Raw genomic sequence first — 131,945 nt, 5'->3', positions numbered from 1 at the left:
GAATGGAAGAGAAGACCGCTTTAGGAGAACATCTCCTGGGGAAGATTGAAGCAACCTAGGTCGTTCATGCCATTTCCAGAACATTCATGAACTCCCTGTTGAGTCTGAACACAAAGTTGCATCTACCTCAACCTTTTGCTTTTCAATAACCACCCAGGTTTTTTGGGGAGATACGCAACCAGGGCATGAAAAGGGAGTCCACTCTTTGTTTGTCTCCTATCTATAATACTCAGCTTCTATTTTGTCCATGGAGGATCAGACATGTTAGCTACTAGCTGTTAAACCAGGAAGTCCCAAAGTCCATTCTTTGGGAGTCATTGCTGAGAAGTTCTCATCCCTGTCTAATAAACCATAGTTTAGCAGACCAAGGAGGAGCGTGATGGCCAGGCCTTGCATTTTTCTCTTTGCTTTTACTTTCTTGCTCATTCGTACATTAATGCAGTTCTTCTGAGGCTTTATAATCATCCAACCACCTGGAGGCAAACTCAACTTTGGATGCATTTTTCAGCATAGGATTCTACATGGAAATAAACCTGTAAGGCAGTCCTATGAGATTCTCACCTATATGGTATGCCATGTTCCCCAAATTTCAGCTACTTTGCATTTACTTTATGTGTCTTTCTAGGACCAATGCAATGGCAATGATTTTGATGTTGTGTGCTTTGTGTCCTCACTCCACAGATCATACTGAGATCAATGCTTACTCCACTATAATTGATCCGATGAAGCAAGTTTTAAATGCCTACAAAGCTTCCCTCCCAGAAGCAAGCCAAAGCCTGGGTCAGAAAGAATACCAACATATACTTTCTGTCCCAGACTTTGGCTTGCTCCTGGGAGGGAAACTTTGCAGGCATTTAAAACTTGCTTCATATACCAAGGATGTATAAAGTGACGCCATAACATCCCATGTTATCTTGCATGCAATGCTATGAGAAAAGTGGGGAGAAGACAGACATGAAGCAAATCCTGCTCTGCATTTTACAAAGCAGGGCAAGGATTCTTTTTTCTATCATGGACTGCAGATCTCATAACCCTTTCCCATTGACCGTGCCAGCAAGGGCTTCTGGAGGTTGAAGAACGAACCCGAAGGTTCCTCACCCTATTGTAAAGTCTTGCCCTGACAGAGCAAATAGTCTGCATGTTAAGTATGCAAGCATTCATGCACATACCTACTTACCTATTCTACCTACTTCGGAGAGTTGTCATGCTCTAATCCATCTAGAATCTAGAGAACATGCAGTCTGAGTTGTTAGCACTTCTAAACCAACTGCATCTATAAAGGGATTGCTTTGAAGCTAATACTATGTGAAGTATCTTTCCTCATTTTGGGAAAGTATATGATCCAGAGGGTATCACCCGCCAGGTATATCATGGCCAAATCTTATGTATAAATCCACACAAGCATAGCTATGTTGCAGGACTGGATGACGCCGTTGCATTATCTTGCAGGTCATATGGCTTCATGGTCTCCCACTGTATAACAGTTGCCTCAACTCCATACGATTGCTAAAGACCACACTTACCAACACTCCTAGGCAGCGCTCCTAGTCTTGTACAACCCAGAATTCGATACCATCTTTGGACAACTTCCCGCAATGTGCGATCACTTCCATTTGCACCACCATAAAACCCCAGGACCCCAGGTCTTATTTCAATCTGAAGTTCCACTGAAATACATGGGATTTATCATTCTCACTCCCATGCGTCCAAGCATAACCCTGTTCCAGGTGGACTCTTCCCCCTTGAAGGATTCTGGTTGCCTAACCTAACCATCCTAACCTGGGTCCCAAATCCTACAAGTTGTTCCAACTAAAGTAGACCCACTTGGATAAGTCTCTTACCGTTTCAAGGCTGGGCAACCAATTCCTGGCTCTGTTTCCACCATTGACTTTACAACTTATGGATTTTGGTGAAGAAATGCCTGTTGGACTTTGCAACACAGTGCATGACTGGAGGTTCTCAACACTGAGTAATGGCAAAGGAGAGTAACTAAAAATCCTTTTCCCTTTAAAGCAGACTAAATATGCAAGTGGCATATCTATTATTTAACAAAGCCATCAAATGGGACTATTGAAGAAAACGTATGTTGTGGGGGAACCCGCCATCTAGCAAAAGCAGCAATGGCAAGGGTTCTGCTAAAAGGTTTATACAAATATTAAGCACAGTATTCATGGGGATGTGGGAAATATAATTTACAAGGTGCCAGAAAACAATGATTCTATCTCAGTGCATTGTTTCTTTTGGCAGCACAGAGAGGTGACATTTCGGCGTTGGTAAAGAATTAAAGAGGTGCAAAGGTCCCTTGGGAATGCTCTTAGTTGTATCCAATTTATCTGAACAAATTCTCCTTTTTGCATTCCTTGAAATCCTTTGGCTTATCGATTTTGCTCCCTTTGTGGCAAGTTGATCCTCCACTTCCAATAGACTCCCCAAACAATATTAGGTATCTAGCGCTAATGAAAACGATTGTTCATCGCGACAAACAATCCCAGAGGTCTAATTAAATAGGTATTGCTAGCTTTTTCAATTATTTTCTTTTGCATCCCTTCCTCAATAATCCCCACTTGTTTCACTTCAGGAGAAACAAACCCATTTCACTTTGGGAGAACTTCAATGGCATCTAAAAGCAACAAACCTCTCGGGGCTTAACTGGAGCTATTGGTTATGCTGCAGAATATTTGAATTTTCAGAGAGGGAGCTGTGTTAGTCTGTTATAGCAAAATTAAATCATGAGTTTTGTGGTCCCAATAAACTGGGCTAACAGGTTTCTTACTATTACAATCAGAGCTAGTAGCCCAGGACTTTTTGCAGCCAAGGACAAGATGGTGCTTTGCTCCCATTGTGTATACAGAAGCGAACCAGATTGGCAGCGGGGATAAAGAGTTCTCTCATCTGTCGCGTTTTATATATGTTATTAATTGTTGTGTTTTATATATGTTAGACGCCTTGGGTCCCACTTGGGAAAAAGGCAGGATACAAATAAAATCAAATAAAAATAATAAACATCGGAAGCTTTTTCTGGGTTAATAAACAGGTCCGGTGTCTTTGTTCCAGAATAGCTGATGGGGATAATGGCTTGGTTATTTGGGAGACTGGCATGCACTTCACAAACCAAACCAAAGGGTTCTGACAAAGAAGTAATTAAGAAAATAACAGCACCCTGGAGCAAAAAAATGTAGTATCTAAAAGGGTATAAATACTGCACTGGCAACGTAGCAACCGGGGTTGCGAAGTGTTGGGCAATATTCCTACTGCTATACAGGGATCAACCTGACCCCCAAGGACTTCAGGAGCAACCGAGCAGACTGGGAAGGGGAAAGGAGATCAGCGGCTTGCGAGCCCGAAGATCGCGGGTCTAAAGGCAGCCCGAGGCAGAAGCCTCTTCAGGTTTATCTCCGACCTTACCACTTTTAATGGGACTCTGCTATAAGTTTATTTGAAGGTTTGGTCAATGAGTTTTATCCATGAGCACGGAAAGGTATTGAAGTTAGTAAATTTAAATTGATTAATGCAACTTCTGATTTGGAACTTGGAAGCAGTAAAGTTTAACAGTAAAAAGCTGAGAGTTTGGAGGACATTTCAAAACCCGAAGGAAAGGGAATGCTTAAGTTGTAAAATTATACAAAAGGGGAGAGATGGATCCTTATGGACTTCTTTCTTAAAAAAAAAAAGAAAGACTGGAAGAGCTGTTGCAATATTAATAAACAACAATAAAATATAAAATAAGGATTTTTTTTGTTAAGGAGGAAAGTCCCCTCTCTGTTACAAAGTTAAATTTTGATAGGATGCAGCCGAAAGAGATGGGCTACTCTGTTACACTGGCGTAAGTGAATACAATCAGTGGGAATAACTAACAGATGCCTTATCAAAGTGGGAAAGCTCTGAAAAGAACTATATTTTGCACTTAAACTACCACGAAAAAGAGGACAAAGGAAGAGAGGACGGAGATATTTACAATCTGAAAGGAAAAGCTGCTATGAAAAAGAAAGTAGGGGAGGAGAGGACGGAGATACCTACAATCTGAGAGGGAAAGTCGCTATAGAAAAGAGGACTAGGAAGGAGAGGATAGAGATATTTACAACTTGAGAGGGAAATTGCTGCGAAAAAAGAGGACAAGAGAAGAGAGGACAGAGATATTTACACCTTGAGAGGAAAGCCATCACGAAAGAGAGGACAGAGGAGGAGAGGACTGCAAGAAAGACTGTGACGGAAAGGAGGACAGAGGAGGGGACAACGAAAACAGTTATAATTTGAGAGGAAAAAGTTGTCACGAAAAAGAGGACAAGAGAGGAGAGGACGGAGATATCTATAATTTGAGAGGAAGGTCGCTGCGAAAAAGAGGACAAGAGAAGAGAGGACAGAGATATTTACATTTTAAGAGGAAAGTCGCCACGAAAGAGAGGACACTGGAGGAGAGGACGACAAGAAAGATTGCGACGGAAAGGAGGACAGGGGAGGAGACGACAGAGACAACTGTATTCTGAGTGGAAAGTACTGACTGAGGAAGGACTGGGGAGGAGAGGTTGGAAACCTGTGCTGCTATTTGCTTCATATATACATGTGGTTAAAGCGGATACTGACGGTTAAAATATAAAACCCACAAAGGTAAAAGGGAATAATTCGGATACAATACTAGACTGGATAGGAGGGTTTGAGGGTTAATATAGAATATAAAGTTTTGAGAATGTCGGTAGTAACAAGACAAACAGCACAAAAACAGACACAAGGAGGTATGACAGCACAAGCTAGAAGACCATCACTGGAGACTAAACCCCCTGACCCTAATGAAAAAATACTTGAGGCAATAGAAAGGATGGAAAAAAATTTTAGACAGGAGCTCAAAACCTCCAGACATGAATTGAGGGCAGATTTCAAGAAAGAAATAGAGGAATTGAAAGAGACAATTAAATGTATGAATTCTGACTTAAAGGAAATACATAATGAGGTGTCAACTCTGAAACAAAAAACTGAATTATTAGACACTAAAACAAAAGAAATTGAAATAAAACAGGCTCTGGAAAATGAACAAAACTTAATTAAAGAGGCTAAACAAAAGAAAAAATGTTTAAGAATTAGAGGATTAAAAGAGAATTTGGGAGAAAATTTATATGATTTAATACTTCCTTTCTTAGCAGAATTAATGGAAGTGTCAATTGACTGTATGGAGGCAGAGACGGATAAAATCTACAGAATAAGCTCAAATTTTGCAAAAAAGAAAGAACTTCCAAGGGACATTGTGGTTTTTTTTTTAAAGGAAAGAACGGTAGATAGGATAGTGAAGGAAGGGTTTGGGAAAACAATGGTAATCAATGACTCAACTATTAAAATATTTCGGGACATTCCAGCTGTAATATTGAGACGACGTAAAGAATATTTTTTTTTAACCAAAATATTACAGGACAAAAATATTCGATTTAGATGGGACTTAGTAGAAGGTCTGTGGATTTATTGGAGGGAGAAAAATATTAGAATAAATACTATTGAGCGAGCCAGACAAATATTAAAGGAAATTCAGGAAAAAGGGGATATATTGGACACAACTGGAAAATTCAAGACCTCAGAACTGGAATCTAAATTAGACTCAGCTAGAGACCCAGAGTAAAAATATACCAGGATGAAATTTATTTCCTGGAACGTGAGGGGAATGAACACGCCCCACAAGCGTAAACAAGTGTTTCATTTATTAGGGAAAGAGAAAGCAGATCTGTATTGCATTCAAGAGACTCACATAAGACTGAAAGACTGTAAATATTTACTGCAACCCAAATTAGGAAAGGTTTATATTTCTGCTAGAAATCAAAAAAGATGTGGGGTTGCGTTATATGTCTCTGATAAGATACCTTCCAAAGAAATCTTGGTGGATACCGAAGGAAGATTTGTTGCAGTGGAAATAAAGTTAGATGAGAGGATTGTGCTTGCGATTGGTTTATATGCTCCAGTAGATAACAAAGCTCTGTTTTATGAAAAATTAAGAGAAAAAATTATAAACCTGGGTTATGAATCGTATGTGATGATGGGGGATTGGAATGGGGTAGTAAACCCCTTGAAGGACAGAGATCACCCAAAGAAGAAGATTAAAGAAAGACAAGGTAAATTACCCAAATCTTTTTTTACTTTAATGGACACTTTAAATTTGTTTGATATATGGAGACATCAAAATGAATCAGCTAAACAATTTACGTATTATTCTGACTCTCAGAAATCTCTGTCTAGAATTGACATGGTAATGATTTCCCAAGACCTTGTTAAAAAGGTGAAAGAAGTGAACATTTTGGCAAAAAAAATATCAGATCATAATCCTATTAGTATCCAATGGCATAAGGACAAGAAAGAAAGATATTGGAGATTGGATGAAAATTTATTAAAAAACCCACATATAGTAAAACAGGCTAAGGAAACTCTGAAATTTTATTTTAAAGAAAACATAAATAAAGATGTTAATTTAAATATAGTTTGGGATGCTGGTAAGGCCGTTATGCGAGGATTTTTTATTCAAAAGAGCATAGAACAATCTAAAAAATGGAAAATAAAATATGAGCTTTTAAATAAAGAAATTCAAGAAAAAGAAGAGGAATTAAAGAAGACAGTGAATAGGAGAGCTATTATGGCAGAAATAAAAGTGTTGCAGGCTCAACTGTCAACGATGACAGCAGAAGAATTGGATAGGAAATTAAAGAGTGTAAAACAAAGGTATTTTGAATGGGGGAACAAATGTGGGAAACTACTAGCTTACAATCTAAGAAAAAAGAAAGAAAAGAGAATGATCACAGAAATGAATGAGAATGGTAAACGTATCACGAATAATAAGGAAATTATGACAATATTTGAAAGATTCTACGAGAATTTATACAAAGAACAGGAAAAAAATCAAAGCTTTTCTGAGGAATTAGACAAATATATATATAAACACAAATTACAAACAATTAATGAAAAACAAAAGGAATTTTTGAATAATAAAATCACAATGCAGGAGATCAGCGAAACTATAAAAGGTATGAAACAGGATAAGGCCCCCGGCCCAGACGGGTTTAGCGCAAGTTACTATAAAGTGTTACAAGAAGAATTATGTCTTCCATTGTTAGAATTAATAAATGAAATAACAACTAATGGCATGCCTGAATCTTGGACCACAGCATTTATAACCCTGATACCCAAAGCTGGTAAAGACTTGAAAATACCTCAAAGTTATCGCCCCATTTCTTTGCTTAATCTAGACTATAAAATTTTTTCGGCGATACTGGCCAACAGACTGAAAAAAATTTTACAAGAAGTAATTGAAAAGGAACAAGCCGGTTTTTTACCAAAAAGAAAAATGAAACAAAACATAAGATTTATGGTTAATATGATAGAATATTATGAGAAGAACCCCTCTAAAAAATGTGCCTGCATCTTTTTAGACGCGGAAAAAGCCTTCGACATGCTTGACTGGGAGTTCATGAAAGCTGTAATAAAATCGTCCCAGCTGGGTGATAAATTTAGTAAATGGGTAAATTTGATATATAACAAACAAACTGCACAGATTCTTGTAAATATGGAAAAAACTAATATTTGTAACATTAAGAGAGGTACGAGGCAGGGATGCCCATTATCACCACTGATTTTTATTTTAACTCTGGAAGTTTTGTTAAACCAACTCAGAAGAAGAAATACAACTAGTAAAACACCAAAATTATCAATAATAAATACCAAATGTAAGCTCTTAGCATACGCAGACGACCTGGCCTTAATTATAGAAGACCCACTGGAAAATACTAATGAAGTCCTAAATATAATTAAGGAATTTGGTAAGTTTGCTGGTCTTAAGATAAATAAAGAGAAAACTCAGACTTTGACGATAAATTTAAAGGATGAGGAAAATCAATTATTTCACCAAAAGACAGGACTTCATATTCAAAAAGAAGTCAGATATTTGGGAATAACACTGACTAACAAAAATTTAGAACTGTATGATAATAACTATACAATTCTGTGGAAGGAAATTAAAAAAGAATTAGAAAGATACTCCAAATTGAATCTATCTTTTATGGGAAGGATAGCCACAATTAAAATGAATATTTTGCCCAAATTTATGTTTCTCTTTCAAAATTTGCCAATAGTTAAAAACGAAAAAAAATTTACCGTTTGGGAAAAAGAACTATTCCGGTTTATCTGGAACAGAAAGAAACCCCGAGTGAAAAGAATTGTAATGAAAGATTTAAAAGATAATGGAGGTCTAGGAGTACCTGATTTAAAACTATATCATGACGCATGCGCACTAGAATGGATCCAAAATTGGATTCTGTGGGATAACTATGATCTACTAAAGTTAGAAGGATTTAACATGAGTTGTGGATGGCATAACTATCTAGGATATAAGAAGAAGTCGAAAAATAAAGATTCTATAGACCACACTATCAGAACACCTTTATTTTATGTCTGGGAAAGAACAAAAAAGAAATTTTATAACAAACTACCAAATTGGATATCTCCCTTAGAAGCATGGGGTATGGGAAAAAGTGGGGCACAAAACATAATAAGATACAAAGATTTACTTCTGTGGATAAACGGTAATTCAAAAATGCTCTCGGCAGAAGAATTAAGAGAAAAAGGAATTAATTTAAACTGGTTTACATTCCACCAATTAAAGGAAAGATTTAAATGGGATATGTTGCAATACGGTATATACGAAAGTGAAACAGACTTAGATAAGGTGCTTATTCATTCAAAAAATGCGACCATAACTAAATTGTATAAGGTACTACTGAAGAGAGAAACAGAAGGTGAAGTGGTCAAAGAAACCTGTATCAAATGGGCACAGAACATTGGGCATAGTATAGCTCTGGACAAATGGCAAAGGACATGGGGACAAGATCTGAGATTTACTTGCAGTATGGATGTAAAGGAAAACTTCTATAAGATGCTATATCGTTGGCACTACTCCCCCAATAGAATTGCTAAAATAAAAGGGGGAAATTTAAGCTTATGTTGGAAATGTCCTAGTTTATCAGCAACTTTTTATCACGTATGGTGGACCTGTCCAGTAGCAAACAAATATTGGAAAACAATCCATGAGGTGACACAAAAAATTTTACAGATCAAAGTTAACTTTAAACCTGAGGTTTTTCTATTAAACATACTGGATGATAAAGTTGAACGCATTTATATGAAATTTCTGTTATATGCTTTTACAGCTGCAAGATTGTGTTATGCCAAACGATGGAAAGATAAAAATGCACCAACAATTTGGGACTGGTTGGAAAAATGGATGAGTATGGTACAATTAGATAAGATGACATTGTTGAGACAGGATAGATGGTCTGAGGACTGGGAAGAAAATTGGAAAAAAATATATGATTATATAAAAAAAGACATGTAATTAGACGGTAAATGTGAACCTCAGCTTATGTTATATTTTTCAGAGATAGACATAAGATATGCTTGATTGTAACTCATTGACCAGTCTAATATATCATATTATATATAATATAATACAATATATAGTAGAGAGGGGGGATTGGAAGGGAGGGGGGGGTGAAAAGTAGTAAACTTGATCAAAGTGTATTATAGTAGAAATGCTATATTACAGTATAAATGTGTAACTACTACCAGCTGTAACATCCTGATCAAATAATAAAATATAAAGTCTAAATAAATACTGCACTGGAAGATATAAAAATGCTAAGGGTGAATATATATTGATAATAAAATTTTCAAACCTCAAAACCAGAGAAACTAACCCTGGAGAAAAGCCAATCAAACAACAGAAAGGGTAGAGAAAAGCCTCCCCCTTTCTTTTCGTTGGCAAATATGGAAAATAAACAGTTATATTAATAAAAACACAAGGCCAGACGGGTTTCGACTGACGTCTTCTTCAGTGGCCTGCCAATATTTAAAATATAAAATGTATGATAACTCCTTAGTGCACAATGTGACTTTGCTGAATTCAAAAGCTGCATGTTTTGTTTAGCTATTATCTTGGGTTTTTCCGGTTATAGGGACTTCGGTTGGTTTTGTTTATGCACAACCCATGTGCCACAGCACCTTGTTTCTATTCTGTACCATAGAAAATAAATCTAGAGCCTAAGAGTTCACACATATGACACATACATAATATAGCTATTGATCGGAATCGACAGTATGGGGAAAGAATCTGATTGTGGCTACATGGCATTTTCTTTTCTTTTTAAACACCATTCCCTGGAGCGAAGTCTCTCTCTTTCTCCCCTTTGCCCTCCAACATGATTCTAAGGCTGCATCCACACTGGAGAAATAACCCGGTTTGGCACTGTGCGCTCTGCTGTGAGCCCCACAACAAACTCCAACTCCCAGAATTCCATAGCCTTGAGCCAGGGCAGTTAAACCGGTGCCAAATCGGGTTATTTCTCCAGTGTGGATGCAGCCTAAGTTTTCCAAAACACATCAAGGCACCAGAAGGCATTAGGTCAATGCACTAAGAAGGCGGCAATAAAACACAGTTCCTGGCCTATACGTTTTGTCAAGGTTTGACCCACAGAATGATTATGGCTAATCCAGAAAGTGACTACTCCTTTGTACAGCAATTGATTTGGTTTTTTTGTTTCTACAGTTAAGAATGGAAAATATCCAAAGGTGATCAACTCCGACAAAGTGTAGTTGAAGAAGGAAAGCCCCCAAGAATCCCTAAACATGAGACAAATAGTCTAGTCCTTACGGTTATTTTTCAAAGATACAAGAGCGCATAGAAAACCGAACTAGACGGCTGGTTTTGTTACCAGGTCCTTTCCTTTTGGTTTTCGCTTTGCCTTTGGACTGTACGTAACATCGTGTTGTTTGCTAGTAATCGGTACAATTGCTTCTATATACACAGCATGTCTACTTCTGCTACTCGGAGAACGTGATTTATTGATGGTAACTTACACTGTTCGGAACGTTTTTAAAATACTGCACTTCGATTAGTATTAGCACTGGCGGCAAAGATTCTAGGCAAAGATGGTGGACAGTTCACAAATCGTAATTCGTACTGGGTTTTCTTTTAAGAAAAAGTTCATTAAATGATCAGAAAGGTAGAAAAGAGAACGAGGAAACAATATTTCAGACATATCCAAATTCTCAGCTTCAGCAAACTCAGCTGAGCGCTTTTGCAGAGTTGAGTTACAGATTGTACAATATTTTGCAGAAATCCCCGGTTTTGCGTTTGGGTTTGGCTTGGAAGAAATTCTGCCTTTGAATGAAAGAGTGTCCAGAAAAACTGATTGGGTTTATCAATGTACTTAACCCTATTTGCACATGCCGATAGTACCTTGAGAGTCTACTTTTTATAAAGCTTTATGATGGCTCTGGAATTTGCGCCTGCCGCTTTACTAAAAGGAAATCTATGTTTTAAATCGGAGCAGAGCGGCTGCACACAATAAAATGTGCATCTACACGAGAAACGTGCTGCTGCAGAGTAGAATCTATGACTATAATAGAAAACCACCTGGTTTAGGCTTCCAAATGTCACCCGAATATTGTGAAAATAGATCACGGGGAAGTGTCTCCTACACCAATATATATAAAAATCAGATGTATGCCGATGTGACTAGGACCTAGTGGTCCCACTCAGTGAAGTCTGTGCTATGCAATCCCTGCATAGAAAGCTCTAAGGTACAACATTTCGTGTGTTTTGTCCCAAAGGAGGTTCTGAACACTGGGAACCAGTTTATTTCAATATTTACACAGTCCTATCTTGCAATAGGAGAGGATGTCACCAACTGTGTGAAGCTTCAGCCATTTTGGGTTGGATGACAGGTATCTGGGTTTTAGAATTCAAAGACATAGCCATGTTAGTCTGGAAAATCAGTATGCAATGGGATCTTGTAGCACCTTTGAGACCAACTGGGAGGACTTTTCATGCATCTGAGGAAGTAGACTCAAGTCTACGAAAGTTCATGCTGCCAGCTTCTTTCTGTCAGTCTCAAAGGAGCTACCAGATCCCTTTGCATACTGATGTATCTGGCTTGTACAGCATGGCGATACCCAATGGTTTAGGTAAGGATCTCCACACATTCCCCGTCCTTGCATTACTCTCTCAGTTCTCACTATTGGATTCCATGTGGCAATGGCTTCTACTGTTCTGAATCCAATGGTTTCTGGATCCAATGGGAACCAACAGCATCAAGGCTCGCCCCCTTCATGGTTAGTAGTATTGGCCATCTCATCCACCTGCTCTTCCTCCAAACATTGTTGGAGGTATGTGAAATTGAGCCATAGGGGGAAAGCAACCCATACCACTGACTTCTTTGTCAAGCGTTTTGGCAATATTATGCATTGGGCAGAATCCAGTGGTAAAGTTTCCCTTGGATTAGATCCCTCCAAGCTGAAGGTGGTCAATGATCTTACAAAGGTCAATGATCTCCGTACATTCCTGCATGTAAGAATCAACTGTCAGGGAGAAGGATCTGGGCTAGCTATACCCCTGGCATACTAGTTTTCCACATATGGGGAGAGATCCAACAACAGCATTGGGTAGCTTTGTTGGCGCACTTGCCTAACCCCATCATGCTGAACTGGTAATAGTCCAGGAAAACCACGACTCACCTGTGTCAATTGGTTCTCCCCGAACATTTCCTTTTGAAAGCATGTGGCTTGCGACGGTAGAGCATGTTGTAGGGCTCAATACTACTGTTTCAGTTGCAGCCCACACAGGACATGCTTCTGCTGTCTCTGAACATTTACTCTGAGATGTGAAGCTTGGCGACCCTAAGTTTGAAAAGGCTGTCTGGGTGTTTTGGGTTCTGAGTCCTCCTTGCAGTCCTTGCCCCTACTACCTGCTTTCCCCATCCCCACCCCAACGGCACCATAAAGACTACTCCATTTCGACGTGAGTGGCATGCAATGCGGACGCATGCTTCTGATGCAGGCATGCTACTACGACATTAACAGGCTAATCAAAAAAAGAAAGAAAGAAAAGAAAGAAAGAAAGAAAGAAAGAAAGAATGTGGAAGGGTACGAATTAAAAAGAGAAATTAAGCATTAGCTTGTTAAGGATATTGAAAGAAATGATGCAAAACCTTGCTTCTGGAGCAGCACTAACACAGAGACTGATTACAAACTAAATTGTGCTATATATCAGTATGTATATATATATATATATATTATATATATACATGTATATGTATAAAAAACATTGTTTAGTAAGAATGGCACTGGTTCAAAGAAATCGGGACTTCGGTCTTGGTTCCTTTCAGTCCACAGTGAAAGTATAGAGATACAGGCCTGACACTTGCTGGTGGGTTGCTCCCTACCCCACCCCACTCCGTCTCCCCTAAAACATATTCACATACGTTCCTTGCTTCCCTTTTTAACGTCTTCCTAGCCGGACGCAAATGGAGAGGAGCTGGAAAAGCAGGTAAAAGTTGCAGCTACAGGTTCATCTGAGTCGAGCTTGGTCCATTTTTGTGCAAATGTCTGGGAAGGGTGGGGGAGACGAGAAAAATCCCACGCTTTGCCTTCCTGCATCCGGGTCCCAAGTTTGGAAGTTCCCTCTTCTAAACCCTCAGAGGAGAAGAAAACCCAGCGTCCTTCTTTAAGGGTCCTCTTCTCCCATTGAAACCATCAGGCGCATGGCAACTGGCAGGTGATCTGTAAGTCCTGCCAACTGGGTGATAAAACTGAACTCTTCTACTTCCTGCAGAGGAAAGACAAGGAAAAGGTTTTGCAAAGACTAGTCTAGTCATAGGGCACCATATACAGATCACTCTGTCTGTCTACCATTAAAACCCTGCTTGCTTTGGGTCCAGGTTACCTATGGGATCTCCTCCATCCCATACACTCAGGTCCTCTGGGGGCCATTTAATCCAGACAGCCAGGACTAGGTTGGCGACCGTCAGCCAAAGGATTTTTATTTCAGCTGCCCCAAAATTGTGGAATGACCTGCCGGAAGAGATTCAACAGCTGAACACGCTGTCTGAATTTAAAAGTGCATTAAAGACCACTCTCTTCCTGCAGGCCTATCCAGATTAGTTTTTAATTGTGATTTTGAAATTATTAATTATAAATGTGGGTTTGAAATTGGTTGCAAGTGGACACATGGGTCCAAAGACTGTTCATTGATTATGTAACAAGGTTTTGCCAGTGCGGCTATGCTAGAGGGACACTGGACTGTATCATTACAGTCAAAAATGTATATATGACACTTGTAAAGTGACTGGCTTTCAGTCTGTTTGCCCATGCTAGGAACTGCACTTGTGCAATGACTCCCAAAAATACAACTGTCAGTGCAATGGTTATGGCAGTGCAGCGCCGCTTGCACAACTCAGATTAGGAGACTTCAGTGTTGTATACAGTACAGTCTTGTCTACAATAGTGTTTATGCCAGTATAAGTCAACACCACCTCCCACTGCAACACAAAACAACGGTTTGCATGCAAAAAAACTGCAGTGTGTTCCACGCAAGCCCAGGCGGATGCATCTTACCACTTTCCACTCGAGATAAAGTCCTTCTTCTGTGTAAAGCATATAGTCAATTCGCCTCCCGTTGCCCTTCAGCGCTCCCTTCCTCCCCTTCTTACTCGAAGCATGGCTCTTGCTGGTGGGAAAGACGAGGAAACCTTTCCGCCCATCTTCACTTTCCACCGTCCTGGTTCACCAAAAAAAAGGCAACCGGGTCGTAAGAATTCGCTCCGTTTGGATCTATCGACTGATTTTCATCTGCCGCTCCCAAACTATGGAACGGCTTTAAAAAAGGCCATCAAGACAGATCTCTTCCGATAGGCCTTCCTTGGATAATGCACTCGGTCGCCCCACTGATATTGACCATCATTTTGAGCACTCCCTACTGGTTATCTAACATCTCCGCTCCTTCCTGTCTCGATTATTTTAACTAATGGTCTTAACTATTTATTTTATATTTTATTATTGTTCTATTTAGAAACTATATATATATATATATATATATATATATATATGTAGGCAGGGGAGGGGGGATTTATTTATATTGCATGAATTTATTAGAGTTGCATTGTATTGTATTTGCATATTGGATTTTATTATTGTATGACTTGTATTTTAGTGTGAGTGTAAGCCGCCTCGATCCTACGGGAAGAGGCGGGATATAAATTTAAAATTATTATTATTATTATTATTATTATTATTATTATTAAGGATAGGAATTGTTTCTTCATTTTTTTTAAATTGCGGGACAAAATTGTATTCCTTCTATTTGTATGAGAGAGAGATTTTCAATAACAAAGAAAAGTTGTCCCTTTTCAGGAAAATTAGATATACATGGAAATAATTGCTCCCATCGATTCCGGATACCCAGCTGTTATAAGCCTTTAAAATGTAAGATCCGGTCTAAACATGTCCTGAAGTCTTATCTCTGGAGACCTAATCAATTGACGCCCGTTTGCCGCTTGTGATTTATTCCAGGACCCAGGAATCAATAATCATCAATGCTCTCCAGATGGGCATTTTTAATTACAAAGCAGGAGGTTTGTTTCTGCTCAGAGGATGCTTCCAATCAAGGGCCGATGGTTAATTAATTTTCTCCCGTCGGAGAGTCGACAGGCCATTCTTTAGCTATCTTGCGGCCGGGGAAGAAAAGAGGGTCGGATGAAATGCTCTTTTTTTCCAATTCAAGCGCCAGTTTTGACAGAATTGACCCCCTCTTGAAACATCGGCTGAGTATCTCCCCTTCGTCACAGAAAATTAAATAAGAAGTTGAGAAGAGCGCCGAGGTGCGTTCGACACGTTTAGCTGCATTTCATCTTCTGCACTAGACATGTTCAAAAGGGAGGCTGTTTTACAACACGGTAGAAGATCTTCCTACAATGAGACAGCGTGGCGTAGTAGTTTGAGTGTTGGACTACAACTCTGGAGGCAAGGGTTCGAATCCATGCTCAGCCATGAAACCCATTGGGTGACCCTGGGAAAGTTGCATGCTCTCAGCTTCAGGGGAAGGCAATGGCAAACCTCTTCTGGACAAATCTTGCCAAGAAAACCCCATGATAGGTTCGCGTATCAACAACAACAACAAGACTCAATGAGTGACCGACCCAACCATCATTGGAGTCTGTCCCTTTGCATGACGACAAAATGTCAAACAGAAGAAACTGACAACGCATTCGTCTGAAGTTTGTGAATATCTCCATGAAATGGCTGCTTTTACTCTTTGTCCTAACAGTACCTTATTACTCAAGTCAGAGGTAAAGGCCCAGGGAATCTTAGTAGCTACGGTGCATATTGATCTTTTTAATAAGGAAATAGCTCATGCAGACACTCTCATTGATGTATTTAAGACTGCGGCCTCTTTAACTTTATTAATAGCTTTCTAGGGGTTGACACTGAAAAGTCTAATTCACCGGGCGCTTTAAAGAACTATGCTTGCCACTTATAAACAGGGTGATAAATTAGCTTTTTAACCACTGCCAAATTTTATTATTGAAGGATTTCCAAACACGGGTCTATTTTAAGCCCGAACGAGATTGTCAATGACACTGGCAATTTCAGAGAGGGATTTGCAAGTGCATGAGTTCATCTCTTGAAAGGCGAGGACGCCGTTTCAAAGCTGCGAGATAAAGTACGAATTGAGATGGGAACGCTAAAGGAGGACAGAACAGTTGTTCCGAATGACTAACTTCGCAATGTATGCATTTACTTTCTTGCTTCTGAGCCTTTGCATCTTTCTAATATAAACATTAACACTATATTCCTATACATATCTACTCAGAAATAAAGCTCACTGAGTTCAAATTTCAGATGGGCTCGTATAGGAACAGGCTGTCTTTCAGATATCCTGGCCCCAAGCTATCTAAGAGTCTAAAATATCTAAGCACCGGTATAATATAGTACTTTGTGTCTTGTGCTAAGGCTCCGGAAGACCTGAGTTCAAATCCCTCCTCAGTCATAGAAATCGAGTGCATGACTTTGAGCAAGTCGTGCTTCCTCAGCCTCAGAGGAAAGCAATGGCAAACCTCCTGGGAATAAATCTTGGCAAGAAAACCTATGATGGGATTGCTCCAAACATCTTGGGACTAGAATAATCTGAAAGGCAACCCTCTTCCCATATGAACCCATCTGAAATTTGAGATCCTCAGAAGAGGCAAAACCAAGGCTTGCTTTTTGGCATAAACATCAATCTGTACTGTGGCTTGTGTCACATATGCCATGTTGCTACAGAAATGAGTTTTGGATCTGTGTGTCCACCTCTCTCATATATAGAATATGCTATCCAACTGGTCCTTGCTTTCACTATAGAAAAGGTGCAGATGAAGAGGAATAAAAGGATCAAGCGACAAGAGTAATTCTTCTGCAGGGAAGATCTAAAACATTTGGGCCTGTTTAGCTTAGTGGGGAGAAGCACATAAGGGAAGACATAAAGGAGATGCTTTACAATTACACATGGCGTCTATTAAAATTGTACATGAAAGCTGTTGTATCAGTATATTATCCGTATTATATATATGCAAGATAATACGTACTTCTGTAGGTTATCTGGAGTGCACACTTCTTCATCGTACAGTCCTTCTGGATCTAACAAGGTACCTGCGGAAAAGAAAGGAACACATGAAACTTTATATTTTATATTCTTTATACATTTACATGCATATCCATATGTTATTGATGCCCGTAGGTGTATGTATCTTACTAATGTTCATAGGATGTATGTATTTTGGGTATTCATATGCATTTTGGAATTTGGTCATTTAATACTGACCGCACTAAAGTGACTGACTGATAGGATAGGGTTGCCCTAAGTCAGAAATGGCTTGAAGGCACACAACAATGACAATGACAATGAAGCTGAAGCCAGTAGGAAAAGAGAGAGACCATATTACAGATGGGTTGATTGAATCAAGGAAGCCACAACTCAGAGTTTGCAAGACATGAGCAGAGACATTAATAAACAGGATCTCTTGAAGGTCTCTCATTCCTAGAGATCTTGTAGCACCTGTGAGACTAACTGAAAGAAAGATATTGGCAGCATGAGCTTTCGTAGACTTCAGTCTACTTCCTCAGATGCATTTAGTGGCGTTAAGTACCAATGGGATACATATGTCTGTATCTGGCTTCCACTCCACCAAACGCATCTGAGAAAGTAGAGTGAAGTCTAGGAAAGCTCATGCTGACAACTGGATGGTGCATGACAATACAAGTTGTTTCTGAACGCTGCTAGTGAGTGTGCAGTCATCCAACAAGTTAATATGCGATCAGCTGGGCAGCAAATGAACATATAACTAGTTACATTTAAAGAGCCATTTCCAAGCTCTGCTCAGGTCTCTCTCTCTCTCATTCTCTCTCTCTTACATACATCCACACACAAAGAGATTTCTGAGCAAATAAATTTCTGACACTGCAAGCCAGAAAACCTGTGGCTGCAAAGCGAAGGCAGTTCTTAGAGACACCTTCAATACAAGGGTTCTCAAGCCACGTCATTACACTGTTGATACTACTGCGGTTCCATTTCTCAACAGGAGAAATTGTACACTGATGTCGGTCCCGGCGAGGAGGGATCCCTGCGCACATTTCCAGCAAAGCACTTTGGCATCCTTCAGAAATGTGCGGCCTGCTGATTGCGGTCCTCGAAATGTCACAGCTTGAGAATATTTCATTTCCATTAAGGGCCATTTTGGAGGCTCTACCCACGGAAGTGAACGCTTCCTGCAGGGAAGCAGTTTGGGGCAGTGCACTACACACTTATGGTTGAGTTGTGTTGCTTGATACTGCCAGGAAAATTAAAAGCACAGCAAGAGAAGAAGGTGGGGGAGGGAAACGGACTTCTTGCTAAAAAAATTTCCAAGCACAGTATGAGATTGTGAAGTCAAAGGCTTTCATGGCTGACATCCATAGCTTTATGTGTTTTGTTCGGGCTATGTGGCCATGTTCTATAAGAGTTTATATAGCCATGCTGGTTGGATGGTTATAGAGTACCAGGGTACCCTCAAGAGTTACAGGTAGATGGGACCTTCTGGAGAGCAATTGGTTGGGAAAAGCTGATCGGTGCAAAAAGAATCTAGTCAAGGGATATGCAGATATTGAAGTCTGAACTCATTAAACAACTACTTCTCCAAATTCTTACCAATTGCCCATGGCTTGTCCTCCCCTGGACCAATGCGGCACGGATCCTTGTAGCGCGTAAACAAGGAATGTTGCTGCTCCAGCTTGTCATCTGGAGTCAGAAGAGAAAGAACCACAAAGAGGTCAACCCACAACATCTCAAGAAATAGCAAGGCTAAGGCTGTTGTCTTAAGCTGCTGCCACACTGCAGGATTAATGCAGCTTGATACCAGTTTGACTGCCATGGCTCTATCCGATGGAATCCTGGAATATGTAGTTTATTGTGGCACTAGAGCCCTTGGACAGAGGTGGCTTAGTATCTCACAAGACTACAAACCCCAGAATTCCATGGCGCTGAGCCATGACAATCAAAGTGGTGTCAAACTGCATTAAAAATCTGCAGCATGCCCGCAACCTGAGTCAGTCATAAAGTGAATATGGGGATGATTTGGATTTTCCAATGTTGGCATTTTAAAAAAAATCCCCTTGGTCTGGGGCAATTGTTTGCAAATAGCCAAATATTCCATTTCATTCCCTGTAAACCAACCCCTGCGTGGATGTTTGAAAGCGACAACGCCTCTTAATAACCTCTCTGCGTAGAGCCTGATACAACGTCAGAATTACATTTGCGTGTCTCCCGAGGGAAAATCCACCCAAGTGGCTGCCGCAGGTGCTAATGATGTCATTTGTCACTGTCTATTGTCAAGGCAACACAATCCATAAATGCAAGGCTAGGAAGAAAGAGAGAGGCGGAAGGAGAGAATCGGGAACCCGGAGCAGTCTAAAGCTAAGACTACAACAATGCAGCGAAGGTTAGACCACATTGTCGAACTTCAGCATCTTCCTCTATAGCGGGGATGGAGCAATGCTTCCTCGCCTTTTTCAACTGGATTTTAAACCATTTTCCTTAAAGAAAGGGGGCAAAGTAAGGATGAAGAAAGATAATTTAAAAGAGGTGTACATAGGATATGACAATTCAGGAGAGAGACTTCTTGGTTGCTCTTAGGTGGTGGACATTCCCTCCCAAGAAAGGCCCACTTGGTCCCCATCTGTCTTTTTTCATTTGGCAAGCAAAGACCCTCTTTTTTGTGGGTTTTTCAGGCTATGTGGCCATGTCCTAGAAGAGTTTATTCCTAATGTTTCGCCAGCATCAGTGGCTGGCATCTTCAACATTATCTTTCTAAAGGATGTGGCAAGAAAGCTCTGCTTTGGAATATGTTCCCCACCACCAGCAAGCAGTTCCCTGAACCGTGTGCACATTTATTTTTATGATTTATTCATTAAAACATTCACATCCTGCCTTTTTATTACAAGATCTCAGGACGGTGTACAAGCAAAGTTGACTTAAGCAGATTAAACCCATTGAAAATGGTATAAATAATTAAAGCAAACTAATAGAATATTAAATCATCTAATGAATTAAAAATGGGTTCAAAACAACGTTGCGTTGGACTTCGGAGGATTCAATACACAGCCATGTTGTTGCTTGGTTTTGGAAAGGAGATGGGGGTGAGTATTTCCCAACAAAGGTGCTGCGGCAAAGAAGGCTCTCTCTCAAATCCTTCCACTCGCTCCATTGAACTAGAATTCTTTGTCGGGGAAACCCAGTTCGTCACCAAACTACAAATCCCAGGAAGCCATGGCATGCAGTCATTGCATCCAGGAATCTGTTGGGTGTAATCATTGCAGTTAAAGTGCTACTGCCGCACTGCAGAAATAAAGCAGTTTGACACCACTTTAACTTCCATGGCTCCTAGGATTTGTAGTTTGGTGGGACACTGGAACTCTCTGACAGGGAAGCCTAAATCTCTTGCAAAACTGCAAATCCCAAAATCCCATAGCACTGTGCTAAAGCCACATAAAATTGCTTTATTTCTGCAGCGAAGCAACATTCAAAGTGATGTAATTGTATGGTGTGAAAGGGGTCTACGAGAAAAGCCTAGGATTAAGACCCCACTGGTGCGGCACAGAAAGGGATCCCTCCAGTGGATCTCCAGTGGATCGGGCAAGTACTTTTGATGCTGAGCCTGTCATAGGTTATGTGCCATGGAGAGACTCAACAAGCAAATAGGGAAAAGCCCTTCCCAGGTATGGAGTGAAGGTGACGCAGGAGAGGAACTTCCGTGTCTCACCTGATGAGCAATTATCGAAGTTGAGATCTCCGCAGAGAACATCAAATGCCACCAGCTCCTCTGGATTGGCTGTGCTGGAGGAGGAGGTAGATTTTCTGAAATCAGCCAGCCAATCCTGAAGCAAATCCAGTTGTTCACATCGGACAGTTGTGTCCCCTGCAAGAAGAAGAAGACAAGACACATGGACGATGGAGAGGTAGCAACCGTAGCATGCTTCTACTCAACAGTTGCTAGCTTGGGCTTAGTCAGTGTGGCATAGCGGTTTGAGCATTGAACGATGACTCTGGAGACCAGGGTTCGATTCCCGGCTCATTCATGAAATCCACTGGATGACCCTGGGCAAACAACACTCTCTCAGCCTCAGGGAAAGGCCAGGGAAACACCTCCTCTGAACAAATCTTTGCCAAGGAAACCTCATGATAGGGACACCATAAGTCGGAAAACCCACAAAAAACTATTAAGAGAGTGGATTTCTTCCCCCCCTGCTAAACAGTCTCATCCAAGATGATTGTTAGCATCCTTACCAAATGGTAAGACATACAATTTTTAAATGCATTTTTATCCATTACCTTCACCCACAGTTTAAATATATAAAGTTAAGTCAGTATTTCAGGGGTTTCTTAAAAGTTATGAGGTTTTGTTTTGTTTTTTAAAAGGCACCAATACAGACACACACATTTCGACTTAAATTAGTTCCAAGCATCAAGTCATTTCACATCTTTAACTCCAGGACAAAAACATAGCCCACGAACTGGCAGGCTTTTCCCTGAATGCTTGCTTGGTTAACAATGACGCGAACAATGTTCTCAAAAACTTGCTTGTTCCATTTTACAAAGACATTAATATGTATGACTGACAGTCAAACCAAAATGAAGGTTGCTTTTTTAAAGCACGGCAAACAGATTAGGCAGAATATCTTTGGTATTCAAGCATTCCGAAATGGCTAGCCATTGTTCCGTTCTGCGGGATCTTTCAAAATCCTCCATGTAACCAAAAAATAGACAACATGGTTTTGGGTTTGTTTTTTTCCCTGCATCATGGCTTAAATAGCTGAAACAACGGTACATGCTTCTTTCTTCCTTGGCTTCATTTTCTGCTTTTCCATCTGAGAGAGAATGGTTAGGAAGGAACAGTTTTTAAAAATTCACCTGACTATGCCCAGCACCAAGTCTTACAAAGAACAGAACCTTGGAAATCAATATGACTTGTGGTTAACAAACCCCACAGGTTTTGGATGTAGCTCAGGGATGAGAACCATGAAACTCTTCAGATGCTGTTGGACTGAATGTCTTAGCAGCCACAGACACCATAGCAAATGGGGAAGGATGCTGTGAGTTGTAGTCTAACAACTTCTTGAACACTATCCTGGAGTAGTTCGTACTAACTATAATTATCATTGGGCTGGATCCAGACTTGTGCAGCTAGAACAGCAAGAAGGGGGACTAGGAGAATATGTTATTTGGCCCAAGCAGATACGGCCCAAGTCTCTTTCAAGTCACCGCAAAGGCATCATGGCAGCCCACTGTACAACTCTGCCAATTCGGTATGGTCTGGACAATCCTGATTAATCCCTTCCTCCCACGTTTCCCCTTTATTTTAAGCTTACTTCATTGCTGCAAACGGAGTTCAAACTGCAAACGTTGTTTGCATTCCATTGATTCAGCAGGCAGGAGAGGTCAGGGCAGAATCCTGCTTACTTCCCAGGAAGAAGAGGCAAAAGCAAACCGCTGCACCTAGCTTGCATGTTCTTCCTCATGAATAACATTTGTCATCTCCATCACATTGATGTTGCTTAGACACTGATATCCCAGTTTTCACCTGTGAAATGTTGGAAGGCATGGTGCAGCCTGTGTGTGTGTGTGTGTGTGTGTGTGTGTGTGTGTGTGTAAACTGCCCCTTCTGAACACAGTTTCCCACCCTCTCCTCTGCAGCATAAGGAACTGTATGTATATCTGCCTTCACACCACCTTTCAAGTTATGGCGACCCCATGGATTTCACAGGGGAAGGGGAGAAGACAAATGTATTTTCTTTCCAAACGCAAGCGGTAGCAAACTTCTGAATGCAAGCTCCTGGATGCAAGAAAAATGTCTTTCCTTACTGAATGCAACATGACATTGGCTTTGGGGGTGGAAGATGACAGATTTTCCACATCGCACATTTGTTTGTCTAGCGTAGTCCAACACAGACTCTCCAAGGCCTTTGTGCACAGCCAGGTTTGCATCCGTGAGTAGCTGCTCCTCCTCACTCTGCACTCCCTGATTTATAGCATGACACCCCCATCTGAAAACACAGGCTGCCAATGTCCTTGTCTGACTTCCAAAAGTCATCCATCATGCGCACTGTTCAGTTGGTTACCTTCAAAGGTATTTCGGTGATGGCTTGGAAACCTTGCTTTCCAGTCACCAGTAATTGTATGTATATGTATGCTGCATGCACCATTTATTTTCATGAATGTGAAAGCCAACATGGTCTGGTGCTGGAGTGCTAGGGTTACCAGACACCCTCCTCTTCCAGGACCTGTCCTACATTTCAGCTTCGCACTGGTGCCATAACAAACTACAATTCCAAGACTTCCATAGCCTTGAACCATGGCAGTTCAAGTGGTGTCTAACTGGATTATTTCTGCAGTGTGGATGCAGCCAAAGAAGCCATAGATGACTGCGGCTCTCTGAGATCTCTCATTCCTAGGGCTGCCACAAGTCACAGTTGACTCAACAGGGAATAAGACTTCCAAGACACATCTATCCAAACACCCAGAGCTACTAAACTCAGTTCCACAAGGACAAGACTGTTTTAAACTTTAAAGAAGTTGAGATAAATATTCGCTGAGATCTGTCTGCATCGACCTCTTACACTGTCTGTTTAATTTTAGTTACTTTGCAATGTTGCAGTGAAAACGTGGGCCCTGATTTATGAAACTGTAAAACAGGTTGCAAACTTGGTTTGGAAATGTGTTTGTTTAATGTTAAAAAGATATGGCCAGAGTGTTGGATGGAGGCTTAAGATATCCAAGTCCAAGTCCCAGAAACTCACTTAGTGACCTTGCACTGCTTAGTATCTCTCATTTTGACCTACTTCACAAAGAGCTGTTATAAGAATATAGTATGTGCCCCGGCTGGAAATTCTGATGAAAGGCTAAAGAAACAAACTAAGGTTTTATTGCAAGGACTCCATTAAAGATACATGCTAAACTAACACTGAACTATATGATTTTCACTTTTTGGCAGAAATGAGGGAACAACGGGTTAGGAATTGGAGAGGTAAAAAGACCCCTAAAGAGTATAAGTTTATATCTTAGAGGGGTTAGGAAAGGTGGACAAGAGAAGAAGAGACTTTGGGTTATTGGGATCTGCTCATTCCTATCATGGATGCTGTATGGAAATTTTAACCTTTTAAAAATCCTCCCCACTTTAAATTTTTATTTGTTTAGTGTATTTATTATTATTATTTATTTAGTTTATTTTTTTTTAAATTCACTGATACTTAACCATAGTACAAACTCAATGAGAGCCAGCCTAGCATAGTGGTTTGAATGTTGGACTGCAACTCCGTAGGCCAAGGTTCGATTCCCAGCTCGGTTATGAAACCCTCGGGGTGGTCTTGGTTGAGTCACACTCTCTCAGCCTCGGGATGGCAATGGCAAACCCCCTCTGAACAAGAAAACCCCAGGACAGGTTCACCTTAGGGTTGGCCATAAGTCGGAAGTGACTTGATGGCACACAATAACAACAACGAGAGCAAAACAGACATAGCATACGGGTCTCAATCCGCCCCACAAAGGCCAACACCAGCATCTCTAAACCAAGGCGTCGCAGATGTATTTCTCTCTTCTAAAAATGGAGTAAGACTTCACTTTCTGCAACAACCAATTTGTCCTTTTCAAAACATTCCCAAATATGCTCTCTCTCCAAAACAGATCCCAGACCTGCGCCTTTTACGTGATCAAAACATTCCTGTTTCTTTCTTTTTTTTGCCATCGCTCTCCTTCATGTTGAAATAAAATAAAATAAACAACCCGATGTCTGAGCCGCGTTTTTTGGGCTGAGATAACAAACCCAGCCAAGGAAACGCCACTGTTATGAACGGAGGTGCTTCTGTTTCATTCCATAAATGAAGGAGGATTTATGGAAGGACATCTAAGCTCTGAAATGTAAGCACTCCTATTTGAATAGAGCGGGGCAGATAAGACCAGAAATATGAAGCAAACATATGAAAGACAAACAGGAAAGGAATTCTGAAGCTTTAGAGGAGTCAAGCGGATGGAGCAAAGGGTTTTGGTCCTCTCATCTCCATTTTTCTCTCTTGTTTTAAGAAATGGGTCAGATCCAAAAGTAAATCCATCTAAAAAAGGGGACACTGGGATGGGATCTGCACAGTTTGGAGTATTCTGGTCCTAGAGATGCTCCAATGTTCCTCCATTGCAATGCTCTCTATACATGTTGTTGTTGTGTACCATCAAGTCATTCTGACTTACGGCAAACCTAAGGTGAACCTATCATGGGGTTTTCTTGGTAAGATTTGTTCAGAGGTTGTTGCTACTGCCATCCTCTGAGGCTGAGAGAGTGTGACTTGCCCCAGGTCATCCAATGGGTTTCATGGCCAAGCCGGGAAGCGAACCCTGCTCTCCAGAGTCATAGGCCTCATTCCCACTTACAAATAAATGGGTTTTCAATCCGAATTGATGGATCGATTCGACAGCGGAGTGTGGTTCACACTACATTTGCCCTGATCGCATTTCCCCCCCTGTAAAATAACCCACTTGTGGTTCACATTCATGCATGAATCGATTCAAAATGGACCCACTCCAGCCGGCCAAAGGGCAATTTTAAATCAGTTCCGATCCACATCTGGTTCACACTGGCACGGAATCGATTTATCCAAAAAGATGTGGAAAAAATCAGCGTCAAAAAGACATGGTTAAATGGGTCTAGTGTATAGCCCCCTTCTCCGAATCACTTCAGCATTTCGGTTCAAGTGGGAACCAGGGTCATTTGAACTGGTTCAAATCGAACTGCGATCCGGTTTAAAAGGAATGAGGCCTTAGAGGGACATGCAAACTAGAAACTGTTGAGTACAAGCATGCCAAAGTCACTACCTGTAACATTAATAAGGAACTGGATACCTTGGTAAACTAAAATTTGCAGGGATCGTGCTGTTAGGAATTCCTATTGAGGAATTTCAAGAGACAACCATTCCCCAATGCTCCCTATTAACTTGGAAGGCCATTGGGCTTTGTCATGATTTTGATGGTATTATCAGATGTTTGACAAAAGGACCAGGGGTTTCAAAAGAATTAATTCAGATCCAATTCAAATTAACTTTTTTTCAGGAGAGGTGCTTTTGAGTTGCTGAAGAGGAATCTCCTCTGTCACTACTTTGCTCCGTCCTTTTGTAAATATAAGCCTCAACTCCGATGTTGTATGCAGCAGTTTATGCAGAAGGAGACCTGTTCTTTGAAAGACGTTAAACATTTGCTAACAGTTTATGCTGGAAATAGAAAGGCCAAGAATTTATATGTATCTGATTGCTTAGAAAAAGACTTGTTCTTGAAGGTGATCCCCTCCCAACACGTAATTCCTTCTGAAGGCTTGTTAAAAAGCCCTTTTAAAATGACAACCCAACAGTGAAATCTTATCAGATGACATGATGTTTATCTTGAGATAAGATTTAAATAATGTTGGGATTATCTGCTATGACACATATTGGGTGAGAGAAGCTCCGTTCGCTGAAATATGGTTGGCACAGAAATGAGAGTGCCTGGCTCATTTTCCGGATACTCTCACAAAATTCAAAACTGATTCAATATGAAACAAAGCAAAACTCAGGAAAGCCATTTCATACTTTACCTGCCAGGGCTTGCAAGTGAGTGCAGGAAATGTATCCTACAATTCTTTGGTCCTGAGGTGTACTTCCCACTTGCACCTGGAATGGAAAAGGGAAAGAAAGGACGAGTTAATGGACCATCAGAGCCCCACAAGCCAGTATAAAGCATTGCAATATTTCTGGAAGCAAAAGTCTCACGGAGACAGAGCTGTCTTCAGAGCAGAATGAGGGAAAGAGAAAGAAGAACTTGCATTGGTCCATCTTTTAAACAAGATGTGAATCACACCTTCTCCTTCAGCCCACTCAAGTAGCATCTCCTGTAATCCTCGATGTGTTTTCTCCATCCATCTACTCTGTATAGACAGAGAATTTCAGATTTGACAAAACAAGAGGTTGCCCTCTCCATGGGTGGCCTGTTGGTGGCATCTGCAAGCATTAATAGTGAATGACACCTGCACATGTCCTTTTGTGAGTGTTTGAGCATCGGGACAACAACTCTGGAGATCAGTGTTCGATTCCCCGCTCACTTATGGAAACCCATGGGGTGACCCTGGGCAAGTCGCACACTCTCAGCCCCAGAAAACTCCATGATAGGTTTGCCTTAGGGTCGCCATAAATCAGAAACAACTTGAAGGCACAAAACAATGTCCTTTTGTGATAATTGTGGGAGGAGATATTTTTGATCTCCTTTGCAGAATGACCTCTTGCATGGAGAACTCATCTACCCCATGTACCCCACAACATATCCATTTAGACATGTCTACTTAGAGCCAAGGAGAATGCAGTGGGCAGCCAAGAAATGTCTAAGCAAACGCATCCATATCCTGACATACAATGACAAGGTTTTCCACAACCTCCAGAGGTCTTGGCGGATCCATCTTCATAATGCATGTAGCTATAGGTGGATCACCAGTGGTCCTTAGTTGTCCCTAACGCTTCCCTCCACATTAAATGGCCATGTTAGGTGTGTAGGTGTGCAACCCACAGGAGGAGGATGAGTTCCCATTGCAGGGAGAGGAAAGGGGACAGAGTTGTGTCTAATAGAACTTTGCATTCCACCAGATGATGGAGCGTCTTGGACAAGATTTAGTGTGTGTATGTGTTATGTGCTTTCAAGCCATTTCTGACTTATGGAAACCCTAAGATGAACCTATTATGGGTTAATATCACCACAACTAGACTGCTAGACCTGGATTTGTTCGTCTCCATTTAAAGCCATCTAAGCTGTCAGCCACCCCTCTACATCTTCCATAAGGTTGTTGGTGTTGTGTGCCTTCAAGTCATTTCTGACTTATGGTAACCCTAAGGCAACCACATCATAAGGTTTTTTTGGCAGGTTTCTCCAGAGGAAGTTTGCAACTGCCATCCTCCGAGGCTGAGAGATTGTGATTTGCCCAATGTCACATCACATTCCAACAATTATGACAACCTGGCTACCGTTCTGCATGCTCCAAAATGGCACAGAGTTGCTTGGGAAACAGATGGCAGCTGCCACAAGAACAAAAATGAACATTGGGAGAAAATTCTGCCAGTGACTTTCTCCTCCTAGGAAAGCAGGAGGAAAGAAGAACCAAGAAATCATAGGCGCCTTCTTAGAAGAATGCCTCCTGAGATATTTTGGTTCCATTCCCTCAAGCTTCCACTCCTCCTCATACAGCACATTAATGAACACTGATGGGAAAAGGTTCTGCAGGATTCTAGGCTCGTTTTTCCAACTCACGCAGTTCCAGGAAAGTTCGGCAGCGTAAGCAGAAAAACATGACACAATATAGATTTCTTTTACAGCAATGAATCAAAAAGAGAGGCAAGGTTAGTGACTAAGCAACACTTTCATGGCCCTGGGCTTGCTCTGGAGTTAGAAGCTTCATCTATTTTCAGTAGAGTTTCATTCCCCCCCCCCCCCAAAAAAAAATTCAGTTGTAGGACTATCACTTTTTTAATCTGAAAGCAGCTGACACATTTACAGTCGGGAAATGGCCAACTTGTCGTCCCAGATGCCTGAGAAACACGACCACCGAGAAGCTTCAATACCCAGTGAAGAAAAGGATCATCGTCTTCATCATCATCATTTTAACTCATGTTATTTGTTTGTTAATTGTTCCCCTCCCCTCAACCTATGGGGACAGGTGGGTAAACAATGATGATGATGATGATGATGATGATGATGATGATGATGAGTACAAGGAGGATGAGGGTTGCTGACTTGCCCTGTCTTACCTCAACGTATTGGCCAATATAAGGTGCAACTACACTGTAGAAATACAGTGAGTCCTTGTTATCCACTGGGGTTTGGTTCCAGGATCCCCCATGGATGCTCAAGTTCCATTAAATATAATGGCATGGCAAGATGGTGCCCCTTACAGAAAATGGAAAACCAAGATTTGCTATTTGGAATTTATACTTATTTTGAACATTTTCAAACCATGGATGCTTCAATCTGTGGATAAAAAATCCATGGATAAGGAGCGCCAGCTGTAATGCACTTTGACACCACCTTAAGAGCTGCAGGTCATCCTACAGAATCCTGGGACTGGTAGTTTTACTAAGTCTGCCAAAGACTGTTGGTGGTGCCCCACAAAAGTACAAACCCCAGGATTTGGCAGGATGGAGCCATGGCCATTAAAGTGGTGTCAAAGTGCATTATTTCTGCAGCGTAGATGCACCCATCATTGCAAACTCCCCACTATGATCCTGACATTTCAGGTCTTCTCACCATGCTTCTCAATGGTGTCCCTCCATCGCTGCACACACTTAGGTTGTTTTCCTTCCGCTTCTGTGTTTTGGCTTGGCATCAGGAGAAGCAATTGCTTGAAAATAACTCTGGCTGATGGGTATGGCCTGATAATGCCATTCCCCTGAGTCTGTTTTCGCATGCAAGGTTTCACTGTGAAGCCTAGATTTGATCATGAAACCAGCTTCTCACCGTGCATTTCTTTAATTCACTTGTTCCTTGGCATCCCACTGCCAAGGGGCACGATATTACAAATGGAAGAGAACAACAGACACACTCTGGGCGTCTTAACTCCAAAAGGTAGCAATGTATTTCAAATCTTCCTCTAAGGAAGCAATCTTCTGTGCAGGAATAAAAGATTGTGTTACATATTGTTCTGCCAGCCATGCTGCTCTGCTGTTCTAAATCTCCTTTTTACCTTTGGCATTAGGGACACTATTTAGGTTTGTCTCTTTGTGCGTAGGTGAGATTTACAACAGCGAGGCTGGGAGGCAAGAGTCTTCATTACGTTCAGGAATAACAGGCTTTACTTGCTCAAGGATTCTACACTCCGATCTAGAGGGATGGAAAGAGTATTCTCTGAGAAGAAAGTTGCTACAATTACTCATTGCTTCCATCAAGAAGATCTTAGTGAAGAATTACCTTCCCAAGCTGCGAGCGATTCCCATTCAAAGTGGTTAGCAAAATGTACATCATTCTAGAAATATCAGGTGCATCCAGATCGAGGTGTATCCAACCAGGCTTGCCAAGGCAGCCCCATCCTCTGTATATATACCCTATTCTCCTCCAGGCTTTTGAAATACATTTTGGTTTGTCCTCCTAGGCTGGCTGCCCATTGCCTATTTAGCTTCAAATCAGGGCTGAGCAAGATTTGCAGAAATCCCATTTTTATGAGCTTGGCATGCTTGCCCTCCTGCCTGCGAAGATTTCTTGTACCCTTACGAAGCAGCTATGTTCCTTATGCCACTGTAATATATTATTTAAGCATGTTAAAAGAGAATTAAAGGGGAGAATAAAATGTTAATGGGAGGAACTGTCATCTCATGCTGGTTGCGCCCTGCTTTCTGCTGGTACCTGGTTGGTGCAACTGTCATCCTAATGCCACATCATGTAGAACGTACCACCATGAGATGCGTCGAAAGCCACTACCTTAGATGGCTTTAAAAAGAAAAGCACTGCACAAAGTGGGGACAAGTTATTCCTCATGATAGCTAAATGACCGCTAAGAAAATTATCAGGCTTGCCAAACACTAAAAGTCGCTTCGTGTTATTTAGTTGCATGCCATAAATGTGATTGTGTATCAATAATATAATACTGCGTGAAAGAGAATAGACCCATACAAAAGAGGACAGGGCTCTTGTGCCTTTAACAGCAAGCTACCCCTGCTGACCTGTTCTCTTCCACACAACTATTAAAGGTGCAGGGATCCTGACCTGTTTCTCAGCCTGGCCACTTTCCTGTACACTGGTCAATGTCTAATGCACACAACATCTGGGGTTTTGCCATCTTCCTTTCCTCTCATTTCCAACAGCAGCGGCATCGCAGCCGAGATTTCTGGACCGTTCCATAAGGTGGACATTTCCAGTTGCCACTACTCTGCTTATTTGTAGAAACAATAACACAAATAATGAAAAAAATAGGAAATGATGAGAAGCAATGGGGAAAATATGTCATATTTAAGGGATACATGCACACACATAACAAAGTGCAAGAGAGGCTATCCTCTCTTTTTCTTAAATTCTAGGGCAGCCTTCCCCAACCTGGTTTTCCATCCAAATGTATTGGACTTCAACCCCATCAATTTCCACCATTTCTCCCCAACCTGGCCCTTGGCGATGCTGTCTGGGGTGCATTAAGAGTGCAAATCTGACACAGCTGGAAAGTGCCCGCTTGGGGAAGGCTGATGAATGCAGCGTCTCCAAGATATGTGGATCTCTGCCAAGTCTTGCATTAGCAGAGAGGTAGCCGCGTGTATATAAAATATTTAGATTACCACCTAGGAATAAAAGAGAAGAGTAGCTTTATACAAAAGCTGATATGGACTTTCCCAGGACAGATTTATGGGCTGAAAGAAGCATAATTCGGTTGTGTATTCCTGCATGAGAGGGGGTTGGGTTGGATGGCCTTTGTGGCCTCTTCCAACTCTAGGAGGATAAGGCCACTGCAAAACCAAGAATAGTTCATAAGCTTCGGTGGCTTTCCAAAGTTTGTGAATCATCACCAAAATGGTGACAATCCAGAACCAGCTCATGGAGGACACTTGGACCAACACCAGTGCAAGTTGCCATCTCCCTCTGTTGACCGAAATTTGAAAAGTTATCACATCTATATGTCTATCAGTGACATTTAAACTGGAGCAGGTTTGCATCCGAAAGCCAGTGTGGTGTAGTGGTTTGAGCACTGGACTACAGCTCTGGAGATCAGGGTTTGAATCCTGGCTTAGGCATTTAAACCAATGTAAAGCCTGGCTCGGCCATGTAAACTGGGTGACCTTGGGCAAGTCACACTCTCTCGGCCTTAGAGGATGGCAACAGGCAAACCCGCTCTGAAGAAGCTTGCCAAGAAAACCCCTTGGGGTTGCCGTACGTTGGACACGACCTGAAGGCACACAACAACCTTTTTGCACCCAGCATATTTCATTTAAATTAAGCACTCCATATTGGATGTTTAAATTGCACAGATGCATTTTCCTAACCATTTTAAGTCGGACAAGGGAAGGAATTGCATGAAGGTTTGCCCATTTGGTCGACTTGGGAACCCAAAGGGTTGACCGGTTTCCTTTTCCCAGCTTTCTTGTGACTGCAGTGGAGACGCAGAATGGTTAATTAAGTCTATCAATCTTCTTGCTTGATGGAAAAGAAGCTTACTGGGCTGCAAGGGGGAAAGAAAAAGCCCTCTGCCAGCTTGCCTAGGTGGGTAATAAATCCACGACTCAAGCTCCAGGCAACTGGAAGCAGACTGGGTTTTAATCCCTTAATCCTCAATATATGCACAGGATGAAGGGGAGTCAGAGACGGGAGCAATGCCCAGTTTCTGGGGCTATTTGACTTGCTCTGTGAAACCTAGAGCCAGAAAGAATATTGCTAACTATTCATTCCCAGAGTAATTATTGTGCAGAGGAACACACTTTTTTTATTGCACAAAAATGCATTTTCCACGCAGAAAATGGGTTTCCTGCACATAACACACTGTTTCCTGTGCAAAGAATGGGTTTCTCTTGTAGAAGACACTTTTTCCTGCACAGGAAACCTGTTTTCTATTGAAAAAAGCGATGTCAAGTATGTATGCATGCATGCATCCCATGTATCCCGTATTACGCTTTTTGCAGACCTGGTAGCCCTCAGCTCTTCCACACTGCAGAAATCAAGCAGTTTGACACCCTTTTAACCATCATGGATCCATCCTGGGGAATTCAGGGATTTGTAGTTTGGTGAGGCTCTTCAACATTAACACCAGATGGGCACCAGATGGCCCTTCCCTTGCTAGGAATAGCTAAACCATCTGAATGTGGACAGTCTAGAAGAGTGACCATTTTACCCCGGTTCATATCTAAAAACCTTAATAAAATTCACTAACCATATTGTTGGGGCTGGAAGAATCACATTTTTTCTTTTACAAAGACAAATCATGGCACCCTGGGAGGCTTCAAGGACTAAGACCGCTACCTCTTTAGACCACCTTAAGTCTAAATTAAAGAATCTCGTTTGTGGTTTCTATTTTGAATTGTTGTTTTCTCTCCTTTGTGAGCTCTTTGACATTGTTTTGCTTTGCTTCATCCTTTAGATTCTTTGCTATATGTCCCTAAGTTTTGCCCTCGACTTCTCCTCGGGTCGTAGCAAAATCCCTAATTCTGGCCTCAAAACTTGCCCTCGACTTATACATGAAGTCGACTTATAGTCGAATATATACAGGAATAATAACTGGGTGCCTTTCCTTATAGGTTCAGGCAAAAGCAAACCGCTGCAGCCTCTCCAAGCTTGTGCGCTCTTCCTCATTAATAACATTTGCCATCTTGTCCACATTCTGATGTCCTGGTTTCCATCTGGGAAATGTTGGAGGGTATGGGAAAAGGTGGTAGTCAAACTGTGTGGCCATGAAGATAAACCTTTACTTTGAATGGGATCTGGCTGCTTATGAGACTGGGCAGCTGCTGGCATTCCTGCTGTCCTCTTGAATGTTTGGCTGTACTTTCAGTCCCTTGTTCTTAATCGGAGCGCAGGGAACAGTTTGCACACACAGATAAAGAAGCCTTTTGCAATGGAATGCTATAAATCTCGGAGGATTGCAAGCACCGGCTCCCATTTGCAAATTAAAGCAGCGACCTCTAATTCTCGAAAGGACACTTTCTTGAAAACAAAGCCCTTGCATAAAATTCGGATCAGTTTTTGGTTACAACAACTACTAATACTACAGCAACAGCCAAACCGTCCCAGATACAGCTAGGACAGCAGATAGTTAAGAGAAAAGCAGTAGCAACAGCAACAATAATATGCACCCACCTTAGGATCTGATCACCGCTCTTGTTTTTTGTTTAGTTATAAAAGACGATAGGTGAGATCTTACATCGGATTCTATGTTTTGTAACTTTACAAACCTGTAGCTACACTGCAACAAAACAAGATCCTTAGCTTTCTCAGCCAGAAACTTCTGGTGCCACAACAAATTACAAATCCCAGGATTCCCATAGGATGAAACTGATCCTCATTTTATGCAAGGGCTTTGTTTTCAAGAAAGTGTCCTTTCAAGAATTATAGGTCACTGCTTTAATTTGCAAATGGGAGCCAGTGCTTGCAATCCTCCGAGATTTATAGCATTCCATTGCAAAAAGGCTTCTTGTTGGTGAACTGTGAAGAGGTACATCTGGGCACTGGCAAGAATGATACAATGCGCATCAGGCATGTCTGGTGTGCGTCAAACACTTCTGGTGTGCATCAGACACTCCTCATAGAAGCCAGTGTCCAGATGCCAACTGGGGAATGACCCTATGCACATCAATGCCCAGTGAGCATCAGGCCATGGCGCATCAGTCATTCTACTATTGGACAACAGATGCTTGTATACTATAATGTCATGGCAGTCTTTAGGTGAATGCAGATGTTGCAAAACTACTCTGTTAGGGTTTGTATACATGTGAGGCCATTTACAAAGAGGTAAGACCAAAGCTCAAATATACAACTGGGCATTAAAGTTAGCATCATACAACCCAGGGTATTAACCATCACTCTGTTTGGATGTGAGAACTGGACAGTGCAAAAAAAGCAGATAAGTGAAAAATCAACTCTTCTGAAGTGTGGTGCTGGAGAGAGATGCTGAGGATATGGACAGACAAAAAGACAATCAAATGGGTCCAAGAACAGATCAAGCCTGGACTCTCCCTGGAAGCCAAAATGATCATATTGAGGCTGTTCACAAAGTATTTGGCCACATACTTCGACACTGCTTTAACTGTCGTGGCTCCATCCTATGGAATCCTGGGATCTGCAGTTTGCTGTGGCACCAGACAGAGAAGACTAAATATCTTAGAAAACTACAAATCCCAGGACTGCATAGTATTGAGCCATGGCAGTTACAGCAGTGTCACATTGCATTATTTCTGCAGTGCAGATGAGACCTTTGTTAACCATGGCATCTTCAGAACTGTAAGGACTAGAAATGATGGCTTCAATCCAATTGTCATTCCCCACTAGAGTTAGCTCATTGAAACAAGAAGATTTACGTACATGCTGATTTATCATTTAACAATTTGTTCAATGAGTCCATTGCATTTAGGCCTTACCTTTCTGGAAAATGAGTTCTGAGAAGTTAGAAAAGTCAATTTCTGTAGGTACCACCGCATCTTCTTCCTTTTGGCACTTCTGCAGAATCACAACTCCTCATCTATGTGGTTCATAATTACTATCTTCACAATTTATTTGATTTCCCCATTATTCTATTTCCCCCCGGCCATATATTCCTTTCTCACATCTATTCTTTTCTTTCTTGATTTCAAAGTATGGGCTGAACACTCCTGTTATGATGGCATGTCTACATCTTTCTGAGACATAAAAGTCTGAAATACTGGTGCATTTAAAAAGAGATTAACAGCCATTTACTGAGTAGAATACATTGTCTCTCTTGCCATCGTCCTGCCTCCCACTTGAACAATTCCGCTTGTCACTTAATTCATGCCGAGTGTTTATATCTCCTAAATACCACCTGTCGCTCAAAGCTGTCTCCCAAACGCTCCATGAAAAAAATTGCTATTACAAGGGGAAAAAATCTTAGAATACCAGCTCAAGAGAATTGGGGGACCTTAACATCTAAAGGTAGGAAGTGATTCTTCCAACAGTTGCTATTACATGAGCACAATATTTTGTCTCTGTTCCTCTTAACTCCACAACGCCCCCGTTTAAAGATTATGGCCTTGATAGTTTATGTCCTTTGTGGTTCAAGGATTATGGCTATGCTTTCCTTTATGGTTAAAATAGCTCACCTGGGCAGTGATATAAAAACCTAGCAACATTAGCCCTGGATTCAGATCACTCATAAGCCATAAACTCCTCTGAATGACCAGTAACATCCAGCCTAATGGGACCCATGGATATCCTGCATCTGACCTGGGGAGGTCTGTAGGACCCAGGGAAGTCCTCTTCTGTGGACTCCTCCCATTCCTTTAAGCTCCTCCTCTCAGGCTACCCCAAAGCCAATCCCTGTTCTCCCTGCTCACTGATTGGCTACCATAGAGATTATCTTCCAAGCGTTGCTCCTCCTCCTTCCCCTTTCCCACACAGAAGATCACTCACCCCAATAACATCTGCCCCTTTCAAGGGGCTGCAAGGGGACCCTCCTCTCTGCCTCATCTGGCTTATCTTCTCAGGTTTGAGCATCTGTACAATGGGAATAACTGTGTTCTAGCTCACTGGAGGTGCAAAACAAGGTTAGGATTGTTGTTTAAAATTGCACGGAAAGTGTGGATTGCCTTTAGGAGAGTGGTGAATCCGCACTGGGGTTCTTGTTTGAAAGGAGCTATCCAAGGTGTTGAACCACTTTTTCAGATAGGACAGCTCTGTTAAAGTTCACATAAAAACCCATAGTGCAGCGGTTCTCAACCTGTGGTCGCAACCCATTTAGGGGTCGAATGACCTTTTCACAGGGGTTGCCTAAGACCATCAGTAAACACACATTTCCGGTGGTCTTAGGAACTGAGACCACAACATGAGGAACTGTATTAAAGGGTCAGTGCATTAGGAAGGTTGAGAGTGCATTCACTGCCTCCTTGACATGGAAGCAACCTGCTGACATGGCCATTGCTAAGGGGCTGTGCGAGTTCTAGTCCAAAGTGTCTGGTGGGCTAAAGGGTCCACATCCCTGCCATGAACTCTTTGTTTGCATGTAGACCTGAAAAGTACATACAGCTTTGTGAGCAAAGGAAACCATGCACAAATTTCATAAAGAAAGGGTCCTACCTTGAGAAACAGGGCCCCCTTAGAAGACAAGGAGTCCGTTCCTTTTCCGTTGGGATAACAGTGATAGGCAGCATCCATGACAGGATAGCGGCTGGCGAAAAGCAGGCCACTGTTAACAAACTTAAATGTACAGTGGCCGTGGCAGCTGTAGACCCCGACGTCGTACAGAATGTATTCAAAGTAATGGTGGAGCTGCTCTTTCAACTTCTCCGCCGCCCTTTTGTCAAACACTTCCTGCAGGCAGAGGAAGTCCAAGTTGGCAGGGAAGAAAGCGGAGATCTCGTGATCAAAGTGCTCATCCGTGTTCCTCTTTTTTCTCACTGAGGTCTTCTTCATGAGCGAGGCCTTGTAGAGGAGCTTGCTGTTGACAGTGCTTTGGTCCACCGGGCCGTCTCCGGCACGCACCTTCACCAGAGACTCCCGAGAGGCAGTGTAGCTATCCAGGCTTCCAGAATCCCCTTCCTTCTGTTTATGGTTGGGTGTTTGGCCTTTCAAGCTTTCCGCTTCAGCTTCCGGGGAACGGTCTGGGGCCCCCCTGTTATTATTCACCTGGCCGTCTGCTTCTGGGTCAGAAATGTGACCGTTGTCTTCGCCACCTATGCGGACGATGCATGTATTGCCATCTTCTCCTTCATTGGCTTCCCCTCCAGCTTTGGCATCTTTGTTGTCTTCACTGTTGTTGGAACCAGAGTTATCCCCCTTGTACTCCATGGACGTTGTCCTCTTGATCCCAGCGTTGACGGCCCGGTTATTGCTATCTCCACCCTGAGGGGAGACCAAGCTGCTAAAGCTTGCTGCGCTGATGGATGTGTTGGTCGGGGAATCGATGTAGATTTTGATCTGGGGCCTGCTGGCTCCGTTCCGGATCCGTCGGCCAATTTCCTTCGCCCGCGCCTGCGTGTTGAAAACATTGTTGAATCGGGCCAAGGAGTCTGGGAGGAGGCAAACGTTTGCAGTGCTGAAACAAAAACTTTTCCCATTGCTGGAGGCTTTCCACTCGGTGAGCAGTGTGCTGCCATTGATCTGGCTTTTGTCCTGGAGCCTGGAGTAGATGTAAGGCCGCCGTGCGGACTGGAGAGGGGACCATAACACAAAACCGATCAGGGCGAAAGGAAGGGAAACCACCAAGAGGGCTAGGTAGATGGGAGTCGTGATGATAACACATAGGGCATGGAAGTAGCACGGGTCATCTCCCCGTTGGCGCTTCTCGTATGTGGTAGGCACAAAAGAGGCCACAAGCCGGTCTCCGAGCCAGTAACATGGGAAGATCAAGCCCCAAGAGAAAGAATGCAGTGCTGACAGAAAGCCGTTGGGAAATGGGGAAGTGTATAAAACCATTGCAACTCAGTAAGGACACCTCTTCAGCGCCTTCTACATGGTGTCACCACCGTACCCCATCCATCGGAACAATTGTTTGCAAGGAAAAGGGTGGGATGGGGGGAAAGAATGGAAATTCTCCTGGAAAGGTTGCGTCTTCCAGCCTGCAAGCAAGTCCTTTATCACCTTAGGAGCACCATCTCATGTTGTCATGGAAAGGAGGGCAAGGGAGGCTGAGGTTCCTTTGGGCTTGCAGTGTCTGAAAGCTTCCTGGTGTATCATTGCTCACTCCAAGGAGCCATAGCAGGTTACCAGAGGAGAGTAATAAAAAAATTCACCTGCAAAGACAAGACAAAGAAAGAGTAGCTGTTATGATCAGATGTCTACTTGAGTGTAGAATCAGTGGAATCACAGAGCTGTATTATATACTATACGTTGAAGTCCTGATTCCCTCAACACTGGGTCCTCCAATCACAAGAACATTTCCATCACAGTTAAAGCAGCGTCAAAGTGAATTAACTTTGCAGAGTGGCAGCAGCCCTAGAGTTCAGGAAAGCTACACAGAATCCTACAGCCGGCTTGGTCCACATATCCTACAACATTTCATAGATGAAAACCGAGACCTTTGTGGCCAACCAACATCAGAGAGTGGTCAAGAGGGCAAAAGTTACTAATGAGCAAGACGACACAAACTAGGAGAGGCTGCAGCAGTTTGCTTTTGCCTGAGTCTATAGGAATGGGCAAGATTCTGCCCTCTCCTCTTCTCTTGCTGAGTTAATGAAGTGCAAACTACTTGCCGCAACTGATGTAAGCTGAGGACAAAGGAAGCAAGTGGGAGGAGGAGACAGGTGAAAAAGTGGGATGCCTTTGGACCTGAGCCTAAGGATGGGGCCCAGAGCTTTACAAACCATGCCTTTAATTCCAAATGTATAAGCTTAAAAATAGTGTGACACTCCTCCTCTCTGCTTGTGACTCTGCTGTCATGTATCTCTGCTCTGTCTGTCTCTTAGCAAATGCCACTTGTCAATGATCCGCAGGTAGTTGCTAGACTGTAGTGCACATGTCACATTTTATCACATCAGCTAATCAACCTTGCAAGAACAAGGAAATCTATGCGCCGAGCAAGAAAAGAAAGGCGAGATGTTCAGCAACAGGAGTACAAGAAGTATCATTGCACTTCTGGAAAATTAGGAAAGACTTGTGAGAATAGTTTTTTGTGGGTTTTCCAGGCTATGTGGCCATGTTCTAGAAGAGTTTCTTCCTGACGTTTCTGAAGATGCCAGCCACAGATGCTGGCAAAACGTCAGGAAGAAACTCTTCTAGAACATGGCCACATAGCCCGAAAAACCCACAAAAAACTATGGATGCCAGCCATGAAAGCTTTTGACTTCATTTGTGAGAATGTCCACAAAAATCACTCTGAAATATAGTCAGCCCTCCATATTTGGGGGGATTAGGGGTACAAGGCTCCCACGAAAGTGCGAAAACCACAAACATAGGGGGGTGCAGCAGAGGCAAAAAATGGTGTGCACTCCTTGGGTTTGTAAAATGGCTTCCCAAAAGTGCTGTTGCTGCAACACACTCCCAAGGCTGCTGCATGCCCATTCACACAACAACACCAAGCTTCTGGAGGGGGAAGCAGAAATGTATGTAACTAAAACAATGATGCTCCATCATTGTAGTTACATCTGAGAATGCAAGATCTCGGTCAAGGGTTGTTGTTTTTTTGGGGGGGGGGGGGGTGTTGGCAACTTATTTTTTTCCACATAAAAACTGCATTCAAATTGAATCAGACTTTTTTGGGAAATGCTGATCCACAACTAAATGCACAAAACTTTCAATTTCTCATCCCTCAAACATGCATAGTGTACCTAAAATACCTAAACTGCAACCGTTTTACTCCATGAATCTGATGCAGGGAATTGGAATTCAGAAAAACCCATGCTATAATAAATCACATCCATCCGTGTGGGCCATGCAGCAAAGTACAGTAACACCCAAAATCCCCCAAACAGTGATGCCTTTATTGGCATAACAAAATGCACAAAATGCATGTGGCAAGCTTTCGAAACTCCACTGGCTTCTTCATCAGGCCAAGGTGTTAAAAGCCATACAGGAGAAAGGGGGGGGGGGGGGAATGACAGATTTTAGTCCCAAGCCTGCATTTTGTCAAGTTGTTGCCGTTCTCAGTTCAGATGTTCGCCTTAAAGATCCTGCACAATTCATTATTGTTCCTCCGTTCAGGAACACTAAGGAACTTAAAGATTCTTGTGATAATCCTCAAAAGAACTGTAGGACCGTTATATATGAACAAATCAAATAAGACCCTGCTTCTCTTAGAAAAAGATTATGCTGGTGGCAAAAGAGACTTTTTGATTCCCCAAAATAAAATTTGTAAGCCTGCAGTAATGAAACTGCATTGCAAGACGCTTCCAATAGACATCAAGGGAATTTAAAATGCTGTCCAATCTAGCAATTACTGAGGACAGTAGAACATCCATGAAAAACTCTTGGCACTACTCTGGGTACTTAAAATGCTTTTTAAAAATCCCTGCCTAATTTAGTAATTATCCAGCAGACCAGAAATCTCTAATCTGCTACTGTCTCCTGAGCAAAACAGCATACACAGTTCTTTAGGGTGCGGAAACACCAAGCAAAGAAGAGACCCATCATGCAAAATGATGGCATGGATTTCTGAATGCGGTGCAGTTTGCAGTTAATAGTTGGGTTACTTTTCTTTCTCTTTTTGAAAGAAACCACATAAAATAAGCCCTAGGAGCTGTCCCAGGGTCATTTCTCTCTTTGCAGATCCATAAATAGCTCTGAAGTAGTATGTTTCAAACAGAATGATTAGAGATCAGCATAAACTACAAAGACTGGGTCTGGCTTTGGGTTACAGTTTTGGTTTCTGTGCTGGATGGCATGCCTTGCCACCGCAAGAAGTGACATGGCCAAAATTGCATTTCTTGCATATATATATATATATATTCCTCCCCTCCAAACAGAGCTACCATCCCAGATTTCAGAGACATCATTCCAGGGACAAGATTGTCAGAGAACCAACAAACTGATGTTGAGCTGGAGTGGAAATAGTGTGTCTACAGCTGTATTTTGGAATGGAACTCCCAGCACAGTAGCCAGCACAAGCATTGGTGCGGGATGCTGGGAGTTGCAATCCAACAACACTGGGAGACCTGCACTTATCCCCATCTTTGTGTGAGGATAGTCCAACGACTGTCATGGCGGCCAGTCAGGCTGCATCCACACTGCAGAAATAATCTGGTTGGACACCACTTTAACTGCTATGGCTCAATGCTATGGAATTCTGGGAATCATAGTTTTGGGAGACATTAAGTCGATAGGTGACTTGAAGGCAAGTGCACGCACACAATCCCAATGGCAACCAACTACATGGGGAGGGGGACAATAACTGCTTTTGAAGCTTCACTTTCTGATCCCTCCTACAAATGCATGAGCACCGACCGCCTTGTTTCCTCCAGGAAGGCTGAAAGCTTTGCGTGCCTTCCAAGTGACTGCTCCGAGAGCTCCTTGAGGATGTTCAAGAAATGGCTGATGTCCCCACCATCTGTGCCAACCCTCCCCATCAGGAATGGCTGGGCACACTGCTAAAGCATACCCTCCAACATTTCATAGAGGAAAACCAAGACACATGAAGCTGAGCAACATCAGAGTGTGGTCCAGGTGGCAAACGTTATCAGTGAGGAAGAATGCACTAGGAGCAGCTGCAGCAGTTTGCTTTTGTTCAAGCCAACTGGGAACTGCAAGATCCTGTCTTTTCCTCTCCTCTCTGTCCTTCTGAGATTACATGAAGTTGCAAATGGCTTTTGCATTTTGCACACACTGTTGTGCTAGTTTATTTTTAAGGTTTGCATTGTAATATTTGATTTTAGCTCTGAACTGTTTTAACATTTAAAATGGTGTATGGTAATTGCCTTACGGTCTCCCTAAGTCAGAAATGACTTGAAGGCACACAACAGCAAATACTGTTTTTAGTATTTTAGCATTTTGTCATGTTGTGTTTTATTGTCCATTTTTGATTATATATATATATATATATATATATATATATATATATTTGATGTTGGGTGGAAAGGGCATTATCAATAAATCTTCTCGTTGTTGTTACTTACAAAAACAAACGGGGGAAATCCCACAAAGGGCTGAAGAAAAGTTTGGACAGATAAGCAGGAAGGTCAATGAGAAAATAAAACACAAGGAAAGCCAACTTAGACAGGGAGCCCGAAGCATGGAGCGTGGGTGGGAGGAGAGACATCCATTTGCTTCCATCTTGGAACAAGGTACGTGCGTCCTTTTGGAGGCGGAAGGCGGCAGAGGCAACCCTGCAGCAAAACAACAATCCCACCCACTCTCAATTTCTTTGCTATTCTGCACGCACCGGCCTTTGGTTCTTGCGAGAGCAAAGGCCTGGCTGTCACTTACAATTGTTTCTCAGTAGAACAACTTTTGCAGCTGAAAAGTCCAGGCAAAATGTAGTATCTTGTGTTTCTCGAGGGCCTTGGATGCTGGGGTACCCTAGTTGTGGAATACCATCCCTTTGCATACCTTGTTATTTATTATTATTATTATTATTATTATTATTATTATTAAACTTTATTTCTAAAGCGCTGTAATTATACCTTGTTGGTCTCAACACTGGGATAATTTCAGTGCCAAGTTAAAACAGTTTTTTTAAGTATTTAAAATAAAATAATATTTTAAAAAGTCTCCCATAGGTGGGTCTGAGCATTTAAAAAGTATTTAATATATATATATATATATATATATATATATATATACACACACACACACACACACACAGTGTTTGATCAAATCTTCCATATGCTCTGGCTAAACTTGATGATCATGAACTTCACAAGGACGGCTTGTTTGCACCTGTATGACATTATCCACTTGCAAACATGCTCCGAGAAAAGAAATGGTGAGAGTTCTCCAAAGTGAGTTAACTTTTTTTCTGTTTATCCCTCGCTTTCAGCCCTTAAGAGCTAAATCAAACAGCGCTGAGCCTTCTCCAAATATGATACTCAGGTGGCCCATAAGCTACCAGAGTCTGCTGTAAACAAGCTGTCAACTTAATTGGGCCACGCTATAAAAAAATCATTTCAAAACGTGTATTTGAAAGTTACCCGAGAAGCTCGGGCATTGGCAAAGCAGCCGCCAGGTTCATCTCGGCAGGAAAATCCCCAAATAGTGCCATCCTTCTTTGTTTAACGGAATGGAGCCAGGAAGACTGCGCCTCATGTTCTGCGTTAAATGAAATTCAGAGCATCGTGACCTGGACCTATTTATATGTGCACAAGGCACCGGGGAACGTTTCAAATGCAAGCGTTTGTTGGCCAAGCAATGTGGAGATGAACGGAAAGATACACAAAGCTCTCCGGGCCAGTGCTTCATTAGATTTCGACTTCATAAACTGGATTCCAATTCTGTTTAGGCTGCCAAAATTCTTGCCTTGCCTTCAGCAAATGGTTCTCTCTCAGGGACATTTCAAGCCTGGTATATTTCCGACAGTGGTGCCCATGCTCAGACCCACCTGTGGGAGACTGAGCCTGGGTGCCACCACCAAACCCAGGGGAAAGAGAAAGGAACATCAGGCAAAACAACCAGATCCACAGGCAGGGCTGACCCCAAACATTTTGCCACCTGATACCAAAGACAAGGTGGCATGACCCTATTCCCTCAATACAAAGGTTGAACAGATGAGAAGCTGAATCTTATTTCAGCACATGTGACAGGACAACATTATACTCTTCAATTGTCACTATTAATCCTCTGCTGTCCCATTTTCTGAGCTGCTCTTAAAATGTTCCAGTTTCTCTCCTCTTCCTCCTGCCTTCTCCCTTTATCCTCAGCTTACTTACATTGCTGCAAAAGTAGTTTGTCCTCAGTTATTTCAGCCAGGGGGAGTGTATAGAATGGGAAGGAGTTGTGCCTTTCCAATTTTGCAAAGACAAAATGTTACAGCCTCCTATGGCTTGTCTGAGCTTCCATCATTAGTGAATTTTGCCATCTTGGTCATGTTCAGATCTTGTTTGGTGACATGTCTCCCAGTTTTCATCATGCAATGTCTTCCGTTACACTTGAGGGTTTGAGAATAGACAATGCCTAGAACTGTGGCTCCAAAACATTGGTCTTCCAGGTGTTTTGGACTTCAGCTTCCAAAAGCCCAAGCTGGGTTTTCTAGCAGTCAGGAATTCTGGGAGCTGAAGTCCAAAACATCTAGAGGACCAAAGTTTGGGAACCACTGGCCTAGAAGAAGGGTTTGTCAACCCAATTTGGAGGCCTTCAGTTACTCAAACCTTTAGATTTAGGAGTGTGCAGCAGTTTGCTTTTGCTTATGTCTTCAGGGAAGATCAAGACCTTGTCCCTTCTCTCATCTTTGCCCTCTAAGGTCTAAATTGCACTGGAGAAATAATGCAGTTTGACACCGCTTTAGCGGCCATGGCTCCATACTATGGAATCCTGGGACTTGTAGTTTATTGTGGCCCAGAGCTCTCCAACAGAGAAGACTAAACATCTCACGAAGCTACAAATCCCAGCATTCCATAGCATTGAGTGATGGCAGTTTAAACGGTATCAAACTGCATTGTTTCTGCAGTGCAGATTAGACCTTAGGGGGCAAAGTCAAGTGAAGGGGGTAAGGTCTTGATCTTACCTGTAGAGGTAAGCAAAAGCAACCTGCTGCACGCTCCCCCAGCTTGTGCCATCTTCCCTATTAGTGACTTTTGCCGTCTTGACCAAACTCGGATGTTGCTTGGCCACATGCATCCTGGTTTTCATCTGTGAAACTGAAAGCCTGAGGGCAGGGAACTGTCAAATTACCAACCTGTAAGTTGCTCCGAGAGCCTTTGTGGCTGAAGAGCTGGGTGTAAATACTCTAAATAAATCTGTGAAAGGTTGGAGGGTCTGGAACAGACCAGAGCGCCTACAAGGGCCCCTTCCACCTCTTGCGGCTCTTGGAGGCTCAGAGATCTGTCCGCTTGGGACAACATAGAAGATTTATTTTGTGTAAAACAGTGCTGCTTACATTCCTGCTTTCCTGCCTGTTAAACTATCCCAGTGGAAAGAGAGTTATCTCTTTCTAAAGGAAACAGCAAACAGTACAAGCCGGTGGAGAAAGGCCACTGCGGCGGAGGAAAATCAATGGCCTTTTGAGAGATTTCTTGCCTGGGGACTCTGTAGTTCCCCCTAAGAACAAACCAAGAAAAGCTCAACCAAGTAGGTGTTTTTCTCCTTTTACATACTGTCCCACCAGTTCCCTTCCAAATGTGTAAAATGCCTCAATTTAAGACTTGTTTGTCTTTAAAAAGCAAAGTTTAAATAAGGAGAGGAAGAAAGAGTAATGGAAAATGGGGGGTCTTGGAGATGTCTCATCTACAGGGTCGCCATGAGTCGAGATTTACTCAAGGGTGGTTAACAACAACATAAATCAATAAGTCTGGTTTGCTTATGAACCCATTTATTGCCCCGATTCCTACCCAACTTTCCCATATAGGAAGGTACTTTATAGTCAGCCCAGTGATCTTTCTAGCCCAGGGTTAAGGAAAGGATGGTCCAGAGGCTGTATGTGGGCCAAACCCCACTTTTTGTGGCTATTAAAGCTCCCCGATTTTGCATTAGAAACAAACAAACTCTGGGTCAATTTTGGGGTGATTATTTTCCACCTGAAAACAGCGCCAAGTGCAATAAAAATGCATGCAAATACAGCACACACATATATATATACACAATCTCCTTTCCTCTTTCTCTGTCCCTTTCTCGCACACACAAAGACACATCCCAACAGGTTGGCAGCATGGGAGGAAAAACTTCATCCCCCCACGATCTGACCTCACTAAATATTTCCAAAGTCTAGTTTTCAAAACCTTATTTGGCATGGAGGCATGGTGGCCCAAGCATGGGAATCTGGGACCCTAAGCTCTGTTTATGCTTTATGGAACGGGCGGCGTTTGCAAAACACCTTTTGGTCTGGTTTCGCCTCCTGCCCATTTAGAGAGCTGCCGTAACTCACTTTATACCTAAATAAATCTCCTCTTTGTGGCAACTTGTTTAACAGAGTTCAGTGAAGGTAGTAGAGGGATGCTCGTTTTCATCATCTCCCTCAATAGCAAGGGAAGGGAGGACGAAAAGATCTCTCCTGATGGAAAACTACCAAAGCGGTCTTCATATCTTCCCCAACTCAACAGATCCTCAGAAGCAAAACCTTGCATTTCATACCTAACGCCCAAGGTACAGTTAAACCGAAACAAAATCCATCAGTGATACCTTTATAGGCCTACTGAAATGCACCATATACTTGTTGCAAGCTTTCAAAGCTCCATGGGCTTCTTCATCAGTCAAGAGGTTACAAACCAAACAGGAGGAAAACAACTGGAGATGTTACAACTGGAATTGTTCTTCTCTTGCACTTCTCCTGTTTGGTTTGTAACCTCTTTCCTGATGAAGAAGCCCCTGGAGCTTTGAAAGCTTGCAACAAGTATATTGTGCATTGTAGTTGGCCAATAAAGGTATCACTGATGAATTTTTGTTTGCATTTGTCAAATGGCCAATACAGCTGCCCCTGAATGTTTACAGTTAAACCTGATGTCCATACTCACATTTGTTGGATCCAGACTTATGGTCCTTTTTCCTCCCACTTTCCCCCTTTGTCCTCAGCTAATGTCAATTGCTGCAAACTGAGTTCAAAGTGCAAAACTTGTTTGCAGTTAGTTAAATCAGTGAGAGAGAAAGAAAAGGGGGGAATCCTGCCTCATTCTTAGGCAAAAGCAAACTGCTGTAATGTCTGTTCTTCTTCATTAATAACTTTGCCATCCTTAGCACAGTGTGATGTCGCTTGGCTACACATTACCCAGTTTTCATCTATGAAATACTGGAGGGCTTGGAAATCTCCTGGAGCTTATATTAGTTTCTACCAGAGATGGGAAAAGAATATTGTTGGGCTTGTAATTCACAATGAAAATAGATACTTGGCATTTCTCAAGTCTCATTTGCGAGGCAAAGAAGCACAGCCTGCCTCCGAAATCTGAACATTTGCAAATAATACTTTCTTTAAAAAATGCAAACAGTTAAAATGCTTACATTTGAATAAAATGTACAAACACGCTTTAGTCAAGGGTGAATGAACACAAGAGTCTGAACATGTGTACAGAAATATGCCGAGATTTCTTTTAACATGAAAAAAGGGGGGCACTGATTTCTGAGCAGAACAAGTCTTGCAATCTGATCTGAAACAAGGATGGGATGAGAATGAAGGTAGGGATCAGAGAGTGAAATGGAGGATGAGCGAATGCTACACATGTACCTCCCATTTGAGTAGCTTGGAATCAGCCCAAGGCTCCTCCCTCCCTAAATGTCATCTTTCGGCCTCTGAGGGAGAGAGAAGGCTGGCCCAGTACCATCAGGGGCTAGCCTGAAGAAGGAGGCTCCTCCCTCCCTGTCATCTTTCGGCCTCTGAGGGAGAGAGAAGGCTGGCCCAGTACCATCAGGGGCTAGCCTGAAGAAGGAGGCTCCTCCCTCCCTAACTGTCATCTTTCGGCCTCTGAGGGAGAGAGAAGGCTGGCCCAGTACCATCAGGGGCTAGCCTGAAGAAAGAGGCTCCTCCCTCCCTAACTGTCATCTTTCGGCCTCTGAGGGAGAGAGAAGGCTGGCCCAGTTCCATCAGGGGCTAGCCTGAAGAAAGAGGCTCCTCCCTCCCCAACAGTCATTGTTCGGCCTCTGAGGGAGAGAGAAGGCTGGCCCAGTTCCATCAGGGGCTAGCCTGAAGAAGGAGGCTCCTCCCTCCCTAACTGTCATCTTTCGGCCTCTGAGGGAGAGAGAAGGCTGGCCCAGTACCATCAGGGGCTAGCCTGAAGAAGAAGAGCCCTTCCTCCGGTCCATCTGCCTTGGTCCAGGCCTCAGAGGGAGAGAAGAATGCTGGACCTGATTCCCTCCCTCCCTCACCATTCCCTTCTCCTTTTGTGTCGTGTCTTTTAGATTGTAAGCCTGTGGGCAGGGAACTGTCTGTTATCCCCTCTATTGTAAACCGCTCGGATTCCCAGTGATTGGGCGGTATATAAATAAAACCTATTATTATTATTATTATTATTCCGACAGTGATTTGCAGGTGAGCTCATGCGACATTTGAGATGAACTGTACCCACTGACCAGTTCGCTCTTGGCCGCTCCTGCGGCGCATACAGGGATTAATCTCAGAAGAAGCCAATTGAATTAATGCACATGGATCAACTGGTACCATTTATATAATGCTGGTTGCTGTTCTCCAACGCAACTACGGTGAGAGGTGTTTTTTCTGGACGGTGGAGGAAAAATAATCAAACCCATGCAGCATTAACACTTTACGTAATTCTGGACCATATCACACTAGACTGTTATAGCACCATTATTCCACTTTAACTGCCTCCTGTGGAATTGTGGGATTTGTAGTCTAGGAAGGGGCATTCATTGTTCTCAGCCGTGGAGCTCTTAGGCCTTGCTAAACTACAAATCCCAGAATTCCACAGGAGGCAGGCAAAGCAGTTAAAGTGGAATAACTATGCTATAAAAGTGTAGTGTGATATTGCCTTATTAGCAACCAAATTCTGTTTTCCCTAGGTGGCCAGCTTTTAGCCTGTATAACAAGATATAAAAGAGGATAAAAAGGGCAATTGTAGACGAATGAGCTTAAATATCAGTACGGTTCCAGAGAGATCTGGGACAGTTACAAAGTATGGGCCTGTGCTCTGCAAATACATCTTATCCAAAGGATGGACAGATACAGAGGAAAAATGGACTTTGGGGCCATAGAGAGGGAGTTGGCATAACACATGATCTATGGGCCACCTTTCCCTCACTGATCTACAGGATACATTGCAGCCTTCTCAAGCTGTTGCTGTTGTTGTTGTGTGCCTTCAAGTCCTTTTTGACTTACGGCAACCCTAAGGCAACCCTATCATGGAGTTTTCTTGGCAAGATTTGTCCAGAGGGGGTTTGTCATTGCCATTGCCATCCTGAGGCTGAGAGTGTATGACTTGCCTAAGGTCACCCAATGGGTTTCCTTGGTCAAGCTGGGGGTTGAACCCTGCTCTCCAAACACTACAAACCACAATTAAAGTGGAATCATGGCACTGCGCTTGTGAACGGACTCTTGCACAACCAGGGCAGGAAAAAGCAGCCCCAAGGCCTAAAGCAGAGACAATTTTTCAGGAACCAATTTGGATTCGGTCATGGATCCTCGTCTTATTAGACCGCAGTGGGTGGAGAAATGTGGCATCTAATTTGCCCAGAAAACTGATTAGCAACCAATAACGTAACTTGGCTCAGATGTCGCTCTTCCTGGCTTGATGACTTCAATTAAATCACACAGTACACCGAGTGATTCTGCCGCCGCTGTCACTCAGACCTTGTCTCCATGGCAATTCCTACCCACTCCATTAAAAAAAATTAAAAATCTGGCATCGGCAGGGTGCGATAAAACACCGAGAAGCAAAAAAAGGTAGAAAAAAATTACACAGGGTGAGGCGGGAGCATCCGTCTTAATGTGCTTTAGTGGCTGATTATCTCACGCCGAAGAATTCAGATTAAAATCTTTCCTCCCGCGAATGGCTCTCGATGGCTCCCTCGGCAAAAAGCAGAAGCAACAGCGAACTTGATGGACTTTCCGCTGGGGTGGGTGGGAGGAAAGCTGGAATCAAAATCAAACCTGCATAGTCCTCCTCCCAACTTGTGTAACTTATAAGGCATCCCGTTGCGGGGCTTGTAAGGAAGGCTTTGCAGAGATGGTTGGAGTGCAGAGACGTACAACTCTATGGCTGAGATCCTATGTCAACCAGGTACAGCACAGAAATAGAGAACACAGCCAGGAAATCAGAAGATTAGGAATGGGGAAGGTGACTATGAAAGACCTAGAAAAGACATTAAAATGCCAAGATATACAACTGAGCACAAAAGTTAGAACCATACAAGCCATTGTATTCCCTGTTATCATGGATGGATAGATGGACAGTTAAGAATGAAGATAGGAAGAAAATCAATGCATTTCAGATATGGGGCAGGAGAAGAGTGCTGAGGATGCCATGGATGGCCAAGATGACAAACAAATGGGTCCTAGAGCAGATCAAGCCAGAAATCTCCCTGGAAGCCAAGATGACCAAACTGAAGCTATTGTACTGCAGACACATCATGAAAACTCATTGGCACAACTCACTGGGAAAAACAATAATGCTAGGAAAGGTGGAGGGAAGTAGAAAGAGAGGAAGGCTGCATGTTCAATGGATGGACTCTATAAAGCAGGTCACAGGTATGAATCTACAGGAACTGAGCAGAACAGTGGAGGACAGGGAGTCTTGGAGATGTCTCATCCATAGAGTCACCATGGGTCGAGATCGACCCAAGGGCAGTTAACAACTACAAAAAGTAGCACAATACTCATACCTTCCACTAGTCCCAATTTGGCAGGGACAATCTTGGCTAATCCTCTGCCATCCCACTTTCCCAGCTGCTTTTAAAAAGTCCCAGCTTCTCTCTCTTCCTCTCACTGTCCCCCTTTATCCTCAGCTTACTTCAGTTGCTGCAAACAGAATTCAAAGTATGAAAGTAGTTTGCCCTCAGTTAATTCAGTAAGAGACAGATGAAGAGGCTGTGGAATCTCACCCTTCCCAGTAAGCGCAGGGAAAAGCAAACTGCTGAAGTGTCTCCTCGCTTGTGCCTTAGGAGCCATCTTGGTGTAGCGGTTTGAGCTCATTGTATTACAACTCTAGAGACCAAGGTTTGGATACACGCTTGGCCATGGAAACCCACTGGGTGACCTTAGGCAAGTCATACACTCTCCAGTCTCAGAAAACCCTGCGATAGGTTTGCCACAAGTCAGAAATGAATTTATTTATTTAATTCATTCAATTTTATGCCACCTTTCTCCCAGAAAGGGACCCAAGGTGGCTCACAAATTGCATTGATAAAATTACAATTATGGTAATAGCCATGTGGGTGGGGTGATGAACCTGCTCCAGGTTTGAGTCCACACTTTAGAGAAACTATTCCAAGCGTTGAGCCTATGTTAAGCGCCTGGGATTGTTGCCATAAATTTCCGATGGAAAGGTGGTGAGTTCACTCCAGCCAGAAACAGTATTATTTTTTTGCAATGCAGATTAGGCCATAGCGAGGACAAGGGCCACGTGAACTCGTCCTCATCTGCCTGCCTATTTGCAAGTTTGGATAATCTACGGTGAGTCATGAAAGCATTTCTCCAAACTGCTGAGCCTGTGCTAGGCATGAGAGTAATGTGTGTGATTAAACCGGCGCTCAGTCCGCATCTCACTTGGGGAGCAGCATTATTAATCCAATAGTCAATTCCCTGGGGACAGTACCTTCTCTTTGAGAAAATGCACGTTTTTTAAAAAGCGCACACATTTTAATAAGACTCAGAATCAAATAAATGGGCCAATGAAGTACAAGGTTTCTTCACATTGTATGGTGAGGAGGAAGATGTTCCAAGTTACGATCCCTCAGCCCCATGTGGAATTGTTTCACCAGGTCTGAATACTGAAGATGTGGAATTTATTGCTATTTGGTATTGTGATAGCCTCTAGCATAAAGCACAAAGAACCAAGAGTTAAGACCTCAGATCTCGGATCAGAGGCGGGTAAAGTATGGCCTGTGGCAACATGGGGCTCTGGGGCCATTCCTGGACCGGCTCAGATAACTGGCCGTTCCAGGAGAGGTAGACTTTGGTGGGCAAACCTGATACAGGTGCTTCTCCAGTCTGTCCACCTGATATCATCAGCCCTCCATATCCATGATTTTTTTATCCACGGATTCAAGCATCCATAGCTTGAAAATATTATATATTCCCAAAGCAAACTTTGATTTTGCCACCTTATACAAGGGCCACGCGAACCTGTCCTCATCTGCCTGCCTATTTGCAAGCTTGGATAATCGACAATGAACCGTGAAGGCATTTCTCCAAACTGTAATAGGTCACTTTCACACAGCAGCCACCCTCAGCTTTAAAGGAGCTCTCCATGGTGCCGAACTAATTTGCAAGGTAGGGTTCAGCACTTTGGACCCTGCGTTCAAAATCTGACACCTAGCAGTTCTGCCTCGGTAGAGGCTCCTGCGAGTGCATTCAAATGCCTGCTTTCAATCACAACAGCACAATGTTCCACCCAACTCCAACCCATTAAAGCTCTATTCATTGACTTTCACTTACAGAATTACGCCACGCTGCGTCCGGCGTTGATACAAAAGCCGAGACAGCAGAGTGAAAGCACAGCCATTGCATTGCACTCGTCATTCAGGCTAATTTGCATCGCTCTCTTTCTCTCTTCAACTCTGGCAAGAGGTTTGCTCACCCTGAACAAGAGCTGGACTCTCCTCCCACCCCCTTGATAGAAGCTTTCGGCTGGGATGTATAAAATATTCACTGATTTTCTCATTTTCAGAGGGAAAGGGTGGCTATTTTTCTTTACCAGGTCAACCTCAGTGAGAATTTTCAGCCCTTTGTGACAGCAAAAAAGCCAGCACTCCCACCCTCATTTCATTTTTAGCTTTCGTTTCCCCCTCATAAAAGCAGAAATCTCAACATGCAGAGTTAAACATCAGTTGTGCCGCACCATCCTTACGGTGAATGGCAACACTGTGCAGCTGAAACAATGCGCCACAGCTGGCATCCTGTTAGTGACGTATGCATGCGTACATCCACCTAATACTTTTGCGTGTCTTTTTCTTTAGTGGTGTGGGGGGCTGATATTCTCTTCCACCCCCCTTAGTGGTAAAAGGTACTCCAGAAGCCATGGGTTTTCTGTGCTATCACCCCAATCTGCCATTTAGTGACTGGTAAAGAGCATGGGTATAGAAGAAATGTCTGGTTCTGTCCCATGACCAGACACAAACCAATGACACCACACACTAAAACCCTGACAGATATCAGTGGAAGGCATTGTCAGTCCACATCTGGCTATGGGGAATAGCCAGACACATCTCTGTCTGCGTCTGTACTGCAGAATTAATGCAGTTTGACATTGCTTTAACTGTCCTGTCTCCATGCTGTGGAATCCTGGGATTTGTTGCCTGCAGTGGCACCAGAGCTCTCTGACAGAGAAGGCTAAATGTCTCACAAGACTACAAATCCCAGAATTCCATAGCACTGAGCCATGACAGTTAAAACAGTGTCAAACTGCATTATTTCTGCAGTGAAGATGCAGCTTCTGAATATCACTCTGCTCTCCATCAGCCACAGAATGACTATTCAAGAGTCACTGCAGCAAAACTATGAGTTCTCCATAGAGGTAGGTTGAAAGCTATAGTATCATTCTGTCTGAGGAATTCTTACAATATGTTGTGCATTGTAGGATCTTGGCCCTGGTGTGCACATGAATGCATAGCCACAGATGCATATGTATCCATACGCAATGTGCATTCATATGCATTGGCTCAATGTCCATTAGAAGTGCCCAATGCACATCAGAACTGCCCAATGTGTCAGATGTGGCACCAGGTGTGCCAGAAGTGCATTGCAGCATTCTTGCCTATTCTATCCCTCAGATAGGCCTTTATTATAATGTTCGTTCATTAATGAACTTGCATGTGTCGGGGGGGGGGGGATGCATGAAACCAACCAGGCTTGTTTTCAGAAACAAACCATGGAACTATCTGGGGAGGTCTTGTAGGAGATCCACACTGCACAGCTCCAGCAATTTGATCCCACTGTAAGTGCTGTGCTCATTCCATAAGTATCCCAGCATTTGCAGTTTGTGATAGATTCACCTTAGGGTTGCTATACATTGGAAATTACTGGAAAGCACACATCATCATCACCATCATCAGCAACAACGAGGAATTTAGATTTCTCTACTTGAGAGCTTTATTGTGGCAGTTCAGGGGCCTGGAGCTGAGCTTTCCATCAGAGAATTCTAAGTGCTTCACCAAAGGACAAATCCCAGGATTCTCTAGGATGGACCCATGACCAATACTATAACTAAATAGCAGAGATGCCTTGCTGGTCTGATGCAGGGTTGCAAGATACTGAATGCTGGACAGCAGTGGCCCATTCCATGCACAGGGGCATCTGTGGCTTGCCCAGTTTCTCCTTAGTCACCTGTCTGTGTAGCTCCTGTTGCGGCTGTAATGTTACATCCAGTTTTATGCCAGAGTGAGCCTTATTTATGGAAGGCAATCCAAGGAGGAGGCCTGATGACAGTTGCTAAGGCAACCAACACCCATATGTCAGCTGTAGCCTTTTCCTGCAAATGCAAGCAACAGCGGCACATGCATGATTACTTGTGAATTCTGCAACCTTTGGCGAATAAACCGCATGCAGGAATGGAGGAATGGTCTCTTTCTCTAGGCCACTGAATTTCTGCATGCTTCAGTCAGTTTCCACACCAATCTACAATCTCTTGCTGTTTAAAAATCTACATGGAAATTCTACTTTAAACCTATTTCCATGTAAAAACCCATCGCCCTCCGAAGGTACTTTCCTAAATCCACTTTGCACATTTCAAAGCCCATTTGCTCTCCAAAAGGTGCATTTTAAAATGCATTTTGATGAAGGGTGGGTAAGAGTTGTCTTCCATATTGTTTGTTGGGTTTAAATAAGACTTAACTCAAATGCCCAAATTTTATCATGCACAGATGGGGAAAAACGTTGAACATGGGATAGACTCAAGTTCACAGATTCACCTATCACCCTTGGTAAGCCAAGGATGCATTTTATCACCCTATCTGTTGAACTTGTATACTTAACATATCTTACATAAAATAGGATTAGACTCAGAGGAAAGAAGTATGAAAACTGGAAGAAGGAACAGTAACAATTTATGGTATGCAGACGACACCGTACTACTATCAGAAATTAGCAAAGACCTAGAATGATTACTGAAAAAAGGAACCAAATGCGAAAGTCAAGTTACAGCTGAACATTAAGGAAACAAAAACAATGACCACAGACAATTTACATAACTTTAAAGGAGAGAATGAAAACATTGAAATCGTTCAAGGTTTCTCACACCTTAGGCTCCGTCCAAAGTGGAGACTGCAGTTAAGAGATCAGAAGCCTGGGTTTGGAAAGGCGACTATGAAAGGATTAGACAAGATTCAAACATGCAAACATATAGCACTGAACACTAAAGTTCGCATCGTTCAAGCCATGGTATTCCCACTTACCATGTACAGATGTGAAAGCTGAACAGTTAAGCAAACAGATAGGAAGAAAATCAATTCATTTGCGATGTGGGGCTGGAGAAGAGTTCTACGGATACAGCAGCTAAAAAGACAAATCAGTGGGTCCAAGAGCAAACCAAGCCTGAAATCTCCCTAGAAGCCAAGATGAGTAAGCAGAGACTGTTGTACTTCGGACATACAATGAGAAGACATGCTTCACTAGGAAACACACTGATGCTTGGTAAGGTAGAAGGTAGGAGGGAAAATCATTGCAGAATAATAAAGATGGCTTGCAACAATATATTATTTCTGGTAATATTAATCTCTCTCTCCCTCCAGCAATACTGTGCCGAACATTATCAATGCTGCTGCTAATCAAAATCTTCTTTTTGATTAACGGCAAGTCCTCGCTCCACTAGACTGTCATTGTTCACCCGCCAGCATTACAGAAAAGGTAAAGTAAAATAAAAACCCTGCAACTCAAGCCCCCAAAGGCAACAAATTGGCCTCTAAAAATTATCATATTTGCTTTAGAAATAAAGTATTTGCCTCCCCGGACGTGTTCATTTACTCATCCGTCATGAAGCCCTGGGGGCAGCGTTTGCCATTCCTTTCCCCCCAGTGACCAGGCAGGATGAAAGCAACTTGCTTTTTCTTCTCCTCTTATCTTCAGCAAACCCAAGCTTTCCTGATTCGATATTCAGCGGTGGAGGGGAAGGAGACCGCTTTATATCAAAAGGCTATAAGAGCACCTAAACTGGTGCTCTGGAGAGAACCAAGAGAGAAGGTTTGCAAAGCTATGTGAATAATGCCTTGAACCATAAGTGCGGTGCCACTACAACCTCCGCCTCTGCAAAGTTCAAATCATAGAATGATAGAGTTGGAAGAGATCCCAAGGGCCATCCAGTACAACCCCATTCTGCCACGCAGGAACTCTCAATCAAAGCATCCCTGACAGATGGTCATCCAACCTCTGTTTACAGACCTCCAAAGAAGGAGACTCCACCAAAATCTCCAAAAGAGTGTGTTCCACTGTCGAACAGCTCTTACTGTCAAAAAGTTCCTCCTAATGTTAAGGTGGAATCTCTATTCCTGGAGCTTGCATCCATTGTTCCGGGTACTATTCTCTGGAGCAGCAGAAAACAAGCTTGCTCCCTCCTCACTATGACATCCCTTCAAATATTTACACAGGGCTATCATATCACCTCTTAACCTTCTCTTCTCCAAGCTAAACATCCCCTGCTCCCTAAGCCGTTAGAGTGCCATTGCTCAGAGTCCTAATCTAAGACTCAAACCACTCTGCCACTCTCTCCCCTTGTTTTCACTCTCTCTGAGTAACTACTGTTTCCTTAAATAACATTGTCTTGAAGGAATCAAAATCCATTTTTCAATGAACAGATCCAGTGATCAAAGGTTCCATCTTTTTGCAACTGGATACACATCCAAGCCAAGTCTGTTACTGTGCGAACTATGTCCCAACTGATTATTTTTGTTGTTAGCATCCTGTGACACGCTAGGGTGGTGTGTGGTTTTAAAAGCCATCTGGCACTCTCCTGTTGATGCAAACAAAGTAATGCATGAAACCTCTTGGAGAGAAGCAAAAACCAAACAGACTGGCAAAGTAGCATGAATGGAGGCCCAGCTATTTTTATCCCAGCCCCCGAGGAACAAACAAACACCGCAAATAGCATTGTTTTAATTCACTGGCCTCTATATAACTGGCACTCCCCATCCAGCAGTTAAACTTTCTTCCCTTTGCATCTGTGATCAGGAAATGTGGATTTCGTGTTGCCGTTTTGAGCATCCAGCCTCACAATGACGTGACTGCAACCTCCTCGGGGACGGAAGCTGACCTAATTCAGCCACAGCAATGGAAATACATGGCTTCAGGGGCTGGGGGCTGCTGTCCAATTCCTAAAGAGCATTTGCAATGAATTCTGGATAATACCCATAGAAGCTGTAGCTGGTAACCAGATAGAACCAGACGTAGACTTTAATCACCAAATGCAGAGTATGCTCCGATAGATAAATGGGTACCCGCTACTTTTCAGACAACTCCATGACTAATGGAAGGTGGGAATTACAGTCCCAAACATCTATAGAATGCCAAGTTACTGACTTCTGATTCCTGTTGCCACATCATGGCTGTGTCCGCTGATGGCTGATGTTTTGCCTGCATCTGTGGCTGGCATCTTCAGATAATTCTCTGAAGATGACAAAACCATAGATGCTGGTGAAATGTCAGGAATAAACTCTTCTAGAACATGGCCACGTAGCCCCCCAACACCCAAAAAATACTATGGATGTTGGTCATGAAAGTCTTTGACTTCACATTATCTAGATCCATTTCAATCTGGTGTCAGGCTTGGTTATGGCATGGACAGCTTTGGTCACCTTGGTGGATGACTTACACTAGGAAGAGTGTGTCCTTGTTGGTTCTTGTGTACACCTCAGTGGCTTTCAGTACCTTCAACCATGCTGTCCTTCTGGATTGCCTGTCTGGGATGGAAATGGGAGGCAGCACTACAACTCAAATGAGTTGGTTTTCTTTTTCTGGTGCTGGAGGAGAGTGCTGGGGATACACAGAGAGCTCAAAAAACAAACAAATGGGTCCTTGGACAGATCAAGCCTAAAATGCTCCGAAAAGCCAAGATGATCCAATGGAGGCTGTCATACTTGGCCACATCGTAAGAAGGCATGGCTCATTGGAAAAGACAATAATGCTAGGAAAGGTTTAGGGTAGTAGAAAGAGAAGACAATCGCATGTCAGTGCCACATGTTAGATAGGTAGTCTCAATTATGGCTGTCATGAGCATGAATCTACAAAACTTAAGCAGAGCAGTGGAGGATAGGGGATCTTGGAGATGTCTGATCCACAGGATCGCCATAAGTCGAGGTTGCCTTGAAGGTTGTTAACAACAGCAAATATGAGACACTATTTTAGAGTGGCTTTAGTCCTTCTTGGAGATGCACACTCTGAAACTAGCCCCTGACTATAGCTCCCATTTCCCCCATCTATCATGCAGGCCAGGGGAATGGGAATTGTAGTCAAGATGGCACCAGAGAGGAAATGCTGCTCCAAATTACCATTCGGCACGTCTAACACAATGACACCCCTACGTTATAAGACCTGGAGGCCATCACAGACCATGAGAGTTTCATGTGTCACTTTCCATCAGCCGCATTAATGACTGATTTTCTTGGAGGGCATGTGCTACATACAGAGAGACTTCTCTCTCTCTCTCTCTCTCTCTCTCTCTCTCTCAGTCTCTTTCTCATTTTCTCATTTTGCCCTTTAGTAATGGAAAGGGAAGAGTCATTCCAATAAAGAAAGAAAGAAATAGAAGCAAGAAATAAAAACATTTGCCATTTATTTCGCCACCCCCTGCCGCCCCCTCAGCTGTCGTGTTTCATTCCTGGCGACTAAATTTGAATTTCTAAGCTCTCGCGTGCTGTTTTTGTAACTGCTAGCAAAGTAATGATCCTCCCCCCCCCACCCCCACCGCACCAAGGTTGCATTAAATTTTTTACTCAGCATGGTTTTCCCAAGATTGAAGTGAGAAATGGCTCTTGATCTGGACAGGGCTTGAGCCATGATGTGGTTCTTTAGGGTAGAGTAAGAATTAAGTTTTTAAAATTTGTTGCTAAGGGTATTATAACCCCAGTTCTGGTGCTGAACGTGCTGGATGTCATCCGGACTGTTCACATCAGAAATGCATTTGGACCATGCCTTGCACAACAACAGCAGCAACAAAAACCCATCATTCAGAGGAAAGTATCTCGGCTTTTAGTAGAGCATATAACGGGGAACAAATTTAAATTCACTGTGGTCCCAGTGTTGGGTTTTCAGAAAATGCCTGCTGCTCAGTACAAAGCAGCATCTCCTCCCCATTAAAACAGAGAAGCAGCTTCTGGATGGAAGGGAGTGAAAGATATGCAGAGCCACAAACCAGCTGAGCATGATGTGCCGAACACCATCTGCACTGCAGAACGTTTCAGAGGCATGTCAAGAACAAGGAGAAGATGTGGAGCAGCATCTCGTCCTGCCTCTTTTTGCGAATTACTTTTACAGATGTAAATTTAGGAATTCCTATTATTATGGACAGGAGCACCCCTTCTACCCTTCTGGCTTGTTACTTTTAGTTGCTATTCGGTGTTCCTTCCAGCAACATCCCCTCCCCAACATTTGCCAAAACAGCCCGTTCTTTGGTCTGCAATAAGAAGAGTGAGTAAGAGCATGATTTATGTTATCAAAAGGGGATCTTGTATATAAGACAAATGACAATGCAAAAACTAAGTAACAGGGTCCTGTGGGAAAACAGAGGAGTTTTGGGAAGGAAGAGAGGAGCTTTGTGAAAAATATTCCAGACAGCTGTTTGTTCGCAGCTGGGATTGCCAGCCAGAGAAAGCAATATATCTCCATGCCTGAAATGGAAGAGCTTATGTCCTTTGAGAAGTTTGTTGCAGAGTCTGCCGCCAGAAGGGAAAAGCAAAATTGCTGGCTTATCGCGGGGGGAAATGTCCCTGCGATAGGAAGAGTGTGCATCCTTGTCAAATACCAAGGCCCTCGGCAAAGGGACTTCTAAGGCTTAGCAATAAAAGAGGAAGGAAGAGCAAAGTGAGACCCAAGTCGAGAAGAAATATATGAGCTGGACATGAAGAAAATGACACAGTGATGGGAAGCCCTGAATGTCCAGCAGAGGCCCTTTCAAACGACACAATTTTTGAGCTATGTTTTCACTTAACTTGCCGTGGTATTACCATGCTAAGTGATGTTGCCCTTCAAGCTTGAAGCCTAGTTTGACAACGTTCCAGTTAAGGATGGCATTAAGGATGCCACTATTAGCCAGTTGCCAAAAGCCAGAGTCCTTGAGGGGAATGGAACTGACATTAAAAAATACCAACAGGGGAAATTCGGGGACTTAGTTAAAAAAGAAAATTTCCCAAGCACTGGTTACACGAGTTGGGAATTAACTCCGGTTCACACCGTCTTAAGTGGATGCATTGGGAACTGAACATGAGATCTTCTGCACACAAAGAATATATTACTGAGTTATGGATTCTTCCCATTACATGGTTCATGCATTGAGCTCATGCGAGCTGTTCTCAGGAGGAAAGAGGGTATGAATTGGCTGTTCATTTGGGAAGCTTGAAAAATTGCAAGTTTAAAATCCTGGCATTTTCTAGCTTCCCAGAATAAGAACTGGAGTCTTCCCTTGCCTCAATCATTTCTATATACCTTTATGCCCAGACCTCTAAATCAGGCTCACTTGGTTTCAATGAGGTATGTTTCAATGCGGTATACCTATACTGCCAAATCATACATCCAAGACACATACGGAAACCATGCCAGCATTTACCCACAAACTAAGACAGCTACACCACAAATCTTCACATGATGGCAATGGAGAGTCTAGCCTTTGCAAATAACCAACCGCAAGGTCCAAGCTTGGACCCTGGCCTTTAAAAGGCTTGGCTGTTTGACCAAGAACCTCAATAGTAGCCAGATGAGTCCTTCTCATGCGGGGTCATTCAAGGCCGCATAGTCAAGACTTTCTCAACCTCTAGCCTAAAATAAGAATTCAAAAGTTATGATTTCAACTGACTTAGTAAATGAGCCGACAAACTGCTTAAGCAACAAATGCATCCAAGGAAGTAGACTTCAGTCTACAAAAGCTCATGCTGCCAACTTCTTTCTGTCATTTAGTCGCAAAGGTGCTACAAGATTCCTTTATATACTGACTTTACAGACTAACACAACTAAATCTTCCCCTGAAGCTGAGATTTTCATGGCCGAGCTGGGAATCGAACCCTGGCCTCCAATGCTCAAACCACTATGGCTACCAGCCACCAAAATGAAAATCATAAGGAAACTAGAGGCTGGTGAAAGAAAGGAAAAATGTCCTTGGATGTATTTTAGAAGAAGCCTCTTCTTCACTGATCTCTAGAAAGGTCAAAATGTCTTTGCTAACTTATGCAAGGCTGATCTTATGCAAGACCTGGTTGTTTCATTTGACATTTGCATATTGTTAGTTATGAATAAAAAGTGTGCAGGAACATGTTGAATTGTTCTCCTCCTCCTCCTCTATCTTTTCTTCCCGTGCGATTTCTGCCTCCGGTACCAAATTTTCTGTTAAAGAAGTAATGCTCAGGAACAACATTGACTTGGTGAACTGACATGCAAAGAGATCTTGTAGCACCTTTGAGACTAGCTGAAAGGAAGAAGGTGGCTAGTCTCAACGGTGCAAAAAGACCTCTTTCCGTACTGGTTTTACAGACTAATTTTTGAACTGGTGAACTGATGTTCCATATTCTTGAGTTTTGGATTTGAGTCCTGGCCTGGATTACCTGATGCACGTATAAAGGTCTAAATGTGAACTCAGGGTGCATCTACAAGGTAGGAATAATGCAATTGGACACCACTTTAACTGCCCTGGCTCCAGCCTACAGAATCCTGGGATTCTGCAGTTGTTGTGAGTCATCAGCATGCTTTGGCAGAGAAGGTGAAAGACCCTGGCCAAACTACAAATCCCAAGTTTCCATTAGAGCTACAGCATCCAAAGTAGTATCAAACTGCATTATTTCCACACTAGAAATGCACCTTCAGTCTGGACTGCAAGATGGCACATTTTATCTCTTTCTAGTTCTGCTGTTGTTCCTTAATCTCTTTAAATGGGAGAAAATGCATGCCTTTTATAAGCAATTCCTCCTGCCCACCCCAAAGACTACTCCTTTCTGGCTCAGTAATATTTTCTTATAGGAGTAACATTAAGATCAACATTCTCCAGCCTAAGTATTTTAATATTAGCAACGCACGCTGTTCTTTTAGTTAAATGCCTTTATTGTTACAGTGCCAGTCCTATGCCGATTATTAGTGCTTAAGAAGGCAACACTGGCATGTCATTTGGATTTATTTTTACATAAAACCTTGCCATTATTTGGCACTGTTGGTGTCGAGGGATTTGTGGTTCTGGGCTACACACTGGATTCAAAATAAAACCCGCACTGTTGGTACCATAGCATGGCTACTATGCACATAGATACCTACACATGCACACCATTCCCAGTTGCTGCTTTAAACTAATGTGAAATGCATCCAGTAAAAGCACAAATACTTCCTCCCAAGCTGAGGCCACTTTTGGTTCTTCAGCTACAAGAGAAACTTGTTCACTGGGGCTAAATTATACAGGGGAGCTAATAATGATTTTTAAAAATCCAAAGCTTTGCTCAATACATATTTTTAAAGTCCTGTACTTACTATTATGTTTTAAGAGCTCAGCGCAGAAAGGCTGCTAAGTGCACCATGGGATGTATGCAGTTTCTGCTCTTGTTTTTGCACTTGAGATCTGGAATATAAATGTTTCACAGGGAAATGTCACCGCAAGGTAAACAAACCTTGCAATCCACCCAATTTTATTGGGTCTTACAATGGCTGGTCCACATGCGGGGAAAAGAAAGACTGGGAGTAAGACAGAGAGAGGGATGGAGCGAGATGTGAACACAAATCTTGACCAAGAACCTACATGTTGGGAGCATAAAGTTCCACCAAGCAGATATACTTCTGTCTCTACCCCATGCTATACATGCCACCTTTACCACCACAACAACTCCATGGGCATTCAAGTGCCCAGGAGAAGAGGAACAAATGGAGTAACTTAATACGTGTTTGCACTATACACTTACTTTAGTTTTGTACCTCTTTAACAGCTGCAACACCATCCTAGGGATGGAAGGGGTATTTGAAAATAGAGTGAGCCCTCCACATTCGCGGGGGTTAGGGGCACAGGAAGGTGGAAAACCGCAAATAAAAAACACTGTCTTTTTAACCTGAAATAACACCTTTCCAGGAACCTCTAGGTCCTCCAGCACAACTCTGTGGTCAACATCTGCTGGAAGCTGACCATAGAACTATGCTGGAGGACCTACAAATGCCTAGAGAAGTGTTCTCTCTAGGAATCTCTATGTCCTCTATAGTGCAACATCTGGTGAAAGGTGGCTATAGAGTTGCACAGGAGAACCTAGAGATTCCTAGGAAGAACAGATTAATGCAACCATCAAATCCACAAAAGTCGGGCCAACTGTACTGAAAACATGGTGGAAAAACCCTCCAATGTTTCTGAATGGTGAGAATCTCTGATGAGAAGAATCCTGGACTGATGAGGATTTTCACAACAAACAACAAATAGAGAAGTTGAAATAGGTTCAGAGAAGGCCAACATGGATAAGAAGCATGGAGAACGAAACATGAGGAAAAGCTGAAGAACCTTAGCATGTTCAGCTTGGTTAAGGGTCTTGGTGAATATGATCACACTCTTCAAATACCTCAAAGGCTGTCTTAAAGAGAAGAGGGTAGGTTTATTCTCTGCTGCCCCAGAAGGTAAGACCAGGTTTAATGGTTTTAAGTTACAGGAGGACAGATTTGGATTGAACATTAGAAGGAATTTCTTGAGAGTGAGAGTGGTCTTGCAATGGAACCAATTGCTTAGAGAGATGGTGGGACCTTGTTCTCCGGATGTATTCAAACAGAGGATGGACTGCTCCTTGTGGGGGATGTTCTAGCTGGAGATCCTGGACTGAGCAGGTAGGACTCAGGGGGTCAATTATTCTATCCCCAGAATATAGGAATAGAGATTTACTACCACCCACATCTTACAACTCGCTCTTTCTCAAGAGGACTCTTGGCCACACACATCATGGTTTACATCTGCGAAATGTTGGAAGGTATGCATGCAGAACTAGTGATCCTCAGCATCCGATATTGAGGTTTCTAGCCACAGAAGCACCCCAGTCCTTAAGGAACGGGGGAATGCGCCATTTCCTTAGGCTCCAAGAATAAATGGAAAGGTGGCGATAACTAATCTTTGGTGGCTACAGTTCGAATCCCCACCTCATCCTTTCACCAGCAATCATTAAACATTTATATATATCTCTTCGCCACCCTTTCCAAGTGATTTACAGACAAGACCCAGCTGCTAAATATTTCAGTCACCAGTGCTCATCATGGGCTGTTTTTTGGCAAGGAGTCAGCCAGCAGATTTCTGCACCGTATTGATCAAAAGCTTTCAGCTTCCAGCCGAGAGATGGTCGGAAACCTTGACAAGAAACAACACAATCAGAGCGCCACTGGAAGGCAAGCCGGCTTTGGAGCTGAGGCAACAAAGGAAAAGAACGGTGATCATTTTTCTGTGATGGAACAACCTTCTCTTATCTTAATTTCGCTCAGCGGGGGCCTTGAACAACCTGTCTCCCACTAAGCCAGGCGCAATCCGCCAGCCGTGTGTGCTGAGACTAGATAAAAACCCTTAGGTTTTCTGATCTGCCTGGATGGAACGGCATAGCCATCCAACAGTTTGCAGATGACAACCAGGGCACACAGGTGGCCAAGCAATATCAGACTGCAGTCAAGATGGGAGAAGTCCTTAAGGAAAGACAACAGACAAGTTAGGAGAGGTTGCAGCAGTTTACTTTTGTTTGCGCCTACTGGGAAGGGCAAGACTCTCTTTTTTGCTCCTCTCCAGGATGCACAAAGTGATGTACAAAGGATATAGCTACTTAAAACATCAAATATATTCTTAGCTGGTTATAGTTAGATGGGAGAAGGCATTAATGAAGAACAACACACAACTCAGGAGATGTTGCAGCAGTTTGCTTTTGCTTGAACCTACTGGGAAGGGCAGGACTCTCTCTTTTCCCTCCCACTTGCTCCCAACCAGGACGCACAAAGCGATGCACAAAGGATATAACTATTTAAAACATTAAATATATTCTTAGTGGCCACCTCTGGTCTCAGGCCCTTTTTTGATTTCATTTCTCTATTGCCGTTTCAATGAGCCATCACTAGAGTTGTGCGACAGCATGCGTGCCCTTCAATATGCATTCCCCCACTCCACTTCTGACCCATCAATATCGTCTTCAATATGCAATCCAATTCCGGGTGCATATTTTAAAAAATCGGCTCACCGCAATCGGATTAAGCTGCTAACACACTAGGAGAGGTGCCAGATGCAAATGCGAGGCACCACTGCCTGCTGAGGGATGGAAAAGAAACCTGGTATTGGCTTTGAAGTTCCCTATGAAAATAGTCATACGATGCCAGCCACAGATGCTGGTAAAACGTCAGGAATAAACTCTTCTAGAACATGGCCACATAGCCCCAAAAACCCACCAAAAAAAACTATGGACACCAGCCATGAAAGCCTTCGCCTTCACAATAAATAAAGTAATAATAAAGTAATAAACATAAATGTTACAATAGGTCAGGAAAATAAAAAGTCTGGTAATATCCTTACCATATGATCAAGATAAGGAAGCTGGTTGGAAAGGACTGAAAAGAGAACATTTCTTAGGCTTCCGAAGGAATGATTCATTTCCATGCATAATAAAATATACCATAAAAGGATACCAAGGCTGCCACCTCACTGCAGAATTAATGCAATTTGATGTCACTGTAACTATCATGGCTTCCTGCTATGGAATCCTGGGATTTGTAGTTTATTGTGGCACCAGAACCCTTTGACAGAGAAGGCTAAATAGCTCAAAAAACTGCAAATCCCATCATTGAGTCATAGCAGTTAAAGAGGTGTCAAACTACATTAATTCTGCAACGTAGACACAACCCAAATTAAAGTAAAAGTGCATTTTGGTTGTTATTTATGGAGGCATATAATTAGTGGGTCTGGGGAATCTGTATATTTTGAGGCTTGCAATGTGACGCTTTCTGGCAAAGACACGGATGTTCACAAAACTATGGCCCATTACAGACAGGCCAAAATAAAGCTGCTTCAGGTCTCTTTGGAGGTATGCTGTTTAAATGATGCATGGGTCCTAAGAGTCCGGAGGTCACACCAAAGCCACACTCCATTCCTAAGCACTGGAGCGCAGCTTTGGCGCAGCTTCCGGACTCTTAGGACCCATGCATCATTTAAATAGCATACCTCCAAAGAGACCCGAAACAGCTTTATTTTGGCCTGTCTGTATCAGGCCAACGCCTACTTTTAGAAAATGCACATAACCTAATATGCCTATGGCTGAAAACAGCATGAATATGCTTTAGTGAGCGAGGAAAACTGCATATAAATGTATACTTTTTAAAATTGCGTACCAAAATCTATGCATTGGGTGGAATGCTCAAACATATGCACAGATTTCAAAGTAGGTAGGAGGGAAAACTCCAAATCCCATCACAATTCATTATGGGACTGGGAGTGCCAGTGGGATTTTTAAACATACAGCAAAAAAGAGACAGACATATTTGCACATCCCTGGCTTTCTCCTCTTCCAGCAAAATAATGCAACTAGAGAGAGGAAAAAAGGTCAAGTGATGAGTTTTTCCTCCTAAAATCATAGCAGAGGGGACTGGAGTGGATAAAGATGGCAAATGGGAAAGAAGAGAGGCCATCTGCTTATTAGCGAGATGCTTTAATACGCTTTCTATATTTAGAAGGCAGGGAGATTCAATATTTATAAGGCACGCATTCGATCAGGTGGTTAATTTCCGCTTCCAGGCAACGCGATGTGTTAATTCTGACACACCGCGCTTCTTGCACAACCAGACTACAAAGTTCGTTTCCCGTTTGACGAGACGGAGGCGCAGAGAACAAAAATTGATCATGCCGGTCTGATTCGGTCAACTGGCCCACTTGGAACCATGGAGGGTATAAGGTTGGAAGATGATCGTCTTCTGTGATTTACCTTCGTTCTGGATCCAAAGCTTACCAATACCTATAGACTTGTTGGAAAAGAATGGGGGCCAACGTGGCGTAGCGGTTTGAGTGTTGGACTAGGATGCTAGGGTTTGAATCCCAGCTTGGCCATTGGGCAAGTCACACCGTCTCAGCCTCAGAGGATGGCAATGGCAAACCTCCTCTGAACAAATCTTATTTGACCTGGTGTAATCTGCTATAATGCAGTTTAACAGTGTTTTAACTGCTATGGTATTCTAGGATTGGTATTTTTGTGAGATATTTATCCTTATTTGTCGGAGGGCTCTGGTGCCGCAAATCCATCGGATGGAGCCATGACAGTTCAAGCAGTGTCAAACCGCATTACTTCTGCAATGCAGATTAGACCTATGTGCACCTACAGACTGAAGTCTTCAGTCATTGCCGTAACACAAGGAGGAAAGGGCCAAAGGACAATTTGCCCAAACACTCACATGCAAATCAAAATCAACTTTGGAAACACACGGAAGAAAAGTACCCCCAATGGAAAAGGTCTCCCGATCCTTAAGCATGCTTGGTTTTAATTCCGTGGCATTTGTCTCTCTCACACATAGCATCCCGGAGGGAACATGGTTGGCATGGGAACCGCTGCCTGAATGAATGGTTGGCGCTTCAGTTCTTTAAACAGTCCTAGGATTCTTTCCACGTTGTGCCAGGGCCAGGTACATGCAAATGAAAAGGGCTTTTTTGGCAAGCTGGTATTTGGAGAAAGGGTGGAGTGTCAGGATGCAAGGAGAGGAGAGGCATCTGGACTGGCTCTACTGTCAGGCAACAGTTTTTAGCCTGAATCCAGTTGGTCATTCCCTGTGATGCTCCGGGCTTTTCAGGGGGAAAAGTTGCTTCATTTATTCGATATTAAGGTCATATAGTTATGCATGCACTGTGCCAGTTGGAAAAGTAGGAGGTCAAAGGATTAATCAGGGCTATCCATGTCAGATCAGGACAGTTGGAAGGCATGAATATGTAGTTAACCTCCCATGCAAATAAACCTTTCAGAGCCACAACTGGGGAACAGACTGCAGTACTTCGACCTTAAAGGTAAAGGTAGTCCCTTGACATGAAAGTCTAGTCGTAACCAACTGTAAGGGACAGTGCTCATCTCTATTACAAAGGCGAAGATCCACCGTTGTCCGAGGACTACTCCAGTGGTCAAGATTGCACTGAACGTGGTTACCGTCCCACCAAAGTGGTACCTATGTATCTACTTGCATTTGCTTGCTTTCAAACTGCTAGGTTGGCAGAAGCTGAAACTAGTGAAGGGAGCTCACCCCACTATGTGGCCCTCGGCCTTCAAACTGCCAACCTTCTGATCCTCCGATCATGAAACCTGGCATCTTAACCACTAAGCTGCCGCAACCCAAACTTCTCCTTTAATCTATCCATAGTGGCTGCATGGCAACGACTGACTTCCTCAGTCACCCTTCTCTAATTGCTAAGCAGCTGGAATGACAAGTATGCCAAACCTGTATCAATGCAATTCAGGTATGAGCAAGGAAGGCAACTCAGTATGCAAAGGAAAGACCTAGAGGAGAAGCAGTTCACCTAACAGCAAGTGCTTCAGACAGAAACAAAGCACTTTTTGCCATTCTAACCTTTTGAAAAAATGTAAATGAACAAAAGAGGGGGAGGTTAATAACCTACCTAAAGACAAGGAGTGGGCAGGTGCTCATTTTTAGTGATTTAATCATTCTTTCAAGGCACAGACTCCTTGAGTTTGTTAACGGTACTTATTTAGGGACTTGGGAAAGAGCAAGTTGTACGTTGTAGGCAGTAGCAAATCCACCTATATTTTGCCTTCTGGGGATAGAATCATGGGCTAGCCAGATCTCCAGGTAGAACATCTCCAGCAACAGGCAGCTGTCTAGTATCTTTGTGAAAATATCCAGAGGAGGAGATCCCACCACCTCTCTAGGAACCAGGGTGACGTAGTGGTTTGTGTGTTGGACTAGGGCTCCAGAAGATCAGTGTTTGAATCCCTCCTAGCCATGGAAACCTATCCATGGAAGCCATGGGTTACCTTGACCAAGTCACTCTCTCTCAGCCTAAAAGGAAGGCAATGTCCAACCTGATCTGAAGAAATTCTACCAAGAAATCCTAGGATAGGGTCATCATACGCCAGAGCTGACATGAAGGCACATAACCACAACAAAATTCAAAATATCCCATAACTTCGGTGGGGAGAGATTTTGCCAACTTGTGAAGTCGAAGGCTTTCATGGCTGGCATCAATAGTTTTTTGTGGGGGTTTTGGGGGGGGGGGGTTATGTGGCCATGTTCTAGAAGTCTTTATTCCTGATGTTTCGCCTGCATCTGTGGCTGGCATCTTCAGAGAATGCTGGCATGGAAGAGAATTGTGTGTGTGTGTGTGTGTGTGTGTGTGTGTGTGTGTGTACACACACACACACACTGTGTGACCCTGGATACATGGGTTCCCAGGGTACATGAAAATCACTTCTCCCTCCCCAGGGTCAGACTATATACAGTATCCCACTCACTTCCATGCCAGCATTCTCTGAAGATGCCAGCCACAGATGCTGGCGAAACGTCAGGAATAAACATGACCACATAGCCCCCAAAACCCACAAAAAACTATTTTGTCAACTCCTTCCATGTGTCATTACTATATCTTCTCCTTCTCTTCCTGGAAAGAAAACAGGCTTAAAAAGGCCTAACCTCATGCAACAACGAAATAGGATTTAACAAAGACTCCACAGGAAATAAGGGGAAATGAGATTATACTAATTCAAACACTGCATAAGGAATGGGCCAGCTGCCTTAATTCAGGCAATGTGCATTATTAATGATTTTTATTTTAATTCCTCCCTCCCTATTACTCTCACGGGAGGCTTGCTTCTCTGGGTAAGGCTTCCTTCAGTGCCTTGGTCAGGAAATTGAGGAAAATCAGTTTCTTTAAAGGTCAAATGCTACAAGCTAGTCAGATTTGTTCCTTCGCAAAGAGCCTGGCGTCCTTCACTGACACAGGTTGCAAATCACAGTTTTGCATGTTCTGGACAGAAAGGAGAGGGAGACGAAAGCAGGGGACATGTGCACCTCTTCCCCAAAATGGTGGTGATCCTGTCTCTATGCACCAACATTCTCACTTTGCAAGGAACAATCTTGTATTATTCCGCACACTTTCCCCAAGAGTCAAGATTCTCTAATGAAAACCATATATTCTGAAATGCAACACCCAAAGTTACAGGAGATTAAACACGATGACATAAAGGTCAATAAAATACAGTTAAAAGCCTAAGCAAGAATGCTAGGATTGCAACACTATCCTCTTCGCTGAAAAATTGGATGCCACATGGTATACTTTCTCACATCATGCCTATAATCGAGCATCCCAGGCAATAAGTTTTTCAAGCTCACCATCTTCCTTGTGAGAATGCACATGGTGTAGTGGTTTAAATATTGGACTAGGACACCAAAGATCAGGGTTCGATTCCCCGGTTGGCCATAGAAACCCACTGGGTGACTGTGGGTGGTCACAAGCTCTCAACCCCAGAAACCCCAGTGACAGGTTCACTTTAGGGTTGCCATAAATCAGAAATGCCTTGAAGGCACACAACGACAACAACACCATCCTTGCAGCCATCAGCCATTCCATTGAACCAGGGAATCCTGCAGGCCATGGCCAATATGTGTATCCTAGGACCATATTTGAAGGTTGTGACCTTGTTGCCCCAGGTTCTAAGATCTAAGATCTTCGAGGGGAGCTTTCTCTTGGTCCCACCAGCTTCACAGGCATAGGACATGGGATTTAATATCTGCTTCCAGAATGTGGAACTCCCCTTCACAGAAGGTCTTTTTAGCCCCCACCCTGTTCTCTTTCCACCTTTTAAAACCTTTTTTTATTTAGGCAGGCCTTGGACTGATTTTAATCATATGGCAGGAGGCAGCCTCCAATGGCTTTTTAGACTGAAAACTAGAAAGCAAGAGCTGTCCTAGCAGCAGCGTGGAATTATAAATGCTACTAACCGATTGATTTCTTGAATAATACAAACACAATTGATTGATTCATTCATTAAGCGCATTCTTCAACACTGAAAGGGCTGTCATACAGAAGTGGGCAAAGTCTTGTTCTCTTCTGCCTCGAGGGAGGGATGGTTCTACTGACCTCGAATTATGGCAGGGTCTGTGAAGTCGAAGGCTTTCATGGCCGGCATCCATAGTTTTTTGTGGGTTTTTCAGGCAATGTGGCCATGTTCTAGAGGAGTTTATTCCTGACTTTTCACCTGCATCTGTGGCTGGCATCTTCAGATGCAGGTGAAACGTCAGGAATAAACTCTTCTAGAATATGGTCCCATAGCCTGAAAAACCCACAAAAAACTATGGCAGGGTAGATTTTTGTCAAGAGCCAGGATGGTGTAGTTGGACTATGACTCTGGAGATCAGGATCTGATTCCTTGCTCAGCCATGGAAGTCCACTGGTTGACCTTGGGTAAGTCATGTCCTCTCAGCCCCAGAAAACCCCTTGATAGCTTCATCTTAGCACCACTGTAAGTCAGAAATGACTTGAAGGAAGACAACAACAGGATTTGAGTTGAACCTTAGGAATCAGAGCAGCTTTTACAGTGTGGAACCATTTACCTGGGGGTTGGAGCGAGGTGTTCTCTTTATTGGGCCACAGAGTTTGAGTGGTCATCTGTAGGACATGCTCTGCTTCTGGATGTCCCATGCTGAGTAAAGATTGGACCAGATGGAATGCAGAGTCAAGAACTACAGGCTTTTGGATAGTGTGATATTGTACTAATGGTGCATTTGATGGTGAGTATCATATTGACTCAATGTACTGAATATATAAACATACAGTCTGCAAGTTGGGTGGGACTGAGTTGGCTGGCTTTATCATTCAAAGGCCTTTCCCCATTTCGTTTGCTGGAAGCAAACTTGGTTTCCCTCTCAGCCTGTGTCTACTATGAGAACGGACCCTCTGATTTACGACCCTTGACTCTTGCTATCTTGTTACTCCTACTTGGATTCTGCTTTGATTTATGGCTCCTGACCCAGATGTTGTTATCGGATCCTGCTAGTCCATTCATTCATTCGACTTCTGCACTTTTGGCACTCTGCGTTCTGTCGGAGCTGAAAGCAGGACATAGTGGTTCGTATGGGGTCATAAATCCGTTCCATATTTTTCCTGGCTTTAAAGGAACTATTCATGGTACTGAACCTATTTAGGAACACTTTGGAGCACACCATTAAAATATGGAGCGGATTTATTGTCCCAATGACGTTGCAGCCCCTAATTAGCATTACATTCAAACATGAGTTAAATATCAACCGGGGCAGTTTCCAAACCATTAGTTTTAGGACAAATGTGCCATCCGCACTGGTCAGAGCCAGAAACTATAGCCCTTAAGGTTCACAATTACAAGTGATGGGAAGTTTGTCCATGTTACATTTCGAACTTTCGGGATGCCAAAGAACCATTAGAGAGAGATACAAGTTACCCACCTGAAGAGGAGGCTTCTGTTCAAGGCTTTTACTGTGTCAAGACTTCATCCAGCCTCGTCTTCTCTAGCATAAGCTTATTACTGTGGGGTTCCTTTCCTGAAATGAGATTTGCATAATTCAGAGTTTTCTTGTGACGACTGGGATATTAGCAAACAATTTCGCTCTTCTCGGCTCCCCCGCTCCTCCCCTGTCTCTGAATTAGGAGCGTGTTGGATTACATCCCAGCTTGAAATTCAGAATAATTATGCGTCGCTATACGAGACCTTTTGCAAGACGAGGTGGCATTTATTTTTTTCTGCCTGCAAAACATCTGACTAACTTGCATAGTTTTTGTTTTATTTTGAAAACTGTCTTCGCCACATTTCGGTTGTTTCAGGCAAAACATTTTTTTTCCTCTAAACTGTGCATCACGATTTACGTTTACATTACATTGATGCAACTGAGAAGCCTGATTTGTGTGGGCATACTGGCACGCGTGGCATCCGGAAAGTGAGATGAAGAAAGGAAAAAGGAACCGGCGAGGGGGAAAATGTCCATAAGGGCTTAGGGATTGCTGAGGATTTGGTTCAATCCTCAATTTTCAGACAGCTGAGCTGATTTGAATTTCATCGACTCTTATGCAGGTCAGAACACACTCATCCTTCAGATTACACACTTCTCCAAGAAAGTATCCCAAATGCTATATTGAGATAAAATTGCATTTTATAAGTGTGCATTTTACCAGATAATTACATGACATCTTTCTTTTAAAATCATCATCATCATCATCATAGAAGAGCACACACTGATATAGAAGCAGGATGGAATGGTTAATGGACACATGCAAGATGGACACATTTAGAATTAGATTTACTCATCCATTACTACAAGGGAGCAAAAAATTGCAAAGACACTTGCACTTACAACAATGGAAGAAGAAACAACTACACTATAAATCGATCGCTTGAACATGACAACATGCGGTCATGAGACCTTTTTTTGTGGTTATTTCATGAATCTGTTAAATGAATGAAAACAGGGCTGGATTCAGACTTAGGTTTGAAGAAGATGGACTGAAACCACTGGGGGACAAATGGTCCAAACCATTGTCTGGATCCAGTCCTATATTTCTATAACATCCCCAGTTTGGAATGATATAAAGATGACAAAGTAGGGTTGGATCCAGACATAGGCTTAGAGTAGAACCACTGAAATAAATGGGACAGATTAGTTATGCCTAAACTCCCATTGATTTCATCATATAAATCTGGCTAAGACAAGATCCATTCTGTCCTTCTTTACAAGTGATAGGCCCTGCTGGCTAGTTTCCCTCCCTAGGAAATCATGATATCTTTATTTTTGCCTTTTGTATGAAGAATTTACTAAAAGCTTTATTATTGTTGTTGTTGTTGTTATTTTCACTTACAAGATGCCAAGTTACCAGCCAAAATCACAGTTCTAATAAACTGCTTATGGTTAATAACAGAACAAGAAACCCTCGGTAACCAAAACAACCATCTCAAAGTGGAAGGTAACACAGTTTCAGTAACAACCGCACAATACAACAAACTAGAAGAAGAAAATATCTTTGTATAATTAATAATAATATTCCAGTTATAGCAATGGAATGCAAATAAGAAGTTTGTATAAAGGGTTAGTGGGATTTGCAAATCTTGCCAAGAAAACCCTAGGGTAGGGTCGCTAAAAGTTGGAAACGACTGGAAGGCACACAATACACACAAACACACAATAGCATTAGTAAAGAAAACATTGTAAAGGATGCTATATAGGTATGGGACATCTATCCTTTCAATCTTCGACGATGATACTCTGCAATCTCAACGTTAAAAACCGTTGTACAAAAAGCTAGCTTTTATTGCAGTTATTATTGTCAATGTATTGTATTGTATTATACTTATTGTATTTTTACCGACTGTATTTGAATGTATTTTATCAGGCTGTAACCTCACCTCGATCCATAGGGAGAGGCGGGGAAATATAAATACATTCATTATTATTATTATTATTATTATTATTATTATTATTATATTCTGTTATGGTGGGGTGGTCAATGGGAAGGACACCATAATGATTTACTGCACTAGGTCACACCAACCCTAGTGATGCTGACCCTATTTCCATCAAAACCTTATCAACCTTCCTATAGAGTCATATCCAATGTTCAAACCAATATGCCACACTGGATCTCTCTCTTTGTGCACATGCGTGCGCAACACACAACATAGGAGCTGTCTATGTGACTATACAGTTCCCCAAGGCTTTGGACCATTTTTGTAACAAGGGACTCCTGTGTCAGCATGTGTCTATACATCTTTGCTTCATCGCAAATATTACAGTCCGAAAATAGAGAGCCGAACAGCCAGACACTGTGGCCGCGTATCCAAATATTTGCATCTATAAAACTTCTTTCTTGCTTCCTAAATTTAGCAACCAGAACGTCCAGGTAAACAGGGGAAATAAATAGTGAGCAGTCTTTGAAAAGTGGGACATCTCTGTCTCTTGGCAAGAGTCGCTGCCTATTTCTCAAGGGTTACGTGAAGAAAATCTGGCTAGTAGTACTGTAAAACCCTTTATAGGCAAAGAAGAATTTACAAGGAGATAAAATGAAAGTAATATGTCTTTTATATTTTTATATCTAGAGACAGAGAGAGAGCCAGCCTGCTGTAGCGGTTCGAACGTAGACTATGACTCTAGAGATCAGGGTTTGAATCCATGTCTTAGAAGTTTATCACACTGGAGCTCATTTTGACATTAAAGATTAAAGCGCATTTAAAGCATTCCGCAAATGAAGCAAAAATGGCGAGTAATTGCGCAAATGATTATTGCACACAATTGTGCAAATAAAGTGAAATCGGAAATGCATTGTCGCTGAAGTCCCGAAAGTAAAAAGATGTGCATTGATGCTTCTTTGTGACCACTTTAATGGTGTGTTTCGTGTGAAATCGTGACGCATAATTATGAATTTTTCCAGGATATTCATGGGATAAACTCCCGATCTCCTTTGTGCAATAAACTCCTTAGAAACCTGCTGGTTGATCTTGAGCAAGTTGCACTCTTTCAGCCCCCCAAACCCTCCTGATAGCTTCACATTAGGGTCGCTATGAATCAGAAACAGCTTGAAGGCACACAACAAGCATGTATTTTTAAAGAAGATAAAATAAAGTGTGAATATGCTGGCAGAGATTTATACTGGTCCTGTGGGCTCTTGCCCTCTTATCTGCCTTCTTTCCCCATCAATGCTCAATCCTGGAAAAAGAGCAACAGCTAAGAGTGCACTAACAGGATTCTGTATTTGCAGAGAGACCCTATGACTGGAATCCTGTTCTTCTCTTAGTCATGTATATGTTCCCCTACAGAAGCTGTTGGATCTTTTTGTACGATGCAGGATGCGCACATTCATTTCCAGTTTGTGGAAGTGGAGTTGCCCATGTAGTTCCATTTTGCGTGTGCAAGTCCATGAGATTGTGTGTTCACTTGCACTTTTGGTTGTGCATTTGGTTGCCTGTAACTGCAACACACATAACAAACATGTCAACATTTGGAAACCAGTGTGGCACAATGGTTAGCGTGCCAGGCCATGACTGGAAAGAGTTCAAACTTAATCTTGACCCATATCTGAGGTTCACTGGGTGACTCTGGGGCCAGTCATCATACCTCTGCCCATCCTACCTCAAAGGGCTGTTGTAAGCATTCAACTGGAGGAGGAGAACCACGTCTCCCATCCTGAGCTCCTTGGAGAAAGGGGAGGCATAACAATGTAAGTAAGTTCTTTCCAGACCAGCCCCAGGAGATGACCATAGCAAAGCCGGCAGGAATAAATCATCCATGTTGCAACCCATATCTCTCTCTCAGGGGTTCTATATCACAGTAAACTGGACCGAAGTCCTGCTTCCAACTAAACATGCAAAGCACCGATGTTCAATTTTACTTTGAAGCTGAGCACATCAAGAGAGGGTTTTCAGGTCACAAGGAGGAGCATGAATCCACCCCTTGGCTTTTGAAATGTCAGCAGACACACTACTGCAATCAGCTCCCTGCCAAGACTAATAACCAAAGAGGTCCAGAGTTTCTGCAATTTACTTCAATATGTGTATGCTGCTCCCTTGAGCCAGGTTTCCTTCTCCATACTCTCATAATGGACGGCAAAAAAATTGGCTGCAAGTCAGTCCTCCTTGTCATAATTATGGTACAGTGCCCTTGGAGGCTGAGTCACAGGTGCTCCAAACGACAATAAATCAGCATGCAAAATGGATGGGAGATTTTTCCCAGCCTAGAAATTAGGCTCTTTTTCTCCCCTCCTTTACTTCAAAATCACTTTAAATAGGAGTAAGTCACTTAAAACTGGCTTCCAAGCTGATTGTCTTTTGGGAGCAAGCATAATCATCCTACCGTTGAAATTTCAGCGTATTATATCCTAGAAAACAGCCATCAAACTCACGCTGCCACTCATTCCTAGATAGGGCAGGAACCTACCTCCCCCCAAAATTTTTATTATGAACAGAACAGTTAAAGAAAATGAGTTGCTCTCTTGAAAGTATAAAATAACAGAGTGCAAAGACTGCAGCCTGAATGAATGCTTTCGGTGCAATCTGAAAGGGAACCTCTTAGGAAACAAACAGGAGATGTGCTCAGCTAGTGAAATAGATTGTTAAGATAAAGAAGAATAGGTTTGCTTTGCAAAAGAAGGCAGCATTTTGGAGTTGTTGGGTTTTTAAAGCCAAATACACAGGTGTCATGTGCTGGGTATACAGAGCACTGGGATTGCAGCAGAGAGACCTGAGTTCCAGTCATCTAGACCTAGATCAGATTGGAAAGAAAACCAACCGCTCATCTTCCCAATTCTTCCCAAACTTCCTCTTCAGTCGCTTTATTACTGAATATTCAGCAACAGCCTTTGCAGCTGAGAGTCTGTGATTTCTTATTACTGTCGCCACAACACTTTGGCATCTCCAAAGGAAAAGTATACTGTAGATGTCTTTGTTGTGGCAAGCTTTCAAATCATTTCCGATTCATGGCAAACCTATCATGGGGTATTATTATTATTAACTATTTAGAGAGTGCTGTAAAATTTACACAGTGCTTTACATATAGTGCCTAATCTTTTAGAATCTGCATTAGTGTGTTTTAAGAAATTAATCAGTTTAACTAATAATGCACCCATATGCTCCGATATCGAACGCATGGATTGGAAGGGGAATTTAAGACCCACAGACACCATGGAGGGGTTTTGAGCCAACGTATCCTCCAAGGTACAAGACATTTTGGACTGTTTCCATTTCCTAGCTATCTAATCCATATCCATCTTCTGTAGTCATAGAATCATAGAGCTGGAAGAGACCGCAAGGGCCATCCAGTCCAACCCCCTGCCATGCAGGAAATCCAAATCAAAGCATCCCTGACAGATGGCCATCCAGCCTCTGATTAAAGACCTCCACAGTCATTGTTTTTGTTTTCTTAATGTCAAGCCTACTTTAGCACTTTCTTCTTTGATTTTCGTTAGTTCCAAGTCTTTGTTGTGCTTTAGCTAGTAGTACTGTGTCATCAGCATAGCTTAGGTTGCTGATGTTCCTTCCTCCGATCTTCATTCCTCCTTCCTCTGAGTCTGAGCCTTCTCTGCATGCAATACTTTCTGCATAAAGGTTGAACAGATCGGATGAAAGGATGCAGCCTTGACTGACCTTTTTGTTGACTGGGAACCTCCCAAGCAACTGAAAACAAAAGAGATGGCTTTGATATGTTCCCAGCAGCGCTCTGTTCAGAATTAAATTAAAGAAAGAAATTAAGTTTTCTTCTGCCGTATTGCTTGGCTAGGTTTCTAATGATTAAAAGAAGACAAAAACCAGATCGTGTGTTGTTTATAATACTTGAGGTCAGCTTGATTCTATTTTCTTTCAAAATATAGCCACGTTTTCTGCCCCCAAGTTGTTCTTTTTCAAAGCCGTTTCCAAAAAAACCCGTTGTATTATTTAACGTCACATCGGCACTTGGAAAATAACTCATCAAAAATTCATTGGTGACCCCAATTCCTTGTTCAATTTTTAAACGACGATTTCAAGAGCCATTTTAAACCATGTTTAAAAAGGCATTTTAAACAACGTTGACATTAGTGGTTTGAGTAACAATTAATGTTTCATGTTACTTAATTTGTTGATTTGTGGTAATAATTGGCAGCTGGTCACTTTCAGTCATTTTAATTGGTGAGTCCCCCCCCCCCCAAGTTTAAAAACAAAGCATTGTTAACAATTAATACAACAAATTAATGCAACAAATTTTGCAAGGTTCATTGAAGCAAATAAAGTGAGCCATTTGAATTTTGAGTTAATGTTAGTGGCCAAGACGCTATATAGTGCTTGCAAGAGTGTAAATCCAAAATCCATAGATGCAGAAGCATAATCCACACAGCCTAAAGTTAAACAAAGAGAACAGTCCTGAGCCAAATCCAAAACCAAAAAATGGAGTTGCCAGAAGATGAGTCCAGACTGAAGCCAAAAGCGAGAGGCTGCATCTGCACTGCGGAAATAATGTAGTGTGGCACCACTTTAACCATGACTCAGTGCTATGAAATCCAGAAGTCTGTAGGCTTGTGAGATATTTAGCCTTCCCCGTCAGGGAGATCTAGTGCCACAATAAACTACAGATCCCAGAATTCCATAGTCTTGGGCCATGGCAGTTAAAGTGCTGTCACACTGCATTATTTCTGCAATGCTGCGCCCAGAGATACTTGAGGAGATCACACATGTTTACCAGGAAGCTTTGGATCTGTTGTCCAAGCACCAGAGTGGTCTTTGTTGTTGTTGTTGTTCTGTTATGTGCCTTCAAGTCATTTCTGACTTGTGGCAACCCTAAGGGTTGTGTTTTTCTTGTCAAGAGTTTTCAGGGAAGATTTGCCACTGCCGTCCCCTGAGGCTGAGAGCATGTGACTTGCCCAAGATCACCCAATGGTTTTCATGGCTGAGCTAGGAATCAGACCCTGGTCTTTGGGGTCCTAGTCCATCACTAAAACCACAATTCCACAGCTGACTCTCAAAATGGCCTTAGCTGCATTAATTTATACCTGACAGTAAATTAGCTCAGACAGCAGCACGGTATAGTAGTTTGAGCGTTGGACTAGGACTCCGGTAACCAGGGTTTGAATCCCGGCTTGACCATGGAAACCCATTGGGTGAGCATGGGTAAGTCACTCTCTCTCGGCCTCAGAGGATGGCAATGGCAAATCCCCTCTGAAGAAACCTGCCAATGATAGTTGGCCTTAAGTTGGAAATGAGTTGAAGGCACACAACATCAAAAATGTGCCAAAAAAACTTTCTCATCATCTCACCCTTTGGAGAGAAAACTTTCTAAACCATTCCTTCTCTCTTGCATTTACATTCAGTGGACAATGGGGATGAAAGTGGGGTCTAAGAGGTGGTTGCTGCTTTTGGTCTCCGTTTGTAACCTTCCAAGATACGTTTATCTGGCTTTTGCCGGAGAAAGAAAATGTTCGATGAGCGCAGGGAACCTTCATTTATTCTTATCATTTATTTTGCATTCAATTAAAAACTCAATCGAATTTAACATTCTGACTCTTCAGAGAGTGGGTGGGAAGTATTTTAGTAACGACACACCAAGAAGATATATAGACCCAAATTAAGTCACAGTTTTGTTTTTTTGGTGCACCCTACATTTGTCCCAATCGCTTTAAATCACAGACTATGATCCATGGAACTAAAGTCGACGGAGAAAACGTGTTCATATTGTTCCAGGAGCTGGAGAACAAGAGCTAGTGGGAGTACAACACTATAATATAGCAATGTTTCTTTGTTACAATGGCTGCCACACTCTTCCGTAGTTACGAGATTCTAAACTGGATTTACAGTCTTGTATCTTTTGAGATTCATGTTTATGGACCAATGTTAAAAAAAAGATCAATGGCAGGAATTATCTCAAGACATCTTCCACTGGACTGTCACTGATGTGCGAGAAGCCAGGGAGGCTACAGAGCACCACTAAAGAGACTATTGTGCCAAGAAAGGCAAGACACTAGCATACACGCCCCGATGGTACCCTGTTCAATATTTATGAGCTCATAAACCAGACTTACGATCTTGTGACTTTTACGACCCACATTTACAGTTATTAATGGCTGAGCATGACCTCATAGGACTAACTTTTCAACCAGGCAGTATCCCAACCAAAGGGTGGCACTGGGACATGACATCGGTAGCAGTCTCCCAATTATGGATCACACTGAAAAAGGTGATTGCAGCAGGATCCCTAGGGATCTCCTCAATTGCCTTATCCTAACAAGCCGCACAACCAGGAGAGCACTACAGATGCCATGCAATAATAATAATAAACTTTTATTTATATCCCTACTCAAACTAGAACCCAGAACGGTCTTCTGCTGCTCCTTGGACACCCTTCAGTTGGGGCACTTTGCAGTTGTGATTATTGTGTGCCTTCAAGACGTTCCAACTTGTAGTGACCCTAAGACAACACTAAAGAGCCAGCAAGGCATGGTAGTTTGAGTGTTGGACTGCAACTCTGGAGACCAGGATTCGAATCCCGACTCAGCCATGAAACCCACTGGGGGACTCTGGGCACATCACATTCTCTCAGCCTCAGGGGAAGGCAAGGGTAAACCTCCTCTGAACAAATCGTGCCAAGAAAACCCTATGATAGGTTCACCTTAGGGTCACCATAAGTCAGAAACAACTTGAAGGTACACAACACACAACCTTATCATTTTTGGCAGGATTTGTTCACCACTGCCTTCCCTTGAGGTTGAGAGCATGTGACTTGCCCAAGTTCATGGCCAAGCAGGGAATCGAAACCTAATCTCCAGGAGTCTGAAAAGTTAGGGGGTTGAGCAGGAGACATAGGGCCCAAATAGACAGGCCAAAATAAAGCTGCTTCAAGTCACTTTGGAGGTATGCTGTTTAAATGACACACACACATCTTAAGAGGCCACAAGCTGTGCTCCAGTCCTTAGGACTAGACTGTGGCTTTGGCGCAGCTTCCAGACTCTTAGGACGCATACATCATTTAAACAGCATACCTCCAAAGTGATCCGAAGCAGCTTTATTTTGGCCTGTCTGTATGGGCTCATAGTCAAATATAGCTAGAAATGGAGTCCCAGCATTATAGTTACATCTCCTTTCACAACCAGTCACAGCACTGAGCAAAAACCAATTGCCCAAGAGCCTTATCGCCAACGAAACCTGTGCATTGAAGGGAAAAAGTGGCAGAATATCAACGGAATATCAGCAAGGCACCCATTTAGTATGTACTATATTTAGATTTCCATTTTTCAAGCCTCCCCAAAAAGCCTCCTTAATAGTCTCTCTCTCCTGCCCCTCGCCACCATCATCCTTGCTTTCTACCTCCGCTAAAAAGGCAAAAATGATTTGAAAGAAGTCAAAGAAGGTGCGGGAAATGAAATGTTGCTCGAAGAGACAATCTGTCCTCACCTGCTCCCTTTAAAATATATTATTTTTTAAAATGAAATAAAAAAAAATCCTTTTGTGAAGGAGAAGAAGCGAATATATTTCTCTTTTCTGAATAAAAATGAAGCTATTACCTTCATGAAAAAAGAGGAGGAAAAGACTGCTTTATTAGCATTTTTATCACCAGCTGTCACACAAAGCAGGAGCCACAAGCGCTCTCCAGTTTTCCAGTGCTTGACACCTACAAGTGGGGCAACAACAGCTCTGAGTGTGCGCCATGCACAAGCGGGAGTGTGATCAGATAAGAAGCAACCACATCTAGTGGCGCGATAATTGGGTGAAACCAAGTATTCAGCTTCAATGTTTAAAAAGAAAAGGAAAATAAAACCTCTTTGGTCAGCATTCTTAGAAGGCTTGGAAGCAAGGCTGGCTCTAACATTAGGCAGAAGGAGGCACCTGCCTTAGTCTGAAGTTGCTACGGTTAGCAATGATGGCTTTCCAGCATTTCATTTGTAACACCTTGGCAGCAATCCTCCTGTTGGTATTTTACACAAGACCCCCTCTGGAACTGCTTGGACATTGTTGTCCAATGCAGAATGGCTATACTCAGTTCAAGATGACAAAAGCAAAGTTGGAGAGGGCTGAGCATTGAGCATAGGTGTGCTTTACACACAGTTGTACACTGCACATGAAGATGTGCATTTGTATTTGTTCCGCCATCAGAATGGAAGTTTTTGCACCAGAGCTCTCTGACAGAGAAGGCTAAATATCTCATAAAACTACAAATCCCAGAATTTCACTGCACTGAGCCATGGCAATTAAAGTGGGGTCAAAACTGCATTAATTCTGCAGTGTAGACACAGCCTCAGTGATTATCATAACCAAGATTTCTTCCAAGTCCCTGCCCAGGACTCTATCCAGGTAACAGATTCATTTTTATTCAGACAAGAGAAATATTTAAACCTACTGTCCTTTAAACCCACTGTCTCCAACAGTTCTGGTTAAATCCTTAGGCTGCTCCATTCCTATCCACAAATGCCAGAGGACCACTCATTTTTTGGAAGTTTGAAGAATTCATTAGTTCAATCCATCAATCCATTCATTCATTCATTCATTCATTCATTCATTCCTATCTCCTACCAAAGGACCCAAGGTGGCTTACAAAATTTAAAACAAAAGTTTAGCTAATAATGCACTATACATATAAAAAAAGGTTACATATCAGTTATATTAAAAACACACCATTAAAAACTGAGCCCCAAAATCATTTGAAGGAGGAAACTGGAGGTGATGCGATATCACTTCCAGCTGCATTGACCATGCTCCAGAGTAAAAAATGACCCTGTCTCGACAATTGCCCACCAATTGAGATACTGGAATATGTGTAATATTAAAGCAGCATCTGCAACTTGGCATCCTCCCAATCTGTTGGACTACAACTTCCATCATTCTGGCCAATGCGACGATGCTGGCTGTGGGTGATGGGAGCTGTAATCCAACCCTTCTGAGCAATGGCGGGTTAGGGAAACCTGGGTGAAACCGCACGGCAGAGGAGACGCGGTGGCTCCTGTCCAAGTATATTTTATGAAAGGAACAATGCCTTTTGTAACCAGGGAAGGCTTTGGCTGGCTTAGCGTCTTTTTTAATATTTCCATTTCATAAAACATACAATGAATTATTGATTGCCTTTTTACTTCCTGAAGTTTTTAAGCCCTGTGAGTCAAGGACCCATCGGAGGTATTCAGTATCTCTTGTCAACGCCATTGCTGTTCGGTGCTCCGCACTATTATTCACTGGCACCCAAACGCCATCATTCAGAGAAGACAGGACCATAAACCCAGCAGACAATGGGAATTGTTGCATATTCTTTGGGAACTGTAGAACCTCTCATCCTGCAAAGGCAAGAAATCATGTGGCTTGCTTTGTTGCCAGATTAAAGCAATTCAGGAGAGGTCATGCTCTCAGCCAAGACTATATAAAGTCTTAAACATTCACGACTCTAATTAGGCTTCTGGGGGAAACTAGTCGAGATTTAATGAATGTATCTCCTGTCTATTTTGGAAAGGCTCTCTCTATAGTCACCTAGTGTAGAGTCCATCATTATGTCCTGTTCTTGTTATGATTGTTTTAATGATTTTAACTGTGTTTTACTATGCTCATTGTTATGTCGTAATTATTATGCTTTAATCTGCTGAGTAAAACCAGATTCCAGGCATACTTACAGCCACAGTTGCCACATCTCAAGTGACATCTCAGGAAGTAGTCCAAGAGCCTATTTAGACAGGCGTTATATGCCAATGTGGCATACGCACGCCAGCTGCCCCCACACCAGCATCACACTGCGGCCCCAACCGCACAACGGGGGGCATCACGGCACCCCACTGGCGCAGCATTTAAATGCACTGTGCCAAAGGAGTGCCAAAAAGCCACCGCCACGGCAGCGAGGGCACCCTTCCCGTGGCACAAAAAGGGTTTGACCAACTAGTGACTTGAAGTTTTGTTGGCTGCAGCTCTGATGTGACCCAGGGAGGCTCCAATACCTCCGAGGCTTACCCATTCCTTCCTTAGCCAAACAAAAGAAAATGGTGAAAAACAGAATCGATTAAAACCCAGCCCTTTCTCAGCTAAAGTAATAACCTAATAGAAAAAGAAAACACCAGATGATTAAGCAGTAATTGGAAGAGGAGGAGGATGCCAAAATTAAAAACCATTATCGTAAGCTAGCTTGGATGTGATACATCACAAGACTTTGGTTTTTTTTTTTTAATGTGGAAGAGAATCAGTGAACTGAATATCGGTCGGCAACACTTTATCTAAATAAGGAACATAAATAAGGGCGGGGAGAGCAGAAGGATGCTAAAGAGCAACTGGAAGTGAAATATAAGGTGCAATGAACAGGAGGGAAAAAGCGGAATGCAAAACCCAGAAGGTAAATACAATGGGCCCTCCGCTTTCACTGGGGTTAAAGGAAGAGGACCCTCATGAAAGTGGAAAAACTGCAAATAAAAAACAAAACACTACTTTTTTTGAACCTGAGAGAACACCTCTCTAGGAATCTCTAGGTCCAGCAGAAGTTGACCACAGAATCATACTGGAGGACCTAAAAATTCCCAGAGAAGTGTTCTCCCTAAGAATCTCACAGAGTCACATTAAAAGAGATTTCTAGGGAAAAAAAACATATTAATCAAATCTGCAATTAATGAACTCCACAAAAGCCAAAGCGGAGGGCAGAAATCACAAAAGCCAAAGCATACACAGAAATCAGAAATGGAAGATATGCAAGTATGAGAGAAACTGGTGGCTTGCATGCCTGTGGGGTGGTGAATCTGCTCTGTGTTTTAGGTTGGACGTTAAAGAAGCCATTTCAGGTGCTGAATCCTATCCTGCAAATAAATTCAGTCCTCCTTGGATAGTCCTACAAACAGGACACAAACACAGTCCCTCCCAGCGCAGGCAAAGTGAGAGGCTGTGCACATTCAGCTGGGAAATACCTTCTTGAAAAACTGTCTTGCAAGTTGGATTGGGCTGAGTCAGCGAGTTTCAGCATCTGAGTCATGGGCAGCCTGAATTCCATGGATGGTGAACCTTAGAGAATCCAATGGGCCACAGGTAAGTTAGGAAACAGCCCAGTATAAACACAGCAAGGCCAAGTTCCAAGGGTCCAATGGGTCAAAGGCAAGAGGCAGAGTCAAGGAGCAGACCAGGTCTGAACACAGCAAAGCTAGCAAGGCAAAATACAAACAGAGCAGCTACAGGCAGCACAGAAAGGCCACATTGCTGTGACCAGGGTGGGGAGACCAATGCCACCCTTAAACGGCTGTACCTCCAGCTGCCCTGCATGAGTAGAGCTGGCTATGCTTACTGGCTACCCCTGATCCTTCCAAGACTCTGGCAGCTTGGTCCTGGTTCTGGAAAGACTTTGGCAACAGGACTCCAGCAGCCAGCAATCTCATCCTGCAATGACTTACACAGATGGACTCTTACAGTATGCTTTATAAGTCAATTCCCCTTTTGGGTTCTGGAAACAAACTTGGTTTCTTTCTCAGCCTGCATCTACTGCAAGATCTGACTCTGTGATTTATGACCCTGGACTGTTTCTTGACTTCTGTGGACTGTGCTTAGATTTACGGCTTCTGACTCTGGACTGTTTGGTTATCAGAGAGTGTTTGCACCTTTGGCTTCTGAACATCTGGCTCCCTGTCTGCTGGTGCAGTGTGAGAACAGGACATTGTGAGTATAGGTGGCCCAGCCTAATAATCTGAACCTGTGTCTGTTTTCACTCTAACTGTTGTATCACACTGTTACAGGTAACTTAGTATGTGCCTGTCAACTTGCGGCGGCCCCATGACATTCATAGGAATAAATCAGAGGTGGTTTGCCATTGCTTTCCTCTGAAATATAGCCTACAGCGCCTGCTCTTTTGTGGAAATTTCCCTTCCAAGTACTACTAGGTCTGACCCTGCTTAGCTTTCAAGACCAGAAAGGATCTGGTGCCTTGAGGCTATGTAGACAACCCATGGGTAACTTAGGTCAGATGATATTTGAAAGATCATTTGAAATTATCAGCTCATTGCCTTGTTTGCTCACTGTCTTAATACCTTCTCTGGGTTCCTGACAAAACCAGGCTGAACCTCAAGAAATTGTGAGTAAGCATTGGCACAAAGGTCAGGTGGGTAGTATTTGGGCATTGCTGCCACTCTGGGGGAAGCAACAGATGCCACAACCAACCTATCAAAGCAGAATTATTCCTCCTATTAAGTTTGGCTTTCATTCCTTCCATGAAGGCATTGGTATGTGTATGTGCCTTCATATTGCCTGTCTACTTATGGGGACCCTATGAATTTCATAGGGTGGGTTTCTTTTGTTGTTGTTGTTAGAGAAGTTCTTCTTGTGAACTATAGCTTGGAATCTGGCTCTAGAATCTGTTCTTCAGAATCTAGTTCTTTGTATCACAAAATTGGAGAAAGAGTATTTATGGTTCTAAGTATGCATGGGTCTTCATTGCAGAGTCCTCTCCCTGAGTGAGTTTGGTGTGTTAGGCCATGTGCTGAGAAGTAAAAATACAACCTCATTGGTGGTCTCTCATCCTAGTATTAACCAGAGCTGACACTGCTTAGCTTCTAAGGACCCGGGGCCTGATGCACAATGTAAAATCACCTGTGTTCCATAGAAAATCCCAAGGAGGACAAAGCAGTGCATAATGTGCCTACTGGTTCCACACCAGCTATAGCATCATAAAATCGTAGTGTTCGGAGGGTCTGCAAGCAGTCTAACACCTGCTTTGCAAGAATACACAACTAAAACACCACAGTTTTGTCTGCCACCATCCCGCATGGAGCTGCTGAGGGTACAGTGCCTGTGCAAGTGGGTCAGACTAGGAGGCAAAATGAATAAGAAAGAAAGAAAACTCACTTTCTGACCCAAATCCTTGCCCTGTTTACTCAACCAATAAGCCCTGAATTACAGAAGCACCAGCCTTAGGGGAAAGCCCATACATTTTGTTTTCCAGCAACAGGCTTATTTCTATCTGACACACTGGTTGAACATCTAAGTCCTCAGCATCATGCGTCACTGGCCTTTTTTTGTTTTAGTTTTGGTAATTTTAAAAAAAACATCTGCCAGGATTATCTGACTCGGCCACTGCGCAGCGAAACTCACACTTCACCTATGCGCTTCGGCAAGCTGTGCACACAATCCTCTGCTTTGTTTACATTGTGGTTTTTTTTTTGGGAAACGCTGACAATCTTTGGTGTGATGTAGCCGTTCCTGTTCTGTTCCAACACTTTCTGGGAAGGTCGCGCAACGTATGCTCAAGTTCCATATGGGGCGCCATATGCTTCCAAGGGAACACGTATGCCATCCGTTGGGTTTAGGCACAGCCTTCCTTTTCGGAGCATCTTTTATTTCAGAGACAAAGACATTTTGTTTTTTGGGGTAGCAGGCTCACTGTGTAATAAAATATTTGGGTTGTCTTTTTTTGGCAAAGCCCATCAGTGCTCCTTGGAAAGCTTTTCTCACATTGTCTCTGCAAAGTTATTATTTCGGAAGCTGAGCTGCAATCTTTTTGCAGTGTAATTGCAGCTCCATCCTATGGGATCCTGGGATTTGTAGTTTTACCAGGTCTTGAGCCTTCTCTGTCACAAAGCGCTGATGGTTCACAAAACTACAAATCCCAGGGTTCTGTAGTATGGAGCCGTGGCATTTCAAATGGTGTCAAACTGCATGATTTCTGCAGTGTAGATGCACCTTCAGATAGGAGATTACCGCATATCGTTCTCAGAACGTTCTGCACGTAACGCGATGAGAACGTTCCTGGAACGGATATTACCGCATTGAGTAAACTGGAACGTGATCAGAACGTGATTGGAACGCATTTTACCGCACAGCGCTTCCTTTTTCTTGAAGCCGTTCCCGGAACGGTTTGCTGTATTACGTTTTGTGGGCTGTGTACTGATGACGTTGCCACTCAGTGGTTGGACGGCTCGGGAGAGGCGCTGCTCCCAGGAAAGAGGAAAAAGGGAGGCTTGGGGCATGGAGCTCGCCTCTCCTGAGTCCCTCGGCATACTGAAATCCCTCACCTCCCTTCCCCATAGGAATCAATCCAAAAACGGAGTTTAAAAGGAGCAGAGAGCCCTATGGGTCTTCATCTGGGGAGGCAGAGGTTGCTTGGCTATGGGGATGTCCTGCCATCTCTCTCTCTCCCCTCTTTCCCCATAGGAATCAATCCAAAAAGGGAGTTTAAAATCTCTCCCAGATGCAGACCCAAAGGGCTCTCCTCTGCTCCTTTTAAACTCAGTTTTTGGATTGATTTCTATGGGGAAGGGAGGTGGGGGATTTCAGTAAGCCTAGGGACTCTGGCCGGAAGAGTGCTTCTCAGCCTCACTGAGAAGTCTTCCCTCCGAAGATTCCTTTGGGAGGGAAGGAAGGCAAGCGCCCCCCCCCCCCCCCAGCTTGTCTTCCCTCTGAAGGGAGTCCGAGGATTCTCTTGGGAGGGAAGGAAGGCAAGCCCCTATAAAACGTTGGGGCTTCATATGCTGGCATATGTTTGAAGAAAATAGGATAAAACCTATGTAACTTGATGGGCCAAGGGCAGAGTCCCCTCCTTGGCAGCCTGGGCTTTAAGGGAGCTCCACGGAGGTCCCTTCAAGCGGAGGGAAAGGGAGGGGACTGGACCAAGGGCAGAGTCCTGGCAGCCATTGCAGCTCTTTAAACCGGTTAGAAAAGAAGAGTCCTCTGCTGTCATCCCATTTCCCCTTTTTGGCAGCTTGACACTCTTTTGCTCCTCTGTGTGTGCATGTAATGTGTGCCTTCAGGTTGTGAGCTTCCCTCCCCGCTTTAACTCTTGTCTGGCTCTTTGCTATGGAATTCTGGGAGTTGTTTCCTTGCTTTTGTGTGGTGCTCCAAACAGAGGAGCTTTTGTGGGTTCCCTCCTGGAGGGAAGGAGGAGATGGTCCTGGGCATCCCTGTCTCCTGCATTGTGACAGCACAGGAACCCCACTGGACATGACACTAGAGGCCCCCGCAGAAGCAGCCAGACCCTCTCCCTCTTGCTCTCTGCTCTAGTCTCCTCTTTCCCTCTCTCTTTCTCTCTCTTTCCCTGCTTTCCTCTTCTCTTCCTTGTCCCACTTTTCCTCCCTTTTTCCTTCCTTCCCTCCCTCCTTCTTCCCCCCCCCCCTCTCTCTCTCACACACACACACCTCTTCCCTCACTGCAGTCGCTGGCCTGCCTGCCTCCCTGCCTGTCATTCTTTCAGCCAATCAGGAGACGGAGGAATGAGAGAACGGATTTGAGAACGGATAAGAATACCGCACAGACCTCTGTTGGAACGTTCTCATCACGTTACAGCTCTCTGGGAACACATTCAATCTGTACCCTCCTGGAACACATGTAGAACACATTTAGAATGTTCTCAGAACCCGATTGGAACACAGACCTGCGGTATTCTTAAATGTGTTCCGTTCTCATCACGTTCTGAGAACGTTCTCAGAACGAAGTGCGGTAATCTCCATAGTGATATAATCATCATTTCTCAACATCCAAGTCTGCAGAACTTTGCAAACCTTTGATTTGTGATGCTTCCTGACTTAAGAGGTGGGTTTTTGGTCTGTTTGGTCATCAATGACCATAAACATAAGTGCCAAAAGCTATATCATAGGTCTAGCTTGTTGTTGCTGTTGCTGTTGCTGTTGCTGTGTGCTTTCAAGTTGTTTTGGACTTAGCACAACCCTAAGGCAAACTTAGCATGGGTTTTTCTGGGCAAGATTTGTTTGGTGGAGGTTTGCGATTGCCATCCTCTGTGGCTGAGAGAGTGTGACTTGCCTAAGGCCACCTAGATGGTTTCATAGCGGAGCAAGGAATCGAACCCTGGTCTCCAGAGCCATAGTCCGACACTCAAACCACTACTTAGATCAGAAGTGTGGAAAGCCAGAGCAGTTACAGTGCAGCAGAGTGATGAAGAAATGCATAATAGGAAATGTTCTTGTTGTTGCTGTTGTTGTGTGTGCCTTCAAGTCATTTCTGGAGACCCTGAGACAAACTGATCATGGGGTTTTAATGGCAAGTTTCTTCAGAGGGGGTTTGCCCCTGCCTTCCTCTGATACGGAGAGTATGCAACTTGCCCAAGGCCGCCAAGTGCTTTCCAAGGCCAAGCCAGGATTTGAGCTCTGGTCTCCAAAGTCCTAGTCCAACACTCAAACCACTACGCCACCCTGGCTCTCCAATAGAGAAATACACATGTACAATTCAGCCATCTCACAACAATGAGCGCAAAGACACTGCCGAAGCAATTCAACCCCAAATCTAAAGCAACCCCCCCCCCAAAATAATAAAGGGGGGGAAGCCTTCTCCAAATCCATATGCCTGTCGGAATGAACCTCATTATCGCCGTATGGTGCTGTCACCATGCACAGCTTTCACAGGCATCTCCCTTCATTAGCAAATGGTCCTCCCCTGCAAATAAAAATGCATGGGAGATGAATGCACACGGGAGGCCAAAGACACATAATGCACACGCACAACCCTTGCAGAGCTCATTTGCAGATGCCCTTGCTCACTTCTTGACCTTACAAACGACAACACAACCGAAGCCCTTGGGGACAGGCCATTATAGCGTTCTTGCTATTGCACGCTTTGCTGGAAGGAGGAGGCAGCCAGGGTCGGGACAGTCAGGGAATGCTAATGAAATCCTGCCATCCTTTTGAGGACAGATGCAAATTCTCTCTCTGCCTCCATTGAGGAATCCTTGTCCTCAGCATCCGCTTCTTCAAACAAACCGGTCCCCTGGGGCTATTTTGGTTTGTTATTATTGTCAATAGAAAGAGTTCCATTTTTAGAGTACTGCTTCTCCAGTAGAGAGGGTTGTGCATTTCCGTGTATTTCACCCCCCAGATGTGTCTCTTCATAGAGACAATACATTATGTCCATAAAAGATCAGCTTGAAATCAAAACATGTTCTAAATTTGGGCTTTTTATTTTGGTCAGGTTACAATCTGCTAGAGTTTTTGTTGTTGTTCTCGCATACCTTCAAGTCATTTCTGACTCATGACGAACCTATCATGGGGTTTTCTTGGCCAGATTTGTTTGGAGGAGGGTTTGCCATTGCCTTCCTTTGAGGCTGAGAGTGTGTGACTCGCCAAGCTGGGAATCGAACCCTGGTCTTAACATGTTCATTGACATCATATTCTTGCAGTAGGGTGCTGGTTCTAGTTTATATGGATTTGTAGGGAGGTACCATAAAAGCTGTTTGTTTTTATTTTTGCATTTTGGTTTTCCTAAGAGTATATCCTCCCAGCTGCTCCCTATTTAAATATATGCAAATTTGTCATGGCCTGCTGCCTAGCTCATTTGAGGCTGGGCAAAAGGGGGGGAAAGCCAGCTGTGAGAGGAACAAGGATGGCAAAGCTTATTCAAAACTGGCCAAGTGGCAACTCAGCTGCAGTTGAAACCGGCCTCTCCGCCGTCAAGCCCAGGGTTTTCTATCCAAACATTTGTCAACTCTTGTCTCCATATAAATTGTATTTTTAAAAGTTAATACCTCTCTAATTGCAAAGAGGATGGCTTGAATGTCAGGCTTAAATGTCAAGCGCACAATCAGAATGCATCAGGACGTTGGAGGCTGCATCTGCATTGCAGAAATAATCCAGTTTGACACCACTTTAACTGCCCTGGCTCAATGCTATAGAGCGGAGCTCTGATGCCGCAATAAACTACAGTTCCCAGAATTGCACAACATTGCAATTCAGACGTTCTCTCTGGGACTATCTAAGTCCTCCACTGCAATTCTGCTGGGATTTGACCATAGAGTTGTGCTGGAGAACCTGCAAGATCCTAGCGAAAACACTTCTCTAGGCATTTGTAGGCCCTCCAGCATGAATCTATCATCAACTTCTGGTAGATGTTGAGCACAGAGTTGCACTGGAGGACTTGGAGATTCCTAGAGCGGTAAAAAGAATAGTGCTATTTTATTTGCAGTTTTTCTACATTCACGGGGGTCCTTCACCCCTAACCCCAGCAATGTAGAAGGACCACTGAAGTCACAATTTGTTCCATGCAGCCTTCTTTGCAGAGATTCGTCCTTTGGGATCATCCTTTCCACTTTCATAAGGTTTTTCATAAGGTGCAGCACGAACCAGAACGCACTGTTTGCACCACCATGTGCTGATAGCCTTTTGTTTCAAAGCAAACATAATAATAGGGTGGCGTGGCAATTATCTGCAGAGATCTCATCTTCTCGGCACAATGTTGGGTGACACAAATCGTAAAACTGCAATCAACTAATTTATAGAGCCGTTTTGGCTAACAGATGGTTCACATACATGCGGGTTCATCCCCCCCTCAAGACTGCATCACTAAGCAATGGTTAAATGTGAAGGAGCTATGCTGGATCTAACCCCACTGGTAGAACCACTGTAACTGTGCAAGCATACCATTTAAACAACGGCCTCATTCCCACTATGTTTTAAACCAGTTCGCAAAATAGTTTGTAGTGGTTTAAATGACCCTGGTTCACACTTGAACTGAATCGCTGAAGTGATTCGGAGAGGAGGGTCGTGTGCTAGACCCATTTAACCCGTGTCTTTTGACATTGATTTTTTCCCCACGTCTTTTTGGATAAATCGATTCTGTGCAAATGTGAACCCAATACGGATCGGAATAGATTTAAATTTGCCCTTCGGCCACCTGGAGCGGGGTCCATTTTGAGTCAGTCCATTCATCAGTGTGAACCACAAGTGGGTTATTTTAGAGGGAAGAAATGCAATCGGGGTAAATGTAGTGTGAACCACGCTCTGCTGTCAAATCGATCCATCGATTCCGATCGCACACCAATTTATTTGTAAGTGGGAACGAGGTCAACATTTCCATATTAAAACATTTTGTTGCACCAGTGTTAGGTTCACTCTGCAAATATTGCTAGGAGCATGAAAAAGTAACAGCATAGGATGTCCTCTGCTGATCTTTGATCATAATACAGGGTGATCAGACACCGTCCTTTTCCAGGACATGTCCTACATTTCAACCATCTGTCCAGGAAGAATGTCAAAATGTCCTCCATTCTGATGTTAGTTAGTAAGGCAAGGGAATGGACCAAAATATTGTTACCTGCATTACTTGAACGACGGACGTCTATAATGCTCGGCTCAACTTTCAGAAAATATCCATTTCCATAATATGAACTATACTATATGTTAATTTTTAAACCACTTTGAGTCCCAGTTTTGGGGGGAAAGGGAAGAAGTAGGGGAGTAGGCTTGCAGCCTGCAATCCTGGGAGTAAATCCTACCAAATTCAAAGAATTTGAACATAATGTTGCACTTTTAAAAGAAGCCGCTCCAAATCGGAAGTCCCAATTTTAGCAAAGAGTACTGTGAGACACTCCTGCATTTAATAAAGAAAATAAAAGCCTGCAGACGTTCAACTTTTTTCCCCCTGCTAAGTATTCGTCTCCTCTCTTTCCCTTGCATCCAAATTCAATGGGACTCATCTATTGCCGGGGGACCGTTGCATCTGGCAGCTTGTCTAATGAATATTCCATCAGAGTGAACCCTTTGAGACTCCATTCCTCTCATTAAACACCAACCTCTGGCCTTTGTTCAAAGCTCTCTGATAATATTCTTGCACTAAGTTTTAAAATGAGCTGAGGGAGGACAGCCGTTTATGGATAAAGCCTTTGAATGGGACCCGAAAGAGAGAGATTCCACCGTGAGCAAACCGGGCGGCCGTTGGGAAGCCGTCTTGTCTTTTTGTCCCTCATTGCCACTCTGCTAACAAGCGGGTTTCGAATGCAGCACTAAAGTGTTTGGTTTTCGAAGATTCTTTAATATTCTCAATTGGAAGCCACTCGCAGAGAAGCAGCCTATTTATCGCTTGAGGCCCACAAAGCCATTTTGCAAACACAGATTGTCAGCTAGGTGAAACCCTTTATCTAGGTCCACAAGTGAAATCTCCCAAAACTATACCAGAGACATAATATGGGGATAAATACATTTCCACCATGTATCCATAGTTACTGTATATACTCATGTATACGTCTAGAAATTTTAGTCAAAAAATGGACTAGAAAAACCTGAATGCAGTTATTCCAGCAGTTATTCCTCCTGGAACTTCGCAAGCTTTTTGGCATCATTTTCCTTTGCTCCATCCTTTAGATCCTTTGTTACATGCCCCCAGGTTTTACCCTCGACTTATCCATGTATCATATCAAAATCCATCATTTTGGCCCCAAAATCTGCCTTCGACTTATACATGAGGTCGACTTACAGTCGAGTATATACAGTATACTATTATGATACCAGTTTAAATGCTGATACCAGTTTAAATGCCCTGACACAGGTTTCTTATGAGACTCTGGAAGGTTTAATTTCCTAAAGCACTTTCTAATGTTATTTGGTATTGTTGCTGCGTGCCTCCAAGTCATTTCCAACTTATGATGACCCAAAATGAACCTATCCTGAGGTCTTCTTGGCATGATTTGTTCAGATTTGCCCTCCTCTGAGGTTGAGAGAGTGTGATTTGCCCAAGGGCACTCAGTGGGTTTCATGGCTGAGTGGGGAATCGAACCCTGGTCCCCAGAGTCCTAATGCAACACTCAAACCACTGTGCCACACTGGCTCCCCACTTTTAACGCTGTAGTTTGGGGGAAGTGCACTAAATAATTCTAAGTACTCCACTATCACCAAACTACAAATCCCAGGATTCCATGGATTGCAGCCATGGCCATTACAATGCTATCGGACTCCTTAATTGGACCATGTAAATGTACGAACATACATTCATAGTCTGGATTTTAGTTTTATATTCAAGCAAAGAGTTATACAGAAGTCGAAGGCTTTCATGGCCGGCATCCATAGCTTTTTGTGGGTGTTTCGGGCCATGTGGCCATATGTATTCTTGACGTTTCGCCAACATCTGTAGCTGGCATCTTCAGAGAAAGATGAAGATGATGATGCCAGCCAGAGATGCTGCTGGCGAAACATCAGGAATAAGCTCTTCTAGAACATGGCCACATGGGCCAAAACCCCCACAAAAAACTATAGTTATACAGAAGGCTTGCCACATGGAGGATACTACATCAGAGGTGTTTTCAGGACAAGAAATACATTGAGTAAAATCCACTTGCTTTGGACGACAGCTTGAGAGCAATGAAATCGATAAAAGATGGGAGGAAGATAATGATGGCAAGGACAGTGGGAGGAAGTCTGGGGGCTGGTTGCGCTCCAGATGAGAAATCCTCAGAAATTATGGTTTCATTTGCACAAAGCCATTCAGGTTGTACTAAACTAGCCCCAAACGGTTTTTCTGCAGGGAGTGAGTAATAACTAGAGTGGTTTCATTCCCGAGGAATAAACCTGAATTGGAACCCCGGTGCATATTATTTGCACAGTGCACTTTATTATTACATTTCTAGGATGTATGCGCGAGGAGAATAAACCTCTGATGAGACAAGGCCTGTGCTGAACTTTTGTACTTAATTCCAGTCAATTAAAAGAAAGGTTTCTGAGCAAGTCTGGCGTCCATCAGCTCACAGTAGGAGGAAGCATTAGGAAAATGTGGGGATGCTACCAAAAGTAATCAAACCTGCATTGTGTCCCTTTCATGTAACCGTTAACACCTATTTTCCAGAGTGGGTTTAACATATATCTTTTTGTCTCTCCACAAAGTGGCTTATAAACATGTGTTTTAAACAACAGCCTCGTTCTCACTACATTTCAAACCCGGTTCGCAAATTGGTTCGAAGCCATTTAAATGACCCCGGTTCACACTTGAACTGAATCGCTGAAGCTCATGCTGCCAATTTCTTTCTTTAGTTAGTCTCAAAGGTACTACAGGACTTATCTTCATACTGGTTCTACAGACTAACATGGCTATATCTTTGCAGTTGCATTCTTAGTGTGCTTAGTCTGCATCCACACTACAGAAGTTAAACGACTTCAATTTCAACAAACCTAATGACTTTTAGGTGGATGGAAAAAACACTTTTAAAAATTCCACCCAACTTAGTTGTTGTTGGTTGCCTTTAAGTTGACTTTGACTCGTGACTTTGACCCATGAATGAGAGACCTCCAAGACCCCCTGTCCTCAGGTCCTTTGGGTTCAGGGCCATGGCTTCCTTGACTGAGTCTATCCATCTAGAATGCAGTCTTCCTCTCTTTCTACTGACCTCCACCTTTCCTAGCATTATTGTCTTTTCTACTTAGTTATGCCTTCTCATGATGTGGCCAAAGTATGACGGTCTCAGTTTTATCAGGTTTCCAGGGAGAGTTCAGGCTTGATCTGTTCCAGGAGTCCTTTGTTTGGTCATCTTCTCCAGCACTACATCTCAGTTGAGGCCATTTTCCTTTGGTTGGCTTTGTTCACAGTCCAGCTCTCACATCTGTACACAGTGATGAGAAATACGATGGCTTGGACAATCCTACCTTTTGTGTTTGGTTGAACATCTTTGCACTTCAAGACCTTGGTCTCGTTCTTTCATAGCTGTCCTAGTCTTCTTTTGATTTCTTGACTACAATTTCCGTCCTGACCAATGACTGAGCCAAGCTATGGGAAATCCTTAACTATTGCAGTTTCCTCATCATCTAGATTGAATTTCCATAACTCCTCTGTGGTCAATTTACCATGCAGTCTTGTATATGTCTATTCAGAAGTCCCATTTGAGTTCAGTGGGACATATTCTCCAGATTCATAGTTGTAGATTTGATACATCTTTGTAGATCTAAGATAATAATAATAATAATAATAATAATAATAATAATAATAATAATGAGACATGATGCTGGCAGCCTCTTTTTGTCCTGCTACAAAAGCATTCCTATGTCACTTCCCATGACCTAGGCATATTTTGTAGCATCGAAAACAAGCTCCAGAGTTGATCTCTTGCAAGCAATGCCTCAATGAAGGTCTTGTTCCGAGGCTGGATCCGCACTGTAGAAATGATCCAGTTTGACCTCACTTTAACTGCCACGGCTCAATGCTCTGGATTTCTGGGAATTGTGGGGTCAAACAGGATTATTTCTGCAGTGTGGATGCAGCCTCAGTCTTCACAAGCTTGAGTTCACCAACCCTGGTAGGCAAGGATACAATATTATTAGGTCAGATCTCCCTCTAAGTTCTCTCTCTCTGAATACAGCTGAATAATTAGCCATCTAAACAAGGGACAATTAGGTCCTTCTTTAATTAATGTTTGCATTTCAAAAATTGACAGTCTGTTTCTTGATGCCCGCCCACACAGTATCTTGCATGCTCCAACGCACAAAAACACAGCCAAATATATATATATATCTCACAACTGAAACTTGTTTGCTGGAATTTCTGTAGTTTACTAAGTGTTCCAAGAATTCTGATGGTGGTCCCTAACTAGCTTGCCCTGATTTAACTCAGCAAGGGGGAAGAAATGAGATAGGAGGTTGAATCTTGCCATTCCCAGTAGTATCAGGCAAAAGCAAAATGCTGCTTCCTTTCCTTGGGGCTCTACAGATGGGCGGCGGGACACTGCCCCTTTTTGCCCTGGATCAGTGCCAGGGCAACCGCATGCCACGGCACTAATCTGGCCTTCGGGAGATGCAAAAAGAAGCAGCAAAATGCATCTCCCTCTTGCACCCTCTAAAGGGTGCCATATCGGCATGATGACACCCTTTTGGTGCTGCATCACGTAGATGCAGCACCAGAGTGGCATCATCGTGATGTGCACCATGTAGATGAGCATGCGCCAAAATGGTGCCCTGGGGAGGAGTCACGACCAGCTTTTTGAGACAGTCTGTAGAGGCTGCTTGCTTGCATGTTCTTCATCATTTATAATTTGGACCACACTCTGATGTTGCTTGGCCACATGTATCCCAGTTTTCATCTGTGATGTTGGAGCCACCCTGGACCCCCTCTATTACGTTTGAGAAAAAGAAACAGCTTCTAATTTTCATCTTCCAAAGCAAGGGCAGCATACTGTTGAAGGAAAATTAAAGGCCATCTCTGTGGTACCGGGGCCTGTTTCCAATTTCGCCTTGCAAAAGCAACCCCTTCCGATTTAAATTATAGAGCCCAGTGGTCCATCTGCGGATTTAAAAGCATTATTCCCCCTCCAATTTTTTCCCCTTAAAGTCTCTGTTATCACTAAAGTAAATGTAGGGGTTGAGAAAGCCTCCCGTTTGTTATACCAAAGATATGTCTTCTGTTCATTTGCTAAGCCAGCAGAACTAAGATCTGAGATGTTAATTGGCAAAATAGATGGGTGCCTTTTCTCCCTTTTCCTTTTGGAAAGCACAACAGGCCTAATCTTTCCTTGCCGCTGGTGACAGTAAATACAAGATAACAGTGTTCGACTTGGTTTTAGGCAATCTTCCCAATAGAATGCACTAAAGGAATGCTCATAGCATTGCCAGAACTTAGGGTCTGGCTTCAAGTCTCCAGTTTTCATGGAGCATCTTCAGGCCGCAGACAAAGGTGCAAATTCTCCAGTTTGGTCACCTCCAAGTGAGATGGAAGGACTGTGTGCAAATTTCCAGCTCACCTACAATTGCTACAGTTTGCAAATCTTCACTGATTTCTTGCTGCAATTTACAAAGACTTTCCAGGAAGTCTATGTAGATACTTAATTTCCTCCTTCCCTTTCAGTCCTTGTGGTGCCAGGGTTCACCCTCCATTCTGCTCTGCATCTGGATAGAATCAAGTAGTCTAGATTAATTGTTCCTTAGCCATTATCCCAGGAATATCCCAGGAATATCCCGCGATTGCAGTAAAGGTTGTCACACGACGTCGCGTTGAAAAGCGATCAAAGTGCCATTAACCCACGAATAACCAGGCAATAAACAGCAACAAATCATTCACGGGAAAATCCTGGAAATGCTTTCTTGCTGTTTGTTCATTGCCTGGTTATTCCCTGGTTATTCCTGGGATAATGGCTCTTTTATTGAGCTGTGTCTGAAAATCTTAATTGCGATTTAATAGTAAACTGCGCAATTTTCACAGGATAAACCCTGTTTAAACTTCCTTAAATTTTCCTCCGTGTGATAAATTCCAGTGTAGGTTTAGCAGATTTATGGGAGATACTTAGCTTGGAGAATTGCAAAATTCCACATGCCTTGTTCAAACATGCAAGAAACAGGGAATGCCCTCTGTTGTCGTTGTTGTTGTGGTGGTGGTGGTGGTGTGTGTGTGTTCAAGTCATTTCTGATGTTTGACAACCATATCATGGGGTTTTCTTGGCACGTTTCTTCGGAGGGAGTTTGCCATTGCGATCCTCTGAGGCTGAGAGTGTGTGACTTGTCCAAGGTCACCTAAGGTCCATGGATGATCTGAGATTCCAACTCTAGTCTCCAGAGTCATAGACCAGTGCTCTAACCACAACACCACACTGGCTCTTGAATGCCTTCTATTCACACTGATTTCTGCCTTTGTTAGATTTGAAGGTCTGTCTCCCGTCTTATTTCTAGCACCAGTTTTGCCACTTAACTCTCATATTTCCATGACTTCAGCAGGATGCTAGAAATAGCTTTTGTTTGAACAAGTTTTCCCTGTCGGTGTTTACAACCGAACACTTCCTCTGTTAGGCTAAAACGCAGGACATTGACACGACAGGCAAATTTTCACCCAAACACTTTCCATGCAAACCTGATTGGACACGCTAAACAGGATCGGGTTTGACTCCCCCAAAAGCGGAGACACACATTGTCCCTGGGATGATGTGCCAAGCAATGCATACAATAAAATGCGTGCAAGTATACACATTCTATGCATATTGGAGCAAGCTTGTCTTCTGCTGCTCTAGAGAATAGGGCACAGAGCAATGGATTCAAACTGTAGGAAAAGAGATTCCACTTCAACATTAGGAAGAACGTACTGACAGTAAGGGCTGTTCAACACAATCATCTGTCGGAGGTGCTTTGACTGTTTATTCCTGCATGGCAACAGGTTGGATTTCTCATTTACTTTGCTCCCTCCTTCCTCCTTCCCTTCTTTCTCATTCCCTTCCTTAAGACCTGCATTGTAGACTCAACTGGGCAGGCATCGTTGGCTTGTTACCCATCATGTTGCCATGTATGCCGATGGCGCTGCGCAAATAAATTAATGATAAGGATCGCAGTCGTTATTTTTTTTAAAAAAGAAGATGGAGGATAGAGACATGTTTATGCAACAAAGCTGGGAGCAATATTTGTAGGCCCTTCATGCTGATCAGCTGTCTTGAGAAAACAATGGCTCTGAAGGCTTGTCAAAAACTACAGCGGAGGATTCCTGGAGCAGCGAAAAGCAGGCAGCATCACCTCTCTGGCTTGGAGCCATCTCCCCAGGGCAAGAGATGTGCCTGGGGAAAGGAGCTGGAACAGAGGCAACAGCTGGGAAACAGCTCCTGCTCTCTTGTTTCAAAGATGCTCAATCCCTGCAGAAACGAGGGCTGCGTCTGCGCTGCAGGAATAATCCGGTTTGACGTCACAGTTCCCAGAATTCCACAGCAGGGGTCAAACCGGATTATTTCTGCAGACTAGGAGCAAGAGTTTCACTGAGACAGAGCTTGCAGGAGATCAACTCTGGAGCTTGTTTTCGATGCTACAAAATAGGCCTAGGTCATGGGAAGTGGGATAGGGATGCTTTTGCAGCAGTGCAGAAAGAGGCCATCAGCCTCCATTATTATTATTATTATTATTATTATTATTATTATTATTATTATTATGCGTGTATCAAACAAAAATATTGAATTGCAGGGCTCCTTGGAGCCCTAGCACATGCTGCATTGATGCATGAAATCCAGGGCTGCAGTATCCCCAGCAGAGGGCTGTCCAGTACTGAATCCTAAGATATGAGTTTATAGCCACGAAAGCTCATGCGGAAATAAAAACAAGTGGGCCTTAAAGGAGCTGCCACGTTTCCTTCTTTCCCCCTCTCCCTCTCCCTTCCTTCTTTTTCTGTTGCAAGAGACTAACAAAACTACATTCTTTGAAAACAGCTAAAAGACCTGAAGAGAAAGCCTTCTATATGGTTACCTGGAGCCAGAGTAGCATCATGTTTTGAGTGTTGGACTATGACTCTGGAGAACAGGGTTCCAATTCGGGCTCAGCCACAAAACCCATTGGGCAACTTTGGGCAAGTCACACTCTCTCAGCCTCTGGGGTTGGCAATGGTGAATCTTTCTGAAGAAACAGGCCAAGAAAGCCTCATGATATATTTGACTTGTGTGTGTGTGTAGTGTGCTTTCAAGTCATCATGGCAACCCTAAAGTGGGCCTATCCTAGGGTTTTCTTGGCAAAATTTGTTCAGAGGAGCTTTGCCATTGCCTTCTGCTGAGGCTGAGAGCATGGAACTTGCCCAAAGTCACCCAGTGGGTCTGATAGCAAAGCAGGGAATCCAATGTTGCCATAAATTGGAAATGACTCAAAGGCATATAAAACAACAACAGCATGGTTACCTACTGAAGGGATTCTGCAAGTGTGGAAAAATAATGCTTGACACCACCACCAAAGTGGTGCTTATGGTTTCTAGCTACATTAGTGTGGGCGTGGCTCCTAGGCCCGCCGAGGGCGCCCCTGTGCCTGGCTCCATCCTACTCCAGAGGAGGTTCACAAACAGACCTTGTAGCCGGAGTGATGCTTATAAACAGAACACAACTTTATTAACTCTTCTCAAACTGAAACCAAAACATAACCCTCTTGACACAGTTATATTCACTGATGTCGTCTCACTTCCGGGGAGTATTCACAGCATGTGGTGTCGGGCCGGCCGGTAGTCACTCAAAGGCGTCTCCCCTCGTCTTCTAGGCTCGGGGCTGTGTCTGGAGTTAGAAAGTTGCCGCCGCTCCCTCAAGGACCACCACGACTCTTCCCCTTCTTGGGCTCCCTCCCTACTCTGGCCTATTTCCGGGTTCCAAGGCTGGGACCGGGGCTCCTCTCTATCTCATGGACACGCCGGGTGGGTTGTAAGAACTGGCCCCACTCTTACCCATCCTCCGGGGGTACTACTGTCCCAGCTCCTTTTGCCCCCTCCAATGGTCACAGGTTCCTCTCCTTTCCCTCCTCCGTACCTCTCTCCGCGCCCCAGTCTTCCGCCAAGTCTCCTCCCCCCCCCCGGCGCCTCTCCCTTCCTCCTTATTAAGGTCTCCGTCGGCCTCCCCCGCCCCCAGGGTGGGGTCTCTAATTCCTCGCCCGAGACCAGCTGGGCTTCCCCCTCCCATCGGCTTGCCTCCCTCTCTCCTGGGTCCTCTTTCGCCCGCTCAACCCGACCAATCTCCCTCTTCTCTCTACAATTAGCCATTATGAAATCAGTATCAACATTATCTCTTCCACCACATCCACAACCTAGCCTCCAGTCTTTCCCTTGACAGCCCCATTTTATGCACTGAAAGGGTGTTTCATTTAGCCATTGAAGCAATCCCTACACCATCTACATCCAAGGTGGAGAACATGTGGCTCCCAAATGTCATTGGATTGCAACTCCCATAATCCCTTACCACAGGCTAGATGAAGATGGGAGTCCCACAATATCCAATATCGACATGCCTCCCCCCTGGGCTATAGAAGGACATGGTGCAACCCAGCAATGCTACATCATCTAGGGTTATCTGCTAGTCAGCTTTAACTTTGCACTGACTCTCTTGTCTGCGCAGCACTTTCCAGAGACATTGGCGCATCAAACATTAAACAAGAGAAGAAGGCCAGCTCCGCTTTCCAGGACATATCAAAGCCGGGATGATTCTGGGGACTGGATGGAGACCTTGCCCTCATCCCTCTTTTGATCCTTGCTCCTTGTTAAAAAATATCTGAGTACTGTACATATGTGCTTTCAAGTCACCTGTGGATTTATGGCAACCCCATGAATTGCATAGGCTTTCTTAGATAAGGATATTAGATAAGGTGGATTTGCTGGTTCCTCTGAAATATAGCCTCCAGCACCTGGCCTTCATTGGCGGTCTCTCATCTAAGTACTAACCAGGGCTGACACTGCTTGCCTTCCAAGATCAGACAGGATTGGTTTACAGGTACATTGGTTTATGATCACTCCCTGGAGTCATTGAGAAGAGCATCATTTTCCCCACAAAAGGAAGAGAAAAGCAGAAATTAGAAACCTCAGCAGCCTATTCATTGACTGCCTCTTGCCCTTTTATGCAACAGGTGCTTTGCCATGCATTGATTTTAACACTGATATTAGTACTTTCCACACAGATTCAATACCATGATCTTTCACTCCAGATTGTTCAGTCTGGAATGCTTACCAGGGCTTGGTTCTGTACTCATGGCTATGCTCTAAGTCGCCACGCGACAAAAGCAGATTACAATGTGCGCTCTCCCCAGCAGCATGCAGTGAAAGAATGGGTGGGCAGGTAGGGAAAAATTCACACCGCCACACTAAGTGTGTGTCAAACAAGGGTAGCTAGCTAAAAATGCATTTAAAAGGAACGGATCCACATTTGCACATTCGCTTGAATTGTGCAAGAGGCTGCATCCGCCTGAAAAGCATCAGAATTGCCCATCCCATTTTTGTTAGACTATATCTTCCTTTCATGATCTGTAAGCCTTTCGCATCCTGGGAACAGATTGGTCGCTGGATAGAAAACATGCCCAGCTGCAGATGAATACCGATCGACAACTACTGCAAGATATCAGAAACAAAACCTCCAAAAAAGAGGGGGGGGGATTCATTTTGGCATTTTGCTTTGTCCCCAAAAGCTGACATGTCTGCATTTATATTACAAAGGCTGCCTGAGCAAGGCATCCAAATAGCCCAACCAGAATATGCTTTCAAAATAATGGCAGGAATAATGTCTGCAACCAACAGAACCATTCAGTCACCAAAATAAAATGCAACAAAATATAAAAATGGCTGACAACACAGTTAAATGAACTGCCTTTGCTCTCGAGCCCAGTCTGGTTCTTGTTTCGTCTCCTCCCGATTTCAAATATGGAATATACGGATGATCGGTCAGATGGGGATCCTGGATATAACTGTAATAGTTTGGGAGAAGGCGGCAAGAAAAGAGGAGGCCATCTGGCTGGGTGCGAATGGTTCTGCGTTTGCTTTGCTCCTGGATTAGGCTCCACATCTCTGTTAATGTGACATTTTTCCTTTGCCTAGATAAAAGCAACTCAACTGACACAAAGCTTTCGCATTGATTTCCGCCATGCTGGCAGCATGCGCCTTCATTAAACTCCAGCCTCTCTGCCTTCCTTTTTTCCAAGAAACACTTCACCCAGTCGCCTCTGGTGTGCCATTGACCTCTTTTTCTCCTTTCGTTCTCTCTCTCTCTCTTTTTAATACTCATCAGAGAAATCATAAAGCGACAATAATCCATCCCCATCACCCACACCCAGCCAGCTCCATGCTTCACACAGAGAGAGAAAGCAATGCAGCCTCTGTCTGCTCACACCTGGGGCGTGGGACAAAGAAGGCACCAAGCAAATGGGGCTTAAGAACACACAAATGGGCTTAAGGACCCACAAAATGGCCTTGAGGACCCACAAATTGGGCTTGAAGACCCACAAATTGGACCTAAGAACCCACAAAATGGCCTTAAGGAGCCACAAATGGGGCTTAAGAACCCACAAAATGGCCTTGAGGACTCACAAATCGAGCTTCAGAACTCAGAAATTGCACTTAAGAACCCTCAAAATGGACTTCAGAACACACAGAATGCCTTACGAACTCTCCAAATGGGCACAAGACTGCACAAATTTTACTTCAGAACCCACAAAATGGGCTTCAGAACACACAAAATGAACTTCAGAACACACAAAATGCCTTAAGAACCCCCCCCCAAATGGACATGAACACACAAAATGGGCTCAACAACCCACACAATGGCTCTTAAGGACCCACAAAAATGGTCTTAAGAACCCACAAAAGCAGGTTAAGGCCCCCACAAATTGAGCTTAAGAACCCACACTCCCCAAAGAGCTGGGGCCAAATACAGGCAACTGTTGGGGTGGATATAATAATAATAATAATAATAATAATAATAATAACAACAACAACTATTGTTATTAATAGGGGAATGGCTTGGTGTTCCTGCGCAACCCCATCACCAGGCGCTGTGCATGCAAACACAATAGGCAGGCATTTTTTAAAAAACCATAAAAGCCATTCACAAAGGAGATTGCTTGCTTGCCATCTGTCCCTCAGTCGCCTGGCGCACACATAGGCACACTCTCTCACACACACACCATGTTGCGTTTTTTCTCCTCCATCCTTGCAGCCAAGGGTTTCACGCCCTTCTCTGCTGGTTTTTCCAACTCCTTGCCACCACAACCCACACCCACCTCAGCCAGGGATGAATAAAAGCTGTATTTGGGGTGTGCATTTGTGTGTGTCTTTTCACCCCAGACTTTGAGGCACAATGATGGGCAAAGGCACCCATTTTGCCAACTGGGCTCTCCCTTGAGCTAACCATTAGGATGCATGGTATGGTCCACACCCAAGTGTGCATCGCAATTGTGTGTCTGTGTGTGTGTGTGTGTGTGTTACACAAAGGCAGTGTGAAGCCAACCTCAGTTGCACAGAGCATCTTCCCACCCCTCCCTGCAAACCACAGCCCAACTCCAATGCACCCTGTATAATTAAAGCCATAGCAGCAATACAATATTGATTATTGATAAGGATATTAATGGCAGTAGTACTAGTAATAATAATAATAAGTCACAACCTCTTTGTGTCTCTTGGTGATGCTTGATTGTGAGATGACATGCGTGCTCCATGAGTGTCGGAATGAGCCAACACTTGTGTGGCAACAACTCAGGAGACACAACAGAGGCAGGGCAGGAAAGGTTATTGATAACAATATTAATAGCAATAATAATAGTAACAGAGCACCAGCTTTCTTGTGGCTCTTGGTGATGCTTGGTTGTGAGATGACATGTGTGCTCCATGCCTGTCTGAACGATCCAACACTTGTGTGGCAACAACTCAGGAGACACAAAGACACAACAGAGGGCTGGGCAGGAAAGGCTATTGATAATAATAATATTAATAGCAGTAATAATAATATTAGTAAAGCCACAGCCAGCTTGGTGATGCTCACCGGCGAGATGGTATGTTTGCTCCATGCGTGTCAGAATGAGCCAACACTTGTGTGGCAACAACTCAGGAGACACAACAGAGGGCAGGGCAGGGAAGGTTATTGATAACAATATTAATAGCAATAATAATAATAATAATAATAATAATAGAGCCCCAGCCTGCTTCTGCCTCTTCACAATGTTATTTGTAAGGTGGGTTGGGTTCTCCATGGCCATCTGAATGAACCGACATGTGTGTTATGCGCAACCCAGGAGGCACAATAGAGAAGCAGCTGGAAGAAGGGATAATTGATCATGATAATATTAATGGCAATAATGATAATGATAAGATTATGATGATGGTGGTGATGGTGATGTCCTCTTGGGGATTCTTGCCTGTGAGATGGAGCCAGTGCTCCACGCATGTCAGAATGAGCTGACACGCATGTGGCAAGTCCAGGAAGGAAAGGATATTGATAATAATATCCATAGCAACGTGATAAGATAATGATGATAATAATAATAATAATAATAATAACAACAACAGAGCTGCAATCTGCTTGCATCTCTTGGCAAAGCTGGCTTTCAAGGTGGAGAATGAATGTCAGAATGAGCCGACACGAGTGTTGTGAGAGACCCAGGAGACCCCACAGAGCAGCAGCAAGAAAGGTTATTGATTATAATAATATTAATAGCCATAATAATAATGATAATGATAATGATGGAGCTCCAGCCTGCTTGTGCCTCTCGGTCACGCTTAGCTGCAAGGCGGGGTGTGTTTGTGTGAAGGAGCCGACACGCGTGTCGCTAGCAACCCAAGAGACACAACAGAGGCAGGGCAGGGAAAGGCTATTGATCATCATAATAATATTCATAGCAATAATAGTGATAATGATAGAGCTCCGGGTTGGTTCTGCCTCTTGGAGAGACTTGCCTGCAAGACGGAGGGCAGGCTCGACCTTCGTCTGAACGATCCAACACGTGTGTAGGCAGCAACCCAGGAGACACCACAAAGGCAGGGCAGGAAAGGCTATGGCTAATAATAGCAATAATAATAATAATAATAATAATAATAATAATAATAATAATAATAATAATAGAGCCCCAGCCTGCTTGTGCCTCTTGGGGAGGCTTCCCTGCGAGGCGGAGGGCGTCCTCCACGCCCGTCTGAAGGAGCCGACACGCGTGTAGCGAGCAAGCAACTCAGGAGACACCACAGAGGCAGGGCAGGAAAGGCTATTGCTAATAATAATAAGTATAAGAACACGAATAAGAATGATAGAGCCCCAGCCAGCCTGCATCCCTTTGTGAGACCTCCCTGCGAGGCGGAGGGCGTCCTCCAAGCTCGTCTGAAGGTGCCAACACACGTGTAGCAAGCAAGCAACTCAGGAGACACCACAGAGGCAGGGCAGGAAAGGCTATTGCTAATAATATTAACAGCAACAACAACAACAATAATAATAATGGTGATGATAGAGCCCCAGCCTGTTTGTGCCTCTCCGGGAGGCTGTGAGGTGGAAAGTGTCCTCCTCGCTCGTCTGAAGGAGCCGACACGCGTATAGTGAGCAAGCAACCCAGGAGTCCCCAGAGAAGCAGGGAAGGAAAGACTACTGATAATAAATATTAATAGCATTAATAATGATGATAATGATAGAACCCCAGCCTGACTTGGGGAGGCTGTGAGTTGGAACGTGTGAAGGAGCTGACACGCGTGTAGCAAGCAAACCAGGAGGCATCGCAGAGGCAGGGCAGGAAAGGCTATGCAGAATAGCATTATTAAATGGGAATAATAATAATAATAATGATAATAATAATGATTAATGATCCTGCAGCACTGGGGCGAGGAGGGACTCAAGGAGGGAAGGAAGCCCTTACCTTGAGCGGAGCAGAGCCATTCCCTTCGGAAGGAAGGAAGGACGAAGGCAGCGAAGGAAGGAAGGAGGCTCAGCACCTCCGGCGATGAACAGCTCCGCAGAGTGCTGCCCTGGGCTCCCTCTGCCCTCGACTCGCGCTCCACTAGCCACGCCCCTCCTCCGGACACGCCCACCACTGGGCGGAGCCAAATTCTGGGGGAAGAGCCAGTGACGTCAGCAAGACCCAGAGGGGGGGTAATTTGGTTAAAATGTTACGTTTTCAAGGCATTTTTTAAAAAAATTAAAAATCAATTTAAATTTTAAAAATCAATTTTATATATATATATATATATATATATATTTTAAAATTCCTTTTTTAAAAAAAATTAATAATTAAAATAAAAATTTAATTTTTTTTAAAAAATAAGTTTTTTACAAGTTTTAAGAATTGGGTTTTTTAAAATTTTAAAAAATGTTTTCAAAAAAATCTTTTTTAAAGATTAGCTATTTAAAAAAATCTCCTTTAAAAAATTCATTTTTAAAAAATCTTAAATTTTTTTTTAAAAAAAATTTGTTTTAAAAATTAATTTTAAAAATCTGTTGGTTTAACTATTCCTTTTAAAAAACAACAAGTACTTTTGGTTGAATTTATAATGAAATTTGTAGATTTGGGTAAATTCCCATCGAAAAATGAACAAACCAAAGTCCTCAACCATCTACTATCCAGGTCTGATATGGACATTTAAACTGAGCAGACTGTCAGAAAAAAAGGAGGAAGAAATGGGTTTAACTCGGTATCAGAACATGGTCGAAAATAGGATTGGAAACCAGTTTAGAAGCTGGTTTTGTAGTTTAGTGGGTTTGCAGTTTAGAGAGCTATTTAATCTTCTCTATCAAATAGATCTGGTGCTACAACAAATCCCAGAATCCCCTAGCATGGCGCCATGGCAGTTAAAGTGGTGTCAAACTGCATTATTTCTACAGTGTGGATGCAGCCTTGCACACTAATATTTAAAGATTCATGTACAAGCGCATGCATGCCATTCATCCATTCTGTGTTAGCTTCATAATATATCAATAAACCAATCAATCAATTTTATTAATGCTTAAGCCAAAGGGCGTTTGGGCTTCATAATATATGGACCTAACCCAAGGAAGGTGACTGCAAGGTCTGTTTTATTGCAACTTGCCAAACTATTACAGCCAAACCGTTCAGAGCAATAACCAGGAATATCTGCTTTTAAAGCCAGATTAAAACAAAGCAGCCTTTGCAATCCCCACAACCTAGATTTGTTGTTTTAAATCTTCCAAGTCCCGGTAATTCTGTTTTGGAAAGAAGGGGAGGAAAAACCCAACCAACCCAGAGGGATTATGTTTGCTTTCTGTTGCTGCAATCGAGGCGACCTTAAAATAAAGCGGAGCGTAAATAAAAAATTAGAAGGAAACGTTTGGAAATTGCAAGGGGATAACTCCAAGAGGAAAGCAAAAGCCCTCCTTTGAATGGTGCAGGAGATTGCATTATAATATGTGGGATGTCTCTTGCCTTGCACACTCAGGTTGCACACTCTTTGTCTAATCCCATCCCCAAACAAGAGCAGTGCTGATTCGCACGCCTTTGCCGACAAACCACAACGGTCAAATCCGATTGGATTTATTTTCCTTCCATCTCGTGTCCCAAAACGGCAAGATTCCTGCCAGATCTTGCTATGAGACATTATTTAAAAGGGCAATAACGAAGGACCCAAAGATAAGGGGAAGGGATAAGACTCAACCTCAGCTGTTGCAAGGGCATTGCTGTGTTAGGACTTTGGCTGCAGAGATAATCTAAGGCCCTATACAGACCGGCCTGAAAGGCCAGCCTGTGGGTGGAGTTGGGGCATGGCGCCTTGCTGATGCATGCCCTGACTCTTTCCCAGGGTGCCATGATGCCATGAGCTGTTCCAGATGGTACACAGCATCATGGCACACCTCCAGTGCTGTGACCAGAAATAATCTAAGGCCCTATACAGACTGGCCTAAAAGGCCAGCCTGTGGGTGGAGTCGGGGCTCAGCTAATGCAAACCCTGATGACGCAAACCCTGACTCTGCCCCCAGGGCGCCATGATGTCGCATGCCACGCCAGATGGCGTGTGGCATCATGGTGCAGCTCTGGTGCTGTGTCCAGATGATGCAGCACAGAAGTAGCGCCATACAGCAGTGCCGTTGTGGCTATGGCACCCTTTGGAGGGTGCAAAAAGGAACCACTTTTTGCAACTCCTTTTTGCACCCTCCAAAGGTCAAATCAGGGCTGGTGGCATGAGGTTGTATGTATGTATCTACAACCCCATAGTTGACACTGCTTTAGCTGCCGTGGCTCAATATTGTGGCATTCTGAGACTTGTCGTTTTGTGAGACATTTAGACTTTTCTGTCAGAGATCTCTGGTACCCCAACAAACTACTCTTCCCAGAATCCCATTACATTGAGCCATGGCAGTTAAAGTGATGGGTTATTTCAGCAGTGCGGATGCAACCTCTACCTCATGAGGCTTGGAAAGCAGAATTGGAGCAGGATAGTAGCGTTTGTGGCTATGTCACACAACACTGCATTGGCTCAGTAGTGGGTTCCACCCGTCCCTGGAGCGTCCCTTTTCATCGATGGGCAAAACCCGTCAATGCGTTCCAATTGCAATTTGTGAATGTGATAAGTTCCTCCTGAAACAGTTCCAATATGCAAGAGGTTACATGGTACAAGTGGCTGTGATTATGTTCCTCTTCCCCTCTCCCTTCAATATTCCCAGGCAGGCTGTTCATTTTAAAGGGAGATGCATAAGAAAACGGTGGCCATATATTGTACAAACCCAGCTACTACACTACATAAGCCCAGCTCGGGTTTTCCTGCGCAATGTTTATTGTCATGGCTGCCCATACAGCTTCTGGACAGTTGTGATCAATGTAGTGACTAGAGAATAACATCACCCATGCGCATAATCCAATTGATTCAACGAGGCAACTCATCATATGACTTCTATTTACTTATGCGCTCAGCTGTTTGCAAAAGCGAGCTTTCAGATACGAATCCTGCACATCTTTTCAAGATTATGATTCAAACCAAGCCCAAAAAGGCCCTGAGTAGAAATGCACAATAACCATTAAAAAAACACACAAATTTCTGATTGAATAATAATGAGCTGGTGGAGAAAAAGAATTATGGGTTCTGCAATTCTATGTTTTAACAGCACAAAACTAATACAGACATATGCTGATGTTCCGAGAGATGCTCCTAAATCTATTCTATAGCACTTCTTACTGTACAAAATTCGGTGGTATGATAGCTCCAGAGAGTTTTAAGTGTCTCCTACAATTATAGCAGTTGCGCATTCTTTTTATCGTCGTGTCTCCCCGTCTTATGAAATCCTGGGATTTGTATTTTGGGGAAGTACTTAGTATTTTCTGCTCTCAGAAGTCTAAGTGGGTCACCAAACTACAAATCCCAGGATTTTATAGGCTGGAATCATGGCAATTAAAGTGGCATCTAGCTGCTATAACTACCTAGAGAGTTGCACTCAAAGTCCTCTCTTACCTTCTTGTTGCTCCTTTGCTTTCCTTTAATTCTGTCTCATAGCAAGATCCTAGCCAGACGGAAGATCCTACCATTAATAGTAAACTTGCTTCTCCTTGCTGTTCAGGCACAGGCTATATGAAGGACCGTATCTTCCCAGTGTGGTACATGTGTTGGACTCTGGAGACCAGGGTTCGAATCCTGACTCGGCCATATAAACCCATTGGGTGACTTTGGGTAAGTCACACTCTCTCAGCCTCAAAAGATGTCAATGGCAGACCAAACATGCCAAGAAAACCCCATAATAGGGCTGCCTTCGGATCACCATAAGTCAAAAATAACTCAAAGGTGCACAACAACAGCATCTCCCCATATGAGCCTACCTAAGCTTTAAGAGCTGCAGGTGAGGCCCTTCTATCTGTCATTATTATTATTATTATTATTATTATTATTATTATTATTATACAAAACTTTACTGTCTTGGCTGGTGGGAACAGAAATCTCCTTGGAAGCCAAGTTGATCAAACTGAGGCCGTCGTGTTTTGGCCACATCATGAGAAGGCAAGACTCACTAGAAAAAGGCAATAATACTAGAAAAGGTTGACGGTAGTAGAAAGAGAGGAAGTCAACATGAAAATGGATAGATTCAAATTAGTAAGGTCATGGGCATAAATTTAGAGGACCTAAGCAGAGCAGCAGAGGACAGAGATATCTCATCTATAGGGTCCCCATGAGTCAGGGACAACTGGAGGACAGTTAACAAACAACAACAACAACAATAGCGAAGGAAATCGCTAATGACTTGTTGCCCTTGTGTGACTCCCCAAACCTGGCTCTAATTCCGTGGGCAACAATTGCAGCCAGCGGTTGGTCTTACTCAAATCACATTGATTTAAATCACTTCTCTGAAGAACTCAATTTCAATCATAGTCCAAATCACTGGTGAGGAATGTCATTTTTAGTACAATCACATAATAAATACCTGGAAGAGTGGAAGGCAGATTGGAAAAGAGGTGGATTGATTCAATCAAGGAAACTCACAACTGCTCTGCATTTGAAAAGACCTGAGAAATTGCTGAGCTTGCAAGACCTAATGACCAGAGCCTTGTTGGCATTGGCCAGGATACTCCAGGGGCAGCCCAGAATATCTTGACCCTTCAGTTGCCCGTTCCCTCTGCCCCATTACTTTGGCCTTTGTCCCCATAACTTGGTGCCTTTCTACATTGGTGCCCCACTGGGCCACTCAGCACATCCGGTGCGGACGCAAGTCACTTGCTTGTGAGATCAGAATGAAATGCAACCAGGAAGATAAAAGTACATAAGTTAGCAATAATGGATAATCTCTCCATGGTGGCTAATGGAAAAACAGGACTTCAATATAAAAAAAAAATGGGGGGATAAGACCTTAGCAATAAAACCAAACCCCGGCAACCACTTTTAAACATTAAAAAAGAAACGCAACATCTCATTCACTAAGCAGACAGAGATCTGGATCCTATAAGTTACTTCCAAGTAAAGCAAACCCATCGGCTCAGTCGTTGGATGGTGAGTCAACTCATAGGTTGATTCAGTGGCTTTGTTCTGGTTAGGAGTTACAACACAATCCAGGCCTAGGAATCGCATTGAAAATGACATTTTAGCTGAAATAAAGTCTTTCTTCGCATAGCAATTAAATGCTAGCTTTGCAAAAAGAACAACAACAACAAAGAGCTTCCAGATTTCAAACAAGGGAATTAAAAATGGAAAAAGATGTCTACACACACAAAACACACACAAACTATTTCTCCCAAAATAGAAAACAAGATCTGGTTCAGATTTGTTAATTATTATGATGATTATTAATTTTGCTTACTCGGTGCGCTCGTCATCTCCTCTGTAATTAACCTACCTGTTTATTGGGCCCCATCTTCTAGGTTACTAATACTTTCTGGATTTACTTTAATGGCCTCATTAAAGGGATTTTTTTCCATTAAGCACCAGAATTTGAGTGGGCTAAATTTAAACTGAATTGGGGGGGGGGGGGGAGAATATTTCCAGAAAGACACGCACCGAGATGAAATTTTTGCAAAGTAGAAGGGAAGGGACTGTTGTAATGGCCTGCCTGAAATTAAATCTCTGAATCATCGGTGATCTTTTTGCTAATGATAAAGTGGCGAGGCGCTAAGAGCCCTCGCAATTGCAAGCGTTGCGGGTCTTGCGGGCAATGTCTCCCCATAATTGACTGAGATGGGGACACAAAAAAGGAAAGGCAGGACTGTCTACTAAAATCCCAGTTCTCCATTGAGTTGGAAAACCTGGGCTTGCAGTTCACCGTCAAGAGAGCTGGACAGAACATGCGCAAAGACACGAAGTGTAACCAAGTTTGAGGCACATGGAATTGCATTTGCCTGCAGTTATAGAATCTTAGAGGTGAAAATAATCCTGGCAGAATGTGAACTGAATCTACAGGTGTATCCACACTGCAGAGATAAAATAGTTTGACACCACTTTAACTGCCGTGATTCATCCTACAGAATCCTGGGATTTGTAGTTTGACGAGGCACCAGATTTCCCCTATGGAAAGGTCCTTACCTCTTGCTGCTGTGTGTTCTCAAGTCCATTCCAACTTATGGGAACCCTAAGGTGAACCGATCGCATGGTTTTCTTGGGCTGAGAGTGTGTGACTCAGCTAAGGGCACTCAGTGGGTTTCCATGACTGATCTTGAAGGCTAAGCAGGATCCGTCCTGGTTAGTACTTGGATGGGAGAACACCAACGTCTACCAAGTGCTGTAGGCTATACTTCAGAGGAAGAGACTGGCTGAACAGCCTCCCAGTATTCCTTGCCTAAGAAAACCCTATGAAATCCATGGGGTCCCTTTATGTCGATAGGTGATTTGAAGGTATACACATATCCCTGACCTGGACAATACACTCCTATTGATGCGGCCTAGAACTGCATTGGTCTTTTTGATCACAAAATCACATTATTGATACGGGTTTAGGTTGTAGTCCACTAATCTAAGCCCCAAATCCTTATCATATGTGCCATTGCAATGTAGTATTGGAATCTGAAGACCAGAATTTGAAGCCATGTAGACCCACTGGATGACCTTGGGCAAGTCACACCCTCTCAGCCTCAGAGGATGCCACTGGCAAACCTTCTTTGGAGAAACCTGCCAAGAAAACCCCACGATAGATCCGCTTTAGGGTCACCATAAGTCGGAAATGACTTGGAGGCACACATCATCATCATCAACAACAACAACCACAACAATAGATTTTTGTGGGTTTTTTGGGCCATGTGGCCATGTTCTGGAAGAGTTTATTCCTGGTGTTTCGCCAGTATCTGTGGCTGGCATCTTCAGAGAATGCTGGCATGGAAGAGAGAGGGGTATATAGCTATACTGTGTGACCCTGGGTTGGGAGGAGTGATTTCCATGTTGCTCTATGTATAGTTCTGTTATTGAATGGCAAGGCCTCAGGGTGGGAGGATAAGGTCACACAGTACATATATACCCCACTCTCTTCCATGCCAGCATTCTCTGAAGATGCCAGCCACAGATGCTGGCGAAACGTCAGGAACAGACTCTTCTAGAGCATGACCACAGAGCCCGAAAAACCCACATGGCCATGCTGGCCATGAAAGCCTTCAACAACAACAACAACAACAACAGTGTTGTTTAGCCAGATATTGCCCAGCCTCTATTTGTGCACATCAAGTTTTGTTCAGGAGCTTGGCTGGCTCCTGTAAAGTATGGTGCAATTTACCATCCCACTGAGATGGAGGTTAAAACCACTGTGTGAATTTGGTAAAAATAGATCGGCCAAGCTGTGAGCGGTTTGTGCTTCCATTGCTCTGCAATTAGCCATGGATTCTGTCCACCGCCAAGGACAAGTCATTTATTGAGAATGGAAAGGGAGGGGAACAGAGTCCTTGGCCATCTGTGTCTTGTGCGCATCTTGGCAGATGGCTTCCAATGACCATGTTGCTCCAAGGCCATCCATACGTCTTGGAGGCTTTTCGGTTCTAAGCACTCTTGCCCTCACCTTAAGTTGAATCTTGGCTCAAATCCTTCTCAAATTCTTGCCTGTTTTGTTTTTTCCCTTACGAGGGGTTTGGAAAACGCTGCCATCGCCCCAACATAACCTTATTGCCTCTAATTGTAAGTAAGGAGCTTTTGGTGCTGTTCAGTTTTAATCTGGGAATGGACTAAGAATGCCGCTCCTCCACTAATCCTGGGTGATGACCTGGAGGAAGACAGCTGTTGCTGCCGTTGACCGTCATCTGCTCGGCGGTGGAAGAAATGCTGACGCCGTTCCTTGACGGAGCACAATCGCAGATCAACAGCCAGACTTGGCTCAGAAGAGAGAGGCTGCTTCATCCTTCTGACTCCCTCTGTCTCTCTGCACTGTTTCTCATCTATGTGTGCATTGTGTGCCTTCAAGTCATTTCCAACTTATGGCGACTCTGTGGCGGCAAACCTATCATGGGGTTTTCTCAGCAAGATTTGTTCAGAGAGGTTTGCCATTGCCTTCCTCCAAGGCTGAGAGCATGCGTCTTGCCCAAGGTCTTTGCAATGAATTCAGTAGGGGAAAAAGAAGAGGAATGGGGTGGAAATTGGCTCTTCCCAGTATGGTCAGGGAAAAGCAAACTGCTGCAGCCTCCCATAACTTATGTGTCCTTCCTTATAGATGATGTTCGCCCTCCAAAATAGCACTTTGACATCCCAAAAGTCCAAATAAGAATCTTTCACTACCTGTCTAAGAAATTCCAACTCGAGCATGAAGTTGTTTGTGTCAAGGGATTTAAGTCTCAGACCTTAATATGGCCAATATCCTCAAACATTCTAATCATATTAAGCTCTTGTAATCTCTGTGTGAAATATTTCAAATGTTTTCCATCTCAACAAGATTTTTTTTAATGCTTTGTTTGATGGTAGGTTCACCTTAGGGTTGCCTTAAGTCAGAAATGAAGGCACACAACAACAACAAAGCGCTGTCCTGGACACAACGGAGGGAGGGAAGAGCATGATATGCACAACTTGCATAGCATTAAGATGCACAATGTCGAACTATATGCACATATCATTCTATGCACAATTTGTGGGCACGGCCCATAGCATTCCACATTGGGGACTTTTCTTCTCCTAGCACAGGCCCAGTTTCTTAGCCACTTTTCAGTATTACGCAAGCTTGTCTGAACAGCTTGGGATTTTTTTAAAAAGGGATTTATTAGTTGTAATTTGTTTTTTGGTTTTCAAACCTACACGCATGACACATTGTCTGCTGCAATTTCTGAGCACATTTGTTCTCCTTCATGTTGAATCTCAGCCGCCGAACAAACCGCAGGGGGACTCTACATCAAGAGACCCATCAAACGACAGAGCTTTCGAAGTTTCCTTTGCCAGTTTGTCCTTAAGATGCAGCTCAAGGTTACATCATCCCCATTAGTTGCTGCTTCAATGGGTTTCAGGTTGCACCATTTAGGATGATTAGCGCAGTTAAATTAATATTATTTCCTATTAACAATATTAATTTACTATATCTCCAGTGCCAGTCCGTGGAGATAACAGTCAATGATAGTAATCGACAGTCATAATTTCAAAGACCAAAGCTTGGGTGCCAATTATTCTGGTTTAAGATGAGCTTGGTAAAGTTACTTTCTTGGACTATACCTCCCAGAACCACCAGCTAGCATGGCTATGCTGGCAGGGGGCTCTGGGAGATGTAGTCCATGAAAGTATCTTTTGCAAACTCTAGGTTTCATTCTTGCGAAACCAAACAATGCCAAATGAAGGGAGGCTTGTGGCATTTGTGGCTGGGGATACTAGGAGGTGCAGTCCAAGAAAGTAACATTTTCGAAGTTCTGGGCTTAATGCATACAAAATAAAAATGAGACCAGTGCAAGGAGATGAGTGGGATTTGATGCTGGGGATTGTGGGGACTGTAGTCTAAGAAAATAACATTTCCAAGATCTGGGCTTAATTCATGCAACATTTAAATAATACCAGTGCAAGGAGATCAGTGGGATTTGATGCTGGGGATTGTGGGAACCCCAACATTTAATAATAATAATAATAACAATAACAATAATATGTTTTTTTGGGCTATGTGGCCATGTTCTAGAAGAGTTTCGCCAGCATCTGTAGCTGGCATCTAAAAACGATGCCAGTGCAAGGAGATGAGTGGGATTTGCTGCCGGGGATTGTGGGCACCGTAGTCCACGAAAGTAACAATCCATCTTAAATCCATCTTGACCAAGATTGTCTCAGTATTAGCAAAGGTGTCATATGGATTCGAAATCATTCAAATCATACCCTGCAAGACCTATTCCGCACAACTTTGGAAATCCGACGCGCGTTTCGTTTTAATTGACGCAAGCAAGGTTCCTTTAGCGCTTGTCAAAGGAATCTTTCCTTATCTTTTCTCTCTCCCTTCTCTAAGAAAAAAGAGGAATATGTCACACTGTCAATAAAGTTGCAGCTGGCACTTTATGGAGAATAGGCAAATATTCAGCAAACTGCCTCGGTAAAAGGAAGGGGAGGGAAGAACCCACCGCTGTGTCATTTATCAGGCCCAACTGAGGATATTGAATCAAAGCTAGTGTGCTAATGCCACCCTATAAGCCCCCCGCTTGCCAAATAAAGGATGTGACATTTTGGGATTCAAATAGCTTCAAAGGGCTTTTGGAAACTTCCTGGAGAAGTGCACTCACATCCAATAGAACAATTCGGTGTAATCCAAGGATTAAAGGGAATGTTTTCTCAGATCTCTAAAAGCTAGACTGCTACAGGAGCTGGGAGGGAGGGATCTAACATGCCTTCCTTCGCATAACCTTCAGAAAGTTACTATGGGGGAAGAAGAGGGGAAAATGACATCTAAACCCGTGGCGTAGCAAAGCTGACGTCAAGCGCTTCAATGGCTTGAAAGGTAAAGGAAATTGCCATTGGTTGCAAAAGAAAAGATAGTGTGGTGCATAGGCAGCCAGTGTGGTGGAGTGGTCTGAGCATTGGACTGTGACTCTGGAGACCAGGGTTTGAATCCCTGATCAGCCACGAAAAGACCTTGGGCAAGTCACACTCTCTCAGCCTCAGAGGGAGGCAAGGGCAAACCTCCTCTGTGCAAAATCTTACCAAGGAAACCCCAGAATAGGTTTGTCTTTGGGTTGCCGTAAGTCGGGAAATGACTTGAAAGCACACAATAACAACAACAGCAACAAAAGTATCGCATAATTAATAGAAGCACCTCTTTTTTGGGTGGCGCACGGATGCAAAGCTTGCATCTATCTTGGCTTAAGACGTCAAAATGGTTACTGCCCAAGCGGACCAATATGATGGTTGCTGCCCTTGGAACGATCCTCAGATACAGTAGTCACCTTTTCTAGTGCCTTACTACCTGTTGCATTGTGGCTAGATTCCCTGTTACCTTAAACCTGTGCTATAGACCTACCTGACCCTGATTCTTCCTTGTCCATTTACTCTTCCGCCATGCGACATGGTGTAAGCACTTACTATGAAACCATGAAGTTGCTTACACAAGAGCCAGTAGGGAGTAATGGTTTAAGTGCTGGACTTGGGCTCCATCTATACTGCAGAATCAATGCAGTTTGACACTGTTTTAACTGCCCTGGCTCAGTGCTCTGGAATGCTGGGATCTGTAGTTGGGTGAGAGATTTCGCCTTCTCTGTCGGAGAGCTCGGGTGCCACAACAAACTACAAATCCCAACATTGCAGAGGATGGAGCCATGACAAAGTGGTGTTGAACTGCATTAATTCTGCAGTGCAGCAGCAGCCAAGGTCTCTGGGAGGTCTCATTAGGTGGCCTTGGACAAGTCACATACTCTCAGCCTGGAAGAGCTCCTTCAAATTAATGTGGCCAAGAATAAGTTTGCTGTAAAGTGGAATCTACTTGAAGGCTCATAACAGCCACATTTCTTGCTATTGTCTGTTAAATTTCAAAGCATGTTTTCAACCTTTCTTGCTTCTCTCTGTTGTTGTTGTTATGCGCCTTCAAGTCAACATGTCCTCCCACAATACGATATTGTGTGGGATTGCTTTTATGCTGGAGAGACAAGTGCCAGGAGTGCTAGTCAGGAGGCATTGTTGTGCCTTCTGCGCTTCACGCATTCCCAGCCTCAGCAAGGAAAGGCTACCATTTGGACTACACCGCCCAGAATTCCTCAGTTGAGGGATTCTGGGAGTTGTAGTAGTCAAAAGAAACTTCCTGTACCTTTTCACCAGGCCCATCCACTTTGGGCCATGTCTTCCCTACTGCATCCCTCAACAAAGGACCCTCCATATAATGGAAGATATGGTTACCCACCCTTGGATAAGTATTAACTTAGTTCCTTGCCTGCCTACATCTGCACGATTTTCTTCCTTTTTTTTCTTCCTTTCCTCCATTAGGAAAACTGTTTTCGCTGCACCCAGAGACTGTAGCTAAACATTTAAAAATAGAATAGAAGCCTAAATTGGATTTTAATTAAGGCTGCAGCCTTTAAACAAGGCAGCTTGGCTGTATATCTTTTCTTTTTCAAACCATTACTTGCTCCCATTTTCAAGTGCTCTCTCTTTCCATCCTGGGGTGTTTCCGCACTGCACAAACAATACAGCTTGATACCACTTTAACTGTCATTGCTAGGTCCAGCTTATGAAAACCTGGGGTTTGTAGTCCAGCGATGCATATTATTCTCTGAAGATGCCAGCCACAGATGCTGGCGAAACTCCTGCACTAAACTACAAATCCCCCAGATTTGATTAGAGTGAGCCTTGGCAGTTAAACTGGTATCAAAACATTATAAATGTGCAATGAGTAATGTAGACAATCCCAGTTTTGGACAAATTGTAGCAGAGAGATCTGATGCCACAACAAACTGCCATTCCATATGCGCACCATAGCACTGAGCAATGGCAGTTAAAGTGGCGTCCAGCTGGATGGTTTCTGCAGTACAGATGCAGCTTATGTATATTCCAAAATGCTTCTGGTCCAAAGCACTTCGGATAAAGGAGATTCAACCTCTAGATAGGATCAGAAGATTTAATCCATTCTGGATATGCCCGCCGATTTTACACTCCATGGCTGCTGACTTTAGCCTCCTAATACAGTCAAACTTTGGAATTATGTGCTCCAGTTCTATGGATATTTTTTCCGCTCTCAGTTAATGCTCTGAGCTGTTTCTATGATTAGCAAACCTTCCCAGTTGGTACATATTCGGCCTTTTCTTTCTACTTTTCTCTAACAACACATTAGTCTACCTTCAGGGGAAGCTGTGAAAAGTGCCCACTACACGTTGCCGGCTGGATTTAAGTGAAAATAACACCAATAAAGCTTTCTTTTATATAACCCTGCACTTAATGGACAGTTTCAAAGGGACGCCTTCCCCCAGAAAAAAAATCCTCAGGTGACGAATTATTTGTATAACAGTTTATAGAGTTACCCGACTTCATTTCACTCTCTTTAAAGGGAAGAGCGATGAACAGAAGGACATGCTGAAATTCCACTCAGTCTTTCCTATATACATAGGAAATCAGAAGAAGGTTAAGAATGTGGAGGAGAGCTATGAAAGAACTAGAGAAGACCCCAAAATGCAAGGATATACCACTGAGCACAAAAGTTAGAATGGTACAAGCCATTGTATTCCCTATTGCCATGGATGGATCTGAGAGCTGGACAGTTAAGAAGGAGGATAGGAGGAAAATCAACTCATTGGAGAAGAGTGCTAAGGATCCCATGGACAGCCAAAAAGACTGGGCAGTCAACAACAACAAAGCCAGATAGGGCTTTATAGCTTAAAACCAGCACTTTGAATTGTGCCTGGACAAGTACCACCAGCGAATGGAGCTATTGCAACAAGGGATATGTGGACTCCCTCGAATGTACAATTTGCTCCCAGTTCTAGTAGGCTTTTGAACAGCATTGTCCAAAGGTGCAAGGAGCCGTCCTCTCCAGGTCATTCTTAAAGATGCTTCTGGGTGCCTATCCAACGTGTGCATTTATCCGTAAGAACCACAGCAAAGCCTCTTTTTTCTCATTAAGTCCTCCTGCGCCGGTTACCATGACTGCAAGCACAATGGCCACTTATCGGAGAGATATAGGTTTGCATAGATATTATTCCCTCTGACTGAATGGCAGTAATTATGCCGGCTTGATTTGCAGCTGCAAACTGAGACGCAAGACCTGCATGTTTGACCAAGGGATAGATGAGTATGTTAAGAAACAAGTCTACAGTCTTAATGGTGTGTTGTTTTTTAAATCCTTGATTGATCTGGGTCAAGATCTTGCTTGTCATCTTTTCCTTGACTGTGGAGGTCCAATACCTTTCCTTCTTCTGGATAGACATATTAATTATTAAGAAACCGTCTCCTCTATCCCATTAAATTGGTTGCGATGACACTAAGGCGCCACAACACATTTTGTTTGCCCTCCCTGTCCCCCGATCCTCCATTCCTATTACTAGATTGCTTTTTACAATCCAATTGTCTTCCGCTTGTAATTCTTTGGAACGACAAAGACAAATTTGTCTTAATGTATGTATTGTTTTTCACCATGTTGTTCACCGCCCTGATCAATGGAAGGGCGGTATATAAATAAAAGTTTTATTATTATTATTTATTAAATTGTTTTCTCCGCTGTCTCCATGTCAGGTTTGATGGCAGTACATTGGAAAGGATTCCAAAACGGGAACCTGGCACTTGTCTTCTATGCCCTCCGATACTTTATTTACACATTTTCTGTAATGTGGCGGAATCATTTTCACTGCTGTTTGCTGACAGTGCTCATAAAAACATCCACCTTCTGGCTAGGATGCATAGTAGACTGGATCAAATGTTCTACAACCCATTTCTCTAATTTCTTAATTAGAGAAATCTTGATCTGGGAACAGTCCCTTGAGCTTAATTTTAATCTTAATTTCCAAATTGGAAACTATGTTCTCTCTCTGAGTGTGTGCAAATGACAACTGTGGTTGGGATTTAATGTGCAATGCTTAATGGCATCACCAAGAAGCATCCCTAGCTTTTGGGCTTTGGCCTGCAAACCTCAGGGCCTAGGACCATCTTAGTCTACTTAGTGCACCAAATCAGATTCCCATGAAATCCTCATGTCTCTTTCTAATTAAGGCCCCAGTTTTAGACTTTGGAAAGACTTTGAAGTGCTGCCTGCTTTCATGTGTTTGGCGCAAAGGCGAAAGCTACAGTCATGAAGGGAAAGCAGGACTTGCAGCAAAGTAGCGTCAGGGTTTAAGAGTCCAGCCACGTAATTAAAAACTGTGCGAGTAACTTGGGACCTCGAAAACGTCTCATTTGAAAAGTCTAGTTTGGGCTCAATGAGACAGTGAGTGACACCTGCCTTTGTAGTGCCTGCGTCCCTTGAAAAGATGCGCCAAAAAGGAGGTCTTCAAGACTAATTTATGTGGAGCTTTCCTATGTGTGCATGATGCTCAATTTTTTTAAAATAAAAAGGAGGCTGCCTTCAAAAGATACTTGATCTGGTGCTAGATTAAATGTTTTCTGCGAAAATGGAAACAGATTGACTTTTCACTTGAGATGAAGTCGGAAACTTCACAGCAACTGTGAAGATGGGGAAGAAGTAGCCCTTCGGTTGTTGGACGACACCTCCCATCTTATTTTACCACTGACTCTTGGTTAGGGCTGATGGGAATTGCATGCTAACAACATCTTTAGGGCTCAGCTTCCCAGGACGAAGGTAAAAAGGGGGGAGTTTGAATGCGCATGCATTACACTATCAGAAATGCTATTATAAAACAGCAAAGGTTTGTTGTGCTCTGGCATTTTCTAACTGGTGTCTGGATAGGCATTGAGGTTCCCATTGCCTCGATGCACATTGGTGCCTGAATGTACATTGATGTCCATTACATATCGAAGCCTGGCACAACAGTCATTCGTCCACACAATGGATGGCCAGTCCTTGTAATGTCATGGCAGCCACTATTTGAACACGGACATTGCAATGCTACTCGGTTCAGTTTTCCGCACACGTAAGGCCATTTATGAAGACGCAAGTCCCCAGGCAGAAGGCCAGCTGGTGTCTGCATGTGACATACCCATAAAAGGAGGAAGGGTGCAGAATCATCCATTGTGGCAAAGCAAAGAGCTAAAGGTACCAAGAAACATCTTCTGGGCTAACAGTTATTATTCATCCACTCCTCATTGGCTTGACTTCTTCCCATGCGCACAGCTGGAAGCTGTCATCAAGGTTACTCCATTTTACATCATCCAAAAATGTTGCCATTCTCCTTTTGACCACCTTCTGCTAAAGCAAGTATTGCAACTGAAGCATGAAATATTGGTGTTGTCAGAATAATTAGCCTTTAGCCTGATATATATAAGGAGATGCTGAGAGTCAGACGTCAGACTTGATTGAATGCCGAGGGAATGCATTTGGGCCATCTAGGCAGAATTGCTGGTTATTTCTTGTTCTCTTAGTTTTTTTAAGTGAAATCTATAGAAGATTGTAGCAAAGTTTCCGTTATGTGCTTTTGGTCCCTTAGCAATACCAGTAGAGAATGGCTTAGCAATACTGGTGCAGGAGTGTAGAATGGCTTGTCCGGTTATTAATCATGTGATCAATACTCTGTATCTCCGTAAAAGTCAGAATATAATGAGATCCAACATAGTGAAAATGAACCCGTGTATAATTGGTTTGTTTTACAGGTTGAGTTTCCTTTATCCGAAATGCTTGGGGTCAGAAGTGTTTTAGGTTTCAGATTATTGTTTTTATTTTGGAGTACCTGTATTTGCACATATATATAGAATGCAATGAGGAAGAGGAGAGAGCGGAAGTTCACCCTTCCCAGTGCACTAAGGCAAAAGCAAACTGCTGCAGCCTCTCCTCGCTTGCGTCGTCTTCCTCATTAATAACTTTTGCCATCATTTGGCAAAACCTTTGCCACGTTTTCATCTGTGAAATGTATATTCAATTCCCACTCTTGCTCTAGAGCATGGAGTGATCCATTTTTGGGGATCCATCATTCTATCCTTCTCTTTCTCCCTTTCTCTCTTTCCTCCTCTCCTTGGCTCTTCTGTCTTACAAATATGCTGTTACCACCTTAACCGGTTCATTTGTCTGGAAACTTGTCTAAAAGCCACAGCCCTTTGCAATTTCCTGCATTTCAAATATAAAATCCAGAACTGGCGGTTTTGCCAGTCTTCTTCCTCTATGAAATACTTGTTCATAGATTAACAAGATCCTCCCCATGATATATATATTTTTTGTGCATGTGGCTTCAGACAGATGCTCTTGGCCTCCTAAAGCGAGTCCTGAATATAGATGAGACAAGGAAAATTCAAAATATTTCCCCACGCTAGCAAACTTGCGGTAGAAAATAGCATCCAAAATAACCATCCCTTTATCCCCCCCTCCCAAAGCGCTCTAATTCAAAGTTGCTTATATGCATATATATATATATATATATATATATATATATATATGAGCTGCTTCTCTTCCATTTGCATTTCTTTCATCCTCACCCATCTCTTTCAAAAGTAATACTGTATTTTCCGCCAGCACATAGGTATGCATCTCCCTAAATTTCAAGGTCTGCCTGACCATAGATTCTTGTTCTCCAGCCTTTCAAAGGTTAAAGCCTGGAAGATGTGTAGCCAACCATAACTGGAGTGTGGCTACAATGGCAAAAGTTACTAAAGAGGAAGAAGGCACAAGCTAGGAGTGGCTGCAGCAGTTTGCTTTTCCCTGAACCTACTGGGAAGGGCAAAATACCTCCCGCTCCTCTGCTTTCTTCCCACTGAGTTGAATGCAAACATCTTTTGCAGTCTGAGCTCGGTTTGCAGCAATCAGACTAAGCTGAGCTCAATGGGGGAAAGAGAGAAAAAATGGGACATTTTAAAAGCAGCTGAAAAAGTGGGATGGCGAAGGATCGATCAAGACTGTTCCAGCCAAACCGGGACAGTTGGAGGATATGTAGTCTGGCTTTGCAAAGATACAGCCCCTTCAAAATAGGGACAATCCAGTACCAGCAGTACTAACTTTGCTAGACTCTGTGGTTAGCAAGTTCCAGCCAATCAATATATATTTTTATTCCCTTTCTGGGCAGTACCAAAGAAACATGTTTGCGGAGCAGTTTTTAGAATAGGTCTAATGTTCCTCAAGACGGTGGTGTCTCCGTTGGAAACGCTACCGAAACAATGTGCCAGCTAAGCCTCTTTCCATGTTCCTAATGCTATGCTTTCTTGCCCTCTCCTTCTCTCTCTCTTCTCATCAGAAGCATCTGCAGAAGAAACCTCAAGCAAAATAGCGGCCCAAAAATATCAAAGCAACCTGCTCTTCAAGGGGGGAAAAAATTAAAGCCAAATAACCAGCTGTTCTTTGTAATTTTAGCCACGTCCCTCTGAAAACCAAAGCAGTGCTTTTTATAAAGTTATGCTTTCTCAGGCAGGGAACCTACACAAATCTGAAAAGATGAGCAGGGTCCCTGGGAGAAGATGGCACACAATTGCCTTCAATCGTTTCGGCCTTTCAAAATGATATTTTTAAAAACATCTAGCGGAAGAACTTCCATCGCTAGAGGAAGTATATCTGTGCACCAGGTTTGCTAGGAACGAACTACATCAGGCCTTCCAAGGTGACACAAATTTATACTGGGACAAGTTTGTCCCAGTACCATGAGAGTGTGATCAAGATGGCAAAAGTTATGAACGAGGCAGAACACATAAGCTAGGAAAGGCTGCAGCAGTTTGCTTTTGCCTGAGTCTACTGGGAAAGGCAGTATTCCACCTCTATCTCTCTTCTACCCTCTACTGAATTAATGGAGTATCAGCTACTTTTGCACCTTGAGCTCAGTTTGTAGCAACTCACTAAGTTGAAGAAAGAAGGAAAAAGAAACAAAGACTGTAAAAAATAGACAATTAACCATTGGTGCAAATCTGCAAGCATGTTTTCCAGCCTATAAGTATTGCATCCAGCTTGGTCGCTGTCCAAGTTACAACCAGCAGCTGTTCAGGTATATTTTGAGAGGCTGATCATGTATTTTAGGGCACTTCTTTTTCTCTCTCCAAATAAACAACAGACTTCACCCCATCCCCAGCTTTCTCATCTGTGCAAAACACAGAGCAAATGGCCAAAGCAGTGTACAAGTCAGGTGTCAACCATGTATAATAGATATATCTGGGAGATATTGCAAAATAACCCATAGTCAAAATTGAAGTGGTACAAGTGTCGCCTGATGTTTGCCTGATGTAAAAGGATATGCAAACACAGGGAGAACAAGAAATCATCCAGCAACCGTAAACTTTTCTGTGGTCCCTAGGAACGCATCTAGCAGTTTTGTGTTTCAAATGGCCAGCCCAAACGACTCTATAATTAAGCATCATTTTATCTTAAAATATACCGGCGGGTTTTTTTGGATTGCTGCTTTTGCACAGCTCTGTTTGAACTTCCCTGAAAAATTCAGGGTGGGTGTTCATTAGAGTACATATTAGCAGCTTTAAAATACACACAAGAGCATTCCTGGTTGACCAGTATCACAGAATGCCGCCCTTGGAAGCTACAAAGAGGTTACACGAAATACATACCATCTGCTTGGGACGTGGCAGGCCTGTCCTTTCTTATTTTTGCTAACCTTTGCGTTGCACAAAGTTCTAGGTTGCTAGGTCAGAAGGAACTCAGGATGTGAAATCTCATCAGAATCAAAAATTGAGACCTAGAGCATGTCTACACAGGCCATTTACACTGGTTTCCCCATGCCCTGTCCACACAAAGCAATACCAAAGGCCAGATTTGACTGCAGACGCTCTTTGCATAGGAAAGTCCAGTTCTACAGCAAATCTCGGCCATACCTCCCTTAATCTGCTTTTTAAAAACATATCTATTGCTCTGGATCTTACCAGAAAAGCCAGATCACTCTGGAGTGATACTGGGCAGCTGTTTACAATGTATTTTGCTGCGCCACTGGCGCTGGCACAAGTGGCTCCCTGTGCATTGCATTGAGATCGATGCCGGGCACCTCTTTTTTGACTTCAGTTACCAGGACCATCCCCAGAGACATTCCCTGGGGAAATTCTAGGCAAACTAGAATATTCTGGCAAATGTAGCCGGGCCCAGAGACAAGTGGATTATCTTTTTCCAGGAGTGCTCATGCAACTCATGTGGAAAATATTGGAATGGTGAGTTGCGCATGGCATGGTGGTTTGGGCATTAGACTAGGACACTGGGAGACCAGGGTTCGAATCCCGTCTCGGCTATGGAAACCCATGGGTAGCCTTGGGCAAGTCGCAATCTCCCAGCCTTAGATAGTGAAAATGGTAAATCCCTTCTGCAGAAATCTGCCAAGAAAACCCCACAATAGGTAAACACTGTAGGAAATGACTTGAAGGCACATAATAACAACAATCTATTTTACCATGGCTGGAATATTCTAACATGGTTTACTTTGTGTCCCTCTATGCACACAGTGCACCCATGCCATACATAGGTACGCCATACACAACTTTCAGCTTACGGTGAAGCCATGCCACAGGACAAACAATGTGCATGTACGCACCCCATTGTTTTCAATGGGGCTCAGGTATACGCATTTATCCTCTTATGTGGAGGGGGTCCAAAACAGATCCCCTGCATAAGAGAAGGGCCCAATGAGCATATTATCTCTGAAATGTCAGAAGAGATTTCTAACGAAAGCAGCCTTGTATCTGCCAAAGTGCTGGGGACTTTCATGCATGACCTTGCTGGCTTTCAAACTGTAAAGGGCAAGCGGAGGTAATACTTGTTATTCATATGTGATCCCTTTTCTTTGGAAGACAGATCTGGACAGCTTCTGCTCCTGATGTGACTGGCAAGCCATGTCTCCTCCTGGATGAGAGCGTTCTTTCTGTCTTTAAAACACACCAGTATTATTGGGTTTCAAGATGGGCCATTTCTTCTTGCTTTTTGGCAGTCTGTGCATGGAGCAGAAAGAACCAATTTGGCTGTATCTGAACAGGTAATTTCCAGGCATATCTATATCTATATCTATCTATGTATACATATATGGGATTTTGCATACAGAAGCAGCAGCCACTGCAAAGTCTTGCAACAGCTTTGCCAAAGGGCAAATGGCATGTCAGCAATTCCCCCATTTCCCCCTTTTTAAAGAATGCCCAATAATCCCTTTTTGCAGTGGAGAAAACCAGCCTTCATATTGTATTCCAAAACAGCATTTCAGGGAATGTTCTCCCCCACTTCCACCATTTATTTCATCTCAAAATCTCTTGCTCAAAGTTATTTTACACAAACGCAACCCTTGGCCACATCTGCCTTCTTCATTCATCCCCTGTCGGCATCTCATGCTCCTTGCAATATTGAGCCACTGGTTTATGACCCTGATTGAATTTTAAAGGCTATTTTGTCTGCAAATCGCTCCAAAGACCACAGTTTTAAAAAAAGAAATGGCCACGTTCTACCTCCTTAAGGTGAAGATCTAAACCGTCACGCGGGTTACTATAGAAACCAGAGTCGGTCTCATCCATCTACGGATCATACAAACACAGACGTAGTTTTTTGCAAAGAAAGCAAACACACACACACACAATCCTAGGCTTTCGTGCAATAGATAATGGCACTGGCTGCAACTGGTTTTTGCTGTGACTGTGGCAACCTGCCTTGTGTGGCCAGCCTTGCCACGGCTAACTTGCCATAAGGAAACTGCGCATAAGAAAGAGAAAAGTGATTTGCAGATCCAAGTCCTGGGGTTGAAGTGTGTGTGTTTGTGTGTGTCTCACAATTCCCAAATGGGAAAAACACAGTTTGCAGCCCCGGTGAAGGGAAAACAAGCTGATCTCTCGCATGCATGCATCAATGTCACAACAAGGAAACTCAGCTGCGCTGGAGGTGGTTTAGAAGCCCAGAATCCCTGGGGAGCTGAAGGTCACTCCGCTCACTCTTACAATGAGGCATGAACCTCCATGGGCTAAATGTGAATCCATCCCTGAGCAAGGCTTTAGCCATGAGATATGGAAGGGGAAGGAGAGAGAGAAAGACTACCCATACATTCAGCCCTCCGTATCCACAGATTTTTTTATCCACGGATTCAAGCATCCACAGCTTGAAAATATTCCCCCCAAAATATACATTCTTACAAAGATAATACATAATGGACCGTTAAAGATTGATTAGAAGTAGGTTGCTTTGTAAACTGGTTAGTCATAATCCGCAAGAGGGACGCAACACTCACATTTGTATGTACAGTTGGCCCTCTGTATCCACAGATTATTTAATCCACGGATTCAAGTATCCGTGGCTTGAAAAGATTCCAAAAATATGTAAGTGCCAAAAAGCAAACATTGATTTTGCCATTTTATGTATAGGACACCATTTTACTATGCCGTTGTATTTAATGGGACTTGAGCATCCATGGCTTTTGGTATCCTGGAAGCAAACCCCAGTGGATACCACTACACCATGCTGACCCTCTTGCTCCCATTTTCTACTAATGGTGCTAACTCCTTCCATGCTGGGGGGGGGGGGTCCACACTGAACAATTAGTGCAGTTTGATACCACTTTAACTGTCATGGCTAGGTCCAACCTATGAAAACCTGGGATTTGTAGTTCAAGGATGGATTATTCTCTAATCTTTTCCCTTGAGCAAAACTGACTGAGGGGATTCAAACCCTGGGCACTCAGTGTCCTACCTGAAGGCACCCCCCCGACAATAAGAGAGGGGGTCATTTTGCAGGGGGCACACTGGAGAGTCGACGCTTCTGGGGTGGCCCTCAGGGTGGCACCACTGAGGGAGAAATTACATGGGAAACTTAGGGGGGGGAGAGCTGAGGGGAATGTAATAGGATACACCTCAGTCTCTCAGTCCTGGGGAACATCGCGAGGGCTGGGAAACTGCAAGAGGATGCTGGGTGATGGCATGGTTATAAAAAGCTGGCACACACGTGGCTTCAGCCTTTTTCGGGCGAAAGGACAAGCTAGGAGGGCGTCCTGCGGACTCCCCCCCTTTTTTCTTGGTGGGGCCGAGCAGCTCGCACTACAGCTGGGCCTCCAGGTATCCCTACATCCATAGGGGTAGGAAGAGAGCTCCTTGGGGGAGGGATGGTGGGGTTCCTTACTGGGATATTTGGGTTTGCAGGTCCTGTTAGCTCAGAGGGACCTCAGTTGGCAGGCCACCCTGCGGCAACTCCTCTTCTTTTTATTAGTGTTCGTTTCCCTCCCCCCCCCATTCCTTGGGCTGGAGTTTTATTCCGCTTGTATTTTGGGGGGGGGGGTTGTGGTTTGGGTCTGCTTAGGGGAGTCGGGATCCCTGCCTTTGGCTAGGGTGCCCCCATCCTCCAGGCCTGAGTAGGGTGGTGTATGGCGCCCCGCTCATGCTTGCTTCCTCCCTTTTCCATTCCCATGGCTTGTAGGTTGGGGAGCCATGGTTTCCCACACATGCACGCATTCCTCGGCAACTCCATTCCCATGGCCCGGGGTGGGGGGGTGGGGGGGGACTTTCACTCCAGCCAGGGTGATGCGGGCGGCTTTTGGCCTGCGAGGGGGGATCATCTCCTCCCTGCTCCCCCCTCCCCCGCAGCTAGGTTTCCTCGGGATAGGAAGGATGTGTGTGTGTTGGTTTATTCCTTTGTTTTGTGCTGGCATGCTCCTGTTTGCATGTTGCATCCAGGTAGAGATAGCCTTCCTTCATTTCACTAACTCTCCTCTGGGGGCGGCTTTGGCGCTCTCTTGATTCTATCCTTTACTCCCTTCTATTTGGGGGTGACCTTCTCTCCCTTATGATATTATTATTATTTATCTCTTTATGGCTTGGGCTTTTCTCCTATTATGACTGACTGGTTATGTTTATTTCATCTATTTTGTCTTCCCCTTTCTTTTTCTTTCCATGATTCTGGGATGCTGTTGTTCATCAATGAGTCTCTTCCTTATATACATTATTAATT

At 43.3% G+C, this 131,945-nt stretch overlaps 1 protein-coding gene across 2 annotated transcripts; it reads right to left on the bottom strand.

The window, feature by feature from the left end:
* Positions 1–12,921: 12,921 nt before the first annotated feature.
* On the bottom strand, positions 12,922–108,643 carry SMPD3 (sphingomyelin phosphodiesterase 3). 2 transcript variants are annotated; one of them, XM_089540465.1, is made up of 9 exons: positions 108,556–108,643; positions 72,795–72,890; positions 37,127–38,781; positions 26,973–27,048; positions 21,126–21,281; positions 19,016–19,105; positions 17,418–17,481; positions 14,413–14,575; positions 12,922–13,624 (listed from the first exon to the last, which is right to left on the bottom strand). In XM_089540465.1, exons 3-9 carry the CDS (start codon positions 38,462–38,464, stop codon positions 13,523–13,525), a joined length of 1,989 nt encoding a protein of 662 aa, XP_089396591.1. In that variant the 5' UTR covers positions 38,465–38,781; positions 72,795–72,890; positions 108,556–108,643; the 3' UTR covers positions 12,922–13,522. The 2 variants fall into 2 exon arrangements, with proteins under 2 accessions (XP_089396591.1, XP_089396593.1); XM_089540467.1 differs by lacking the exon at positions 72,795–72,890.
* Between the last annotated feature and the right edge of the window lie 23,302 nt (positions 108,644–131,945).

The sequence above is a fragment of the Sceloporus occidentalis genome, unplaced genomic scaffold, assembly GCF_023333645.1.
Source record: "Sceloporus occidentalis isolate IW3139 unplaced genomic scaffold, rSceOcc1.0.p SCAF_10, whole genome shotgun sequence".
Classification (NCBI taxonomy): Eukaryota; Metazoa; Chordata; class Lepidosauria; order Squamata; family Phrynosomatidae; genus Sceloporus; species Sceloporus occidentalis.
This window is presented reverse-complemented; position numbering and strand designations above follow the sequence as displayed.

What these genes read in the sequence shown, in the direction of transcription:
- SMPD3 (XM_089540465.1), bottom strand. Translation starts at nt 38,464, where the DNA reads ATGGTTTTATACACTTCCCCATTTCCCAACGGCTTTCTGTCAGCACTG. An exon ending in AGGGGGCCCTGTTTCTCAAG is followed by an intron (nt 27,049 to 37,126) that starts GTAGGACCCTTT and finishes TTTCCATTCCAG; the next exon opens with GTGCAAGTGGGAAGTACACC. An exon ending in ACTCCAGATAACCTACAGAA is followed by an intron (nt 14,576 to 17,417) that starts GTACGTATTATC and finishes TTGGTGAACCAG; the next exon opens with GACGGTGGAAAGTGAAGATG.